At 39.5% G+C, this 144179-nt stretch overlaps 2 long non-coding RNA genes and 2 pseudogenes across 2 annotated transcripts; 1 reads left to right on the forward strand and 3 right to left on the reverse strand.

Annotated features, from left to right (window-relative positions):
• Positions 1 to 35526: 35526 nt before the first annotated feature.
• Positions 35527 to 42497, reverse strand: LOC147577555 (uncharacterized). The gene is made up of 2 exons (XR_015240394.1): positions 42460 to 42497; positions 35527 to 36613 (listed from the first exon to the last, which is right to left on the reverse strand). It is a non-coding gene; the product is annotated as an uncharacterized LOC147577555 (long non-coding RNA).
• Positions 42498 to 50466: 7969 nt separating this feature from the next.
• LOC112849792 (peptidyl-prolyl cis-trans isomerase A pseudogene) lies at positions 50467 to 51120 on the forward strand (annotated as a pseudogene).
• A 6156-nt stretch (positions 51121 to 57276) lies between these two features.
• Positions 57277 to 110598, reverse strand: LOC147577556 (uncharacterized). Its single transcript, XR_015255860.1, has 4 exons — positions 110171 to 110598; positions 90439 to 90795; positions 87169 to 87268; positions 57277 to 57508 (listed from the first exon to the last, which is right to left on the reverse strand). It is a non-coding gene; the product is annotated as an uncharacterized LOC147577556 (long non-coding RNA).
• On the reverse strand, positions 80460 to 81677 carry LOC112849791 (large ribosomal subunit protein uL30 pseudogene; annotated as a pseudogene).
• Positions 110599 to 144179: the final 33581 nt, after the last annotated feature.

The raw sequence follows: 144179 nt of genomic DNA on the forward strand, positions 1-144179 counted from the left end.
CACGAGGCACGTCGGTTAAACACAAGTAGAACCAAGTAGCATTTGGAGGAAGGGAAGACATCGAGCTAGAAAATATTTCTGCAGTTCGTCTTCATAAACACAGTCAGCGCAAAGATCAGATCATCCGTTTCCTAAAATAGTTCTACCATATTGAGATCCTTCTCTAATAGGAGGCTGGACACCTGGGAGAAGAAGTGGCCCTAGTGTGACGTCACGGCCATCGTCATCATCATCACCATCATCTGTTCCAGGACATGTGCTAATTCTTCGCTGTGGATTATTTCATGGCACCGAAGGAGGAACAGATTGAGAAGTTGCTCCGTCTCTTTTCACTGCAAGCGCTGATTACATTCAAGCCTCTCTATGAAGAGGAAAGTAAATATTTAAGGGACAAAACTGTAACTTCGGCTCGTTTTTGTTCATCGGGTAGAGAAAGCGCAATAATGCAATCTAGTTTACATTGTGGCTTGACTTGTAATGAAACGAAACGGATTGTATACATTCGCCTCACCAACTCTCATCACCACCGACTGCCTCATGATGCTAAAAAGAAAAACCTACCTCAGAACTGTTTGAAGGTATGAAATATGTGATCCCCTCAAGGAGATTTTAGTCAACGCTAGTCACAAGGTAAGTAAAAGTATTCAGCTTTGTTCCCTTCGGTGGAAACACGTCTTTGAGAACCTCTTACTCCTGTGGAGAAAGTCTGTCTTGTCAACGATATCACTGAATTATTTTACTTAACAAAAGTTGTTGGGGCGGTTTGCCTAGTAACTTCATCCTCCTCTTAGGTAATGGGCTTAAAGCAATTAAACAGCAACACCACGATTCTGCCTGCTGGGCTAATCTTGCCACCAATAGAAGTTTCTTTGAAGTGGAGCTTTGTGTAACGAGCAGAAGAAAAGAAACTGTGGGAGTGAGAGTGTTCCAGACAATAATCATCCAGGAGATGGTTTTTCTTTTCTTTCCTGGAAGCAAGAAGAGCTATACAATCCAGCTACCACCAAAGACAGAAGTTACTTCGGGGAATTCGAAAAGAACGACGTGAGCTAATGCTATCGACTCTGTTCTGCACAGCTGTGTACAAGAGCAACAGGAAGGGAAACGCTAAGCCAAGAGAGGTCTGGACACACAGGTGACAGGCCCCATGTAATTAAAGAAGGAAGAATCCATTTTAATGATGGCTTCACACAGGAACAGACAAAACACTGAGAATCAAATCCAGTTGTGGTCTCTGCTGTGGATGCGGCTGAGAAGTGAATATTGTGGAACAGAAACAGAAAGACTCAGACCCAAACATTACCAAGGAGTTTAGGACAAAGACAGAGATAACACAATAACTCCCCTATTTCATAATTCTTGCGCCTCTCAAATCCTCAGTGGAACGACCAAACAAACAAAAGGAGAAAAATGGGAACAAATAGATATTATCATAGGACACTTAAACAAGAGGAAAGGTGGTGTACACAGGCCGGAAGCTTCAGGAAGCTCCACTGCACGGACTTTTGTCAAGACCATATGAAGAGACGCGCCAACCTGGGGGGTAACAAATACACAGATGCAGCCAGCCTGGGGAGTAAGGAGATGGGAACCCAACCAGCACCCTAATTTAGAGTGATGATCTGGGAATTGAGTCGCAAATCACCACATCAAAAGACGCTTTGGAAAATATAATAAATGTTGGCACTCCAAACAGTGCACTACAGTAGTCCTTCCAGGCTTGTATTCGGTGCAGAGAAATGGGGCATGGAAGTGCCACGGCGTGGTGGCGAGAAGAGCTTACTGTTGCTGGAGGTCATTTTGAACAACCACTGCCAACCACTGAAAACGCATAGGGGGATGCGCATAGGGGGATGGGCTAAATGGGCGATGGGCATTAAGGAGGGCACTTGTTGGGAGGAGCACTGGGTGTTATATGTAAGTGATGAATCACTAAATTCTACTCCTGAAACCAGTATTATATTATTATACTATACATTAACTAACTTGGATTTAAATAAAATTAAAGAAAGAAAGAGAGACAGAGAGTAAGAAAGAAAGAGAGAGAGAAGGAGAGAATGAAGGAAGGAAGGAAGGAAGGAAGGAAGGAAGGAAGGAGAAAGAGAGAAAGAAAGAAAGAAAGAAAGAAAGAAAGAAAGAAAGAAAGACAAGGGAGAAAGAAAGAAAGAAAGAAAGAAAGAAAGAAAGAAAGAAAGACAAGGGAGAAAGAAAGAAAGAAAGAAAGAAAGAAAGAAAGAAAGAAAAGGGAGAAAGAAAGAAAGACAAGGGAGAAAGAAAGAAAGAAAGAAAGAAAGAAAGAAAGAAGACAAGGGAGAAAGAAAGAAAGAAAGAAAGACAAGGGAGAAAGAAAGAAAGACAAGGGAGAAAGAAAGAAAGAAAGAAAGAAAGAAAGAAAGAAAGAAAGACAGACAAGGGAGAAAGAAAGAAAGAAAGAAAGAAAGAAAGAAAGAAAGAAAGACAAGGGAGAAAGAAAGAAAGACAAAGGGAGAAAGAAAGAAAGAAAGACAAGGGAGAAGAAAGAAAGAAAGAAGAAAGAAAGAAAGAAAGAAAGAAAGAAAGAAAGAAAGAAAGAAAGAAAGAAAGACAAAGTGAGAAAGAAAGGGAGGGAGGGAGAAAGAAAGAAAAGAAGGAAGGAAGGAAGAAAACCCTGTAGAAATGAAACTCTCCACCTTGCAAAATGCCTCTGGTTGGCAGCATTCTTTCTCCTCACAGACAACTTCAACCCTAATCCTAAAAGAAAATTTAACTAAACATAAAAATATGCTTTCTCTGTCTCTGAATTCCAAAGTTCGAAATCAGGTTCCACATAATCTCAGCAAGGACAATTTCACTTCTCATGAGTGGATAACCTATATCTTCTGTAACGATGAACAGACAGAAAAATAAGACATTTTAATAATAACACATGTTCTAATCCATGTTTAACACTAAACATGTTTAAATTTGTTTATAAGCATGCAGGCCTACCTGAAATATCAAAGCTGATTTCTACCTGTGAAATAGCCTTCTTGATAGAAACAGAAGAAAACTTTGAAACTCTCTTATTTGTATTGTACATAAAGATTTTTTTAAGTTTATTTATTTTAAGAGAGAGAATGGGCATTAGCAAGGGGAGTGGCATAGAAAGAGGAAAATTGAGAATCCCAAGCAGGCTCTGCACTGTCAGCACAGAGCCCGACACGGGGCTTGATCTCATTACCATGAGGTCATGAGCTAAGCCGATAAGGACGCTTAACCTACAGACTCCCCACGTCCATGAAATTTGAAAGGGCAGTGCATCTACAAAACAGAACAGCCTGAGATAAGGGGAAGTTGCTTGCAGAGCAAATTATGGTTCCAAATATTAGCCAGTGGAGGCACCAAGCAGCAGATTGGTTGCTACAGAAAGTAGAAATACGACTTACCCTGTCCCCCAAAATATTTATAGGACATAGAAGAAAATAGCAAAGGGATCAAGATGGTGAGTGAAAACACAATAGGAAGGTATAAGATTGATCCAGGAGTTCCCCTGAGTTCAGAGTAAGAATTCTAAAAGCAGTGATTTGACGAAGAAAAACCCTCTGCAGGAGAAGGAAGGAGAGGTAGCAAAGAAAATGAAAATGAAGGTAAGTTCGCTGAGCTAAAGAGAGCTGAGACTTTAAATCAAAAGAGGCTATCTGGATAGTAGGCAAAATAAGAAATAAAAGCTGAAACAGATCTTGATAATGACAAGAATAAAGAAAAAAGAAAAAAACTGAAGTCATCCAGGCAGAAACCCAGGCAACATACAAAAATAAGAAGAAAAGCCACCTCGATGTCATAGTTCTCGTCCACAATTCTGTATTTCAAAAGAAACTGTTCAGTGTCTGTAAAGTTAAGATGCCTATTGATTTGGACTTGAGAAACCAATTTCCAGCCAAGCTATCACTCATGTTTGGAGGCAACAAAGACATTTGCATATCCAAGAACTTAGAAAATGTCCTTAATGTGTATTACCTTTTTTAATGCGACGTTACAGCAACCTCTGAAATAAATCCAAATAAAAGAATTTTTGGTGAGCAAGAGAATCTGTAACTGTTAGAATTATTGCCTGAGTAATTATTAATGTAGTCATAGAACAGCAACAGCATATATAATTCTCTAAATATGTGTGATCAACATAAAAAAAAGTGTGTGAAGAGATAGGAAAAAGAAAAAAAAGACAAAGAGAAAAAAAGAGGGAAGGAAGAAAAGGAGAAAAAAAGGAAGGAATGCTTACTCTATCATGTGAAAAAGGAGACTTTTCAGTCTGTGATTAATTCGTTTAAAAAATAAGTTCTAGGGGCGCCTGGGTGGCGCAGTCGGTTAAGCGTCCGACTTCAGCCAGGTCACGATCTCGCGCTCCGTGAGTTCGAGCCCCGCGTCAGGCTCTGGGCTGATGGCTCGGAGCCTGGAGCCTGTTTCCGATTCTGTGTCTCCCTCTCTCTCTGCCCCTCCCCCGTTCATGCTCTGTCTCTCTCTGTCCCAAAAATAAATAAACGTTGAAAAAAAAAATTTTTTTAAATAAGTTCTAGTATATTTTTACTTAGTTTGATGGTAATATTGAAAAAGAGAATATCTAAATCATTGTAAAAGTAGTGAGAAAGATTAAACAATATCTTAGGGTGCGGGGAAAGTATGCTCATTGGAGATAAACGAAAAACGCTTTTCTCAAAATTCATAGGTAAAATCTTCAAAATAAGTATTTTGGGAAGCAAAGATTGGTAGATTTACCCCACACCCACATTACAGTCATTGCTGTAGTTATTTACAAATTTTTATTTTACATTATGATTAAGTATGCAGCCCAATACACTGAATATATTTCTTTTATTGTTTTAACTTTTTGAAGTTTATTTATCTATTTGAGAGAGAGAATGCATGTGCGAGCAGGGGAGGGGCAGAGAGAGAGGGAGAGACTGAATCCCAAGCAGGATCCGCACTGTTAAGGCAGAGCCCAACGCGTAGCTTGATCTCACAAACATGAGATCATGACCTGACCCAAAACCGAGCTGTTCACTTAACTGACTGACCCACCCAGCTGCCCCTGAATATATTTCATTCCACGCTATTGATTTAGTCATTCTCAATAAATCTGCCATGGCCAATGTTGGCTGTCCACTCAACATTCATCCCTTCATTCTCACACAGGACCCGTGGTTGGGGAGAAGCTGACTACCGCCACCCCCAGCTCAACACCAGGAATGGATCCTCTTTAAACGTATTTATTTAAATAATCTCTACATCCAACATGGGGCTGGAAATCACCAGCCCAAGGTCAAGAGCCACACACTCTTCCAGTTGAGCCAGCCAGGCACAAGAAATGGATCCTTTTTAGTTTCAGCAAAACACCTCACTCCATTCCCCCAGCCCCAGTTCATATTCCTAAATGGTCAAATTCTGAGTAAGCTGACAGACTCTTGCTTGAACAGTAGAACGCAGTGCTCAACACCTTCCTCTGAATACTGTCATGCCTTGTCCCCAAACTACAAAATGCTTTTTAGTAATGGCACTGGTCGATAAACAGAACCAAGAAAAAGGCAAGGAAAGGAGGCAGAACCACCGGATTGCTAGAGTTCTGGACTTCCAGTTATAGGAGCCAATAAACTTTCTCAACCTTACGCCACTTTGAAATGAGGTATATTTTTTAGTGTTCTTGAAAACACCCTAATTGATACAAACTTCCTTTGCTGCCTTTGTAAAGGTGCTAAGAAACTCTTGATTTTGTGGGATCCAATCAACATTGCTTCCATCAGTCTGGTAGCTCAATGGATAAGGCAATGTACATTTATCAATTGGGTGCCATAGGCAAAGATTTAAAATTTGCTTAGGCTTCAAGTTTTCCAGTATATTAAAATTTCCTAGCTATATAACCTAGGAATCTAGCTATATAACCGAGGAATGTCACTGAGACTTTACAACTTCCCAAGACCCTTAACAATATACATATCAGAACATTCTCTTCATGGATGACAAATCCTGGAAAATAAACCACTTTTTAAACAATAAGACTTAGTAGGAATAAATAGAATTAAAGTTGGCCTTAAAAAGCCAAGAATAAAAAGTAAAAGGCTTCATATAACAAATTTATATATTATAGGGAGGAGCTAAGTCAAATGCTTTTGTAGCTTTCCCTATTTTTCGGTTTACTCATCAAAATGAAGGTATGTGTCTACTTACATGTTAAATATGATGCTACTCTGGTTTTCACCGTATCAGGAACCACATTCATCAGCATCAAGAGAATAATTTTAGGAAAGGCTTCTTAGATCACTTCCTCTAAAGCAGGGTTATGAGGGGCACACCCGCACAGGGCCATTCAATGCAAAGAAAACGACTTGACCAGACTCTGCGTTTCTGGAATTGGAGACCTCCCACTCACTCACTAATTGTTCCCAAGACGGCTGGTTTTGCAAAATCTTTAACATTCCCACCTAGAGAAGTACCCCTGACAGAAATTGTCCCTGCTGTGCTCTACTTCCCTTAATTAGGGAGAACTGGAAAAGGAGAAGACCATATTGTGAGGAAGATACAGGTTATGTGCCACAAGTAATAAATGACATTGGAGCAGAATAAGGGAAATCTGAATGTTAGCCCCAGGTATCTTTATTTTTTTTTTCCTCTTAAAGTAAGCTACAAAATATCTCTAAGCGTCAAATGAGTCGAGTATGCAGGCTTCGTTTTGAGAATCAAATGGAACAAAACGTTAAGAAATGTTTAGTATCATATTTATTCCTACTCCAGGTGAGTGACTTCTATCCCTGACTTCCTAGTGCTGGAAATATTTGATTTTAGAGCTGATTATTTTTTCTTCTCTCACAGTCTCACTATTTTTCTGTCGATCTGTTACCTACGTACGTCCTCAAGTAATTTGTGTAAGGATGATTTTGAGTTTGGAAACGAGCCATCAAGGGATTTTGAAAAATGCACTTTGTTCCACAGACTGTGACGAATGTAAGCGCAGGAATTAGCATCGGGTAGTCTCCTAAGGAATTTCCCAGCCTAATAATTCTATTATTCATGTAGGGAAAGTCTCTGAACCTTGGAAGTGGGGTATGAATCATATCCCCAAGAGCTGAGGAACTTGGCAGTGGAGTAGGTGACCCGGAATAAATACTCTTGTATACTTTCCAAACTGTTATGGTCACTCTCAAGTCTCCATAATAACCAGAGATTCGCGAAGCAGAGTATAAAGTAGTTATGAATGTGGTCAAGTGTGTATGGCTATTTCCTAAAATGGCTAATATTCGGCATATAATTTCTTCAGGCAGAAGCCTCAAATGTATTACGTGTGGTACACAGGAAGACAACTTTTCATAAACGCAATCTGCATTCTGCCATTTTTGAGTTTTTAACAAGAGCCTTTACAATGCAGGGGTGTGGAGAATTGACAGATTTTGCACATTTTACTGCTTTTCCACAATGTTTGCTCTGTTCAGCAGAATATAAGCTTTCAGATTTAAAATATGTTTTCTAGCTTATCCCACTGTGCAAATCAGTACATTAAGCAAGCCTAGCAGAAAACCATAAGAGAAGCTGCAAGAGCCTTTCCTATCAAATGTGATGGGAAATAAGATTTAAATATCAGTTTGCCCACCAGTGTATGAACCAGAAATCACAACCCAGCAACAGAAAAAAATAAAATAAAACTCCAAGCAAGGTCAACAGAGACACACAACAGATTGTGAAATTTGAAGAAAAAGAAGATTCACTTAAAATAATGCAAACTAAAACAAACTGCACTGAGCATATTCCTAAAACACGTTGTCAATATAGTATACACTGTTGCAGTAAATAAACCCTCAGAAGGTCCCTATGATAGTCCAGGCAGGTGTTTCCGGCTGCGGCAGGCAGCTTTCCTCCACACAGGGACCCAGGGTTCCAGTCTCGTTCCATCCAGGACCCTGCCATCATTGTCCGTATCCTATGGGCTGTTCTGTCATGTCCCAGGGGCAGAAAGACGAGGGCATGGAGGAGACACATCCTGTTGGAAAAAGACCTGAGCCTGAACACAGTCTTGGCTCTCATTCCATTCAGAACCCAAGCAAAGGACCACGCTGACTGCATAGAAGGCTGGGAAACATAGTCGTGCCAAGTGCTGAGAAGAAGAGGAGAAGGGATTTATGTGATGACCAACAAATAACAGAAATATGAGAGTATGTATGGTGTTCATCACACATCTAAGAACTCATGTTATACTACCATTCCAACAAATGGAGCTGTTGAGAAAACCTTTTAACACATCAAAAGGAAGCTAGGTGAGCTGTAATCCAGAGTAACAAAAGTGTAAAGATAGTTACAGTCAAACGTTTTGCTGTCTTATCAAAATAAGCAATTAGTTTGAGATCACAAGCTGGTAACAAATTTCAGGATGCTGATTTTGAGTCACCATCACCCAAATATGGCATCAGTGAGACTTGGAATAAATCAGAGACTTAATGGAAAGTAGGGAAGAGAAAATGAATGTCTTAAGACCTGAATGTGAGTCCTTTTATTAAAAATGTGAAATTAAGTGGTGACCACCTCATCTTCCAGTTTCTCTTGAAAGAGATACTGACCAGGTTTCCTCCCAACTACTCCTAGGAGTTCTGGGATACATACACTTAAAATGAGACAAAAGAGAGAAAGTTTGGGGGGCTTGTTTTATAGATGTATAAAATGTAAAGTGTATATACTTTTATTGTTAAATTAGTGTATTGTGTAATTATGAAACTTAAAACCTAGAAATTTAGATAATGTGACAGTGAAATATTTATTTTCAATAAATTATATTTTATTTAAGAGCATAGGAAACAGTTTTTTCTAAAAATTGCTTAAAATGTTCAATAATTTATTACATAAGAAAATAATTTACATTGATTTCATATTATTTTAATGAAAGCAAAGTGATTGCTTGCTTTAACCCTTTGAGATTCAGCCACTCAAAGGTATTGTAAGTTTATTTTTACAGTGGTTTTAATGTACATCACCACTGAAAAAGATTTTTCCTAAAGTTACAATATGCAGATATGTACTTAGGGATGGTCCATTGCTAATGGTAATGGATATAATTCCGTATTTCAATACCATAATGATTCCTAATTTTATTGATTTATTGTAAGATCTAATTAGAACATTGGGGGTGGGGGGTTGGTTTTATATTGCTTTCTTAATGTCATCATTGAGCTTACAAAGAGTTTCTACTTGGAGTAAGTGAAGCTAACCACCCTGAAAACATTATTGTCCACTTTACCGCCATTTGAGCATGACCTTTGGTCTACAGTTTGGGAGAAACTTTTAAGTCTTGTACATTGGGGAGGATTCATTAAGTTAAAATTAGATATGCCCACTTAAAAAGGCACAGAGTAATTATACTTTATTGCAATACACTGAAAGCACATGAGCAAGTGGAACCAATTCTGGGGAACCCCGGGAGCAGTTGACTTCTCAGATCCTGGAGTATCCTGGCTATCACCTATAGGACCATGTGGGGGCGCCAGAGTCACTCCTTGCTTAGTCATTCATAAACTTAATCCCTTTCTTACATTTTTTTTTTAAGTTTATTTGTTTATTTTGAAAGAGAGAGATAGAGGGTACAAGCCCGGGAGGGACAGAGAGAGAGGGAGAGAGAATCCCAAGCAGGCCCCACGCTGTCAGCTTGGAGCCCTCCTGGGGCTCAAACCCACAAACCCTGAGATCATAACCTGAGCCGAGATCCAGTCCGATGCTTAACTAACCGAGCCACCCAGGCTCCCCCTTTTCTTACATATTTTAAATAAAAATAAATAAAATTTAAAGTGTACCACAACAGGTTATTTTGCACCATGCCATGTGTTCACCCTCACGAGATATTGGCTGAGACCAGTGTATTCCACTGACGCAGGGATTTTTTTAAATGCAATTTCTGATTGCAGGGGTGGTGATGAAGATCCGGCATTTCTAAATTTTTTTTTTAATGTTTATTTATTTCTGAGACACAGAGAGACAGAGCATGAGTGGGGGAGGGGCAGAGAGAGGGAGACACAGAATACGAAGCAGGCTCCAGGCTCCGAGCTGTTGGCACAGAGCCTACGCGGGGCTCGAACTCACGGACCGTTAGATCATGACCTGAGCCGAAGTCAGTCGCTCAACCGACTGAGCCACCCAGGCGCTCCGGAGATTGGCATTTCTAACACTACTCCACGCTTTCGGTCCATAGACCCCCAGTTAAGTTGCAGGAATTTAGAATATAATTGCTTTACTGAGCTACTTAGAGATGACAAATATACTGGGCACACCTATAGTGAACAAGGCCATAGAAAGGAAAAGAAGTAATCAATTTTACCCTAACGGATATTTTCTTGAAATGTAGCCCCATTCCCCCCTCCCTTGACCTTTGGACACATTTTAGACAATGTTCTGGCCAGAGACAAGATTTCACATGCTGTCTGGAGTTGCCTAAGATTGTAGGTAAGATCAATAGCTTTGCAGTATCCGAAGCTAGGACTACAGAAGAGTTTATAGCTTCTCTGGTCATATACTTGCTTTCCTGTTTATCAATGCAGTGATGATAACAATCCTAATCCTCACAGCAGGATTGAAAGGATTATACAAGAGAATAAGGTCAGTAGGGCACCTGGGTGGCTCAGTTGGTTAAGCTTCAAACTTTGGCTCAGGTCATGATCTCATGGTTCATGAGTTCGAGCCCCATGTGGGGCTCTGCTTCGGATTCTGTATCTCCCTCTCTCTACCCCTCCCTCGCTCATGTTTTCTCTCTCATTCTCAATCTCTCTCTCAAAAATAAATGAACAAAGAAAAAATCTTCAAAAAATAAAAAGATAATATGGTCAGTAATACTTAATGTTAACTGTCCCTAGCAATCCTCCCTGCGCTGGTATATTTGGAGCTTTTCTTCCTGCTTTTTCTTAAATTCAAGCTAGCCAATAATCTCCAAACTGCCTCAGAAGAACTTTAAAACTTTTTAGTTTAAACTGAGATTAGACAATATGATGGAGAAAAGAAACAGATCAATTTCCAAGTACCACATAGACTAGTTAAAGACAAAACAGAAATTCAAAGTAAGTCTGTTTTTATGTACATTCCCAAAGTACCTGCTACTCACTCTGAATTTAGTGTCCTCATTAAAAAATAGTCCACCTTGTCAAAGGAACTCTGAATGTTTACTCAAGAATATATTTTTGAGAGCAACAACAACAACAACAAAAACTTGCCAACCACGAACAGGGCAATTTTATTTTAAAGGAGTGTGTGAGCCTAGAGAAAAGAATGGAATAAAAATGTGTGCTTAAAGGAGTCTTAAAACACAATGAAAACTTCTAATCTTTTTCTTACCCTCAAAAACACCCCAATGCAAGATTTATGTTAGAGATAGTTAAAATCTAAGCATTAGATCAACTGGGTGTTTTGAAAACTTTGCAATCCCAAATTTCTTAATGATGAAACTTTTCATATGATGTCTTAATAGAATTCCAAATATGTTACTTTAGCTTTTTTTTAATGGGAGAGAAAAATAGCCAAATAAATAAATAAATAACTTATTTCTAAAGTAACTAAATATGCATGCCATTTTCAAAAGAACTTTTAGTAACATATTCATCTCTGAGGTCTGTTTAAATGTTATGGAGCTTATACAGACACACTTGCACAGATGCATGCCCTTTTTTCTTGCAAAAAAAAAATAATAAATAATAATAATATATTTTTAAAAAATAAAACTATTCCCCAAATGCTTCCTTTTTGATGTTACTAAAGAAATACTTGGCTTTTTTCCCTGAAAAAAGCACTGAAGAACCACCATTGTTAAATCATAATGAAGAGTATGAAAGAAAAAAAAAATCCTGCTGAAATAAATCATATCAGGTTTCAAGAACAAAGTGAATAGAATGATCAGATTAATACTAAGCAATTTCTCTCCCTATTATAATATTGATAAAAACTTATAAGTATTTCCTCTTCCCAGTATATTGTAAAAGTGAGGGGCGCTTGGGTGGCGCAGTCGGTTAAGCGTCCGACTTCAGCCAGGTCACGATCTCCAGGTCCGTGAGTTCGAGCCCCGCGTCGGGCTCGGGCTCTGGGCTGATGGCTCAGAGCCTGGAGCCTGTTTCCGATTCTGTGTCTCCCTCTCTCTCTGCCCCTCCCCCGTTCATGCTCTGTCTCTCTCTGTCCCAAAAATAAATAAAAACGTTGAAAAAAAAAATTAAAAAAAAAAAAGTGAAAAATCATCTGTTGTAGCTTTTCCAATGTGTTATTCCAACATAGGGAAAAGACAGATCATCACTTGAGCCTTTAAAATGTGTTGGGTGCTGTGCAAATGTCTAAGGTACGTATCTCACGTGATCTTTCCAAGAAATGCACAATAATGGTAGAATTGTTTCCATTAGAAGAAAAATAAGGTCCCAAAACGTTAAGTCATCATGTCAGTATCAGAAAGCTAGTGAGTTGCAGGCTAATTACCTCACTGCAGTTTCCATGTTGACACTGGTAAAGTAAGGCTAGGTGTGTTGGGTCTGTGGGCAAAAAGCATTAGCACGCACTTCCTAAAGCAATCATACCACTGCAGTTCTGTTCAACCAGGCAGTACAGAAGTATGGCTGTGGGGGGCACGCCAACTGCGCAGTGGGAACCTCTCCTCCCCACCATTCCCGCATATATGTATACACAAATTCAAAAGACTGACGTTAAAAATAAATAAATAAATAAACAAGATGAATCCTAAAACAATAATGCATGAACTTGCCTACTTTATATTATAAAATGATGGTCACCCTTGAATTTGTGCTGTGACAATATAAATACTAAATTGTTTTTTCATCCTAATAGGAAATAAAAATGAAATCAACGGCCAATACCACCTCAAGGAGAGATCTATGACTCTTACATTAAATCTGGCCTATCAATTTCATTATACTGCAGGAAGGGTTAGAAAGGGGGCTATGCGCGTCCCAGTGCTACGCAGCTAAAGCTAGAACTAACTAAATGTCACTAAATAATTTATCCAAAGTAAGTCTAAGCCAGATAATTTTGTGTCTTACCTTAAAGAATAAATAGTAGTGGCTCTTATGAAAATTCGATTTCTCAAAATAAGTAACCATAAATATGACTGACTGGTAAATCCTTCTTGGTGACCCTCTACCTCTCCAGGGGAGTTCAGGGTTGTGCACACCCATTTAAGTCTCTCCCATTGCTTCTCCTTATACAGTACAAAGTATCAAATCTCTATCAAAGGAGAAAGGCACTTGTCAAGGGCTTTCAGTGAGCCAGTTCTAGAAGGCTGTGAAGACCACGTAAGAGTCAAAAATTTGCTTCCCCCACTTCTTTCTCTTTCTTCCTCATGATGTAGCTGGCAGGCTAGCAGGACCCAACTGGTTCACTAACAGCACTGCTCTCAGCCTCCAGCGGGGCGGGGGGCGCGAAATGACCTTCGGGGGACTCACATAAGGAACTGGCCACTCAACGAGAGCTTCGGGGCTGAAGGACCCACTCCAGAAGGGCCCCTTTGTGTGCAGGTAGTGGTCAAGCATTCCTCACCTGACTCCTGTTCTCAAATGACAAGACAAATCTTTCCAGGAAATAGTTCCATCCTTTGGCTATAGTAGAAGCTTTGCTATGAAATGAAGCAAGAAGAGAAGAGATAATGTCCCTTTCTGCATCAAATTTATTGGGTTCAGATTCTATATATTTGTGTCTTTCCTCCCATCTTTCCCTCCCTGTGTTATTGATTCCACGCACACCATATCTTCTAACCTGCAAACTCTGAAACTGAGAAGAAAAATAAAACTTGCCCTTTTGCAGTTCCTACCATTTAGCTATGCCCACTGCCCCTCTTCCTATTGTTTCTGCCACCAAATTCCCATTCACAGCCATCCCATTCTTACCACGTTAGGTCCTGGGGCACCAACACTCATATCAAGGGGTTTCTTTCAGCCAACTTTTTTAACATCTTTGTCTTTGAAGATTTCCTTCTTCTAAAGACTTTCTCTTTCTTCCACTTAACCCACCTACAACTGTGATTATGCCATCAATCCATAGTTGCTCTGCCCACAAATTCCATAAATCAAGGCTCTCCTTTTTTACCCCAATGATGCATCATCCTAGACTCATTGTTATACTGTATTTATGGGATCATTTTAAGATGAGACAGATGTGTGTATGTTTCAAAGCCAATGAGAAGGATCCATTTGTTTAAGGCAGGCTGAACATACAAGGGAAGTTGTATAGAATAAGAAGGCACAGCAACACCTCTAACATCACAGACCTCCCCATTCCTCACGTCCGTCTTCACCTTAGATTCCATGAGCCATAATATTAGTAACATTCTTTCCTATTCCATATTCCTACTCTAGCTCATTTAACAAAACCCAGTTCTGGTGGGTCCATCTGTTTTCTCTATCTGTGCCTATGTAAAATATAAGAGGGTATCAGAGACCAATCCATCCACCTTTGAATCCTGTCTTGTCTCATCTGGTCATCAACTTATACTATTAGCCGTATCTTTCCCCTCATATATACTCAGCTTCTTCCATTGACTTTTCCTTTTTTTAGAAGGAGAGAGAGAGAAAGAGAGAGAGAGAGAGCACACACAAGTGAGGGAGAGGAGCAGAGAGAAAGAGAGAATCCCAGTGCAGGCCCATGCTCAGCATAGAGCCTGATGTGGGGCTCAATCCCCTGACCCTGGGATCATGACCTGAGCCAAAATCAAGAGTGGGACACTCAGTCGGCCCAGCCACCCTCCCATTAACTTTTAAATATGTCCACGTCTCTTTCACCTTACAAAGAAAGTCTCACCCAAGCTCGTTTTCCCCAACTACTCCTCTGTCTCTCCCCTGCCTTTCATAGCCAAACTTCTTGTCTTCACACATTGATTTCTTTTTCTCACCTACCTGCCACTCTCCACCCACTCCAAAATAACTTCTGTCCCCTCTAATCAACAAAATAGCACCCTCTAAAGTCAGCAATGTTTCCGTTTTAATAAATTCCATGGGTATTTTTGGTAGTATTAAGCACAATTTATGTATCTCCTTTTTAAATATAATTTTTCCCTCCCTGGGTTTCTGTGCCTCCCCGTGACCTTTCTTTTTTGACTTTCTTGAATCATCCTCTTCTTTCCTGACCATTAATATATTTCCTTCAGACTGTATTAGGCCATCTTTTCTTGTCCCTCAACACTTTCTCCCTAGGCATTTCATCCATGAGTACAAATAAAATCACACACCATAGGCTTATGTCACCCAAATTTATTTCTGTGATGCTATATTTCATCAATTATGAGACACTTAATTTTCCACATTTTAACATCTTTGAAATAAAGCTGGGCCTTGCAGTTGATGGCATGCCACAGTGGTGGCTGTATTTTTCTTAGTGGCATATAAAATAATGGTATATTTTTTAAATGGTGGCATCTTAGATTCAGTGAAATATTTTCAGCCCTGATCCTTCCTTGAAAAGCCAGACCCATATTTATCTACTCACCATTTCCACTTGAATGCTTAAAATAGCAACCCTACAAAGGTCATTCCAGGGGGTAATGTTCATATTGAATTGTAGGTGAATGGCACCTTCTGGGATTATGCAACATGGTGGTCTTGGCAAAGTACTTCAAATTCAACACATTCAAAACTGAACTCAAACTCCCCACCCCAGTCTCCCAGCTCCTCTGAAATCTCCTCTTCCCATGCTCCTTATCTCAGTATTCTTTACCATTGTCCATCCAACTTTGTACACGCCAGCACCCTAAATACCAAATATATATCTCCTTTTTCCACATCCCATAAAATAAGATAGCAAGTTCTACTGATTTTCCAGATCCGTTCACTTCTTTGTATTTCCTCCACTATCTCCCCGGTTTAAGAGGCCATCACCTTCCCAGTCCCACAAGAGTCTTCTAACCTTTCTGACCACATCCATTCTTGTTCCATTTCCCATCCATTCTCCATCCGATAGCATAAGTTTTTTTTTCAAAACAAGTCTGACAATATGACACCATGTTTGAGACCCTTCAGTGTGCATCCATTGCTGCATCACTGACTATATGCCTAGACAGTGTCTTCCAAGAGCTTTCACACTTTCTGGTCCCCTCTTTTTGCTCAAGTTCTTGTCCTCATCATGCTTTCTCATTCTCCGGGTTCCAGTGCAGTGGATTTCTTTCAGGTCTCTCAGAACGTTAAGCTCTTTTTTGCCACAGATCTAGTTCTCTTTCCTCCAACCTTATCTAGTTGAACTTCCTCAGTGTTCAGATTTCTGTCTAAATATTGTTGCTTCGGGAAGCCTTCTCTGACCTAAACCAGATCAGCTCCCTTTATCATATGCCTTCGTCTTCATGTTTTAAAATTTTATGTTTATATTTTATTACCTATTTTATATTTATTTTTTAAACAATTTATATTTTTAACTTCATTCATTTTGAGAGAGAGTGCATGTGCATGAGTGGGGAGAGGGGCAGAGAGAGACAGACAGACAGAGAATCCCAAGCAGGCTCTGCATTGTCATCACAGAGCCTATTGTGGGGCTCGATCTCATGAACTGTGAGATCATGACCTAAGCCGAAATTAAGAGTTGGATGCTTATCTGAGCCACCCAGGTGCCCCATAGTTATTATTATATGATGACTTTACTAATGTTTGCTAAAATCTAAGCTCCATGAGTGCAGGCCAGTGCCTGTTTTCTTATCATCGTATTCCCACTTTTCAGCAGAGTTCCTGGCACAGAGTAGGTCCTCAAGAGAGACGTGAAATAAATATTTGTCAAGACAGGGCAGAACCAGTTGACATCCAAAGTCCCCTCTTCCCACCAAACTGCTGATTCTAAGATACAGGTTTTTATTGTAACATTATTTATCATATTTAATGAATGTTTTAGGCTTTTAGGTTTGCACTATTCTCTTTAAAATTAATTTTCTCATCCACCCCTTTTTAACTTTTTAATATTTTGGGGTTAGTCATGTGTGGTTTTTTTCAAGTTTTTCACTTCTGCATTATGATAAAATCATGTTGTTATCAATTCTGTTTGTTTGCTATTGGTATTTCGTCTATTGCTATTTTTTTCCTTTTTGAGTGAATAGCTTGCTTTTAATTCTATAATAGTTAAGGTGATCTTCTGCGTTGGGAATTTAATATTTCGGTGATGACTAGCAAGTGTTACTCTGCTACTTTTACACCCCTAGGTCTTTATTTCAATTAGTATAATTTGCTCATTAAATTAACACATCTATTATGGTGCCAGCATTCACGTAACAGACAGAAAAATGTCTCATGTGGGTCAATTGGAATCATTTGGTTATATTAACTTCATAGCCTTTTATAAGAGGGTCTCAGTAGATGCTGTTATTAACAGAGATAGGGCACAAATTGAAATGAGGTTTTTATGCATTACATGCTCTGAGTAGATTTTCAATCGACAAATCTGTGCAGAAGGCAGCTGGGCTTTCAAAATGTACCTTATTCATGCGTACACAGAGCCATTTGCCAATTTTCACAGAATTAAGGACCATGCATGTTTGCCTGGGTCAGTGTATAATAAGGCAGAGCAGCAAGCTTGTGGCAACTTCAGAAATATTATCTGATATTATTTTACCTGAATGTAAGAAATGTTCTCACACTTTGTGAGTCAAAGACATCTCCGGCTAAAAAGCCTCTATCCTGCTTTTCAGGAGCCTTCTAATTCTGTGTGATTCGGCCCCTCCTAAGACAACCAGTCCCACATCAGCACTGACCAACACAGGATGCCCTTCACGTGTTAGCGCACTGGCCAAGCTTTAATAAGACAAATAAAACTAATCGATGGTGATTAACTCCCATCTGGACTCTAGCCCTAAGCTTACATTCTCGTGTGTGGCCTTGAGCAAGTCACATGCCCTCTTCTCCCTTGTTTTTTCAACTTTGAAGCCTACCCTGACTCACTCAGACATTAAGAATATCTAATGTATTGGGGTGCCTGGGTGGCTCCGTCAATCAAGCATCGGAATCTTGATTTCGGTTCAGGTCATAAACTCAAGGTTGTAAGATGAAGCCCCACATCAGGCTCTGTGCTGAGTCAAGACTGCTCAGCATTCTCTCTCTCCCTCTCTTTCTTTCTCTCTCTCAAAATAAATCAATAGACTTTTGTAAAAAAGAATATTTAATTTAATAATACAGTAATAACTTTATAAAGTAAAGGTATTCTACAAATAGAAGATTTCATTTGTGTTGTGAACAACTTGCATTTTTATCAACTAGCTATTTCAAGCACTTACCATGGTTTGTCAGCCCACCTATAGTTTTCCCTCCCAGATGTTACCCCACTTGATTAGCTTTCCCTGGGACACTACTCTGGTCATGTCCTTCGCCAATGCAAAGCTTCCAATGATGTACCATTGACCTAACAGTGAGTTAAAAATTCCTCAGTCTAATAATCCACATTCTACAATACACCCCCATTCACATATATTTTGAGGCTGACATACTTATTGATGCAACAGGTAGGGATAATCATTAGTGCTACCTGGGGAGGGACTTGAGGAGATTCGTGTCACAACTGTTTGTTTTCTTAATAAATATTTCTCTATTTCGAAGGTTTTTTCTCATTTTGTTCTGGCTGCATTCACAATGAGTAGGACCTGGAAGATCTGATTGAAGATGATCACAGAGCAAAATTCCAAGCAACACCTATGTGAAAGGTCCTTATTCCTGCCCCACATAGTATAGTATATTCACAATAGTGTATTCACAATATAAATACTCCTGTAAAGTGTATTAGGCTAAGGCCATTGGGGTTGTACTTTGTATTTGGCAACCAACGTGAACTAACCTAATGACCAATGAGAAGAGAAAAGGTGAGCACCAGGACCTCCTGAGGTCAAGGGCAAGGGAGACCCCCCATGACTCAGAGAAGTGGATAATGCGTCAGGATGATGTACTCAGGAGGATGTCCTGAATTCTAAGTTGGAAACAAAACCTAGGGGAAGCAGCCCATGCTCTGTCAGGTCAGAATCCCTCAGTTACAAATGGGAGAGACGACCTGGGCTGAGAGACACCTGTATACACCTGCGGAACAGAGAGGAAGCCATCACAAAGTAAGCAGGTGATAATCCTCAGTAGGGTTATCATCTGATTCTCCTCTTGATGGGCATTTAGCACAAATTGCCCATTCATACAGATACAGGACTTCATAAGCTTTTAACCTTCCTAGAAATAAAAAAAGGTCCTTATTCATGCATCCTTCCCACAAAACTTATTAAAGACCTGCTATGTGTCAAAGACTATACTAGACACTCAATATATGGTCATAAGCAAGGCATGTTCTTGAAAAGAAGACATATTCCACCCTTCCGTATAGATGAAATCCAGCAGTAACTATACATTTATAATAGATACTTTGTCCAAAAAAAAACCCACCAGATGTTCATAGCAGCTAACAAAGTGATTAAGTCACTTTACGTTTTTGCACTCGATTCTTGACTAATATTATAAAATGTCAGAGCTAAAAATAACTCTACATGCGTGAAATGTAGAAGACAACCAGGGGGAAATTAAAAACAAAGGAGCAGGAACTGGGGACTTTCCATAAAACCATCAGATAAAAGTGTCACATAGTTTATAATTCCATTTATATAACATTCTTGAAATGACAAAATTATACAGATGGAAAACAATTTAGTGATTCTCAGGGGTCAGAGCTGGTGTCGAGGGGTAACGACTATTATAAGGAGATAGCATAAAGGAGATATTTGTAGTGATGGAACAGTCTGTGCCTTCATCACGATGGTTTTTACACAAATTTACGTATGCGATAAAATGGCATCGCGCCATATACACATACTGTAACAGTGTCAAATTCCTAGGTTTGATATCCTACTGTAGTTACATAAGATGAAGCCATCGGCGAAATGAGATAAAGAGTACCTGGGACCTCTATATACGATCTTTGCAACTTCCTGTTAATTTATAATTATTTCAAAATTAAAAGCTAAAAAAAAAAAAAAAAAGGAGAAAGCACTAGGGACTTTCCATGAAACATCAGTTAAAAATACTTGTGTAGAAGCCGAATCTGCTTTCAAGTGCGACCAGAGGTAACTTTTAAGAGTTTGGGGCACATGAACAATGTGTCTCTAGCTGTTCAAGACTGACCGGGGAAGTATAATTGCATCCATAGATGATCTCCTTGTCAACTAGTTAGTGTTATATTCTTGTGGTTTGATAACATGAGTGCAAGACTAATGTTTAGAAGAACAAACAAAAAGCTTAAAGGCCGCCACCTGACATCTATCTAAAGCATATATTGCTTCTAATTCCTATCATGCAGTCTCTGGTTATTACCTTAGGTAAAAGGAGAAATAACTCAGAAATTTTTCGAAGTGGTATTATTAGAGGCACACAAATTAGAATCAACACAAGAAGTTTAAGATACGCAGCAATGTTTCATGCTAATGAACTGAAGTACCTCTTGAGCCTTTCCCATCATCGGTGTCTGTGGTTGTATTATTTCTGTTGAGGTAAAATTATCTACGTAATGTCATTCCCTAGGTCTCTTGTGTATAAGGATAATAGAAAGTGCCTCCATACTTTGCAAACGCATTATATTCTGAAAGAATATTAACGTGGTATTTCATGTAAGTTCCCAATGGGAACAGTTCTAAAACTAAAATAATTATTCAGAATGGCTCTCTGCTCATAATTGCAACAAATTTTATAAAATTATAGATTCGAGAAAGATATTTCTATCTATTATATTTTGCTTTGTTAAGGTACGAGGCATTCTAATTCACTTTAAATATTCATAGAGTTTATGTATGCATGTTATGTATAGCTATGGTATAGAGATCAGAAGATCATGATGATAAAATATATCATTGACTATACTGTCTAGTTCATTCTAAATACTTAACACCGGCAGTATTTCAACTTAAAATAATCCTATAACTGGCTCTATCCTGTAGTTGGTTAAACACAATACTGGTATTCTGTGGAGCCATTTTCATGAGCTATGGCTCCTCAAATCCAAACTCCAGACATGAAAATTCAAAACTAGAGTAAGAAAAGAAATTACACTGTTGCCAGTATTCTAATTATTGGGGGGGGGGGGATATAGGTGTAAAGACCCCATGGGAGAGGAGTATAAAGGTTCATTTTGGTTGTGACCCAACACAATTCTCGAGTACAGCAACATGTGTACATAAAACCTGACATTAACTTTAAGAATCATCTGAAACATGGGCGCCTGGGTGGCTCAGTGGGTTAAGCGTTCAACTCTTGATCTCAGCCTCAGGTCATGATCTCAAGGTTTCTGAGTTCGAGCCCTGAGTAGGGCTCTGCACTGGCAATGCGTAGCCTGCTTAGGATTCCTTCTCTCCCTCTCTCTCTCTGTCCCACCTCTGCTAATGCACGCTGTTTCTCTCTCTCTCTCTCTCAAAAATAAATACATAAACTTAAAAAAAAAAAGAATTGGAGAATTGGGGGCACCTGGGGGGTGGGGAGGAGCTCAGTTTGTTAAACACCCAACTTCAGCTCAGGTTTTGATCTCACAGTTCGTAAGTTAGAGCCCAGACATCATCAGGCTCTCTGCTGTCAACATGGAACCCATTTCAGATCCTCTGTCCCCCTCTCTCTCTGGCCTTCCCCCTCTCATTTCATTCTCTCGTGCGTGCCTGCGCACAAGAAAAAAAATAAGTATAAAAATTTTTAATTAAAAAATAAAATTTTTTCAAAAAGAATCGTTTGAAACAATAAAGTAGAAATATATTCAGGAAACATTTCAAGTTATGTTTTTTATTGTATTTAAACCCTCTAGAAATTGGTAACTCCTATATATAGCATAGGCAGGTCTTCATTAACCAAAACATTTTATTGGAACACCCTGTACATAGTACTAGTTCAGAAAATCCTCTTTAAATAAAAGCAAGATTGATGAATGTCATTAAGTGACATACTTTTTAAAAAATGTCCCATTAGGGAGGAAATGGATAAATAAAATGTGGCATGCCATACAATAGATTTCTTCAGGGCAATTTAAAATAATAAAAGAGCTACATCAACACAGATGTAGCCCAAAAATACATGTGGAAAAAGCATATTGCAGAATATATTAAGATATGTCATAATTTGTGAAAAAATTTAGATAATGCCAAAATAATATTTTATACTTCTCATGAATACTTAATTTGTGTAAAACAATAAAAAAACAGACTGCAAGAACATACATTAGATTTATAATAAAGATGTCCTTTAGGGAAGGGAAAAAAGAATAAATTAGCAATGGGGGTTTAAGGACACTTCAGATGTTGCATTTATTTTAGTAATTCAAAACATGTACCATATTTATTTTAAAAAACTGAAAATTCAGATGCAATTCATGTCTCTCAAATAAATGAAAATCATCTTTTAACAAGCTTCTTTGTCTCAAGTACGCTTGCATTGCATCTCATATTATTTTTAGGAATCATTTTGGGAGTATTATAAACCAAAGGAAAGAAAGTATTTTGTGAACTGTGCAGACAGATAAAGGATAAATCTATTCTAAGTCCTGTTAGTAGGTATTTTTCATGATCACAAAATGACTAATCTGACAAAATGTGAAATATAAACAGAACTTTCTTATTATGGTTATTTCTTAAAAGAAATATGGTTATTTCTTAAAAGAGCTAATTGAGATTGTCTGGGACACTTGGAAACCCTGCCACTAAATGTCTGTAGGTCAGAGTGAATACGTAATCCAGTAAAACAGAAACCAGTGAGCCTGCCCCTTCCCATCCCCAGGGAAGTTCCGAGTTGAACCTAGGGATGTGGTACAATGCATTGCCCCAGTTAGCAGGTATTATGATTGGAGGTCGCTCCACTCCCAAAATAAAAGCTCCAAACCCATCTCGGCAATCCCGGTGTTTCATTACCAGACCTTCTACCCCGTGAGCAGACTTATGAAGTCTGGTCAGAGAACCGCTCACTTGGCAAACAACTCGCTTGGTTTTTATATGCTGTACACTCCTCATAAGGGATCCGACATGTTCCATGGACCGTTCCATTCCATAGCTAACCCTAGACCCCAAGTGCAGACTCAGCTGTCAGTGCCCAACCTCTGTTGTCTGGTCTGCAATGTCTTCTTAACAAGCCCTGTCCGCCCCAGCTACAGAGTTGTGGAGTACTACAAAATTCTAAATCAATTTTCAGATCTTGAATAAAAACTTACTCCCTTAGTCCATTAAACTCACATGTCATACACATTTTATTGTGTTCTTATCCTCTGAAAATGAGTTGAGCTTTAAAACATGTAGCAGAGTCCTCTCTCAAATTAATTTAGCAAAACATGGCACACATTTTACAAAACACTGCACACATTTATAACTTCTGAACAGTAACTGACTAGTAAAGAGGAGCTAGGGTAGACCCCACGCAGCCAGACAAATTCTAACACTCCCCAAATGCCCTGCTTGTCGATCTGTCTACATTGAACCCAGCCCTGGGGATAACCCCAATTCTGTGTTCTGACTCTAGTCTATCGACTTCCTACTGTGTATCTTGTAGCTTTATGGAAAGACGCTCTAGATATATATCTTCTGATAAAAGAACACACTTTTACTCTCTGGTTGAATGTTAAAATAAGATTGAGAGTGACATCTATTCATATTCATAATTTTTATGAAATGCACTACGCCTCTTAAAATATACTACTCTCCTTTGTTATGCTCATGGCGTTTTGTTGCTCTCAGTGCAAGGGACAAAGGTCTCTCTAACCACAAGCTTGCTTGGCTACATGACCTTCTTCCCTGCATAGGAAAGATTTTTTTTTTTATTTTTTTAATGTTTATTTGTTTTTGAGGTGGGGCGGGGTGGGGGGGCATGGGAGAGGCAGAGGGAGAGGGAGACAGAGGTTCTAAAGCAGGCTCCAGGCTCGGAGCTGTCAGCACAGAGCCCAATGTGGGGCTCAAACCCACATGCTGCGAGATCAGGACCTGAGCTGAAGTCGAACACTTAACCCACTGAGTCACCCAGGTGCTCCGATAGGAGAGATTTGGACCACATGACTCAATTAGACTCCCACAATCTGTTGTCCCAAGAGGCATGAGAGAGGAAGGTACAGGAAGGGAGGAATAGCACACACACGCACACACACACACACACACGCACATTTTTAGAATCTTGGCAACAGGTAGGTGAGGTGAGCTTTTGAAAGATACACAAAGGCTCCCAGTTGAAACATTGCCTGTGTCTCAATGCCACAAAGACCACTCTTGTGGTACATAAGTTTTCTTACTCTTTAATAGAATTCTATAAATATGCAACATCCCTAAAAAAAAAAAAAAAAAGAAATTACTCTACACTCTCTAAATCCTTGTCACTGCGGCAAACACAGAGATGCACCGCCCAGATGCCCCATCAAGAACAGACTCACTGCCCAACTGTGAGGACTGTGGCTAACTACCATCTCCAGCTGCAAGCTGCTTCTCAATCTGCCTCAGCATTTGAGCCCAGGTCACAGTCTTCTCAGGGTGTGGTGGCAGTACCCATTCATGAAGGTGACGGTAGCCACAGTCATGCATTACTCATCGCACTCCCAACGTATGAACCAAGCAAGGCAGGGCCACAAAGGACCTCCTCGGTCCCACCCAATGCAGGTGGGACACATTTTATAGATCAAATTTCCCGCAAATATTTATCCACATATCCTTGATGTACTGTGTTACAAAGTTACCTGCCTTCAAAGATAAAAGAAACGTGCAGATATGTCCACACGCAATTGAAGTAAATATGATGAGTAATATGAAGCACAGAGAAAAGGGTCACCTGTCTGGCCTGAGAATTGAGAGGTTTCCAAGAGGAATTAGTATCTAAGCCGACTCATGATGCGTAAGGACTCATTTCACCTGGGATTAGCCAGGTTTTAAAAGTGTGGCAAGGATAGTTCAGGCCAAGACACTCCATGTACAAATAAGAGGAGAGCCCAAAGTTTGACTCTCAGATTCCTGGTAAAAGGAAGAGTCAGGATTCAGACTCAGTTTGGACTATAAAGATCATCGTTAGTACGTTTCCACCAAAGTTCAGAACTGAAGATGGTAATAGACATCCAATTGCCTCCCCATTCCCCACAGGTGTGTCTAGAGCCAGCCCTCGCCACTTTGATTCTACGGGGCATGCCTCCCTTTTCCTGTCATTCCCATCAGTAACAAAATAAAGTCCAAGCAAACAACTGACGAGTAACACAGAGAATTGTGAAGGCCTTTTCTGACTGCCAATGGTTAGTTGAGTTGGCAGCAAAAATACTTTCTGAGCTAGAAAATCATTGATAGTGAAGACTTCCGGAAGGTTACACTTAACCTCCGCTATGCCGTTGCTCACACTAAATGTTGACCTACTCATGTATGGGAGGCAGAAAAGAAATGTTTTGGTTAATGCCTGAGGGCTCCTTAAATATTGATGTTAAATGAGTGCTTAAATCTCATAGACTAAAAGATGTTTTGCCTCACCAGAATAATGGAAATCGTTTTATGATTCAGTGTTTAGCTAAAGCAAATTACCTCCTCGAGACTCACCCCAAATGTTTCAGAGTGGAATCTAAACAATTTTTAGTCGGGAATGTCAATATGCAAGTAGAATATAAAATTAAGGAACTTACAATAAGGCAGCCCTTGGTACATTTATTTCAACCGTTGATAGACTCTGTTAGCTGAGTCATTTTGGCACTTGCTTCCAGGTGGAGCATGATTAATCGTGACTCCTGCAAGATGCTAATTTATCATTAACTGAGTAAATAAACATTTTTGCATCTTTAATTTCAATACCTAAATCAGCCAGACAAAAATTATTTTATTTACCGGGTGGTGAGAGATTTCTTTGGTAGAATTAAAGGTCTATGTTGACCAGGAAAGAATCCAGGGGTCACATCAGGTTCGTAGCCCAGGATACTGAAGGCAGTAGAGAAGCAAAGACCACAGCCCAGACTGAGGCTGTGATAGGAAATGTGCCAGAACTCCTGGTGTCTATGGAGGCCAATTCCGAACTCGGAGTCAGACTTGGGTGAACTAGGAGTCATCCTGGAATGTGGGCTTTGATGTGATACAATTTCGTGTGATGCGGTATACGTGGAAGGGCTCCACGGTGGGCCCAGAAGTAGTAGCCTGGAAGTTACAAGCTGAATCAGACTCTGAGAAGTTCAGCAGGGTTGCCACCAACCACTGTGGGCGGGCTCTGGGTAGAGGATCATGTAGAAGACTGGTTCTCAAATTTGAGCATGTGTCAGAATGAACCAGTCTGCTTGTTAAAAATGCAGCTTCCCTGGCCTAATCCCAGAAAGTCTGATTCAACAAGGCAGGGATAAAACACACAAATTTGCATATATAACACTTGCCAGGTGGTTCCCATGTAGGTTTCTGACAAGGAATCATGGCCTAGGTGGTAACTGAAATAAATAAGATAAAGACATTATCTTCTACCTGGCAGAATGAACCATGATATATTAAGGCAGTAAAAATATAGCTCAGTGGCACAAATAGGAAGACAGACATTTACCACCCTCTCCCACTCGGGCTGCACTACAGGTAAGTGTAAGTGCCCCCGATTGTGTTGCCTCCAATTTTCAGAGGCCACTAAGAAATTGCTAAAAACACTGTACATTTTTTTTTTTAATTTTTAATGCTTATTTATCCTTGAGAGAGAGAACACGGGCTGGGGAGAGGCAGAGAGAGAGGGAGGGACACAGTATCTGAAGCAGGCTCCTGGCTCTGAGCTGTCAGCACAGAGCCCAATGTGGGGCTCGAACCCACAAGCTGTGAGATCATGACCTGAGCCGAAGTCGGATGCCTAACCAACTGAGCCACCCTGGCGCCCTAAAAAGCACTTCACATTTTTGAAATTGAAAAACTTTCAACTCACTTAAGCATACCCGTCGAGCACTTAACAAGTATTATAGCAAAAAGTATATTGGATACTAAAAGGAAAAAAACCTGGATTTTAATCCCAGTTCCATTTCTAGTTAAACTGATCACGTTGACATGTTACTAAGAGCTCAGCATCTCGATTTCCTTGACTAAAAACTTGGAATGGTAATAATGCCTGTTGAGAATGGTTGTCTTAAGAATTAAATGAGGAGTATATTTAAGCTCTGAGTCTGCTATCTGGTACATAGAAGAAACTGTAATTTTTTTTCTTTTTTAGATGAATGGGTGAATGAACAAACAAACATTAGGGTAGATGAGAAGCTCTTTTGCAATTCAGTGAATGTTGGAAATGTTGACAGACATGGTGTGTTAGCTTTCAAGTTATCGACAAACATAAGGGATTCTTTATTTTTAATTACCAGTTTATTTCTCTTTTCCAGTGTGTTTTTACCCACCAGAAACACAAATGTAATCATCCTTTATTTTTATCCGGCTTTGGCTTTGACTTCCTACATAGCCTTGGTGTAAATCATTCAAAATACCACTTAAGCCATAGACCAGCAGAACCTAGCAATCTTTGGAATCAATGCTGCTGAACCAGACGGGAAAACTAATTCATTCATCTGGCTTTCATTTTGTATACCCTTCCCATCTTCTTTAGTACTTTTATTAATTTCTAGAGCATGGTCTGTGAGTAGTTCCACAGAAGTTCACAATTACGTCGGGCTGTCTTCCATGTTAACTCTTCAAATGGCCTCCTTTATGGGCACAGCTGTCTTCTCTTGATTTCACTGGGAGGGAGGCAGAACTGGCATTTCCCTTCGTGCAGCTCATTGATTTTCAGACACGTATTGCAGCATACATTAAGTTCAATTTCTGCAGAGCTGTTATTGAGGTGTACAACCACGCACAGTTGGATGGCATCGTGCCCTCCAAATGGGACAAAGAATAAGGCAGACAAAAGGACAGGCATAAGAAAAGGTAAATTTTCCAATCTGTAACATCCCTTTCATGTTGTGGAGGTTCCCAAGATTTTCCCAGGAAGAGAAGAAAGTCTGGGACTTGGAGGTAGACAGCGCTTTACTACTTATAAATAACTTCATACACATAACATAGGTATTGTTAGAACCCTTATTTTTTTAATGTTTATTTTTAACTTGAGAGGGACAGAGAGAGTGCGAGCAGGAGAGTGGCAGAGAGAGGAGAGAGAACCCTAAGTAGGTTCCACACTGTCAGCACAGACCCCAACATAGGGCTCAATCCCATGAACCAGGAGATCATGACCTGAACCGAAATCAAGAGTCAAATGATCAACTGACCCAACTGACTCAGACGCCCCGAAAATCCCTATTTTATTTTTTCTAATTTTTTAATGTTTATTTTTGAGAGAGAGAAAGAGACAGAGCACAAGCAGGGGAGGGGCACAGAGAGAGGGACACACAGAATCCGAAGCAGGCTCCAGGTTCCCAGCCGTCAGCACAGAGCCCAACGCGGGGCTCGAACCCACCAGCCGTGAGATCATGATCTGAGCCCAGGTCAGACGCTTAAGCGACTGAGCCACCCAGGCGCCCCTCAAATCCTTATTTTAAAGATGAGGAAGTGCCAGCACAACAGGGTTGTATCACTTACCCAAAGCCACACAGTTGGCCAGCTGCATAGCGGGAACTACATATCACTTTTTTTGTCTTAGTCTGTTTGAGCTGTTATAACACAATACCACAGCCTGAGTGGCTTATTAACAACAGAAGTTTGTTTCTCTCGATTCTTCAGGCTGGGCACCAAGATCAAAGCACCAGCATGGTTGGTTTCCGGTGAGGGTTCTCTTCCTGGTTCATAGTTGGCGCCTTCTCACTGTGTCCTCACATGGGGGAAGAGACAAACTAGCTCTCCGAGACACTTTTATAAGGACATTAATCTCATCCCTGAGGACTCCATTCTCATGACTTACGCACCTCCCAGAGGCCCACCTCCTAATTCCATCACATGGGGCTTTAAGGATTTCAGCATAAGAATTTTGGAGGTGACGGAAACATTCAGACCATAGCATTTTTCTAGCTCCAAATCCCAGATTCCTTCCAAAATAACAATATTTCTCCATAATCAGAAGTGACTCTAGGGTTAGCAGAGTCCTTAAAAAGGGAAAAAGAGACATGTTCAAGGCAAATTCTGTTTTCCAGAGTCAACCTGCATAATCTGATTCAAATAAACTTCCTGCATCATAATCTGTTCAAAGGTACTCTGCAGATGTAAGTTTATTAATTAATTGCCAGTCACTAACTACAGGAGATTCCCTTTTTCAGATGGTCACCATTACCTCCTGGCTTTAGTTTAGCCACAGACACCTAACAGCTGCCAAGGCAAACAGTTCAGTAGGATCATGGGCTGATCTGGACATGCTGTAGTCCCATTTGGTTGAGTTGCCTTGGACGTATGTTCTGAACTTGACCGGGCTGAACAGTCATTTTCACAGAGGAGTTGTTGCACACAACTGAGATTTTACTTAGTACATAACGGTATTTGTTCTGAGTAATTATAATCTCCTGTTCAAAGGATTCCACAGATAAAATGCCCACAGATATAGCCCTCCTCCTCCCCTTCTCTGAAGGAGAAGAAGAAGAAGAAGAAGAAGAAGAAGAAGAAGAAGAAGAAAGAGAAGTAGGAGAAGGAGAAGAAGGAGAAGGAGAAGAAGAAGGAGGAGGAGGAGGGGAGAAGGAGAAGCAGCTAAAGCAGATTCATTTTTATCTTCTATAGTTCATGTAAACTGCACTTCTGTGACTAACACAGGAACAGGTTCAGGTGAAGAATTACGTGTTCTGCATTCTCAGGTAAATCTCAGAGGATCTTGTTTACCTTGGTTTTTTTATGGCCCGGCAAAGTCCCTTTATAAATGAACTACAGATTTCTCTGCTCTCAGCTGAGACTCTCTTATTGAACATTTGATTAACTGCCTTGCCTACATCTTCCAGGCTCAGGTAATTGCTTAATGCATCAGGTACTAAGAGCTTGAGCAGGAGATCAAGCATTGGGGGATTGAGGTGAAATCCCCCAAGCACAAGGGGGAACACAGTTAATGCTAACATTTGGAGCAAAGGAAACACCTCCTCCTCCCCTCCTCAAGCACCGCCTGTGCCTGGGGTGCAAGGTGTGATTGTGGCCCTTTCACTTCCAGTCTCCCCCCACACCCACTTCTGCTCCCCCACCCACCCTTATGAAGTCTTCACAAGAGAGGAGTAGCTAATCCTCAGAAATGGAGATGTTCATAGGCACCTTGTACTAGCTACCTTAAATATTAACCTGTCCTTCAAGAGTATTGCTGAAAGCTCTCTGCTTTTTCTTCCTGACTTCCATATTTGCAAAGTAAGCAGATCCAGGCAAAGCCTGACTCCTCTCCAGAATCTCTCTCTCTCTCTCTCTCTCTCTCTCTCTCTCTCTCAGCATGTAATTGAACAGTGTTAGATTTAGGGGAAAAGGAGTCTGGCTTTGGTTGAGCTGATGAGCCTGGATTGAGAGAGCTTTAATAAATTGACATTTCACTATTGATGAAATGGTACTCTACTTCTCTTCTGGCTATTAATCTTGAGTTTATCATTCTCCCTATCAGGCATCCAGCAGGGAGAAGTTCTAGAAGGCAAAAGTGTACTCTTTCGTTCTTGGGACGCCAATTAATAACTGCAAAATATACACCACACTTCTTTGGCATAATTTTTATACTTAATTCTACTCAATCAATCACTGGGCTAATGAGAAAATCTCCAAATGAAGGAAACTAAGCATGTGATGGGAATTTCTTAGGGAATACTGAAAGGTAATTCACGTATGTCCTCAGAAGAGCCTTTTAATTTTCCTATTTCACTTAATTGATCAAGCCTACCATGATGGGTATTATCACTACTATTCTGTCCCCAACAGGATTTTCCCCCATCTATTAGCCAAGGTTACTCAGTTGCCTGTTCACAGCTGTCACTGACTAGGGAAGCACCAAAGGCAACTCAGTGAATTCCCATGTTCCAGACCTACTCCTCTCTGATCCTATCATGTAGCAGCAGACCTACCTCCTCATGATAATCAGACTCAAGTTCCCCACCAATATAGTAATTGCTGTCTTTGCCTGCTGGTCCACCAACATGAGGATCCAGGAGTGACCAGGGGTGGTACAGCTTCATCCAGTGGAAGTCTTACTGGGTTGTATTCTGGAACAGCCTAAGATTATGAGGACAGATCCACTCCCCAAGTGAATTGCCAGAAGTGATAGTTAAATGAGCCAATCTTACTTCTGCCTCCTTGGTTCCCAGACTCCAATTTGATAATCATAACAAAAGAATGTCACATATTGAATGTTTTCCTCTGAAAGTAGTGCCTTAGCCAAAAGTTCATATACACGTCCAAACCTTTTACATCATCCATAATTGATACTCCATATCCATTAAACAACAATAACTCTTCATTATTCCTCCCCAGAGCCCTGGTATACACTCCTCTACTTTCTGTCTCTGTGAATTTGACTATTCTAGGTCTTCAATAAGTGAAATCATATCATATTTGTTCTTTTATTTCTGGCCTCTATTCAATATAGTATTAGAAGTTCTAGCCAGAGCAAGTAGGCAAGAAAAAGAAATAAAGGGCATCCAAACTGGAGAGGAAGACATAAATTTATCTCTAATCACAGATATGATTTTATATGTAAGAAACCCTAAAACTTCCACACATGCACCAAAACTGTAGAGTAGAATGGTAATGGTTGTACAACCATGTGGGTATACTTAATGTTATTGAATCGTACACCTAAAATGGCTAAGATGGTAACTTTTACATTTTGTCTATTTTACCACCATAAAGATAGACAGGGAGAGTGCACAGAGAGGAGAAAATGTTTTTGATTTTTGTTGATATTGGGAGTTGCGAACAATGCCAAACCCACAACATACGCCAATGTCAGAGGTTATAAAAAGCAGCTGTGTCTCTGGATACCACTTGATAAACTCACGGCTATGTGGACACAGAAAAGGGAAAAAGCACAGGAAAAATAAGATGGAAGTTTCCCATGATAGACACCTTGAGAACAGGGAGAATTTCCATAGTAGAGGTTGAGAAGATTATTCCAGGCTTTCCAACTGCGGAAGCAAGACATTGGCTCTTATTCAATTACATCTAGAACGTGCTCTGAACAATCTGCTAAGGTAATTTCCATTTGCATGATTGCTAACTAGCTGAGAAGTAGAAGCCAGCCACTACAGGCAATATTTGATATTTAGGAATAAAGAGGTGCTCCGTGAAATCTAGGGTCTCCCCCACTCCCATTCAAGGTCTCCCAAAAGTGTTCCCCTCTGGTCCTTATGTTCACCAAACGGACTTAAGAAACCTAATGTTCAAGTCCATCAGGGTACTGTACCAAAATTAACCATACATTTAAAATCCTCTTAAGGTTTTCAATCCTTAGATTTAAAGGTAGTTATTACAAAATTTACTTACAATTAAATCATACGTATCAAACTATCACTACTTGTATCTCACATAGCCAGCTCTTTGATCAGCGACCCAGACTGCCCATGTTTTTCCCAGTGCCTCCTATTTTTTTCAGAACTCTTCCTTCATCTGTGTTTCAATGACTTCCTCCTTTGCAGCCAAATGAAGGATGCATCTGAAGCCATTTCATTGTTTACATACTGGGCGGCCAAGCATTCTCGTGGCATCCTTACCTGTCGCCTTGTCTGGAACACAGGCCTTTACGTCTCCTTCTTATGAGCAACCCCATTCTTTCATAGTATAGAAATGAAGAATCCGTATAAAAGCTCATCCAGTTTCTCACGTGGACGCACGTTGGAAAGCATGGGCTCAGTGTCAGTTTTTTCACTGTCTGCAGAATAATCTGGTGAGAGGCCACCTGTGCTGTGACTTTGTCAGCTCTTTAGTAAATTACATGCAAGGATAAAGAGGATAAAGGATAAAGAGGACAATCCTTGCCTGCTGATAAAGCACATTCTTCATTCTCCTTTTTCTACAATGTGTTGAATAACACCATAGTACATAAGTCATTATACCCTTTATATAACAAATGTGTAATTACAAAACACAGAGCCAAAAAAATCCATCTCGAAGAATCTTGTGTTTCCTAACAGGAAGTAGAGAGATATTTCAGAACAGTGAACACAGGTTTTCAACTCTGAAATCTTTTAACAGCATGATGTTTTTGAACGTCTAGCTTAGGATCCGGCATTCTGCCTTGCCTTAAAACACAAGTAGCAACTGCCACTTGGAAAAATTTGAAAAGAGGAAGGAATGTTTTTAATTTACTTTCCTTTCCTAATTTTGTATGCATCAAGTACTTGCCTGTGACATCATTGACTCTTTATGGCAACCTTATAGACTAGGCATTATTGCCTCATTTTATAGCAGAAGCGGAGAAGTGCTAAGAAATTTGCTCAAGGTCAGTCTCCAAAGAGGTGGAGTCTGGATCCAAACAGAATATGTTTGAATCCAGTAGCCTTTGACTCTTCAGAGCCCAGGACATTTCTCATTGGAATTCAGTGTATAAAATTACCATTAGGGTTTTTTGGCTTCATAAAACCAAAAATTAACGTTTTTCTTAAGAATAAATTTAGCATATATAATGCATATTAATAATATGTCCAAAATATATGACACAGCAAAAAAAAAAGCTATTTATGGTTATTTGACCTTCTAATATCTAGTTTTATTCAGTTAACACGTTTTGCTTCAACATAAAACAAAAAGTTACATTTAATGGCCTTAATTCTGAATAGTTCACTAACTTGATACTCTAGGTATTTTTCTTCTCTATACATTTTTTAATATTGAGATCTACCTAGACTATTAGCATCAATCCTTTTAAGGAACTTAATTTCTATACATTTCCAGCCAACAAACCAGAAAAAAAAAAAAAAAAAAGTGGGGCACGGGGCGGGTGGGAACCGGAGGAACGAGAAATGTGAGCTAAGGGACCGAGCAAGAGGCTTACAGAATGGTGTTCTTCTGCCACCTCGTGGCTCTTCTGTGTTATAGCCAGAACCACTTTATTCATTTTTTTTTTTTTTTTTAAGAACCATTTTGATACATTTTCATTTCCAAAAGATAAATTACTCCCTCAGTGGTCTCCAAATATGAATGCCCCACATGGTCATTAAAAAAAATATTCAGAGGACCCATCCCTTGATATGTTGATCTCGTATTTGGAGGACGGGCCTGGGATAGTTTCCCAATTATGCCAGTTGATAATGATGCCTGTTGATTCCACACTGGAGGTCAAAGCTGGCAAGCTTTTTATAAACCATCAGCATTCTCTTCATTCTGGGCTCACAGCTACACTCCGTTTAGTGCCTCTCTTTAGCTGGGTTGTGACCACGTGACTGAGCTGTGGCCGCCTTCATCTTCATTGAATGTGGTTAATATTGTTTCCATTTTCTTCACCTTGGATATTTTGGCTAATTTTGGCTTTGTTAACCTCTTTCTTGAAACTTTTTCTTCTGTTGGGTTTCGTTTTTTCTCTGGTTATCCTCCTCCTACCGGACAAACATCATCCTAGTAAAAGTCAAAGTTTCCCTTCCCTCTGGTGAACTGGCCTGATTCTCCAGCACATCAGACATGCCTCCCCTTGGGGCTTTGGACGATTTAGTGTTTCTGGCTCAACACTCTCTCCTCAAATACCTACATGGGACCTGCCCCACCTCATTCAAGTCTTTGTTCCAACACTTACTTTGCGCTGATACCCCTACTCATAAATGCGACTTCTTCCCAACAAATTTCTTATGTTTATCCGGCTTTATTTTTTCCATAACAGTTACAATATTCAAATACTACACAATTTTAATACTTGTTATGTTTATTATCTTCTTTACCCCAGAAAACAAAATTCATAAGGACTGGGATTTTTGTTTTCTCCACTGCTGTGTGCTCCGAAACAGAGATAGTGCCTCTCACATACATTGTGGGTGCTCAAAAAAGTATTTGTGCAGTGTCTGAATGAAAGAAGGATCGAATGAATGAATAACGATCCATGCTGTTGGTAAATAAACACATGAAACAATATTCAGCCTCACAAGTATTCAAACATAAAAATTAACACAAAATACCATATTTTCCTATTGATTTTTCAATTTGTATGGTCAAATTGTATTTTCAAATTGTAGGTCCTGTAATTCCTAAACCCAGTGAGCATGTAGTGAATTGCATTCACATTTTAAATTGATGCAGTCATTTTTTTAAATCAATTTACATGTAGTCATAATGTATGTATAACCTCTGGTCCAGTAACCCCAGTTTTGGAATTTTGCTTCAACAACCACAAACAAAATTTTTAACACATATGTTCTACTTAGCCATCTACTGCAATAATATTAATAATGATGAAAACGGAAAGAAACTAAATGAATTAAATTATGTCAATGCCATGGACTATTTGCAGCCATTATGATCATAAGGACTATGCTTCAATATGGAAGATTGTTTATGGAAAATGGAGTCTGTAATTACACAGCTTTTATATGTATATGGGAAAAACTATAAACAATACACAAAAATTAGAACTGTCGCATATATGAGGGATGAGATTAAAACTTATATTTGTCTCCATTTCCCAAATGCTCCAGTTTGTTGCCATAGCTTTTACAGTTCCTCAGCATTGGAAAAGAAAATAAATTGTCTTATTTCTAAATGTTATACCTTCACCTGATGTGAATTTATTCGAAGTTCCAAAAAGGTGATCATTACTTGCTTTTATTGAATTCATCCAGAACGATTAACATCATTGTGGAAATACTTTTAGAGTCCTTAAAACAGATTTATTTGCATGAAAATGAGACATTTACCCAAAAGGATCAGGCTAGAATGTAACATTAATTCAAGAATTAGATTGTCCTTCTCCTTTCTCATGTGTCTGCTTTACCTAACTGTCTGCAAGGGTTTATGTTCTAACTGCTTGGTTCATATAGATCTGGTTAAGCCCATTATCTCTCTACATTTTAATATATAGGACTATCTGTAACTATTCTTCTTTGCATACATTGCCACGAATTCCTTGCATACTCCCCGGGGATTCATGGAGGGGAGGGGTTTTCAGACAAAGGAACTCAGGGCATGCCCTTCCCCCTCAAAAATAAGTTTCCTCCCTTGAAAACTGAACTAAGCCTTCAGCCTTCACCAGATGCTGAGATTGTGACATCCTTGCTTGATCTACCCTTCCCTACCAGCTCTCAAACCAGTAAACCCTTCCCTTCAGTGGTGTATGACCGGACATATTATTGACATTCAGTCTTCCTCCGGGTGCCTTGGTCAGCAAGGATTTGGGCTGTGCCCTTGATGCCCTTCCTGGTCATAGAGAGAAGTAGCTACTCTCAATTTCATAGTCCCCCATTTGCATGACTCTCTACTACTCTGTCACTCCCCAGTCAATACTGACTGCCAAGAATTATTTTCAGGGTCATAACATTAACTCATCGGTGTGAAATGACATCAAATCAACTATTCCTTGGTTTGCATGCTTGCAAAGCTGAAGATTCTTATAACAACAACAACAAGAAGACAAAAATCCCTCCCTGTGGGACCTCTTACTCCAAAGGCCCTCCCTAGAGAAGAACTGCACTTCTCACCATTGACAGCCTTGCCATGTGACTTACTTAAGCCACAGAAATGTGAGAAAAAGTGCTATGTTCCTCACCCAGTAGAAGCCATAGGAGCCATCACGTGGTTCTTCCATGGCGTTATATTTCCTCTGCCTAAAGATGAACAGCGTCCTAGAGAGGGGCTGCTTCTTCAGGAAAAGTCCAGAAATGAAGCAGACCAAATGTCCTGTAATGAAGTTAAAAAAAAAAAAAAAAAAACACTTATTATTAGATACAATTAAGATTTTTAAAATCTGTTACCATATGCTGTTACCATAGCATAACCCAGCCAAGCCTGCCTGACACAAACTGGTGTCTTTCTGACATTTTAGGAGGCAGGAATGAGCTGGATGTGTGACTTTGGGCAAATTACCCAATCTCATTGTGCCTCATCTATAACATTGAGGTAATAACTGCTGCATGAGGTTATTGTGATAAATACGTAAATGAAAACCTATAAACATGTAAACACTACCTGGTAAATAGCATATGCTTAATCAGTGTTAGCTACTGCTATTTATTCTTCTTATTATTACTATTATGGTTATTAATCTACAACAGATAAGGGTCTTATCCTAATTCTGCACACACAGTCTCCAGCACAGCGTCTGACTCATACACCCCATTTGACCTATTTTCCAAGTGTCTTTAATTGATCAGCCTCTTCCCTTTTGTTTCGTTTCCTCATATGATCACGTCCTTTGATTTTCTTTTGCCACCACTTTTTCCTCTTCCCTTTAAACTAGCAAAGGTTTTATAATATAAATTTAAACAGGAACCGAATACCTTCAAACGTTCAGCTCATTTTACTTGATACCCTGAATCTGGTACTTTTATAGACTTCGATCTATTCTTTGCCCTAATGGAGCTCCCAATAAATCATTTCATGTATCAAAATGTCTGCTTAATGGATGTCCTAGGACACAGTAGGTTCAATTTGTAAACACAAGTATCTGAAATAGTCAGAAGTTACGGAGCCAGAGTCTCCAGAAAAAAAGTCTTTTTAAAAGCCATTCTTTCCTACTGTCATGTTCTCAAGGATAGGGAATAATGTTCTTTTCTCTTTTTCCTACATGGGACAATTGTACAAAAAGACAACCTTTGTTTCTGAGAAATCCTGTATTTTTTGTGTCCTGAGTTTCTTGACATCTTTCTATTTTTCTCGCACAAAGCATCCTTAATCATCTGTGACACTGATCTTCATTGCGACCCATTTTCCTGGATTCTATAAACAGAAGACATATGCTTTAAATTACCAAAATTTCTCTCACCTCATTTTTCACTGCAAGAAAATAAAATGGAAAGTTCTTTCTCAAAGGGAAAACGATTATTTTCTCTTCAGCTTTATAGATGCTTAAGGTCTTCAGGGTTGTTCTTATTACCTAATTTTCTAACTGGCCACCTGGACTTCAGTTTCTCCCTTAACCCAATACTTTTTTTGTGTGGCCAAAATCATCTTCTTGAAGTTAAAATTTGACTATTGAACTTTCTTGGGTAAAAACATCCATATACTCTCCAACAACAATGGAATTATTGCAGCTGGAGAATTAGTGCCAAACTAGCACACTCCTATCCAATAGACCACCCCTCCTAGAGCTTCCTCTTCCTCTCATTCTTATGACAGTTTTCTGTTCATTCTCTAGCTCCTTGCCAGCCTCCTTCTTTTTTTAGACCTATGAATGTAGACATTCTCCACAGTTACGTTCTCAAGCCTTCACACTTCCCTTACACCCTATCCTTAGCTTCACACTATCCTTAGCTTTAGAACTCAAAAGAGTTTGAACACCATGACCTAGTGACTCTTCTCTCTTCTAGAATGGCCACACCCAGTTTACTACCAAATTCTGTCCCTTCAATCTTCCAGATGTCTCTAATGGAAACCTTTTTCTCCCTTCCCGCTACCACTGACTTATACCCATATCTCCTCGATTGTTTTGGCTATGAGAGCATGAGACTCTGCCAGGGAGCAATGGGGCCAATCTGTCACTGACGGAAGTGGCTCGATCACGCATGAACACCCATGCAGAATCGGGTAGGTCAAGATGATTAAAAAACGGAATCAGAACCAAGTCAGTCGGAAGAAGAGCTGTGACTAGTGTTTTGGCCAGACTATACCAGATGGCATCAGACCCCAGTGGTCTGAGACACCACTGAGTTTCCTGCTGGGAGGTCTCAGTGCTCTGAGAAGAGGCTGGCTGGGTCCTTTTGCAGGGACCCTCAACACTTCTCTACCCAGATACCTATGGTATCCCCTTGACTGTGCTTTGTCTCATGTCAACAGATTTGTTCTCATTTGCACAGGATGGTATTTGGTATCCTTGAGTTGGATGGAGGATACAAGTTAAGGGCATGTCCTTCAGTCTGAGTAGAGGTTGTTGGCTTCCAGAGTCTGAGGATTTATCTCAGGCCCACCCTTTTCTAGGACTGGAAATAGTTTTCTGGAAGTTGGACTTTGGGCTAATGCCTTGACAACTGACTGCCCCTTCCTTAGGTATCTCTCTCCATTACATTCTGCAGACCTCTGACTGATGAAACGTCCTCTCTCACAGATACAGTGTCACTCCCCTTCTTAGGTATTCTTCTGGGTGCCTCTCAGCCAAGAAATAAAATCAAAACTCTCTGTAGGCACCTGGGTGGCTCAGCGGGTTAAGTGTCTGACTCTTGATCTCAGCTCAGGTCTTGATCTTAGGGTCATGAGTTCAAGCCCCACAGTGAGCTCCACACTGAGTGTGAATCCTACTTTAAAAAAAAAATCAAAACTCCCTAACTTTGAATAAATACTTTTCTGGGATGTTTCCTGAAAATTGCCTTTGTATCCTATCTTCTGTATTTCTCTACCCATAACTAACACTCAAAAAGAGGGATATCAGGGGCACCTGGGTGGCTCAGTCAGTAAAGCATGCAACTCTTGATCTTGGGGTCATGAGTTGGAGCCCCATGTTGGAGCTAGAGTTTATTTTAAAAAAAGAGAGAAATAGAGAAAGAAGGCAGAAGGGGAATATCAGAGCTTTTGATCCTCTTGCTAGTCATTTGTTTCATATTTTCAAGAGGACAATTTCAATCAATGGTATTAGATAAGAGCCGCTGCACCCTGAAACTGCTGTCTCCTGTGCAGGCATATTAACGCTGGTGATAGAATGGCCATAAATAATGTAACGTACTTAAGTTGTCAGACCTCTCAGGTCATAGGAGTCCTAACTCATATTCATGAGCTCACTCATGACCCTCTTCATCAGAGTTCCAGTCCACTCCATGCAAACTGAAGTAGGCAGGTTGACAAGTCGCCATGGCTTATGTCAGACATTGAAACTGAAGAATGGCCCCAAACTGCTACAAAAGAGACTGAATTGTCCTCTAGACACTATTTTGGCCCTGATGCAAATTCCTATTTTGGCCTCCTGCCATCCTCTCATTTCTACAAAAATTTAAGCTGCCTGAGAAATATTGGTCTTTCACATGGGCAAAGGGATGGTAGGACCCTCTACTATGTGTCCCTCAAGCAGAAGCTGTTGATTCCGAGATCAAACCTTCCAGCTGCTCCCTGTAATACTCCCTCTGTTCTATCCCAGTGCTGTAGCTGAAACCATTTGATCTATTTCTCCCTCACACTTCACTAGTCAGAGTCCAAATTGCTTCGCTTCGTTAATGCCTTTATCTCTACCCACTGGTGTAACCAGAATCAAATCTGAGAGAATATCAAGGTTGCTCATGTTATTCATCACAATGCCAACCTGGGAAAGAAGCAGCTCAGTGTTGGGAGAAATAATACTCAGTCTTCATGTCTTCTCAGAGAAAATCTCCAAAGTTGCCAGAACTTAGGCCTCGTCAATACACCACTTCCCCACATCTCCATTTCTTTAAAAAAAAATTTTTTTTTTCAACGTTTATTTATTTTTGGGACAGAGAGAGACAGAGCATGAACGGGGGAGGGGCAGAGAGAGAGGGAGACACAGAATCAGAAACAGGCTCCAGGCTCTGAGCCATCAGCCCAGAGCCTGACGCGGGGCTCGAACTCAAGGACCGCAAGATAGTGACCTGGCTGAAGTCGGACGCTTAACCGACTGCACCACCCAGGCACCCCAACCCACATCTCCATTTCAATGATAATGATCCACGGAGCTCACAGGCATGAATGGAAGGTTGCTGATTTTTACACAAACTCTTTTGTGAATTAGTTTTAAAATACTATTCAATAGTCACGTATTTGTTTTAAAACAAATTTATTGGGGCGCCTGGGTGGCGCAGTCGGTTAAGCGTCCGACTTCAGCCAGGTCACGATCTCGCAGTCCGTGAGTTCGAGCTCCGCATCAGGCTCTGGGCTGATGGCTCGGAGCCTGGAGCCTGTTTCCGATTCTGTGTCTCCCTCTCTCTCTGCCCCTCCCCCGTTCATGCTCTGTCTCTCTCTGTCCCCAAAATAAATAAAAAACGTTGAAAAAAAATTTTAAAAACAAATTTATTGTAATCAATGAAATACTCATTTAAATATGGGAAATGGTGGATCCCATGGTAATTTGATATGTAATATCTCAGTAATATAAAGAAAACTCTTTTGTAGCACACATTTATATTATACCTTGAAAGCTCCCTTTAAAATTCCATAAAACACATAAGGGAAGGGAAACAAAAATAATATAAAAACAGGGATGGGGACAAAACAGAAGAGACTCACAAATATGGAGAACAAACTGAGGGTTATGGGAGGGGTTGTGGGAGAGGGGATGGGCTAATTGGATAAGGGGCACTAAGGAATCTACTCCTGAAATCCTTGTTGCACTCTATGCTAATCTGGATGTCAATTTAAAAAAATAAAAAATAAAATAAAATTCCATAAAAGAAAATGGAGAATGGAGGAAGAAAGAGAAGGAAGGAGGGAAAAGGGGAAAGAGGGCAGAAGGGAAGTAGGAAACGAGAGGGTAGGCAATGAGGGAAGGAGAGAGGGGGATAAAAAGTTCACATCTCTAGAGGGCAGGTGGGTCGGGATGGGTGCAATAGAAGTGTGCAATAGGGATCAAAAAGTGCACCTGTTGTGATGAGTACTGGGTGATTAAAATAGAAAGAAGAGGGAGAAGAAGAAGGAGGTGGTGGGGAAGGAGGAGAAGGAGGAGGAGGAGGAGGAGAAGAAAGGGCACAAGAAGCCTGTGTGGTACAACCAAGTTTCTAGTTCTTGGTCAGGCCATTGGTAGTATGAGTGTATTCCCTTTGTGAAAATTCATCTAACTGTATACTTGCGATTTGTGCACCTTTTTGCATGTGTGGTACTTCAACAAAAAGTTTTCTCAAAACAATGCTCAACAGAGAAAAGTAAAATATAATAGAAAATCACCCCCTTGGGGATTTTTCTATAGAAAAAAAAGTCACATCTCTAACCACACATGAATAGTAAGCAGAATGCTTTATTAATCACATAGAAAATTAGATCAATTAACATTACTTGTGATTTTTCCTGTGCAATTTTGTAAATGATTCTGTCTGTGTTGACCATGGCCAGTGAAAAGCTCCTAGAATCTTTCTTTCTGTAATTTTTTGTTAATAAACCTAGGGAAAATTCAAGGTTATTTGGAACATTAAATAAAAGCTTTCTAACTCAAACAACCTAACTTTGAAAATCATCACATTCATGATTCTGCCAAACACTGTCAGAAGTTGGGATCTTTGTTTTCCTAATCTCATTCCAGGTGTGGTCTGATACAATTAGGAGGTTCTCTGGAGTCTGAATTTAAAACTTGTACTTCAGAGAAGGGCCTCGAGTTTGTAATCTGTTTACCTCTATAAAATAAATAGAATTTATTCATTCAGTCTTATTTCTTAGCAACAACAGGAAGTGCATTTAATATGCACCTTGCCCTCAGTAAGGTACTCCATACTCTTTATTATGTGAAAAATAATCATCATCTGTGTTTTGAAATATCCCATGTGAACTACAAATAAATAAAAGATAAAGATACAGATAAAATAAAAGATAAATATCTGTAAAGATACAGATAAAACAAAGCAGTAAGAAGTATATAAAAGGACTAAAAGAATACAAGTTACCATTTCTTTCTGTAACTCTTCATACATTTTCAGGGAATTCATATTTGCAGGACTCTGGAGGAAAAATCAAAATGAGACAAAAGTTTTCTGGTTTCTTTTGAATGTCATAGATATGGATGTTGGGCAACAGACCTGGAGATGTGGTTTGGGTACAAGATGTTTATTAAAGAACAAAGTCTACAAAAGGAAGGGAGAAAAGGCAGGATTGTGTACAAGAAGTTACTCTGAGATCCAGGCTTTTCAATGATGGTCCATATGCTTTGTTTCTTCACCAAATAACAGACTGGAAATATTCTGAAGACATTGTTTTTAAAAAGTTCTAGTAGATCCCTAAAATGTTCTCTTCTATTCAGCTTTCATAAGTAATGTTTATAGAAAGTTTTGGCAATAAAAGAAACCTTCTTTCATGCTCACTAACAGTGAACCGTGACTGGTGGAGAAAGGTGCTAGAACGTGAACATTGGTGGTGGGTATGTCTTCTTGTACATACATTTTTTTCATTTGCCGAATTATCTAAAGTGGATATGTGCAACTCTTCAAACAGTTATAAATATATGATAAAAGTCCACACTGAAAGGAGTCTCACAGTGGTATGCAGGGCCAAAGGTAGGAGCTGAGGAGTTAGGACAGTGTTTATAAACAATGGTTTATTTTGGTCGAGTGGAACCATAAATAATTGTGTTTTCTTTTTATTTTACCAACATTCCTAAAATAAGAAGTTATTACCTTTAAGGCAGGGTGATAGGGGAAACAAGTCCTCCAAGCTCATTCAGTGTTTAAAATAATACTAAAATATAAAGCAAAGACCCAAGTAGAGAGTTTAACCTTGGGAAGCTAAGACGCAGCTGAAAGAAGTAATGAACAACTGACCCCAGTGTGGGCCTCATGTGATTCAAGTTGCAGTAGGAGGAAGGCAAGTCTCAAAGAGGGAGAAGAAACAATATTTTGGGTGAGGGGATGGGCTGAGATGCGTAACTAGTTAGACAGCCTTTCAGGGATTGTCAGGGCTTTTGAAAATGAAAATGCTTTTCTCTACTGGAGCACCTTTGAAAGAGACAAATAACAGTGACCTCTCTTCCATGAGGGGGGCTTTCCAAGTGTATCGTATGAAAATTATAGCAAATGGCATCTGATGGAGAGTCCTGTTAACACTCCCCTCCCCCATGAGTCATTCAGACATTCATCACACCCACAGACCCTTCACCAGCCCCACAATTTCCCCCCATCACACTGGTTTGTGAATGTGTGACTGAAGGCCTCCTGGAGCCTCTCCTCATCCCCTGAGCTGAAGCCTCTCAGAAACCACATTCAGCTCCAAGCACAGCCTTTGGCCTCAAGGACTCAGAGACTGTTCTTGGCAATCATAGAATTAGTCAACAGGAACTTGACCTTGTTGGGGGAGTTTTCCAGGCCTCACCTCATCTCTCAATTCCAGAGAGCTAATATGAGCGATACACAAAACCTACACAAGTACTGCTATAAAACCAAAAAGAAAGTCATAAATGTTGTAGAAAGCCTGAAGCCATTTCAACTGTCAAAAATATTCAAACTTTTCCATCAATATTCAGTTATATTCTGTCTCATTCAAGTCAAGCAGTTCACCTAAAGAAAGAATCTGGACATGAATACATTCTACATCATAATACACAAGAGATAGAGATTAAATGGATTCTTTTTAGAACTTTAGAAATCTGCAACTAATTATTTCTATAATATATGCCAGTTTCAGAAAATTATGATGTCTAAAAATCTCCTCTGAAATCTCCACTAAAAATCTATGTTATTACTTACATTTGAAATTTCAGATTGTTTATTCAATGTAATCTTTTAATAGTCTTACTTAGAATAAGTGTTCCATTAAAAAAAATTATCCTTTCAATTTCTGAATTTAAGTTTAATCATCTTATAATTATATTAAAATGTTCTAAAAGCATTTTAATCTAATATCTGATTTCATGGAGTCAATTTTTTTATTCGATACAAATTGAGTCTTCACTAATTTCAGGAAGAAAGATCTGTCTGTAATTTAGCCCTCAAAATAAAATTCAACTAGCTATAAGCCATTGGATGCCTGCATTGTGGGCAGATGGAATTTATTTATGAAGGAAGTTCAGTGGTCAAGAGTTAGAGACCTAAAACAAGGGTATGAGATTTCTGATCACTGAAATGAAAAACTCATCAATTAAGGTGTTAACTGAACTAAGGCATAGGGGAAGGAAGGGTTCTTTAGTGAGATTTAGGAAGACTTGTTCCAGAATATATAGTTTTCCAGAATAAGATTTGTGTCCTCTGGTGGGATTTTGAGTGGTGGATACTTTAGCAGGGAAAAGAAGTCAGTGGAGAAATGATAATGAAAACACTCCCACCTGGAGAATGCAGGGTGTGGGGGGTGTGAGTTCCACCACATGAGAACTGAGAGTTTCTCCCAGGGTACCAACGCTTTTTGGTAGAGGAGGGGTGGAGAACGGCTCTTGGCATGTGATAAGTACCACCTAAGTGTCTATTGTTATTGTCAACAGGTCAGAAAACAGGAGAAACGTGGTGAACAGCATAGGGCACATCGCTCCAAGTGACGCCACATCTATTCTAGCTAGCTCTTCTAGCTATAGGGTGGGCCAACCTTGGAGCAAAGTATTAAAAAAAAAAAGTTATTTACATGGTCATGGTTCGTTGCGTATCTTAACACAAAGCGAATTTAATTTTTAACAATCTTTTTTCACCAGATTTAAATTGTCACCGTTAACTAGATGAAGAGCATAAATGAAAGGGCATATGGGTTAACACGCATTCTCACTGAAGGGCATGATTCAGCTGAAGTCACACTTATTTCCTCTCATCTTGAGGTATCGCTGTAGACTCGGGTTAAGTGACTCCAAACCCCGGAGCCACAGCAAGAGCCCATGGGAAGATCTTGAATTTAGCAGGGAGAACAGAAGACCCTGAGGGTGCCAGAGGGTGAGAGCCAGAGAGTTGGAGAAAATAAGTAGGTTGGGCCAAGGATTTGCTCTTAAAGGTAACCTCTGATTGAATCTGATTATCTGTGATGTGGCCATAACAGAGCAAGAATGATTTGCAATTAGAATCAAGATGCATGAAGTTCACTTTATGTTCACACTTCTTGGAATGATATTAAATATATTTATTGCTCTTTTCTCTCTACAAAAGGGCAAGGGACCTGTTTTTTATGAACCTGCTTAAAATATGTAAAAACCCAAGGCAGCTTTCTCGGTGTGGGAGTTGTTTTATGGCAATTGAATAAAGACAATCATTCCAGTGGAAATTCTGCACACAGGAAAGTTTGAAATATCTGAGGACATATGTAATATAAGACAAATGTGCTCTTAAATATTATGGTCCTCAAAATGGTGATGAGTTTTAAAAAGTTGAAGTAACATTTGTTCCTTCCTAGGGCTGGATTTATATTTGAATATTTTAATTACAGGTAAATAGACAAACTTTAGGAGGATTCTAAAACAGGACACTGGTCAATAACTTTTAGGAGTACTTGGAATTTTGAAGAAAACAAAATAAGTCCTAGAGCTGAGAGGAAATGACAGACTCTCTAAAGGAGAACTATCAAGCTCTGGAAAATAAGCATTCTAAAGACGAATTTTGATTTATAATATGGTGTTTTATTGAGTTCAACATTTTATTATTTCAACAGTGAAAACAGTGTGGTGACTAGTGTTATGTCTCAACTTGACTGGGCCACGGGGTGCCTAGATATTTGGTCAAACATTATGCTGCATGTGTCCATAAGAGTGTTTTAAAGTGAGATTCATATTGGATTAGACTAAGTGAAGCAGGTCCATTATGTGGGTGGACCTCATCCAGTTAGTTCAAGACTTGAACAAAAAGCCTGGCTCTCAAACAAGCAAAAGAGAACTCCTCCCGCCCGATTGCTTTGAACCAAGATGATGGTTCTTTTCTTGCCTTCAGACTCCAACTAAAATGTCAGTTCTTCTTGGGTCTTGAGCCTAGAAACTTCAGATTTTTTTATTTCTCAGCCTCCATAATTGCATGAGCCAACTTCTTGTAAGGAAGAAACAAACACATTGGTTCTGTTTCCTGGAGAGCCCTAATACAAACCAGGACTCCCACAATCCTGATGAGCACATTGAACATTCGTCCAGGTGAATTAGTCAGAGTAGGTGATCTAGCCCAATGCCTTACCTGTGCCAGCATTTAACTTATTTCTTGAATGCTTGAATGTATGAATGTTTGAATAAATAAAAACTTGAATGCATGAAGAAATAAATGATCGAATGTTAAAATGATCAAGTGAGTTCTAAGAATAAAAATGTGTGGTTCTTCAATTACTCAGGACTGAGAATTTTTCAAAAACAAGCATTCAGATGACTAGCTTCTTTCCTGCCCAACATAAAGCAATGCCAAATGACCCAGAGAGGGTTCTGGAAACTGAAGGCTGGCTATGTCCATGTGACCCAAATATCCGGTTGAAAACTGATTAGTGCAGGGTGCCGGGGTGGCTCAGTCGGTTAAGCATCCAACTTCAGCTCAGGTCCTGATCTCACAGTTCCTGAGTTCAAGCCCCATATCAGACTCTCTACTGTCAGTGTAAAGCCCGCTTCGGATCCTCTCTGTCTGCCCCTCCCCCACTCATTCTCTCTCCCTCTCTCTTTCTCTCTCCCTCCCTCTCACTCTCTCTCTCTCTCTCTCTCTCTCTCTCTCTCTCTCTCTGTCTCTCTCTCTCTCTCTCATCAAATAAATAAACATTAAAAAAAGAAAACTGATCAGTGCTATCTTTTACATTGTGCCAAGTAAGAGTGGCCAACGTGTTGTCAAAATGAATGAGTTTCAGAGGCAACATTATTCAAAGCCTGTACCTTGTTAGGCAATTCACATTCTCTGCACTTTGCTGAAGCAGAGCTGATCGCTACTGCTTTCTTGCAACCTCTCAGCTCCTGCAACAGACACCCATCTCTTAAAATCTAAGAGGCTGAAACAAATGGAAAATTCAAACACACACAAATCCAAAACCCTTATCCATTCTATCATACCCAAAATCTGGGGGGAAATGATATTCAGTGTTCAAAAAATAAAATCAAAAATCAAATAGAAAGTCACACCCCTTGTACTCTAAACTCTATTAGGAGTCATAATTCATTTAAAACCGCATTAGAAATGGGGATTTTTTAAGTTAATTGAAATTTACCTAAAAAGATTCAACTAAAAGTTATTGAACCCTAAATCCAGGTCTGTGATCTCATACTTGTTTTCTCAACTATCTTTAAAACAATGCTTTAAGCAAGTTATTATTGATTTCATAATGAAACTGATATGGGTTTAGTGGGTTTAGTAATTTGCCCCTCTTCAGACGTAATAGGCATCAGGGCCCAAATCATCCTGGTCCCTTTAACTCATGAAAATCTCAAGTCCATCATTCTGATCTTAAATATAATTGTACAGTAAGACCTGTAGTTACCCACTCTGTGACGTTCTGGCCAAGTGCAGCAATGATTTTGATTAACACTACCACAGACATGAAACTGACACCTGTTGAGAGACATTACAAGTAAGGTGGTTTCGCAAGATTATGCCTGGAATTTTCTAATGCTCCTGATGAAAGCCCTGACACCTAGGATTCTTATTGTGTTATCCTACGTGAATGTGTCTGAACCGCAGGACTAATATCAGATACACTCAGGCAGAATTCAAGAGGTGTCCCTCATTTGTATATATCATGTATCTTAATCAGGAAGAAAACAGAAAAATGGAATCCTAACCTTTTAAGATTTGTGCCTCCTTGAATTACTTCACTCAGTTTGAACAGAAGTGTGCTAGCAGTCATATCACTCTCTATCTTCTCCAGAAACAAAACCAGACCTTCACATACCCCTGGCGTGACTTTGTGTATTGCACACACATACACACATACAAACTCATTGCACAACCCTTTCATTATTCCACTGCCTAAGTGTGTTCTCTCCAACTGGAAGACACTTGCAGAAATGTCATGCAATGACTGACTTCTGAGTCTTTGTTAGCAAAACAATGAAATAAACCACAATTTCCTGCCTCTGGCACCTCACCACATGGTGCTGGTGCAGTGCCTACCCATGAAATGCCAGATGGCCCAGAGACATCAATTGTTCAAGAATAACATCACACTCACTTTGAATAGTAGTATATTTTAACAACATACCTGCTGCTGTCATGGGGGCAAGAAGTCCTACAGCTGTCCTCGTCCTTGGGCTTTCGCAACTAGTACAGATCACAAACTTCTTTAGGAACTTTCCCAAAGGGTTGTATTACCCTTAACTGTGAATCCTTCTACATAGCACTGGAGGTTTATGTCCAAAACCTAGAATATTAACTTGGACATTTAGAAAAGCAATCTTGAATACTTATGCCATGAGTCATCACCTTGCCAATCCCCAATTTCATTGTGCCGTGTTATTAAAAATGTTGATGCTAGAACATCAAATCCAACAGGTATCTCTGAGGGATGCCAGCTTTTATCCTGAGGTTGGTGTGGAGAGGATATCTCGTAGAGAAACTGCCTGGGTAACAAAAGCAATTACAAACCCATGTAACACTCCTTAGATTCAAAAATTAAATGAAATTCATCCTAATATTTTGCCAATGATACAAAGCACAGATCAGAAATTTATTTCCATGAAGGCATTGACTGAAACTGGGAATCTTCCAACCTGCTAATTGATTTTTATATTGAATAAAGTTTTAAGTAAGTAAAAATAGTATATGCTATACTACTTAGCACAAAACTGCCAAGAGTAATTTTATGCCCTTGGGAAGTGACCAAGAAACCTTGGGCAAAAATCGATACTGACTTTCCAAGACTCTTCCAACAGAACAGAGTCTGGATTAGGGTAATCTCCTTTGTAAAATGAACTGTAATGAGCATCTAAAAATGTTGCCACTATAATCTCAGAATTGTGATTGTCAGACATTAACAACTAGTCTCAATTTTCATCAGGTGAGCTAAAGGCATCTGTACAGAATTTGTTTCCAAACAATGTGGATAAAGAACTCAGATGAATAAAAATGTGCTAAAAGTGCATTGCTGGAGGAGACTGATCATATTTCAATAACCAATATAGGGCTGCTATCAATTTACTTTTTACAAGTTATGCAGCAAATTGTAAGGTAATGCAATGTATTGTCATTATCACAGGATGCTGAAATATGAGTGGATTTTTCCTAAAGTTCCCACTTTCCCTTTTCCACTTGCTCACCTAATTCAGGCAAATAATCTGTCTATTCTAGTTATTTCCTCACGATACAGGCATGACAGGGTAAGGCAGAAAACAGAAGCTTCCTATGAGTGCCTGGTTTATATTTGCCAAAATCATAATGCCACAAAATGATTATTTGAGGGGCAAAAATGAATCTGGGGGGGGGGGAGCTATCAAAAATTATAAAGGGAGGGATCTTCCCTGAATACTAGAAAAGTAATCTACTAGGCTGCGGGACAGCAGAAGAAAGAAAAAGTATGGTGGTTTAAAGATAGTATTGACTCTGCTCTCCATATTAGAACTTCATTGAGGAGGCAAGACCCTGAGGTGGTTTAGGAGACAGAGAACAAAGATGGCTATTTGCCCCTTCTCTTAGATCATAAACCCAAGGAAGTGATAAAGGCACAACTTAGGCATCAAGGCAAATGAAGCCATAGATACGTCCCAGGAGAAGTCCCTTACTAGGGAATAGCATAAAAGCTTGATGTTTCAGTTTTCAAGCCTGACATGAAAATACCAGAGAGAGCCATTGGACCTGAGGCCCTCGATGGACAAGAATGAGAGTTGTCTCAAGAGTTTACTATATGGATCAGAGAGCAAAGACTAAATGGAACCATGGATTGGTCAGCAAATATTTCTGTGGATGGATGACTCAAAAACAAAATAGGTCATATAACATCTTGAAATTGCATACATCTCCCTGGAACTTAGACCCAAGCCAGGGAAAAGACAGACAGTGTAGGTGTCTGATGGCCTCAGGAACTGAAGATTCAAAGAGGTCTTGCAGATGCTGCCCCCTGAGGCCACCTGCGACCTCACTGTGTTCTTCAACACGGTGCTGGAGGGCGAGCCCTTGGGCCATGTCTCCTTCGAGCTGTTTGCAAACAGAGTTCCAACGACTTTTGAGAACTTTTGAGCTCTGAGCACTGGAGACGGAGAATTTGGTTTAAAATCTCCTGCTTTCACAGGATTATTCTGGGACTTAGGTGCCAGGGTGGTGACTTTGCACACCACAATGGCACTCGCAGCAAGTCCATCTATAGGGAGAAATGTGACGATGAGAATTTCATCCTGAAGCATACAGGTCCTGGCATCTTGTCCATGTCAAATGCTAGACCCACACTAATGTGGGTCCCAGTTTTCCATCTGCATTGCCAAGATTGAGTGGTTGGATGGCAAGCATATGATCTTTGGCAAGGTGAAAGAGGGCAGGAATATTGTGGAAGCTGTGGAGACTTTTGGGCCCAGGAACGGCAAGACCAGGAAGAAGATCACCATTGCTGACTATGGACAAACCTAATAAATTTGACTTGTGTTTTATCTTAACTATCAGACCATTCCTTCTGTAGCACAGGAAAGCACCCCTTCACCCCCATCTGCTTGAAATATTCCATAATCTTTGTGCTTTCACTGTAGTACTGTGGGTTCCATAGTTTCCTTACTCTCCTCCAGGTCTAGCTGTATTGCAGAGTTAAGTTACGATTATAAAATAAAAACTAAACAACAGCAACAACAACAAAAAATTCAAAGAAAAATCTAGTTGCTATATAGAAGAATCAAGTTATGTTTCTTACATTTCTGGATCATTCTGAACTAAGATTTATACCTGTTATAACAGATAATGTCATTAACACATATATCATGATTTACCATTTCTGAGTTAGCTTCCAAGTACCCTGATCTCCCAGATTTTCCTAATATCGTAAACACAATGAACTTTAGATCCATCTAATTTGTCATCATTTGCCCTCACATATATTTTTTAAGTTTCACATATTTGCTTACATTGTGCATTTCACTTTTTTTCTTTTTTCTCTCCAGTGGTTTGTGAACACCTACTATGTGCAAACCATGATAGAGAAATAGCGTCTCTGCCATTCAAGTCCCATGTTCTATTATTTTACGTGAACTATCATTTATTGTACGTTAATCAAAGCAGGAGCTTTACAAGAACTATCTCCTCTTCACAAACACAAAACGTGTGAGTTCAGCATCATGATCCCCTTTTTACAAACAGAAAGCAGAAGCTTCGAAAGGCTACATAACTTGCCTAAAGTCAAACTGCTTGAACGTCAAGGAGATGAACTTCAAGCTCTCTTCTGTGTTTAAACCTCCAGCCCACATTGATCTCTAGCTTGCTACCACCTTTTGAAAGCATTGTCACCTCAATGTATAGTACCTAATTTTCTTTTCTCTTTTCTTCCCTTTCTCATCACACAACTAGTTCACAACAAAAGTTCTTTTTATAGGATGTCTTATTCTTATGCCATTACTTATGTTTTATATCTACCTTCTAAACCAAATTGGAAATAACCAAAGGTCATAGGTAAGGCCTCTTTTGGGGGAAACTTTTTCCCATATTTCTCACTTTTAAATAAATAGTCGTGTACTTCCAGCAATGTTTAATCTTGTGATCATCTTTCCTTTAAAAAAAAAAACAAAACCCTGACATTTCTTCATTCTTCTTGTCCTCTGGATATTTATCCCATCTCTTTTCTTCTTTCTACACCCAAGATCCTTTAGAGTGTCTGCATTCTCTGTATTTTCTAGCTCACCTCTTATTCACTCTCTACCCTACTGCCATCTGACTTCCTCTCCCACCAAGCCACGAAGAGCTCTTTGGAATGTCACCAATGAATTCCTTTATGCTAAATCTATTAAACACCTTTTGGTCTTTATCTAATTGGCCATGTGGCACATAAATATAGCCAAGTAGGAAGAGTGACTTTCTGCCTTGAGCACTTTTTCCAAACGTAAAACCTTTAAAGCATTTATTTCTGAGATAATATGTTCACATAACCAGGACAGTTGTTAAAACTGTGATGTAAATAAGTAGAGGCGTCAGTGCGAAAGCCAGGGAACACACACAGAAAGAAGAGTCAAGGGCTTGCTCTTTTCTGAACAATGGAGTTCCCAATACCTAGTGGTGACAGCCACTCAAGACTCTGCACTGATATGAGACCATGGAATCCTCCTCCTAAACAGTGTCTTCCCTTGGACTTTGGGAACCTGAAGCCTTCCTCATGTACCATTCCCACTGCCTGAACCTCTAGCATCCTGGCTAATTTCTACTCATGCTTCAAGACTTCACTTAAACATCTCCTCATCATAGAAGCCTTCCATGATTCTCCAGGATTCATTAAACTCCCTTTGCTTTAGACAACTTTACAACTTCTTCCATAACCCTCATCACAGCTGTAATTACTCATTGCATATCTGTCTCTGCTAACTGTGATCTTCAGGAGGACAGATGGTCGTGTTCACTCTCATAGCCCCCAAGGCCCAACAGAGTGTCTGGCACATCAAAAGTGCTTGACAACTATTCCCTGAATTGAACTGAAATGAATTTTTTTTAAATTGACTTTCTAATCATATTTTAGTAGATACATTTATGACATAGGGAGCACTGAAGGTAAAAGGTTATTACAGTACTAAAATGTCTAGAATAACTATCAAAATGGAATAGCTGAAGAACCTGAGAATATTGAACCTACAAAAGAAAACATCAATTGAAGCCCATCATATGGAAGAGAGCCTAGAATTACTCCCTATGGCCAAACTAGAACATACAGGAACACTTCAGCTTAGTATGAGGAAAGACTCTCCAACAATTGAAGCTAGAGGGGGAAAAAAAAGTCATGCCTCAATGTGGGAGCAGTTCTCTGCTCCTACTATAGTTTAGACAGACATGATCCTTAGAAGGGATTTCCTCACTGGACAGATAGTTGGAGGATATGAGTCCTGAAGACATTTCCACACTCTCATGTTTCCTTTGTAACTGAAAGAAAAATAAAATGATATAACAACCCTCTTCCCCTTAAACCATTCTAAGTTTAAAGGGGGGAAAGTTGCATAAAGCAGAGAAAAGGTGGACATAAACTCTTCAAAAAAATTGTGTTTAATACACACTGTTGTTATGATTTATTTTTCCCCCAGGTATTTTAAACTTGTTCTAATGCTATTTTCATGTTCAATTCATTTTTAGTTGAGGTTTGTTTGGTTGATTGGTTGGTTTATTTGTTTCTTAGTATCTATGAATACATTACCCATGCAAAGAACTTCTTGTACTTTGCCCTTTATTCTGAATTCTGTATCCCAAGTTTGTGGTTCAACAAGGAGCAATTGCTCAACAACATGAAAATGATGATTGCTTATTGTTGGTATTTAATACAATTATTCAAAAATTTAATAAACACTTTTATAGAAGCTCAAAATTTCCAGTCAGTACACATCCCTTGAGACATGGCTGGTAGCAAGAAGTAGCTTGTCTAAGACATTTCAGAGGGGGGAATTATTTTAGAAAGAAAATCATGAAGCCATAATATTAGTTTAATTGATATTAGGGTTTGATATTAGGGTTCTAAGGTTAAACACACTTTCTTCATTAGGAACCATTTTATTTCACGTACTTTCTGCCTCATCTTTCTTGACTCTCAATGCCAGGAAAAAACAGATGGCAAATATGGAGGCATTTGGAATTAAAAATAATTATGCAAGTAATTCTCTAACAAGACAGCGACAGTATTTAAGTGGAGATTTTTTTCATTTACACGATTATTTCCAATATTATTTAGTCTTTCTCTACTATTCAGCAATATAACACACATACAACAGTTTCCTTACAAAGAGAATGAAACTTTTTTCTCTCGGGAAAACAGTTGTTTTGGGCAATTCAAATACGCCCATTTAAAAACAAAATCACTAAATGATAAATTTATATTTGACTTGAACAAATATTAGAACATGTCAAATTATAGCATAATTGAGATTATTTTTATCCCTCTTAGTATTCGTTCTCCATCCTACAGAGAATTTTTATTCAGTTTCTCAACAGAGTACAGACGTAGACTAGACACTGGGAAGGACCTAGTAGAAGCACATGAGAAGATACGTACATAAGGATATCAGGATGGAGCCGGGTATTGGGTTTGGAACATGGTAGTGTCTGGGCAGGAGGAGGCACACCTCTTACACAGCCAGATACTGCTCGGAGTGGTTCAGCATTAAGACCAAAACAGATAACCACAAATGAGAGTCTCAGGAGAGCCCACTGAGCCTCTAAAACCTCAAAGTTACTCTATCTTGACATCGGAGATATTTCTACTTCTGGAAAAATGGAGCTGGAGTAGTTTCCCCAGCATAAGTTTCCTTATGCTAACTAGAGCATAAACAAACAAACAAACAAACAAACAGAGACATTATACATAAAACCAATGTAAGAAGATCCTTAAAGCTACAGAGAACAAAAAGGTCTGGCTAGAGATTTTGAGAACCATGGAAAGACACAGTGGTAAGTTCTCTAGGTTTTTGGGTTTGGGGTTTTGTGTTTTCTTTGCTTCAGGTATTCCAGACTGCTTTCTGGATAAGCCAGGAATTCAGAAACACCAATAGCTACCAAAAAAAAAAAAAAAAAAAACTACAGTAAACCTGCTCCCATTATCCAAAGGAACATCACAGCTAGACAGAAAATTTATGTAAAATAAGCATCCTAATCCAGCTAAATACCACAGAGAAAACTGTGCCCCCCCCAACCGTACTCTTACCAGCAAAGTCCAAGTAGGGTACACAGCCTTCCACCTTTGCCAGGCTATAATGAAGTGCCCCAACCCTTCCACTAGACTGGTATCAAAGGAGACCCAAATGACGACGGGGCTCTTCACTATGCCAGGTCCCATCCGCCACCCAACTCCATCCCGTTAGTGTCACTGGGGGAGGCTAGATTTCCATCCCTGCCCCTCCCTCACCCCACTGGGCGGTGTCAGAGGTGGCCTAGAAAAAAATCAAAACTTTGATCACTGCCTAGTGTAAGAAGGACCTCTTCAGCCCCACGGTGTTGGTGGAGGCCATGTGAGGAGCAGTAACAAGGCACTCCCGCCCGCCTCCAAGCCAGAGTAGTATCAGCAGAGACCTAGCAAGAAGCCTGACCTTCCACCCACACCTACACCCAGCAATAATGAGGATCACCTCTTCTCCAGCTGTCAGTGAGAAACGTGGATTTCCACCCCTCCTGGCAGTCACGAGGCAGTGCCCTTCTTCACCTACCAGATCTGAGTCAGGGAAGGCCAACTATCACAGAGGTTTTACATAAGATCCAGACATCTATATTTTCATCAAAAACCACTCAGCCTATCAGGAACCAGGAAAATCTCAGCACGAATCAGAAAACGTAACCAACAAACACCAACACCCAGATGACACAGAGGTTAGGAATACTTGACAATGGAGGTGTCTGGGTGGCTCAGTGAGTTGAGCAACCAACTCTTGATTTTGGCTCGGGTCATGATCCCAGGGTCATGAGATCTGGCCCCATGTTGAGCTCTGTGCTGAGCATGGCCTACTTGGGATTCTCTCTCTCTCTCCCTCTGCCCCTCTGCCTCGCTCACACTCTCTCTCTAAAATAAATAAATAAATAAATAAATAAATAAATAAATAAATAAATGTCTGACAATGATTTTAAAGCAGCAATCCAACAAACATGCTCCAGCAAACAATTATACACATGACTGAAATAAATAAAAAAAATAGAAAGTCTCAGCAAAGAAAATATAAAGAAGAATCGAATGGAAATTTTAGCATTGAAAAATATAATACAAAAACAAACAAAAAACTTAATGGATGGTCTCAATAGCAGAATGGAAAGGATAGAGTGAAGAATCAATGAAGTTGAAGACAGAACAATGGAAATTTTCCAGTCTGAAAACAGAAAACAGAAGGACTGGGGCAGGGGAAGAAGAGGGGAGACGCCTCAGGGACCTGTGGAACTATAACAAAATATCCAACTTACGTGTCATTGGAGTCCCAGAAAGGAGCGAGAAAGAGAATGGGACTGGAAATGTACTCAGAAAAAGAACATGAAGAAATGAATAACACCATTAAGTTAGCACCAACAGCTCTCTGCTCTCCCTACCTCACCCATCCTTAGAAACTAGAGTCTGGCTTACTGAATTTTGGGAAAACAATTTTGGCTTCATGATGCAGCACTAGAAGGCAGTCAATGTAGCATCCCAAGCCCAATTCAAAGATATATATTTTGGCAGAAGTTGTAAAATCTTCTTTTCTATCTCTCTTACTTCTGGTCCTTCCCCATGATGTGAACCTGAGACATCCTCTAGAGCTACAGTATAGGTCTCTCAATGGGACCACAGCCCATATTAGGCATTTGGAGCTGGATTTGGCCATGAGGAGGGGCAGATAGCATAAATTCTGACCCTTGGATTTTCTATTCACAAAGGGAAGGGTAACGAAGTCTACTCCTGTCCTGCTTCCTTTAACAAAAGCCCCTGGTCACAGAGCTATGAGTAATGCTTTGACCTTGAAACCACCTAAGAATTTGATCTTTAAGCAGTTAAAGGAAAGCTGTGATTTTCAAAATTTCTAACAATTCTTGGATTGCTAAATATGTATTGCATTGCAAACTGGCATTTTGTTTGAGAGGATATATTGGGACTTCAAAAGGCAAAGTCTGGGGCAGACTGGAATAAGGAGGTTGAAAAACAGAAGCTAAATTCTTCCATTGAACGAATTATCAGTACATTTTCCATGTAGTTATAATGTCTATTTTGAAAAGGTTTTCTTTGAAATGGGTGGGAGGTGAATTTGGAACTAGGAGAAAGATGAGGGGGGGAAAGACCCTAGAGTGAGAGAATGGACCCACAAAAATGGCAGCAGGCCAGTGGCCCAAAAGAAAATATGAGCAGAAATGGCCGATGAACCTGAGATAAGGTTATTCACTTACTCGAACTTAGGTTGTTTACTGATTTGTGCTGTAATTCCTTGCCACTTTCACCAAGCCTTCATGTAAAGTTCTCTGTAACAGGTCTGGGCTGGTGCTACAAAAGAGGAATAGAGGACAGGTGACTGTGGCTTAGAATGCATTGGTGTGGGCAGGAGACAGGTACAGCAGGATGGCAGATACGGAGCGAATTAAAGGGAGACAGGAACAGCCAATGGGAGGATATATGAGCTGAGAGCATCTTGTACGCATTCTCCTCCACTCCCTACCCAGGGAAATAAGAGACAAGGTATTAGACTGACTGCATCATTTAGTGCCTTTGTGCAGGAAGGGTTCAGTTATTGAATTTGTATTTGAAAGGACAGAGTAACCCCAGAAGGCTGAAGGTTTTGGGAATGCTCAGCTCATACATTCTTCTTCCTGAGGATTCTTTAAATCTTGCAACTCATAGCATCTACCGTTGGTCATTATAAAGGTTTCCAAGTAGAGCTGGGCAAGCTTATCCCTTGAGCTATTACCTGGGTTTGTACATGTTTCCTATCCAGGGTTCCCTGACACCCAATAAGACAAATATTAAAATGCTATAAATCTTACACAGCAATTAGAAGATAGATGTTCTAAAACAAAAAGTATCGGTGAAGTTGTCTATGGCTGGACTTAATTACAAATAAGGGAAGTGTGTGTCTGCTTGTAGAGAAATTGTGTTGGGTATTATGTGGAAATCTGGAGCAGAAAAGCGCCAGCCACTTAGTGCTTAGTGACCTCTGCTACTTATGCTGGTGTCTTGATTTGAGTCTTGGTGAAGGGTTGCTCCCAGGGACAGGTATCCCTGCTACCCCGTCTGTATTTCTCTGTATTTCCCGTTCCCAGGAAAACAAGACACACCTGCCAGCAGATGAGTCTGGACTCCCAGGGCATGTCACTCAAAGCTGGGCTGAAATCAGAGGTGGGCTAAGAGGAAAAAATGCAGGCTACCAAGAGCCGCTGCCACACTCCATGCCCAAAGCAGGCCACCCTAGGACATGCCGTGTCCTTTCCAGCTCCCGCCACAACCTTGCTACTGACAGCCCAAGAGTGAACTTCAGTTCCCTGTCCCCCCAAAAGTAAAGCTTTTCCACTGACTGAACCAACTAGGTGCTCCAAAGAGATCATTTCTAATCACATGGTAAAGACAACTGAAGAACTACAAACAAGGTCACAGAAGGTACGGAGAAGGCAGCAATGGTTTCCTTAGCCCCGCCGGGAGTGGGACAGTGGACAGTGAAGGGGGCATTGTAGGTGCATGCAATAGCTGGGACACACACACACACACACACACACACACACACACACACACACCCCAGCATGCTGTGTACTTCTGTGTTTCTTATTTGGTCCTTCCAACCTTTACATCTGATAATAGTGCATTAAGCTTTTCCTTCATAACAATATCTTTATGTATACGAACTTTTTCATGTTCATCCTATGAAGACAAGTTACTTCTGGCTTTATTTATTTTTTATTTTGGCTGCTTTGTTTTCCAGTTTGGTGTTTTTTTTTTTTTTACTTCTCTACCCCCAGTACAAACCTATTGAAACTCCCAATAGTTGGTGAATTATTTAAAGAATGAGTGAATGAGTGATATTTATAACTCCTTAAATCCTATAATCTATAAGGAGACTCAGAGAGGTCTGTAGTAGACGAGGCACAGGCTCATCAATTAAGGGCAAACAAGAAAATCAGGAGGCATACTTAGCACTGTATCTTTAAGACATTTGATTATTTACCTTCCCTGAAAGAGTAGATAATGTTGCAGGAAAAGTTGTTCATTTTCAAAATCTAGAAAGTATAAGATTCAAATGCTCTATAAAACAAACTGAGGGTTGCTGGAGGGGTGTTGGGTAGGCAAATGGGCTAAATGGGCGATGGGCATTAAGGAGGGCACTTGTTGGGATGAGCACCGGGTGTTGTATGTAAGTGATGAATCACTAAATTCTACTCCTGAAACCATTATTACACTATATGTTAACCAACTTGGATTTAAATAAAATTTAAATAAATAAATGGTCTGTTGGAGTTATTTGGATATTTATGGATATTAAGGCTCTCTGCATCACAAACATCATCTCTGTATAGATATAGAGGGAAATTCGGGGGTTCAGTGCTCCTGTATAAGTTAGTAAGAGTCTCTTCACTAATATGTGTCTGGAGTTCTTACTGCCTACAAGTGTTTTATGGGGTGGGTGGTGGGCACGTCCTTCTAACCAGCACTTTTGTGCACTGCTCCGTGGTGTTGGCTGTTAATTGAACCTGACCTTGGCAAATACATGGACAGCACAGTAGCTTGTCTCAATTCTCAATTCAGCAACAGTCATGTGTAGTAAGGTTAGATATTTGGTTTTCACTTTTAATTTGGCATACTTTGTTAAGTTTAATTTTTATGTGTAGATTACTATTTAATTTGAATACCAACTAATATGTGATGTACTTATCCAAAGGAATAATCCTTGGACAAATTTTTCAATCATTTTTGTAGAATTAGTGATAGATCAGTTCAGGTACATCTATACTTAAGAGGCCTGGGTTTGGTTATGACTTACAGTAGAAAGTTACAAAATAGTATATAAGTTTAGGAAAGCAGTCTACTTTTAGGGAGCAAATTAAAGCTAGCTGATCCATCTAGAATAGTCAGTTTGAAATTTTTATTCTTTCCACAAACACTTACTGAGTATCTCCTATGGACCAAACATTGTGCTACATAATAATCCCAAACATCAAGGAACTCACAGGTAAACAGGCTATTTATATTAAATTACAGTGAAAAAACCTCAAAATTCATACTTGGCATAGGAGCATGCTGGCATCGATCAGCAATCAGTATGAAACAAATTTTTAATTCAAGAGTTAAACTAGAGAAGAAGAAAAGCAATGTCTGAGTTTATTAACATGTCACATACCTACCGGCATCAGAAATGAGGTCAGTTTCATGACCTAATAGCTAACACTTTAAAAATTAGAAAAGCAGGAGCACCTGGGTGGCTCAGTCAGTAGTGTCTGACTTTGGTTCAGGTCATGCACTCATGATTTGTGAGTTCAAGCCCCACATTGGGCTCTGCACTGGTGGTACAAAGCCTGTTTGGGATTCTCTCGCGCCCTCTCTCTGCCCCTTCCCCACTTGTGTTCTCTCTCTCTCTCCCTCAAAATAAATTTAAAATTTAATAAATTTAATAAAATTTAATAATAATAAATTTTAATAAATTTTAAAATTCTCTAAAAGTTAGAAAAAGAATTACTCTGGGAAATTGATTTTCTTGTATGAAAATAAGAGTATTAATAGATATTTCAATATGAAGAGAATGGTTTCAAATTTTAAATGTGTCTATCTTGGTACTGTCCCTTTAACTAGTCTGCTTTTCATTATTTTATGGCAAAATTTTTGAATAGATTTAATTTAGACCACTTTAAAACCTTTCAGAGGATGATTCTGGTCGAATTCATTGATCTGATATTATTACAAATAATTACCTTAATTTTACTGAATCCTTTTTAGCAACAGAGTGATCATCTTGCCAGCTAGATGAAGGAAAACACAAAAATCAAATCTAAAGAATAAACTGAGTTAAAAGTTTGTGACTAGAGTTTATTCATGTGTTAAACATAGCTGTAGAATTTTTTAAATTATTATAAGAAATATCCTAATCCCACCAAACACCTCTTTTTTCTCTTCTATCTTTCCCTTTCTCTCTCTCTCTCTCTCTCTCTCTCTCTCTCTCTCTCTCTCGTCTTTCTTTCTCCCTCTCTGTCTCATTCACTCTTACACACCCACACACTACACATAATCATATTGAGTCCTATAATCAATGGCCCATGAAACATTTATTCTTTGTTACTTCTCTTTTTCACTTTTTAGAAAAGGAATATGATGGTATCTGTTTCTACATAACATAGCCAGTGGAAATTTGAAGCAAATTCCTAGATATCTGTCCATAGTATGCACATTTTTAAGTGTTAAGAAAATTGGAGAGTGTGTTGCCTTTATATTCTCAACTACTCAAATTTTATCTTCACTGTACTTATACAAACATTCACACATGACTAAAAAGAAACATTTCTAGTCTTTGTCCTCAGTTATATTGAGCATACATTTTATTGTGAAGCCACTGGAGAAAAAAGGGAATATTCTCCAGTTGTTGACCCCCAAATCAAGTTCACTTTGCAAGAAAACCATTCCATATTTGTTCCTAAGGTAATAAAGTTCCTCATGTCCAAATGACATACAGGGTGGGGGTGGGGGTGGGAGGAACATGTAATTGCCAGGAAGAACTAAAACTTTTTTCAAAACTTTTCTGGGTTCTCTCATTTCTACTTAGAAAGTCACTGAAGTGAGAAGACCTCAAATAAGGAAATTCCCCTCTGATTGTAACTTACACTGGGTCAGAGAAGCCTAGAGAGGGAGGGACACGACCTAGGAGGTTATCAGTTACATAGCAGTCAGTGTCCTCCCTATGTAGAAAATATCCTTCACCCTGACAAATCCCTATGGAATTCATGTGTCATATGAAAATGCCATAGAAATTCTCTTTTCCTTTGCCCTTCCTATCCTAGCTTCATGGAATCAATCTATTTCCAACCAAGTCATTTTCTTCTACATTCTCATAAACCTAACTATAAAAGGAGAAACCAACCTATTGTTCATTTCTGTGCTGATTTACAAACCTCTAAAGCTTTTACATTTTTTTTTTTAAATAAAAGGAATAGATCTTTGAAGGTACACAGAGTGTAACAATAAAAGAGAGAGAGAGAAAGAGAGAAAGCAGACAGGATACAAGGAAAGTACAACTGGAATAAAAAAATCTCTTCTTAAAAAGAATGGACCTACCTACAAACCCATTCTTTCTGCAGTTGTTTGAAGATTACCCCATGAACTGTAAGGGGCGAACACAGGGGATTCATGAAAGCGAGGGAAAATATTAAAAGAAGGTTGCGTCCATTTTCTTTTGGGCCTCCCATCTTCTAAGTCTCAGCTGCCACCTAAACATAAATCACAAAACCGTTAAGCATAATCTTGGCCGCAGACTGCCCTCACCATGCACAAGTGGAGCTCCCACTGGCCATCTCCTTCTCCAGGAGCCAAAGTTATTTAAAATAAGTTTCAGACTCTCCAAGTTTTGCCTCTTAGTCTTGAATTCCTTGCTCTTTCCAGTAGCATAAAGGCAACAAGAGAAATAGGACGATGGGGGCACGCCTGGGTGCCTCAGTCGGTTGGGCGTCCGACTTCCGCTCAGGTCACGATCTCACGGCTGGTGGGTCCGAGCCCCGCATCGGGCTCTGTGCCGACAGCTCGGAGCCTGGAGGCTGCTTCGGATTCTGTGTCTCCCTCTCTGCCACTACCCCATTCTCACTCTGGCTCTCTCTCCCTCAAAAATAGATAAACGTTTTAAAAAGTTAAAAAAAAAAAGAGAGAGAAAAGAAAAAAAAGAAAGAAAGAAAGAAATAGGATGATGGGTTCAAAAACCAGAAGCACGTTTTCCCAGAACTGCAAACTCCATGGATCCCACAATCCCTAAAATATTAACCCACATCTTGTGATTCCTGCAAATGCCTCGCATCTTGAAATAAGGCCTGGGTGAGGATGAAAGAGAAGAATTTAGCAAGGTCACATTCGGTCACATCAGCACGCACGTTACTGGTGGCACCAATCACTAGCACTCTATCCCATAGGTCCTATTTAATACAATCTGTTTGATAGAATAAAGGGAGTGAATAAATGAAGGCACAGCAGCAACACATCAAATAAACGGGCACCTGGTGCCAGAAACAGGCCATCCCGGAGGCACGTTTCTTTTGGACAGACTCCCATAAAATACTGATGTTGTCTACTTGTCAATGTTGTTAATTTACCCACCTTTGGCCTTCATCTCTTAGCTTGCAAAATTCCCACAAGACTTTATTAGTATTTTTATTTTTCCCTTTCTCCGACTTCAACTTTTTCTCATTACTAAGCAACTTAGGATATTTTCTGATCGAAATTCTCCCTTTGAATTGTGATCAAGAAAAACTGAGGCGCAAAAATAAAAGTCACTTGCTAAGCCCTGCAGTGACTCAGCTGCTAAAAAGAATTCAAATTGAGCTTTCAGTATTCTACCATATAGCCCCAAATAGTATCATATTTATTATTTGACCACCACCAAGAGGCTTTCCAAATGGCCTTGTGCAGAATAGAATCTTAGTCATTTTTCAACCAGACAATACATAAGCAAGTCTATGTACTTTCTGAGATTGGCATAGGTATACTAGTTAGAAATACGAGAAATAGTCCTTTTGTTCAAATCAATAAAAAATCGCTTCCTTTTTGCATGGATTTGTATCGAGGAGGTTGTCTTGTTTATTTTTATTTTACTAAATCTATGCTTATTTGAGATTTAGTTTGGATCTTTTCAAATAAAAAACATGAAAGTTGAGGAAAACTTTGCTCAATACCACACAAAACAAATTATTTTTTCAACATAAGACTTGCCACCCTTGGATTTTTTTTAATTAACTACACAAACCAGATTGTAGTGGATTTTAATTAAAGTAATTATATTGAGAATTAATTGCAGTCTCCAAATTGTGAGTCAGAAAATGTTTGCTAAATATCCCATTTTAATGTTCCAGAAAAAAAAAAAAAATCCCTACTCATTTCCTAACCAGGGTTATGTAGAAACATATGACATTAAATTCTAGTGCCAAATAATTTTTAAAAAGAGGAAACATATTTGTTTGGTGTGTTTGTTTTATATGATCCTCAATATTTAATACACTTAAATCTCATATTCTAATTATGCCTTTTAATATTATTAAATAAACTTAGCCTGACAACAAACACAAATTCCTAAATAAGTATTAGACCACTCTAGATGTAAAACAATTTCTTTTCTGAGGTTTACCTGTGTTTCATGTTTGATCTGCCACACTGACATTTGTAAAAAGTAGAAGCAGTAATTAACAAGTACTTAAGTTTGACACAAGAAATATCAATCTGAGTACTGCCCTCTGAGTACATGTAAGCTATGTATAATAGCGGTTTTCACAGAGTTAAGACAGATCCTAATCTGAATGGGACAGCCTAAAAGAAACATAGAAAAGGGAGAGATCTTTATTGGCTGGAAAGTAGCAGAGCCCCAAAGAGGCGTGACAGTTGAGCTTACCTGCTGAAGGATGCGAAGATAGCAGTGGTTCTAAATGTTAGGAAATATGAAGGTGGAACACAAGTTAAAAACTCAGAGCACAAGTGTAGACTTGATGTTTTTCATCATCAAGGTTATAATATAAACTCTGAGCAGATCAAAGTCTGGAGAAATTAGTGTATCAAAAAGAAGAGAAGGCTAACGTGTAATTCTTGAGAAATTCCGATGACCAGGATGTGGGAGGGAAAAGAAGAAAAGAGTGAGGATGTTGTGGTGACACAGAAAAGAAAGGGAAGAGATTTTTCAAAGAAAGGATTCTCAACAGAATCATATGCAGCTGAATAACTCCAGAGGGTGATAATTTAAAAGGTCATTGATTTTCACTGGAAACAGGTCACTGCTTATGACCTTCCCATAAGCAGAGTCAGGAGGCTAAAATTCCCTTTCAAAGTTTACAAACAAAACAGATCATGGAAAAGATAAGGTGAGTGTAGACTGTGTTGAAGAGTTGGTAATGAAAAGGAAGAAAATAAATTTAAAATGTATTCAATAGGCATCAGGATCCAAAGAAAAAAGTTGGTTTAAAGTAGTTGGCCTCTAAGTATAACCAATGTCAAGAAAAAAAGTGTGTAAAGAAAGAAGGAAGGATAGAAGGAAGGAAGGAAGGAAGGAAGGAAGGAAGGAAGGAAGGAAGGAAGGAAAAGAAAGTAGGTTGAGGACCCTACGGAGGTTGGGGAGCAATGTCTGAAAAGCCTCAATCCGGGATGGGTCCCAGGCAGAGAAGAAAAGTTAACTAGAATAGAAATAATAGTGGTTTAACACTTATTGAGGAGTGTCATGTGCAAAGCACTCTCTTAAATGCTCAATGTTTATTATCTTTTAAATACTTAAAAAATCTTAAGAGGTAGATATTATCATTCTCACTTCACCTACGAGGAAATGGGAACTAAAATAAATTAAGTAACCTGCACAAGATCACCCAGAATATATGAGGCAGTGTCCAAACACACACTTATCTGACTTAAAGCTCAACCATTAAAAGCTATTATTTCTGATTCATTGCCCAGTGTCAGAAGCTATAAAAGCACAGTCTCACTCAGCATGATTGGTAGAAGTTATAGTCTGTTTCTTTTCTTTTTTGTTTTTTGTTTTTTTGGTAGGCTTTATATTCTTAAAACTAATCTACACATTCATATAATTTGGGCCTGCACAACTTCTGAGGCTGAAAATACAGTTTCTCCATAGAGCATTTGCTATATAGATTATACACAGGGAGGCTCTGAAGGTGGAAAAGGAGAAACCCTTATTCCTGTGACAGTCTCCTTCCAAGGAGCAATTCCTTGATGTCCGTGAGTGGGGTGCACAAATAGAATACATAAAGTTGATTTCAGTAATTTTACTTCAGGAAGCCAAAAGAAATTCCTTTCTACCATGCTCCCTCTTTGCAGATAGTGGAATGGTGTGCAACCCTAAGCTAGCCCCTCTTTCTCTAGCCATCTCTAACCACACTAAACCCTATCCCAGGGAAGAGAGTGATGAACGAGAGTTTTCATTAAAGTGAACAGAAATGTTACTTCAATCATCCCTCTGTTGCTAAATTCAAATGATGCTTTTCAATCTTTTCTCACTTCTCTGTAGAATTTGAAATTGTTCCCCAAATACCCCTTTTGGAATTTCTAATGTGCTTTTGTTTTATGGATTATAGTCAGCCCTGGATTACTTTTGACCTCCTGGGTTTTCCTTCTTTTTACTTTTCACAGGCTCCTCTTCCTCTACCCATCCTTTGAATATTGGAGTTTCTACTACCCATCCTCTTTTTTCTCTTTCTTCATCCTATCCCTTAAAAATCTCATCCTCTCTAATGACTTGAATTACTACCTTGATGCCAATAAGTTCCAAAGCACATGTTCAACTTGGGCCTCTCTGCAGAGTTCCAGATCCATTTGTACAACTCTAAGCCTCCCCACCTGGATGCTCGGGAGAGGTGGCCCAACATTTGAAACTAGAAAGTTCCAAAATGGCTCTAGAGCCAAAGCATAAGAGACTCTTAAAAACTGAGAACAAACTGAGGGTTGATGGGGGGTGGGAGGGAGGGGAGGGTGGGTGGTGGGCATTGAGGAGGGCATCTTTTGGGATGAGCACTGGGTGTTGTATGGAAACTAATTTGACAATAAATTTCATACAATAAAAAAAAAAAATGGCTCTATACCCCCCACTGACATCTGGTACCAGGGATAACACATTAAAAAGATGAAGATAGGGGCGCCTGGGTGGCGCAGTCGGTTAAGCGTCCGACTTCAGCCAGGTCACGATCTCGCGCTCCGTGAGTTCGAGCCCCGCGTCAGGCTCTGGGCTGATGGCTCAGAGCCTGGAGCCTGTTTCCGATTCTGTGTCTCCTTCTCTCTCTGCCCCTCCCCCGTTCATGCTCTGTCTCTCTCTGTCGCAAAAATAAATAAACGTTGAAAAAAAAAAAATTAAAAAAAAAAAAAAAAAAAAGATGAAGATATCTGCTCTAAATAACTGAAAAATCATGTAGGTCAACCTGATCTCCTTATCCATAGATAAGGAAGGTCAAGATATTAGAGAGATATGACGAATGGAAAGAAAGAAAGAAAGAAAGAAAGAAAGAAAGAAAGAAAGAAAGAAAGAAAGAAAGAAAGAAAGAAAGAAGCAGAGAGAGAGAGAAGGAAGTAAGGGAGGGAGGAAGGGAGGAAGGAAGGAAGAAGGAAGGAAGACAACTCTTTTGATTTCAGATCTTTATCCTTTAAGTTCATCTCAGCCTTTGTTTGAATAACCCCCTCTGAAGGTCAATAAAAAGTTTGTGAAATAAATAAAATAAATGTATTTTGTAAATGCAGTATGTTGTCTATGACTTAACAACAAAATTTTTCTAAAAACACTTGTTCACACAGCCACGGGGATGAAATATTTTCATAAGGAATGAGACTTAAGGTCTAGGCCAATTGATTTCATAGCTGTACAACTAAATTTTTTTAAATTTTTTTAATGTTTTCATTTATTTTTGAGACAGAGAGAGACAGAGCATGAGCAGGGGAGGGGCAGAGAGAGAGGGAGACACAGAATCCAAGGCAGGCTCCAGGCTCTGAGCTGTCAGCACAGAGCCTGACGTGGGGCTCAAACTCACAGACGGTGAGATCATGACCTGAGCTGAAGGCGGACGCTTAACCAACTGAGCCACCCAGGCGACCCACAACTAAATTTTTTTTAAGTTTATTTATTTATTTTGAGAAAGAGAGAGAGATAGTGAACAGTGAACTGGGGGAGGGGCAGAGAGAGAATCCCAAGCACAAGCACTCCACATAGCCAGCATGGAGCCTGATGCGGGGCTTGAACCTACAAACGGATAGATCATGACCTGAGCTGAAACCAAGAGTTGGACACTTTCCTGACTGAGCCACCCAGGCACCCATGTACAACTAAATTTTATAGTGTGGCCAGAGGTGATCTCTTTGCTTGTCCATAAACAGTAGGAGCTCAATTAATCCTTTCTGAAGGAAAGAGGAGAAATTCAGCTGAATGACTTTTAAAAGTCTCTGGATTGCAAATGAATGATGTTTACTTGTGCATTTGTGCTTATTGTCCTAAGATAAAACCCATTTAATAACATGCATTTCATACCTCATTGATGCAACATCTTCTTCTGCTTGGTTTTTCACAATCTAATTGGCCAACATGAAATAAATTTCCATTCTGAAAGCCAAGTTTCACAAGGGAAAGAAAGAATAGCTGCTCTTCATATTTGTCTTTATAATTTACAAAAGAAAAGAACTCACATACATCATCCCATTTAATTTTGTCTTGGTCAGGGATTGTTTGGTGGTGAGGAAAAGTTTTCCTTCACAAGGGCAAATAAGAGTTTTATTAGAAAGTTACAAAAAGGAAACTTTCATGGGTATTCATAGGTGAGAAATAAAGCACAGCAGGGTCTCTTAGAGACAGACTAGGAACTAAAAATTCTGAAAATGTAGTCATCTCTCTTGGTTAACATGATTTCTGGTCTCCTTTCTAACATACTACCTCCTGATCTCTGGTCCAATCCATTGTATTCATTGTTTCCACTCAACATGAGTAATTGCCATGAGTCACATCAAAGTTTGTAGGAAGATACTGCTTCAGGCCATTTTCTCTCTTAGAGAGTTATAATTACAGTAGATTCTTGGATCTCCATGAGCTCCTCTATTCTTTTTATTACATGGGGGTCTCATTTCCCTTGATCAAATGGAAGATTCCTTCTAACTGGCCCATGGCTTCCAGATGGAAAATGGATGCAGACATGTAATGGAGAAGAAGGGAGAATCAATGTCCTACTTCAGCAAAGTCAATCAAAGTTGGCCTCTTTTCAATGGGTTCATGAGAAATGAAATGTGTCCTGGGACACAAAGGAGAGATAGAAAAATATCTCTTTATGAGGGAAATGAACCATAAGAAAATGCTGTTTTGTGGTAAAAAAAAATGGTCACATATCAGCAATTTTATGTGGTCCAAGTGAATAATGAGTATAACCAGACAAATCATCCTGATTATGACGCATACGGATGGTAAAATTTTGTTGATGTGTTATTTATATATTTGAATTACACCGTCTAACTTTTCCCAATCCTACTTTTTTGGTATATCTGGAACAATCCTTTAATTCATCAAGGAAGATAATTCTCAATTTTCTGAGTCTATATTTTTCTTCCACTTAATCAAAAATATCCAGAGTTCCTGGTTCGGGGGCCATCTGGGGTTATTTTTTCTTAATCACATTTCATTAAAAGCTAATCAAGTTATTTTTCCAAAACACAAATGCATGTTCAGAAATAAGTACAATCACTAAGAGTCCAGATGCCCAGTATAATCCAGCAACAAAAAGGTGGGGGGGGGGGGGGGGAGATGGACGTAGTCATGTGGTTCCTGTTATTCTCCAAGCTTAAGAAACAAGGAGCTCTAAAATATAGTAAGGAAGAGTAAAAACAGTATAACTTGGTTTCACTTCCAAATTCTTCCACCTATCAGTTTTGCAGTCTTGGGCATGTTGATCAATGAACTGAACTTCTCTGGCTGTGCATATAAATTGAGGAATGAAAGTACCATGAAGGCAAAGTTGATATGAGCACTAATTGAGACCATGCATTTATTTATCAAGCTTCTGCTGAGTGCCAGCACTTTGCTAGGGTAGAGATACAATAGGAAGAAAAGAAAGACACGGTCCCTTTCAGACTTCTTGAGGCTTATGATCTAGTGGGAAACAAAGACAATAGTCAAAAGATTACATGAATAAATCTCAATAATGTTAAATTTTCTGAAGGAGAATAATGTTCTGAGAATACGATTGGAGAGTGCAGGCAGAGGGAACAGGTCCTATGGCCAGAAGTCACATGACTGGAACAAGGAAATGACAAGATCTAAATGGTTAAATGAAGGGAAGACTGATGTGAAATGGGGCTGGAATGGTAGTGCACAGAGATTTTAACTTTGGCCAATGAGCGTGAGAAACCATTGATTATTTTTAGAAGAGAAATTATATGATGAGGTATAAAATTCAAAAATACCAGCCTGGCTACAGTGTGGACAAAAAAATGGAAGGGGTGGGCGGTCAAAAAAGATGCAAGGATGTAATCCAGTGATCTAGATGAGAAATGATGGCTGCCTTGGATTAAGTGGAACAGAACTGGTAAGTCTTGCTGTTGGGTTAAATTTGGAGAATAAAGCAGTGGGATAAGGGATAACTCATAAGTCTCTGGCTTTGTAAGATACAAGTTGGAAACACTGAAAAGGAACAACAGGTATGTGATGAGGGGCAGGTGAATGCATTTTAGGACACGTTGAACATGAGATGACTCTGAGACAAGTAGGCATTTGAGTATTCAGATCTGGAGCTCAGTGGAAAAGTCTGGGTTATAGATGCAAACTTGTGAGTCATGTGTCACATCTGTGGTAACTAAGGCCATGCATGAGTGTGAATGGGATGTTCTGGGGGGGAAGCATAGAATGAAGAGAGAGAGAGAGAGAGAAGGATTGAGCTTGTCCCAGAAGAGGACTGACTGTGCCAAGGAGTCAAATGTGAAGCACCCAAGGAGGTGGGAGAAAACCAGGAGACAATCATACTAAAAATCCAATGTTCTGAAAAGAAGGCCATGGTCAGGACAACTGAGCACTGCTGAGATAGGGTACAATGAGGACCCAAAGGCACCTTGCCGAGCATATGTACCAGTATATGCCGAGCATATATAACAGTAAATGAAGCCCAAAGAAAAGGGTTTGATGTTCCCCTCACTGGAAATTCATCCCTTTTCAATAAGCCCTTCAGGCTCTGTCCAACCCCTCATCTGTCCTGATTCTGCTCAAGCATGACCTTCTTTGACTAATATTCGTGGAGATTCACTGTCTCACGTACTGTTTTAATACGTAAATGTATAAAATCAGTTACCCCTCATAAAAACCCTGTCCACAAGACTTAATTACTACCCTTATTTTACAGATGAAGGAAACAAAGCACAGAAAGGGTAAATATCTTGCTCTGGGCTACCTATCCAGTGACGTGGCAGAACAGAGATTCAAATCCAGGCAACCCAGCTCGAGTTTGTGCTTTTTTTTTTTTTTTTGTTTTCAACGTTTTTTATTTATTTTTGGGACAGAGAGAGACAGAGCATGAACGGGGGAGGGGCAGAGAGAGAGAGAGAGAGACACAGAATCGGAAACAGGCTCCAGGCTCTGAGCCATCAGCCCAGAGCCTGATGCGGGGCTCGAACTCACGGACCGCGAGATCGTGACCTGGCTGAAGTCGGACGCTTAACCGACTGCGCCACCCACGCGCCCCTCGAGTTTGTGCTTTAATCATCTACCCAGCTCTACAAAGCCTTCTTTACCAGCCCCAAGCAGATGTCAATGTACTTCTTCCATGCTCCATGGTACCCTGTGCGTGTATCCTTTAGGAAACTTGTTATCTATTTTCATAAATGTCAGGAGCAATACTGTTCATTAGAAATCTAATGTTAGTGACAAACGTGAACCACACATACAATTTAAAATTTTCTAGGAGGGGTGCCTGGAAGGCTCAGTTGTATAAGCGTCTGACTTTGGCTCAGGCCATGATCTCACAGCTCGTGAGGTCAAGCTCCACATCAGGCTCTGTGCTGACAGCTCAGAGCCTGGAGCCTGCTTCAGATTCTGTGTCTCCCTCTCTCTCTGCCCCTCCCCTGCTTGTGCTCTGTCTCTCTCTCTTAAAAACAAATAAACATTTTTAAATAAATACATAAATTAATAAAATTTTCTAGTAGTCACATTTTAAAAAGCAAAAAAGTGAGAGGTGGAAATGATTTTACTAATATATTTTGTTGAGCCCAAGTGTGACGGTTAATTTTATGTGTCACTGTGGCTAGGCTATGGTGCCCAATCGTTTGGTCAAACACCAATCCAGATATTGCTGTGACAATATTTTTTAGACCCGATTAACATTTAAATCAGATTTTAAGTAAAGCAGATTACTCTCCATTCCGTGGGTGGGCCTTATCCAATCAGTTTAAGGCCTTCAGAGAAAAGACCAAGGTTTCCCAAAAAAGGAATTCGACCTCAAGATGGCAATATATAAATCCTGCTTATTTAGTTTCCTAGGGCTGTCATAACAAAATATGACAGACTTGGGGGGGGGGGGGGCTTAAACAATAGAAATTTATTTCTCACATTTCTGGAAGCTGGAAGTCTAAGATCAAGGTCAGCAGTTTGGTTTCTCCTGAGGTCTCCTTGGCTTGCCGAGGGCCACCTGCCTACTATGCCTTCACAGGGCTGGTTCTCTGTAGTCATGTATCATTGGTGCCTCTTACTTTTCTTATGAGGACACCAGTCATATTAGATTAGGAACCCACACTTATGACCTCATTTAACTTTAATTACCTCTTACAGGACATCTATTCAAATATGGTCACATTAAAAATTAGGGCTTCAACGTATGAATTGGTAGAGGTGGGGCAACAATTTGGTCCCTTACTCTGCCTGTTCCCAACCTGCCTGGTCTACCCTGCTGACTTCAGACTCAAGACTGCAACATCAACTCTTACCTCCACTTCAGCCCACTAGCCTGCTCTGCACATTTCAGACTTGCCAGCTCCTAAAAGTGTACAAGCCAATGGCATAAATTCCCACCTCTTCCTCTCTCGTCTCTCTGCCTTTGTTGATAGATACATAGGCAGAGAAATACTATGGGTTCTGTTCCTCTGGAAAACAGTGACTGATACATCATTATATCCAAAATACTATTTCTACACATAATAAATACAAGAACTATTAATGAGTTATTTTGCATTCTTTTTCATACTAAGTCTTTGAAATCTGGTTTGTATTTTACGCTTACAGCACTTCTCAGTTTGGGTTGGCCACATTTCAAGTGTCCAATAGCCTCACGTAGCTAGTGGCTATCACATCACACAGTGTGGATTGAGAGCAAAGCAACAAGGTGAAGCAGAGAAAGGTGGGCTTGAACTCTACCCTGTCACTGAGGCTCAGGGAAGGCTAGCTATAATTTTAAACTCACAGGAGGACCTCTCTGGGCCTAGATGTTCTCATACATAAATGAAGGGTAATAGTACCTACCTTGAACAGCCCCTGTGAAGATCCATTGGAAAGCCCTTAATGGAGTGCCTGCCTGGTAAAGCATAGATGTTCAGTTAACCTCACGTGCTGTCTTTCCCTCTTAGCCTCCATATATGTTTTCTGATCTTTCCTCTTTAAGGAAAAGGTTGGTGTTTGTTTCATCTTTGTTTCTCCAGTCTGATACCTTGGCAGGTGCTCAAAAAATGCTTGTGGAATTAATGAATGGTCTCACGTTGCTGTGGTGAGGATATCTACTTGTTGATGTATATTTTCCTTTAATACATCACTCTTAAAAACACTTGGGCAGGACTTGCAAGCTGTGGAGCTGTTGACGCAGTGGTGGGTGGTTCAGTGGGGAGATGAGTCAGGTTTGAGTTTGGGGATTTGAGGGAAGAGCGGGTTGAGCTAAAGGAAATGGAGCGGCCTCACAAATAAAACCAACTGGGCGAGATATACCACAGGCATCTCTGACATAAGAGTACACCAAATTTTTAAGTTCATTACAGCATATAATTTTCCATTACTGAGGATAAATTTGACAAGTGTTAATGAGATGGGATGTATCCTCATTAAAGGAAAAAAAAAAATAGGAAACACATTCACACCAAGTCACAGAAAATCTAGTTTAGGTGAAATATCTTTCCCCTGCCAGTAAATACATGAGAAGACCTAATTCATTTGCAAAAGTAAAATTTTCTGATACTACGCCAGTTGATAAGACGCCCAATTATTTAGTCAGTGTTCTCCAAAGAAACAGAACCAATCAGATGTACACAGACAGAGAAAGAGATTTAGTACAAGGAAACAGCTCATGTGATTATGAAGGCTGACGAGTTCCGAGATCTTCAGCCAGCAGGCTAGAGACACAGGAGAGCTGATGTTTCAGTTAGAGTCGGAAACGATAAAATACTGTTGTTCGTCTCAAGGGCTGTCAGCCAGAAGGAGTTCTTTCTCCTGCAGGAGAAGTTCAGTCTTCTGTTCTACCAAGGCCTTCAACTGATTATATGAGGCCCACCCACCCTGGGGAGGGCAATCTGCTTCATTCAGCCTACCAATTCAAATGTTAATCTCATCCAGACACACTCCCACAGATACACTCAGAATAGCGTTTGGCCAAATGTCTGGACACCCTATGGTCCAGTTAAGTTGACACATAAAATTAGCCAGAATACTTGACAAGGCACAACATGCCATCACAGGAGGGATTTCTATCAGAGCTTAATATGTCAATCAAGTATTCCTTCAGCAAACTGCTCTCCTGTTCCTCCCTGCTCTGCGTCTTCCCTATATAAGCCGTCAGAGAAAACACTTTGGGATGAAAACTAACGTTTCTTGTGCACCACTCTGTGCCACACATTTTCCCAGGTATTCTTCCGCACTGTGCCCACAAGCAGTGAGGTCAGGAGGACTCACCCAAATGGCAGAAGCCTTGTGGAAGCCACTGCAGCCCAAACTCGACGGCTCATTCTCGCCTATTTGAAAACTCAATCTTTCCAGTGTCCCAGACTTGGTCAAACTGGGGAACTGTAACCAGATTTGGGAGACTTCTATACAATTCACGGGGGAGAAAACATCAATTCTGATGAGAGATACAACTACCAAGGCATCCTCTACCCAAAGCATTCCTACCTTGTAAAGCGATCGCAGAGATCAAATTATAATCAAAATATTGCTTCCTGAAAATGAATTCAGAATAAGTGGAGGTTGATTTAAACAAGATGTTCAATGGCACCAAGCAAAGAATAACTAATGCTATAACTTCAACAGTTTATATCAGAAAGGAAGAAACTTGGGAACAAATAGCACTAGAATTCTCTGCCAAAGTGTACTTCATGAATTCTTTGTTTTATTCTTTCATATGCCAGGCTGACCAAACCCCTTTCTGTTTAACACATTATTTCTTTTAAAAATACTTAACGAGTTACAAGTCAAGTTTTAATGGTTTATAAACTCTTCTGTCTCTGTAAGATGACTTCCATGCTTCTGCTCTTAATTTCCTTAAGTTTTCGAAAAGAATTTCACCATTTGACTTTCTTTTCGTTAATATCCATTTAATCTTTCAAACAATTCCATTCTGGCCGTCTACTGCTGGTTATCACAAAACATAGTGTCTTAAAACAAGAACCAATTTATCAATATTACGCTATTCTCAGCACATTCTCAGTTTTCAACTCAGGTTATTGGTATAACTGACAATGAGATGTTCTAATATTTTTAAATGGTGTTTTAGGGTTCTACAGACAATATTTGGAAGGAGTAACTTTTATATTTCCTAGTGAACAATCCTCATAAATGTGCTGTACTGTGGACTTTTTTTTAGCTTGCTTACACTTATACAATGATATCCCTCCTATATTCTGACTTCTCAGAAATCCAAAGAGTGACCAGCTAACTGGTCTGTTAGAGTATTCCATCTTAAGGTGTTAATGATAGTTAAACACAGGTGACAGTGGGGTGCCTGGCTGGCTGAGCCAGTAGAGCATGAGACTCTTGATCTTGGGGTTGTAAGTTCAAGCCCCACCATATAGAGATTATTTTAAAATAAAATATTTATAAATAAATAAACAAACAAACAAACAAATACAGGTGATATTAAGATCATTCTTCAATGCCTTAAGCTAAAGGAGTTGGTAACTTTGAAATACAAGCTTCAAGGCAGTATAGGTAGAAAAAAAATATTTGGTCTGGGCATAATATTTGAAGGTGAGAAATTAAATTAATTTATAGGGAAACACATGTTGACCCATAAGACATAATTCTTTGGTAGGAACTGCTAAATGGCAACCCGCAGCCCAAGAAGGTAATCACATTTAATAGAAAGGTTTTTTTAATCACATTCATCATTACAAAGGGACTATAATCTCTAGCAAAATTCTCACTCTACAAATAATGTTAAAGAATTACATGGCATTGAGGCATCTAGCCTTCAATCTCCTACCTCATGATAGGAGCACTAGTATTTTTTTTTTTTTAATGTTTATTTATTTATTTGCAGGGGAGGGGCAGAGAGAGAGAGAGAGGGAGAGAACCCTAAATAGGCTCCATGCTGTGAGCACAGAGCCCGACAGGGGGCTCAATCTCACAACCATGATATTATGACCTGTGCCACAATCAAGAGTCAGATGTTCAACTGACTAAGCCACCCAGGTGCCCCAGGAGCATTAATATTTTAAAGACCTTGTAAGAGAAGGATCTCATTAGATTCCTGATACTTCATGGTTACTAGAATGCTGAGACCTCAGAAGACATTTTTTTTCTTGTGGTTTTCCACAGAAAACCATGAAGTACAAGAATTTACTTTTATTCTGTTGTGTTCATTTATTCAACAAATATTTGTCGAATGTTGCTATGTGCCAGAAGCTGACACAGCAGTGAGCAGGTGTGACCCTGCCCTAAGGAAACTTTAATTATCACTAACGCCTTTAAAACATGGATTCATGTTGGAACTTTCCATATGATCCTTCCTTCCTTCCTTCCCTCCTTCCTTCCTTCCTTCCTTCCTTCCTTCCGTGCTCTTTCTTTCCCTTTCTTTCTTTCTTTCTTTCTTTCTTTCTTTCTTATTTAGCATCTACCTAAGTAGCTAGGTAGCTATCATCATCTTTCTATTATAATGTACTGGTTAAAAGAACAAATTCTACAGGTAGAAGGCTAGGATTCATAACCCAGTTCCATGGAAAAAAAAGTTTTAAAAGAATTATAGATGGATGGATAGATGATTGACTGATAGACAGATAGATAGATAGATAGATAGATGCCAAAAGAAATCATAAGTAAATTTTTTATGTAAAGCAGAGCTCTGGCAATGTCCATCGTTAAGTCCCAGAATAACTTTCTAAGAGAATTGTTGTCATAACTACATTGCTTTTTCCTTAAGAAGTTATTTTCACAATATTCTCAGACTATAATCCCTAAATATCTGTAAATCATTACATTCAACCTTATTTTTCTTCTCCTTTGTACACTGTTGGCCAAGGAAACAGTTTCATTTTCACTTTTGCAAAATGATAGTATAAAAAAACAGAAGTGAAAGTATGAATCATAATATAATCAGGCATTCATAGTGAGATATCCATTTATAACTCAGAAAACCACAGGGTATTTCCAAACTGATGTCATTCATAGAAAGAATGCCATGTGTTGTGGAAGAATAAGAAAAATTACCTACACTACTTGGGGGATTTAGAATGCATGTGGGATAGTCCCAGCTAATTATTTTAACTTACTTTTAATTTTATTACAAAGATCGATCTCTATTTCAAATACTGAAATTGACATTCATCTTAGAAAGTACACTGGATTCTGGGATATACTTTTTAATTTTGATATTATCCTTTTACTTCAGAAATCATCAGTAGAAGTGCTGTATATAGGTTAAGGTTTTCTTTTATTTTCTTTTAAAACAACTGTATAAATATTAAAATTACCATGAAATTCTGTGTAATTGTTTTACTTTTTGGGAAAACACGAAATGAATCTCTGCTCAAATTATTAAACTTGATGTTATTTTATTCTCTTCCAGGACGCAGAGAAATAATATAAATTTTATTTTTCCCAACTAAATCCTTAAAATAGGATTTTTTCCGTTCTGCCACGTTCAGTTTTTTAAGAACATGAAGAAGATCATAGTATGTGTTAAATAAATTTGTGATGCTACAGGGAGGAAACATTATCCAGAAACAAATCTCCTCTAGGTTATCCATATTTTCTTCAAAAAAAATACTTTGGCAGTGTTAGGTCTCCCATATTTGCTTGTTGTTTGCTTGTTTTGATCCCAAGACTAATATCGAGTTGTGAGGCCAGGCCAATTATATCCTTTTTCAATCAGTGAATGTTCCTGGTTTCCTACTGGCCAATGTCCACAGCATAGAAGACTCCACAGAAGTCACATCACTCACTCACCCAAGTAACACCACTAGTTTGCTCTTTGGTTTCTGAGGCTTATCTACGAGCCCAGTGACTTACCCACAAGTCTGGTCCTGATGCCCGCCATGAACAGCTTTGCTATCCTGGATTTTTCAGTAGAGCTGCAGGTGAATCTGCTAATAGGATGGGCTGACCCCATGTGATTAAGAAACAAGTCTTAAAATATACCCGAAAATTAAATTCTCCTCATTCCATAAACAAATAGAAAGTCCACGTGGATCAAAGACTTAAAAGCTAAAAGCAACCCTTAAAAGTTTTAGAAGAAAATGTAGGAGACTATCTTATACGAGGAAAGTCAGGCAAGATTCCTTAAAATACAGAAAGATTCATTAGTTGTAACACATGTACAATTCTGATAGGGGTGCTGATAATGGAAGAGGTCATACAGGAGTTGGAACAGAAGGTGTATGGGAGATCGTGTATCTTCTGCTCAATTTTGTATGAACTTAAAACTTTAAAAAATAAAGTCTATGAAGAAAAAAAAAGACTAAGCCCTCAAGTACAAACTATATATTTGATGACATAAAGATGTTAAATCTTTATACATTAGGGACCAGAAACAAAGTTAAAAGGCTAGCTACAGAGAAAATATTTACAGTACTTTTGAGAAATAAATTTAATATAGAATACATAAAAATATCCTAAAAGTAAGACCACAAAAAGCCCTGATGAGAAATCAATATAAACCTTCAGTTCACCGAAGAGAATCTCTATATGACCAAGGAAGATATTAAAAAAAAAAAAAAAAGTAACTTGCTAGTCATAGGAACATGCAAATTAAAACAAGGTACCTTTTCATGTCCCCAAGACTGGAAAAAATTCAAAAGTAAGTAGTGGTGAGGAAGGAGGGGAAACAGGAACTTTCAAATTCTTAGTGTACATTCCTGATGATGAATGAACAGTGAAGTTTTACTAAATGGAGCATAGTTTAAACTTGAGAAAAGAAAGGTTAGAGATTGAGGGGGCAAATTGGTTTAATGTTTAAGGCATTTTCACAATATCTAGCAAAGTTTGAAGGTTAGTACCTAGCAAGTCAACTTCTAAAGCATAAATTACAGAAAAACTCTTGCACAGAGACATTAGAATATTCAGTACAACATTTTCTATAATTCTAAAATGTTTGTTGTTGGAAGAACGGATCCCCTTAATCTCATTTGTCTCAGTTCCAAGCATCTATTTCCTCCATGAAGTCTTATTATTCCCTTCTTTATATGGTTGAAAATCAGGCAAGGACCTTATGTCCTTGCTCCCACAGACTCCTCCCATCTCCTCCTGACACTCCCCTATTCCCACTGGAATCTCCTTCTAGCCTGGAAAATTCACCTCCCATCGTGTGTCTGGCCCAAGCACTTGGTCAATGCCCACAAATCCTCCATTTGGCCTTTTCTGGCAATCTTTCATGACTTCTTCAGACTTGCGTTATTGGAACTTAATAGCCAGAAACATGATCCTGCCTCACACTTCCCCAGCACCAACTATTTGCACAAATGAGGAGGAAAAGACACATAAATATAAAGATAAATATAAAATAGACATATATAATATGTATACCTAATAGAGAGATAATATACATAATAGAGAAAGCATATTATTGTGTCATAAAAAGCACAGATTAATAACTTAACATAGTATTGTGCCATATTTTTTCCTAGAAGAACTTTAGACAGTGATATCCACACACAAATCAGTATTTGCTCTGTGGGTGGGGTGAGGAGAAGAGTATAGATGTCTGGCAAATTTCTTGACTCATCTAGAAGTTTCCGCTCATGCCTGGAGTTGATGTGCCTTCATCCATCAATAGCCTTCCACTGACCTTATCCCTACACTCTAGGAGCTTGAGCTTGGCGCAAGTAAGGGCAGAACTTCTCCTGAGGCAGGATATTACCGCACGACTGCACATAACCGGGAGGAGACTGGCCCTGGGCAACCTGAACACAACTCTACAGAGAAGAGGGGCTATCCGGAATTGCAGGCAACTTGGGTAGTGCAGCCATACTCCTTCTCCTTAGGCAACATCCTTCTCCAAATCTCTGCACTCAAAAAGTCAGAAGCAGCTCTCTGTTCCCATTAGAGAGGAGAGAATGAGGCTGGCTGCCATATTGGTATCCAGCCCTTCTCTCACCTAGCACCCATCACCAGGATGGTGTTCTACTTTTCTTTTCTCCTGCCTGTGTCTTCCCTTTTCTGATTTAATTAATTAATTAATTAATTAATTAATGGAAAGTAAATGATCCCCCCCACCATACCTCCCTTAGGTAACAAATGTAAAGAATTGGGTGTGTACTTGTCCCAGTTTGTCTTTGGTCAACCACATAACCTGTTTGTTGTTGTTGTTGTTGTTGTTCTTTTTCTTGTTCTTGTTGTTTTGGGGAGGGGGGTTGTTTGTTTTACATTTCAGTTTGGAAGCAGTAACTGTTTATTAACTGACCAGATTACAAAAATAATCATGATAGATACCTTACTTTATTATTCTGTTAAGAAAACCACAGACCCAAAAGTGGTATCACTTAGGTTAAGGCCCCAGGTCAGTAAACCAAGACTTAACACCTAATCTAACTGCAGTTTCAAGCCCCTACAAGGGTAACCTTTAGCCAGTCAACATGGGAATTTCCTGGTCAGCGCTAGGAAATTTACTGATAGACCCTTTCGGTCCCCTTAGGAAAGCAACTTTACCTGAAACAATGGATTCTCTGCTTATAATCTCCTTTCTTCCACCCCCTCTCTACCTTTAAACCTTTTCTCTATCCTTTTGGAGATCCCTTCTACTTGCTAGATGGAATGCTGGCCCATTGACAAATCAATTAATAAACCCATTAGATCTTTAAAATGTACTCAGTTGAATTTTTGTTATTTAACACTTCTAATAAGCTTATTAGTTTGGTCTTCCCTTTTGCCAGCATCTCTAACTTCTACAAAATGAATGGTCTTTTTCTTTTAATTTTTTAAATATTTATTTATTTTTGAGAGAGAGTACATGTGTGAGCAGGGGAGGGGCAGAAAGAGAGGGAGAAGCAGGCTCCAGGCTCTGGGCTGTCAGCACAGAGCCAGACGCTGGGCTTGAACTCACGACCATGAGATCATGACCTGTGCCCACGTCAAACGCTTAACTGACTGAGCCACCTAAGGGGCCCCTGAATGGTCTTGTGCTTCCAGCCACCTCGTTCAGAAGATAATGGGAAGAACCAGTAGACATTGTTTGCTACTTTGAAGGGTTTGCCAACAGTGTAGATCTCATGAATTACATCCTCCGCTCCAGCAATGCCATATTTACTAAGAGATGCGGCAATCAACTCTTGTTGATTCTGCCATAACCATGCATGAAAAACATTCACTTACGGACTTCCAGTTAATGGAAGCGTTGTTGAGCTTAACAAAGGTACCACTGAAAGTCTGGCGAATACAAAGAAGACGCAGCACCTTTCAGAATTTGGGGGTCACACCGATCCTGATGGCAAGTGCCAATTTGGGTTCTGCAGGGCAGAGAATTTGCCAGCTTTTCTTGCCATCCTAGCTATTCTCGTATCGGTTCTGTACATCCATCTATATTCTTTGTGATAGCTTATCTTTTTCATAGATAAGCTTTCTCCTTGCCTTTCAAAACATCCTTTGGGCTAATTTCTTTCTTAAGCATTTGATTTTCAAGTTTTTTTTGTTGGTCTGTTTTGTTTTGGTTTGTCTTTTCCTTTTTCTTAGGGGTTCCTGACATAGCAGGAGCCATCTTTTTATTCTCTTCTGCATCTTCCCTGGCTCCAGCCAGAAAAGAGCACCACATAACCTGTTTATCATTTTTTATTTTTTTTTTTAATTTTTTAAGGGTTTATTTATTTTTAAGAGCAAGAGAGACAGAGCATGAGTGGGCGAGGGACAGAGAGAGACGGAGACACAGAATCCGAAGCAGGCTCCCGGTTCTGAGCTGTCAGCACAGAGTCCGACGCGGGGCTCAAACTCACGAACCGCGAGATCATGACCTGAGCCGTAGTCGGAAGCTCAACCGACTGAGCCACCCAGGAGCCCCAGTTTGTAATTTTTTTTAACAGGTTGGTGTTATTCCCTTTACTTTGAATTTGCTTTTTTCCCCTCACTATTTATTGTAAGCATCCCTCTTGTTTGGGACATTTATATATCCCAATACGTCATTTCCCACTGTGTGTTCGTGCGTGCAGACATGTGCCCATGCCATAATTTATTCATTTCCCTATTCAGGGGCATTCAGATTGCTTTCGGTTTGTTGAGCCTATAAACAATGCTACAAAAAGCATTACTCTATATATGTCCTTTATCAAATGTGACCTTTCTTTAAGTTTATTTATTTATTTTGAGAGAGACAGCATGAGAGGGGGAGGGGCACAGAGAGAGGGAGAGAGAGAATCCCAAGCAGGCCCTGTACTGTCAGCACAGAGCAGGATGTGGGGCTCAAACTCACAAAACCATGAGATCATAACCTGAGCCCAAGCCAAGAATCCAAAGCTTAATCGACTGAGCCACCCACTTTTTAATGTAAGTTAGGATTCACGAACTAGAATTTCCATATAACGTATAGTCATTTTGATTCAAATGAGCACTGTCAGGTTTATTTACCAAGACAGTAGAATTCACACTGCTGCCACCAAAGTACTGGAATGCTCATATTCTTGAGTATATGCCAGCAATAATTGTTATTACTTGTTTAAATGTTTATTTCTGTTTGAGAGAGAGCATGAGCAGGGGAGGGGCAGAGAGAGAAGGGGACAGAGGATCTGAAGCTGGCTCTGGGCTGACAGCAACGAACCCAACGCAGGGCTCAAACTCACGTACCTTGAGATCATGACCTGAGCCGACGAAGGGCACTCGGAAGACTGAGCCACCCAGGTGCCCCTGTTTTTGCTTGTTTAAAACGTTTCCCAGTCTCACAGGTGAAAAATATTACTGTTGCAATTCAGTATCCTAGGCCAGGGGCAAAGAAGTAAATCCAAAGCAAAGAGAACTATGCCTGAGAACCTGAAATTCTTAGTTGCGCCCATTGGTATCTCTTTCTCCACCTGACCCTTGTTTCAGACCTACTTCCCTCTTTGCCGAGGTCTGAGAAAGTTGGAAATAGCCAGTGTTTTTCCTTGGTAGTGTTTTCTTAAAGATCAACAGGATTATGTCAACTGTTATTACAAGGAAAAGGCCACTGACACACCAGTTTAAAAAGGAAAAGGTGTGTCCACTGGCTAAAGTAAATAAAAGGGCAAAACACATAGTAACAGTTTTAAAACTTAACAGTTACAATAGTACTGAGGAAGCAGGTAAGACAAAGCTGGGGCTGGTTGCTTGCAAATTTTAGGGTGTCTCCTGAACTTTCACAGCCTAATTTGGGAAATTAAATGTCGAACATCCTTGAAAAGTTCCGATACTGGCATTGATATTAAAGAGGTTTCAAAAGGGTATTAACTACAGTCCTAATATTGGCCCCACATGACACCCATGATTTCAGAATGATTCATGACTAATGAAAGGATGACCGAGCGTAAACTACATAACATACTGGTGTATGGACTCACCTAATTTTATTTTACATCAAAACAAATTGATGCAATTGTAAAACTTTAACACTCGTTTAATTTTAATTCATAGTCGGCAAGAAATTATTCTTCGTAAGTGGCAAGTGCTTCAACTACAGTTAGAAGTAGTCTTTACTAGGGGCACCTGGGTGGCTCAGTGGGTTAAGAGCCCAATTCTTGATTTCGGCTCGGGTCACGATCTCATAGTTCATGGCTTCGAGCCTCACATCTGCCTCACACTGGGAGTGTGGAGCCTACTTGGGATTCTCTCTTACCCCCTCTCTCATCCTCTCCCCACCCCTAGTGTCTCTCAAAATAAATAAATAAACTTACAAAAAAATTTTTAAAGCAGTCCTACTAGTTGATAGGGGCAATGTATTGACTTGGAGAGGATGTGAAAATCATCTAACATTCCAACTCATATTGATTGAACATCGAGAGAGAAAAAATGCTAAGAAATGATGCCACAAGGACAAGTTTGTCACAGTCCCTGAAGCAAGTAGGATCTGGCACAAGATCCCAGAGTAGCTCAGGAATAAAATACTCTATCTAAAACATAACATAGTCTGGGCATAACTCACTGCACAGTGCCCGATATGTCAGAGAGCTGAGCAGAAAATAATGGACACTACTATGTAAAAAAACACAATCACGGATTCATTTATATTGATGGGAGGGACACCTGGTTGGCTCAGTCAGTTAAGCATCTGACTCTTGATCTCAACTCAGGTCTTGATCTCAGGGTCGTGAGTTCCAGCCCCGCACTGGGCTTCACGCTGGACACGAACCCTACTCAAAAAAAGAAAAAAGATATATTGATGGGAAATACAGTGAAAAGAGACATTCTTTCTGGAAGAGCATGTGCACATTTCTTTTTGCGTCTCACATGGTATTATGATGTTAGTGGGTGTGCACATCAGTCTCGCTCATTCGTCTACAAGCTGACAGGCAGAAGGCTCTTCATTCATCTTTTCAATGCTCCAAATCTAGCACAGTGTCAGGTTCAGAGTACATGCTCCATAAATGCTGAGTGTAGAAATTGAAACACTGATGTTAAACCACTGGAAATACTGTAGTTAGATCTGTTGTTATGCCAGGGCTATGGGTTGAATTTTGCTCCCTGCCCCATGAAAATTCGTATATTGAAGTCCTAACCTGCAATGTGATTATATTTGGATATTGGGCTTTTAGGAGGTAATTAAGGTTAAATAAGATCATAAAAGCAGAGTCCTGATCCAATAGGATTGGTGGTCTTGTAAGAGGAAAACAGACATCTCTGGGCAAACACACCAGTGAAAGAAAGCTATGTGAGCACAGATGGAGAACTGGTCATCTACAAGCCAGGAAAAGAGCTCTCTTACCAGGTTAGAATCTTGATCTTGGACTTCCAGTCTCCAAACTATGAGGAAATAAGTTTCTGGTATTTAAGCCACCCAGTCTCTTGCATTTTGTTATGGCGGCACAAGGAGACCAAATCAACAACCAGTACAAATGCTAATGCCTTTCACTGGCTTTATGACAATGAACAAGACCAAAGAAAAATGGCTTTCTTAAAGTCATTATAATGATCGCCCAAGAATGAATTTTAGCACAATATTTGACATGTGTGAATTTAAGGGTAACCTGAAAGCTTGAGAATAGTACATAACAAAGTAGATGAGGGGGGGAATTTAAAATATGAGCTGTAAATTACTTTCAACACAAAAAGGGTTTGTTCTTTGCAGAACCATTTATTCAGCCTGCATGTCATTTGACAGAGGGCTCTTTGATTATATTTGATTAACTCTAATAAAGCTTGAAAACCATTTTAGCCTAATGCAAATGGCCCCGTCTCTTCTTAGATTTCATCAAAGATTGGTAACACATTGCATAAGTGTTACTTTCAAACTATAGCCCACTACATTTTCTAATTCGGAGAGAGGAAATGCTTCTAGTGTTTCTTATGAAGCATAGGAGCCCACACAAAAAGAAATGTCATTTATGTCTCGTATTTGTCTCATGATTTGACAGATTTTTATGTAAAGTTGGTCATCAGAAATTTGCAGACCAAAATTAGCAAGATAGCAGTTTGTAAATCCACCCTCCCTATAGAGTTCCTTGGATGAAAGCTGCCTTTATGGAGTAAGGCAATGGACTCTGAAACGTGACACACACTTAACACATTTACTGTTATCATGCCCAAATGACCACATTAGTGTAGGTTTAGAAATACAGATCTACGTTACTTTCTCACATTTACCAGCTTTTAAATAGAAGGATGTTCTAAGCCATTAGTACAAAGATGCTTGACATTTTCATGAAAGTGCAGGCAACTTAAGAAGGACAATAGTTTGGTTCTTCTGAAGGTCACTGCTTTTGCTGTTTCTTTTCTTTTCATTTTTTTTCCCTTCAAAAATCGTACCTACCGCATTCGGCTGTTGGCCGAAAGACAGTGCTAATTTCTCAGTCATTCTGACATATTTGTTATCAGATCTCTCCAACTTTAGAATTGCCACAGTGATACGTGAACATTTGAAAGGTAAAACTCAAAACCATATTCTCTTACACTTGCTCTGCCTTTTTTATTGATAGTTATGAGCCTCATGTATCAAATTTGCTACTTTTTCTTGAGGCAAAAATTTTGAAAGTGAAATTCTGAGTTTTATTCTTTGTTATATCATTGGACTCTAAAATGTATGTCCAAGTAGATTCTTCCGTACTGTATAGTTTTGCATCATGTGGAGAACATTTGTAAGTAGGTCAACATACACGGTTTCTAGGCACCAACAAGGAGATAATTTGTTGTACCCATATTACAATATTACCAGAGTAACAGGACTAAAATGACTCACTGGGTCCTTGGTTGCAGGGCTCGGTGCTGCACATGGTACTAAATTAAGGCTCAGAAGCCTGGGCAGTTGTGAAAGTCTCTTTGAGAGACTTTGAGAGGTCATAAGTGACTCTCCTCCAAAACACGAAAGCATCAAACAGGAGGACGTGATAGGCCGGGAGAAAAGAAAATATGGAAAGCGTAGAAGAAAAGAAGAAAAGACCTAAGGCCCCTCTTGCTCCCTGAGAATGCAACCCCAGGCTGATTATCATCTGTGAGTCTTAGAGGAGCCAAAAAAAAAAAAAAAAAAAAAAAAAAAACAGCTAGTCCAGATGACAGCACCTTGCCCTGCATGATCGATCTAGAAGAATAAAAGAATAACCCAATGGCTGCCCTACTGGGTCAGAGCCACCAGGTCAAAAGGACCAGAGGACATTTGGAAGACACATCTGGATCTGAAAAGGAAGAATCTGTACATCTTCAATCGCTGTACCTGAGAGAAGGACTTTCAGAAAGTACTCCTAAATCTTATAAGTTATATACCAATTGTACCTCAAAAAAAAAATCACGAATCTGGTAGCCCAGAAAAGAAGAACTCTGCTTCATATACGAGCTATCGATACCTTGTCCTATGCATTCGGTCAGCACTTACTATTGCTTCCTGTGAATGCAATACTAAAAAGAGGTAACAACCGAACAAACACACGGGATTCCCGTCCTCACACAGTTGACAATCTAATGAGGAGATGGAATCCGCACTCACCTGCCTTTTCTCCTTTTCTGCCTCCTTTGCTTGATCTTCCTTATCTGCTGACCACTGGATGTTCAACACACTGAGCCACCCAGGGGCCCCAGGATTTTTTCTAAATAAAAGAAGAAGATAAGAAAAAAATACCAGTGAGGGAGGAAAGTGTGTAAGAAATGAAAAGAGGAACCATTATAAAAATCCCATGGGGTTTTAAATAAAGTTAGAAGAAAATAAGAATGCCAAATTAATTATTTGTGGATTATTCTTTAGACCAGGGTTTTTCAAATTCAGCACCATTAACATTATGGGCCAGATCATTTTTTCCTATAGGGAACTGTCTAGTGCATTGTAGGGTATCTGATAGTATCCCAGGCACCCTTGTCTCCAGTTATGGCAATCAAACGTGTCTGCAGATGTTGCCAAATATTCCCTGGGAGGCAAAATTGCTCCCACTTGAGAACGATTGTTTTAAAAAGAAAGAGTTGGCGTGCCTGGGTGGCTCAGTCTGTTAAGCATCTGACTCTTGATTTCAGCTCAAGCCATGATCTCACAGTTTCATGAGTCTGACTTCACACAGGGCTCTGTACGGACAGTGCAGAGCCCGCTTGGGATTCTCCCGCTCTTTCTGTCCTACCCCCCACCCCCCGCTTGTACCATCTGTGTCTCTCTCAAGATAAATAAATAAACTTAGAAAAAAGAGAGACTCATTGAAGATTTGAAGCAGCAGATAACATAAAAACTAAAATCGATTGAACTGGCAAGACTTCCCATGCTAACTGGGTGGAGCAGGCAAGAGAAAAAAGTGAAGATATTTTTTGCAATATTCCTGCTCAAAGATTATAATAGAGTTCTGAAATACAAAAGAGGTCGTGGAATTGGAAATGACAGATTAAGTGTTATTTATTTACAGAGGTAGACACTCATTATGGGTATAGAATCAAACAGGCTTATCAACGTTTGTTGTTTTGACAATGGGAAGCAAAGACAGGAATCAAAGATGGCCGTGATAGGTTGAGCCTAATGGCAAGGTAGTGGTTGTGACAAAAGTGGACAATAGTGAGGGAAACAGATTTAAAAGGGAAGATGAGTTCAATTCTTTGAATTGCAAAATAGAAATGTACTAGAAGAACATCCAGATAGAAATGTCAAGCCAGAAATTGGAAAATTGAGAGTGAACTTTGGGGGGAAACTCAGGGTGTAAACGTGGACTTAGAAGCCATTTATGAGGAAAGTAGAGTTGAAGTCATGTACTGAGATTGCCCAGGAGGAGAGTGCAAAATAGAAAAGGAAGCAACCAGAGACAGATGCTCCATTTAAACACCTGTATCTAAATGGGTATCATATTGAAGGAAGAGAAGAGAGTAGTTGGAGGAGTAGCACAAGAGTAGGAAAACAAAGTGTCTAAAAAGACACGAAGGAGAGATATTAGCAAAGGATGGTGGGTTAGTTGGTTAATGGTCGACCATTGGTACAAGAGGTTAAAGACTATGACAACAGAGAAAGTGGCTATTGGATTCAGTGAATAGTAAGTAGCTAGGGGGTGTTCAGAACGCAGTGTAGACACAGTGAACAGAAAATAAATTAGAATGAATTTAGAACCACATGGGTGCTGAAAAAGTAGGTATTTAATACCTCCATTGGTAAAGGGAAAAAGAAATAGAGCAACTGTGTTTCTCAGGACAGAAGTTGTGTCTACTTGTAAGTGACTGAGAAATTAAATATGAGTGATTGAAAATGCAAGAAAGACAGAGAGAGACGAAAGAAGTGATATTTAATGGAGTGTGACTCCAGAGGAGATGAGAAAGTTTGGAACAAAGGCACAAATGTTCGATTTTCTCAAAGAGGAATGTGTTAGTCTCTAAAACTGGGAGAAGCAAAGAGTAAGAGATAATGCAGTGTGGTAATAAATTACAAAGTTGAGGATGATTCTCCAAACTATGTATTTTACATGTGATTTAATTTTTAAATGTTTACACCGAGCAGAGCCCTTTTAAATAGAAGAGTTGAACGTGATTTCCCTATTCAAGGGAGTACTTGCAAAGAGTATTCTGTACTAGTCTCTGAGCCAGGTGTTCATAGACCGAAGCCAGATTTTTATGGTATACTTTTATTATCCTGTTCAAACTAAATTCCCAGAACATCAGCACATGCTCGGTTAAATATGATATGAAAACACATTGCAAGTACAGAAATGTTATTTTTGGATTAGCCACAGATTTTGGTCTATATATAACTCCGTACTCCCCAATGACGGCCAGTAATCGTGTTATAATAGTAAAATATCTTCTTAAGTAAGCTTTATTTATAACTTACCCTGCAAACACCCAAGACTTGGCATCGAGAGAAAAGAAGAAAATAAGCAGAAATGTCATGCAACTTGGGTTTCATTTCTTAAATTCTCTGAGACAAGCTGTCTACTTCAAACACACGCTTTCATTCAACTTTCCTTTATGTACCAGCACATGAATGAAATAAGAGAATCCTATAATGTGAGACAAACCCAAATGTCAATGAATCAGAATGGCAATTATGTAAGTTGGGCAAGATTTTACTACTGCGCACATGATTTCCCATCCAGTAAATGAGAGGAAAACACTAGTGTTCTTTTGCCTTTGTTAAACTGTTACTGTTTTGTTCTTTAATTTGTATTGTATGAAACTATTAAAATTCCCAATAAAATATGAAGTTTCATTTGTCTTTGCCACTAATGATTCTTTTGCACCAAAAGACATATCAAAACCACAAAACAGCAGGGTGTGAACAAATAGCTGTGTCAAATTGGCCAAATATTGATAATTGTTGAAGCTGTGCAATGGGTACGTGGACTTCTTTGTGCTGTTCATGCTACTTTTGAGCATTTTCGAGTATGTCCTTTTTTAAATAAATAAGTAGTAAATATGGGGCGCCTGGATGGCTGAGTCAGTTAAGTGTCTGACTTCGGTTCAGGTCATGATCTTCCGGTTCCTGAGTCTGAGTCCCGAGTCGGGCTGCCTGCTGTCAGCACAGAGCCTGCTTTGGACCCTCCACCACCTCCCCTTTCTCTGCCCCTCCTCTTCTCACTCTCTCTCAAAAAAAAAAAATAAACATTTAAAAAAATAGTGGCAAATAATTCTATTACAAATGTTTGCGAACATTTTCCCTCAGTTCCCAAAGACAAAAGCCTCATATTCCTGCTTTAGAATGTGGTAGGCAAATCAAATAGTGAAGTCCTTTTATGATGTGGTAGACAGAATGGCTCCATAGAAATACCCACACCCTAACCCCTGAGATGGAAAAACATATTACCTTACGTGACGATTAATTTTGTGTCACCTTGACTGGCATGGGATGCCCAAATGAAACATTATTTCTTGGCGTGTCTGTATTTCTCGCTGAGATTAGCGTCTGAACGGACAGACTCAGTAAAGTAAATTACCCTCCCCAGGGTGGGTGGGCCTCATCTAACCCACTGGGGGCCTGAATAGAACAAAAGGCAGAGAGAAGAGGAAACGACTTCTTTTTTCTGCCTCACTGATTGAGCCTGAACATCGCATGGCATCTTCTGCCCTCATCGAACTGGGATTCATACCATCAGATCCCCCAGTCCTTAGGCGTTTGGGCCTTGGACTGTCAGTACATCATTAGCTTTCCTGGATCTCCAACCTGCAGACACAGATCATGGAACTCCTCAGTACCCATATAATCACATAACCCAATTCCTCATAATAAATCAATATATATTTTTAAATAAATATTATGTTTAAATATATATGTATAATGCATAATATACATTATGTCATGTTATTATACAATATTAATAACGCATTATAATATATAATAATGTATATAAATCATTATATATTTGAACATATTCAAATAGGATATATACACGTATCCCATCAGCTGTTTCTCTGGAGAATCCTAATACAACAACCTTATGTGGCAAAGGGGACTTTACGGATATAATTAAGTTTCTAGACCTAAACCAGGAAGAACAGCCTGGATTATCCTATGCAAGAGGGGGTAACCTCATCACATGAGCCTTTAAAAGCAGAGAACTTTCCGGGCATCAATGTGGTTCAGTCGGTTAAGCGTCCAGCTTCGGCCTAGGTCATGATCTTGCCGTTCCAGAGTTCGAGCCTGGCCTCGGGCTCTGGGCTGAAGGCTCAGAGCCTGGAGCCTGTTTCAGATTCTGTGTCTGCCTCCCTCTCTCTCTCTCTCTGCCCCTCCCTCCCCAACTCACACTCTGTCTCTCTCTCTCTCTCAAGAATAAATAAACATTAAAAAAAAAAAAAAAAAGGCAGAGAACTTTCTCCAGCTGGAGGCAGAGCAGATGCAACAGCAGAAGAATCCGAGGAAGTCAAAGCATGAGGAGGACTCCACAGGAAGTTGCTGGTTTGAAGGTGGGGGGCAACATGGTGAGGAATTCAGGTGACCTCACGGAGCTGGGAGAGGCTCCTGGCTGACAGCCAGCAAGGAAACAGGGACCTCACCTCTGCAGTCTGAATAACCGAATTCTGTCAACAGCTTGAATGAGCTTGGAAACAAATTCCCCCTCAGAGCCTCTAGATAAGCGTCCAGCTTGCCAACAACTTAATCTCAGCCTGTGCAACTCTGGCCAGAGGAGCCAGCTGAGCTCACCAAGCTCCTGACGTACAGAACTGGGGATAATAAATTGTGATTGTTTTGAATGGCTACATTTGTGATACCTCTAAGATGGCCATAGGTAACAAATACATCCTACTTAACATAACAAAGACCCAATAGCTGGACATTTTAGGTTTTTTTTTTTTAACATTTATTCATCTTTTGAGACAGAGCTCAAGCAGGGGAGGGGCAGAGAGAGAGGGAGACACAGAATCCGAAGCAGGCTCCAGGCTCTGAGCTGTCAGCACAGAGCCCGACGCGGGGCTCAAACTCAGAGACCGCGAGATCATGACCTGAGCCAGTCGGCCACCCAACCAACTGAGCCACCCAGGTGCCCCTGAACATGTTAAAAGACATTCCTAACATGAAAAGTAAGACAATGAGAAGTTATTATAATGTCTTACTTATTATACTGGGAAAATATATAAAAAGAAATTGTGGTAGGGAAATGCATTACATCACATGTGATAGCACGTGCCTGATGGGTATATAAATTGGTCCAAAGTTTGGGGAGAGTAATTGGTAATGTGTATAAGAAATCCGGATAACATGTTTGACGTAAAATTCCACATCTATTTTTTAAGTAAAGAATTCCAGTAGTATTTCTTACCTTTGACCAGTAATCCCACATCTATATACCAAGAAAATAATGTAGATGCATATTATATGAAAAAAATAGTACAGTGTGAACAAAAATTAAGCTGTAAAGATGATCACCATAGCACAGCATAGAATAGCAAAGTTGGTAACGATCTAAACATCCAACAAAAGGGACTGGTTAAGTTAGGGGACACCCACATAATGAAATTCTGTAAAGCCAGTTCAAGTCATGTGGTAGATAGTGTTTGTTAGCATGGAAAAGTCTTTCAAGGAAAAAAGGCAACAAAATAGCATTACAATCCAATGTCAGAAAGTATATGCATGAAAATGTCACCAATTTGATCCTTTCTGCTGGTCTGCATCTTTTGATTTTTTCCTTTATGATCATAGATTTCATAATAGACTCACAAAAAAAATGTTCTTTTTAATACAGTTTACAAATCTGTGCATTTATACAAATTTCCAGAAGGTTATTTACTCAATTAGGACAAAAATGATTGCAGATATTTCAGGACAAATGACAAAATATTTCTTCTGTATTTGGAGCAAAACATTAAGACAAAGAACGTTCTCCTATTTCTCAGATGTTCGTGGATGTTGTATAAGAAAATTCATCACTAGTTTTAGCTCATCAAAAATATACCCACTATCTCTCTACCATCAATACATCCTTTCTTTCTGTTCAGATTCTTACCCACTTTCATTGGTCAGACTCATTCCTCGGAACCTACCTAATATGCAGTGCAAGAGTTTTTACTGAACATAAACTAAAACAAGAAATACTCTCCTGTCCTCAGTCCCCATCTCTTCCTGCACGACCACAGACACTGTATCTGAAAGTTTTGTGTCCACACATGGGCTGGAGAATGAAACACGATTCTATTGATTCTGAACATATCAAAGATTGTGGTAAAATTTGGCTTCAAGGAAGAAAGGAAGTGAAAAATTAGTTCTTGGAGAGAAGTACGTATCTGAGACAAATCTGAAATAGACATTTAAAGAGATTTTTCTCAATTTCAACCTTCAGTTCTTGTATTGACTAGCATAGGATGACGTTTTAACCAAAATCAAAACATATTTGAAATATGTTGTGTATTTACTTGTTGCTAAGTCCCTGGTTGTTATTAAAGCATTTGAGGCAAGCATTGGGGTTGGTTCTTTAAAAAAAAAAAAAAAAAAAAAAATCCATTTCCATTTTGCGCACTAGTACGCTGGAGAATTAATTGTACACATTTTCATGCTGGTGAGTTGAAATCAGAAAATGCTACAATCAAGCTTTTTTTTCTTGGAGATCCAGTTAATGCATAACATTATTTCATCCCCTCCCAACCCATCAGGAAGACCTGAACTAGCTCTACAAGCATCACAGTTAATGCAGTCTCTTGGCTTTTAGTCTCCCTATTAGTCTTGGTCAGCTGAGAATCATGGATGTCAGCAACATCCACCGCATCCCATAGAATCTGTAGGGCCAAGTGGCTGCGAAGTTAAGTACTCATTGGCTAGTCCTTCTTTGACCCTATGTGGACCCTGCTTAGGATGCAAAGATATATCAGGTGAATGAAGCAGCATATAATCATAGAAACCAGGGGTGCAGACCATGTATGCAAGAGCAGACTTTCTTACTAGTGCAAACAAATACAAACATGGCAAACTAGACAAAAATGTTACTTGGATATACCAGGGTCTAGCTTTATTGCTAACGAGACCAAATTCCTAATAGTATTGTGTTAAATAACAATGGGCACAGCATATGGATGGACTGGAAATAGGCAGATAGGAGGCAACAGAAAGTAATAGCATTGTCAAAAATTTATTTCATCTTAAGCCAATTCAGCATGTGTCCCGTGTTCAGTTATTCCAAAAATTAATTATATATTTTTAGATTTCCCAATTTCCTTCTTTAGCCCTCCTATTCCCTTAATGCTTGGGCATTTTAAACCGTTATGTATTATCCTTCAATTTAATATCATATTTAGGGGGTGCCTGGGTGGCACAGTCAGTTGAGTGTCTGACTGTGGATTTGGACTCAGGTCCTGATATCAGAGTCATGGGATCGACCCCGCGTCGGCCTCTGCAATGAGAGTGGAGCCTGTTTGGGACCCTCTCTCGTTCTTTCCCTCTGCGCCTCTCCCCCACAAGTGCGCTTTCTCTCTCCCCCCACCTCTCTCTCAAATAAAATAATAATAATAACATCATATTTAGGAAGTATCTGTGGATTTTGTTATAAAGTAATGTAATGGGGTGTTCCTCTCTGTTGGGAGCTAGCAATAGTTCAAAATAAATATATACCAGAGTGAAAAGGGATAAAACCTTTAGCTTGTACATATAGATATAGATATAGATATAGATATAGATATAGATATAGATATAGATATAGATATAGATAGATATCATATTGGCATATATATTGATATTGATTTTATATATTTTTTGCATATATATATATATATTAAATATATATTTATTCTGGTATAAAACTTTAAGAAGAAGGAGCCAAACAGAGTTTTTCTGTAAATAGAATCCCATTCATAATCCAGCAAATATTTATTCAGCAAATGGTATATAGGAAATAAACACTTCCTGTTGATGTGCTGAATCAAAGTGATGAAAGATAGCCCCAACCCTGAAGGAGATGAATAGATGATATTTTTACATCAACCACAGGAGTGATACAAGTGAATGGAAATGATCAAGGCAAAACAAAATAAAGCAAAACAAAACCTTTATGGAGCAGGTGAAATTTAAAATGGGCCTTGGAAGTTGGGGAGGTTTTTCATACGGTGGTTTTAAGCCACAAGTTCCTGTTTTAATGTTATAATACATCTGATGAATATTGTTCACATCAACATATACCCAATATTAACATGGAAACAACCAACTCCACTAATAAGTAACCAATTATCTATAATTTTCTTTCTCATACTTATTTAGAGTAGTGATTCTCCCCTGGAGCATGCATCAGAATTTCCTGGGAAGTTGGTTGCAATGGATCATTGGGCCCCACCAATGCTTCTGATTTAGTAGGTCTGGGTCCCAGGCAATGCTGACTCCACTGGTCCAATAACCGCAATTTGAGAGCCACTGATTTAAAGCACCTGGGATGGATCCCTGCCTTCGCAACATGCTGGCTGATATTCAGAAAGGTCTCAGCCTCTCAAGACTCAATTTTACCATTTATAAAGGTAATGACATTGGTAATGATGATTCCTATCTTCTAAGCCTATTTGGGGAATTAAATTAAGCAGTGCACATAATCCAGAGCCTGATATAGTAAGTGCCCTCCACTCAAGAGCAATGATGGCTTCCCCACCAGGGGAAGCTAGTGGGTAAGTGTATGCCAAGTGCTATGGCCTGAACATTTGTATCCTTCCCAAATTCACATGTAAGGCCCTAAAACCCAATGTGATGGTATTTTGAGGTGGGGCTTTTGAGGGGTAATTAGGTTTATTTACTTATTTATTTTTGAATCTTTGGACATTAGCTCCTTTATTCCTTTTTTTTTTTTTTTTTTTTTTTTGTCCTTTCTTTCCTACTCAAGGACTTTTTCTAATTTTTTTTTCAATATATGAAATTTATTGTCAAATTGGCTTCCATACAACACCCAGTGCTCATCCCAAAAGATGCCCTCTTCAATGCCCATCACCCACCCTCCGCTCCCTCCCACCCCCCATCGACCCTCAGTTTGTTCTCAGTTTTTGAGAGTCTCTTATGCTTTGGCTCTCTCCCACTCTAACCTCTTTTTTTTTTTTTTCCTTCCCCTTCCCCATGGTTTCTGTCAAGTTTCTCAGGATCCACATAAGAGTGAAAACATATGGTATCTGTCTTTCTCTGTATGGCTTATTTCACTTAGCATCACACTCTCCAGTTCCATCCACGTTGCTACAAAGGCCATATTTCATTCTTTCTCATTGCCACGTAGTATTCCATTGTGTATATAAACCACAATTTCTTTATCCATTCATCAGTTGATGGACATTTAGGTTCTTTCCACAATTTGGCTATTGTTGAGAGTGCTGCTATAAACACTGGAGTACAAGTGCCCCTATGCATCAGTACTCCTGTATCTGAGGGGTAATTAGGTTTAGATGAGATCATGAGACAGTGTCCCCATGATGGGATTAATACCTTAAAATAATTAGAAGAGACACCAGAGCCTGCTCTTTTCTTATCTCTCTCTCCCTCTCCTCTGCTCATCCTCCCCACCCCTGCCAGCAGGCACCAAGGAAAAGCCATGTGAGCACACAGGTAGAAGGCAGCTGTCTATAAGCCAGGAAGCAGATCCTCACCAGACACTGCATCTGCCAGCAACTTGATCTTAAACTTCCCAGCCTCCATAACTGTAAGAAATAAATATTTGTCATTTAAGCCTCCCAGTCCATGAGAGTAGACTAAGACATCAAGGACTCAGTGTGAGCTATGGGATGGAGGTGGCAATGGATCATTCATGTTCAGAGAATGGCATTTAGGACAAGCCAGGATATAACCTTCATGCTGGGGACAGGAGGAGAATCTCAGAGGACCTCACCGAGAATGGGGAAGAACCCTGGAATTCCTTGGGCACCTCTTTCTCCCCAATTGTCTGATGTTTCTGGAAGCGATTAGCCTCTACTTTCTGTCAAAATGTCTATTATTTCTGGAAGAACAACAGAAGTACTCATATAGTTAGCCACCAATCATAAAAGTAGAAATGACTTTAGCTGCTCATTCAAAGCATGTGCTAAATATAATTGAGCAAAGAAGAGTTTGATATTCCTAAGGCAGAAGAGCAGTGAAAACTCCACATACAAGAACTCTATTAACGTCCCAAGAGGACCCTCACAATGAGGCTGTGCAGAGTCCTATATACCAGAGAGGCACTTAAGCATCCTTTTCATTAACCTCAGACTGAAAGCTACTTATCCTTTTGCTTTGAAACGGACCCCTAGTGATTTGCAGTTGAGGTTGAAATGTTTATATAATTCAATTTCACAACTTACTGTAAAGCTACAGTAATTGACATTAGGTATTGAGTATTAGTGTGAGAATAAATAGACCAATGAAATGCACAGTAGGTTGAGTGGTAGCCCCAAAAACATGTATCTGTGTCCCAAACTCCGGAACCTGTGAATGGGATCTTATTTGGAAAAACAGATGTGATCAGATTGTACATGTAGTTAAGGTGGGTCCTAAATCCAATCACAGGCATCCTTGTAAGAGAAAAGCAGAGGGACATTTCAGACTTCAGACCCACTGGGAAGAAAGCAGAGATTGGAATCATGCCAAGAAATGTCTGGAGCCACCAGAAGCTGGAAGAAGAAATGATTCTCCCCGGCAGCCTACAGAGGGAGCTTAGTCCTACAACATCTGGATTACAGACTTCCAGTATCCACAGCTGAGACCATTTCTTTTGTCTTAAGCCCCCATTTTGGTAGTAGGTTCCTCGGGCCACCCTAGGAAAGTAATACAAGAAGAAACAAAAGAGATTCCAAACACAGATCTACCTTTACAGAATAACTTGAACAACACAGGATTGCAATTCAGTTGAGAAAAGAAGATCTTTTCAATAAATGTGTTTGGGTCCAGTGAATATTTATGAGTGGAAAAAAAATGACCTTTATCTCCAAAATTAATTTTATACAGATTATAGACCTAAACCTGAAAGCTAAAATAAATCAAGCTTCTGGTTGAGAACACAGAACATCTTCATAACCTTGAGACAGTCAGATTTCTAAAAAGGACACACACAAATAAAAAGTCTCACCACAAAATAAAATACTGATAAATATGATGTCGTAGACAGAATAATAGCTCCCCAAAGATGTCCAGGTCTCAATTCCCAGAATCTGTGTGTGTATTAGACTACATTGCAAAAGAGAATTAAGGTTGAAATGGCAATAGGGTTACTGGTTTTGAAGATGGAGGAAGGGAATACAAGCCAAGAAATGCAGAAGCTGCATTCCTAGAAGCTAGAAAAATCAAAGAAATGAATTCTCTCCTGGAGCCCACAGAAAGGAGTACTGTCTTGCTAACATCTTGATCTTAGCCTAGTGAGAGTTGCGTCTGACTTCTGATATGCAGAACTGTATAATAAGAAATGTGTTGTTTTAAGCCACTAAGTTTGTTACAGCAGCCGTAGGAAACAAATTCATAAGACTTCATTGAAAATTAAGAGCACCTTTTTATGGGAAGACCATCAGGTACTGGAAAGGCAAGACACAAACTGAAAAACGATATTAATTATAAATCTATCCCACAGTGAACTTGTGTCCAGAATTTAGAGGTAACTTCCACAAATCTATAATCAGATGACACACAGCCCAATTTTTTAAATGGGCAAAAAACTCGAAAAGGTACGTCACAAAAGAAATCAAAATGAGCAACAAAAGTTGAAAAGATATTCACAGTCATTACTCATCAGGAGAAGAAAAACTGAAGCCCTATAAGACAAACCTACGCCCACAGACTGTCTAAATTAAAAAGACTGTCATATAAAGTGTTGGCAAGGATATGAAGCAAATTGAACTCTCAAACCTTGCTGGTGGAGTGTGAATTGGCACAACCACTTTGGAAAGTTGCTTGGTACAACCTCCTGAGGTTAGACTTCTTTCTATCCACAATCCGACTCCTATAGGAATCCTAATTAGAATGTCCAAAGCAGCTTTATTCAGAATAACCAGAAACTGGAAATAATTCAAATGCCCCAAATAAGGAAAACGGAAAAATAAATTGAAGTATACTAACATAATGCAATACTGCACTGGAATTAAGAAGAGCGTGTATTCAAATACACACTCAAGGCATGAATGAATCTCATGGCCACTGTGTTGAGTGAAGGCAGCCACACATAAAATTGTTCGTATGATATGATTCCACGTGTACGAAGTTCAATAACAGAACTACTAGATAATAATAGAAATCAAAATAGTGGATGTTTCTGAAGAGAGGGTAGTTACTGTCTGAGAAAATAGAGGGAAACTTATGGGATGTTTGAAATATTCAGTATCTTGACATGGATACTTTTAAAACTCAGCAAGTCTTACAGTTAGGATACTGTTTCACCCACTTTACTCCATGTATGTTACACTTTAAAATAAAAACATAAAAAGTAAAATAAAATTTAAAATTATGCTCAGATTTCTAGGATGTAGGAGATAGGGATTTCCAAGTAAGTAAAGGCTCAGGCATATAATACCTAGAACACAATCAGGCTAGGACTGGCTAGGACTCTGACCTCCCAATGTTGCTTAGCACCACCTAAACAGCCACCTAATTTGGACCACCTGTGACCCAAGGCATCCTGATCCTCCCTTTACCCTAGACTCCCAAATCTTTCTTTTAAAAAAAAAATTATTTTACATTTATTTATTTTTGAGAGACAGAGAAACAGAGCACACGTGGGGAGGGGCAGAGAGAGAAAGAGACAGAATCCAAAGCAGGATCCAGGCTCTGAGCTGTCAGCACAGAGCCCGAGGTGGGGCTCAAACTCACAAACTGTGAGATCATGACCTGAGCCAAAGTCGGACATTTAACCAACTGAGTCACCCAAGCACCCCTGGACTCCCAAATCTTTCTGAGGCCCAGGATTCCTCTGAAAGTTGGTTCACAGCCAGACATCTTACCTGAAAATGAAAAATCTCCAAAAGAGACAATGTAAAACAAAAAGATGATTCTCCTAGAGAATGGATGGGGGATGACAGAAGGATTTCCTTCTAGAGGGGGTTGAGTTCCCTCTAGAGGTTAAAATATATGGCCAACAGAAGCTATTTAAAAAAAATGTACAGCAGGAAAGCAAGCTAGCGTATTATAGAGTCAACCCCTCAATTCTCAACCTCTGTTTTTACAATCTTTATTTTAGGGGTGCCTGGCTGGTTCAGTCAATTAAGCATCTGACTCTTGATCTCAGCTCAGGTCTTGACCTCAGGGTTAGGAGGTTAAGCCCTGCATTGGGTTCCAAGCCCCCCTACCAAGAAAAGGAACTTCCCTTGTTGGGACTCTGTACAATCTTTCCTTTAAATAAGATACCAAGTACTGACCAAAGTTACATAAAATTGCCTAAACACGAAAGCCAGTTACATGTCACCAAGCCTCAACCTCCTTTTTCCAATCTTATCTCCTTTTATCCCCCTTATACACTTCCTAAGCTCCAATCACACAACGCCCTTGGTGAATGAAAATCATTACCTGATACAAAGTAAAGGCTCAGTGAAGATTTTCTGAATAAACAGATGACTGTCCATACCCTCTCAGCTAGCATCATCCCAGATTACTGTCCTCCCCATCCCCGCCTTTAGAAATGTTGCTTCTTCCTCCAGGCTCATCCACTGACATCTTTTCCACGAAGTATCTTCTGCCCCTCCCCCCCCCCAGCCCGAGTTAAAACTCTCTCTTCTTTGTGCTCCCATAGATATTGTTTGTAAAACTGTTATAAAGCTTGCTCTATCCTTCTTCATAATCCACACTTACACTCTCTCCTCTGATGAGGAAAATCAGGGCCCCCCATCACAATCAACAGAAACTGATTTCATGTGTTCAAAATTTAGTTCAGGGGCGCCTGGGTGGCTCAGTCGTTAAGCATCCGACTTTGGCTCAGTTCATGATCTCACAGTTCGTGAGTGTGAATCCCACATCAGATGAGCATGAGCCCCGCTTTGGGTGAGCTCGAGCCCAGCTTTGGGTGAACACCAGCCTGGTTTAGGGTGAGCAGGAGCCCCAACGTCAGGTAAAACATGAGCCCTGGGTGAGTCCTGCTTCTCTCTCTACCTCTTTCTCTCTCTCCCTGCCCCTCATAGGATTCTCTCTCTTCTCTCTCTCTCTCTCTCTCTCTCTCTCTCTGCCCCTCACTCTCTTTTGCCCTCTCGCAAAAAAAAAAAAAAAAAAAAAAAATTCAACATACAGACAATACTTTATATGCTGTATTCCCTCATTGTCATTATTCCCTTTGTTCTCTGGAACAAATATGGTGGCTCCATTGTTTTGTTTTGTTTTTTAAATAAACCCGAACACCTTTTCACAGGTATATTTTGCATTGTTTACTACAATTCTCCTTGTTTTCAAAATGTAAATTCAGGGGCACCTGGGTGGCTCAGTCAGTTCCGCATCCGACTTCCAACTTCCCCTCAGGTCATGTGCTGACAGCTGGGAGCCCAGAGCCCAGCTTCAGATTCTGTATCTTCTCTCTCTGCCCCTTCCCCACTCCTGCTCTCTCTCTCTCTCTCTCTCTCAAAAATAAATAAAACATTTAAAAAAATTTTAATACATTTTTTAAAAACATAAATTTGAATCTGTAAATATACATATGACCTCCATGGTATCTTTTCCACCCGGTTTTCAAAATATATACTTGAATCTCTCAAAAGTATAAGTTTATAAGTGTATTTCTTTTTGAGTACAAGGGACTCTCTCCTCTTCACATCCAAAAACAACACCCAGAAAGATCACGGGTGTCTTGGGTTTTATTCATATATAAAAAGAGAACTAAAATAATCCTGGGCTCCTGGCTGGCAGGCCATCCACCTCATTTCTCTCTGTGTACAGATTTTTAAATAAATGTGAAGTCTGTGGGCTTATTCTTACAAGATGGGGTAGGGGCACCTGGGTGGCTCAGTCACTTAAGCATCCAGCTTCGGCTCAGGTCATGATCTCGGGATTCACCAGTTCAAGCGCTGAATCAGACTCCATGCTGACAGCTCAGAACCTGGAGCCTGCTTCAGAGCCTATGTCTCCCTCTCTCTCCCCCTCCCCTGCTCACACTCTGCCTCTCTCTCAAGAATACATAAAAACATTTTAAAAAATTAAGAACGACAAGCTGTTATAGCTAAGAGGAGCTGGAGCAACAAAGATCCTTTTTTTTTTTTAATTTAAATCCAACTTAGTTAACATACAGCATAATAATGGTTTCAGTAAAGTTTAGTGATTCATCACTTATATATGACACCCAATGGTCATACCAAGTGCCCTCCTTAACGCCCACCACCCATTTAGCCCATCCCTCCACCCACCTCCCCTCCAGCAACCCTCAGTTTGTTCTCTGTAGTTTAGAGTCTCTTATGGTTTGCCGCCATCATTGTTTTTACCTTATTTTTCCTTCCTTTCCTTTATGTTCATCTGTTGTGTTTCTTAAATTCCACATGTGAGTGAAATCATGTGATCTTTATTTTTGATTGACTTCTTTCGTTTCGCATGGTACCTTCTAGTTCCATCCACATTGTTGCAAATGGCAAGATTACATTCTTTTTGACTGCCAAGTAATATTCCAGTGTGTGTGTGCGTGTATACACCACATCTTCTTTATCCATTCATCCATCGATGAACATTTGGGCTCTTCCCATAATTTGACTATTGTTGATAATGCTGCTATAAACTTTGGGCTGCATGTGCCCCTTTGAATCAGCATTTTGTATCCTTTGGATAAATATGTAGTAGTGCAATTGGTCACAGGGTAGCTCTATTTTTAATTTTTTGAGGAACTTCCATACTGTCTTCCAGACTGGCTGCACCAGTTTGCATTCCCACCAACAGTGCAAAAGTGTTCCCCTTTCTCCACATCCCCACCAACACCTGTTGTTTCCTGGGATGTTCATTTTAGCCATTCTGACAGGTATGAGGTGATACCTCATTGTGGTTTTGATTTGTATTCCCCTGATGAGGAGCAATGTTGAGCACCTTTTCATGTGTCTATATGCCATCTAGATGTCTTCTTTGGAAAAGTGTCTGTTCATGTCCTCTGCCCATTTCTTCACTGGATTATTTGTTTGTTGAGTGTTGAGTTTAATAAGTTCTTTACAGATTTTGGATACTAATCCCTTACCCAATATGCCATTTGCAAATATTCTCCCATTTTGTCAGTTGCCTTTTAGTTTTGTTGATTGTTTCCTTTTGCTGTGCAGAAGCTTTTTATCTTGATGGGGTCCCAATCGTTCATTTTTGCTTTTATTTCCCTTGCTTCAGGAGACATGTCTAGTAAGAAGTTGCTGCGGCTGAGGTCAAAGAGGTTGTTATCTATTTTCACCTTGAGGATTTTTATGGCTTCCTGTCTTACATTTAGGTCTTTCATCCATTTTGAGTTTATTTTTGTGCCTGGTGTAAGAAAGTGGTCCAGGTTCAGTCTTCTAAATGTCACTGTCCAATTTCCTCAACACCATTACTGCAGAGACTGTCTTTTTTCCATTGGATATTCTTTCTTGCTTTGTCAAAAATTAGTTGGCTGTACATTTTTGGGTCCACCTCTGGGTTCTCTATTCTGTTCCACTGATCTATGTGTCTGTTCTTGTGCCAGTACCAAACTGTCTTGATGAGTCTGGAATTCTTCCAGCTTGAAGTCTGGAACTGTGATGTCTCCAGCTTTCATTTTCCTTTTCAACATCCCTTTGGCTATTCAGGATCTTTTCTGGTTGATAGTGGAGTGGGCTACAGGATGGGAGCTAAGTGAGCATATGATAAGACCTCTGTCCTGCTTTGACAGAGTAGCCCCCGCCCCTTATCTTCTCTCCACCACCAAGAGATTCTAGCCATAGCTCCACCTCTTAGCTGCTTTCAGTTCAGAATGGCCTTTGTCCTTTCAGATAGGGATTATAGACCCAAGCCATCTGTTTGTCTAGGTTCTGTGTCACATTTCTTTAAAAAACAGAAAAACTGAAAGGAAACAAAGAAAAGAAAATAGAAAAGGGACTCAAAAATTTACCATAGATTTTTTTTCATATTTGAAAGTCTTGAGCATATAGCCATTTTAACAGAGAAGCTGTTAAGAGTGCAAAAGCAAGAGAACATTTAAAGAAACAGCCAAGAGAAGAAATCAGCCATTTGCACTGGGAGAGTCTACCAAGGCACAGAATTCAGGGACATCCCCCTCCTGACACCACTTGTATATCTGTATATGACAAACTCCAGAAGGGCAGGGAGCCTCTCTTGCTAAACATATTGTGGCCAGTACTTACCACAGTGAGAGCACATGGCAAGTATACAAAGGAGAGGTAGGAAGAAAAAGAGGAAGAGAGGAAAAGGGGGTGCGGAAGGACAGACATGGAAGATAGACATGGGGCATGACGTTGTCCTGTTTTGTATTGCAAGCCATCTTTTCCTTTTGAGTGACAACCACCATCTACCCTACACCAAGAGATTGGTCTTAGATAGCCATTACAGAAGGGTATAAATATCTTGTTTCATATCATAAGTCTTACATTTATATTGACTCCAGCCCAGTTCTCCTCTCTTTTTATTTCATATCTTCCCTCAGATGGTCTTTACTTCTTTGAACATTTCAGCATGCTTGGTCATATTTATTGACAGTATTTCTAGGATTGCTTCAATATATCACAGGGCCTCTCAGTATCCTCCTGGAAACTCTTCCCTTTTCACTGTAAGGTTGGCAGGAAAAAGTTAAAGAATGTTCACAAATTCTTCCAATACATATAGATTCTTCTTTCATAGTTTCTGGACTTAGCAGAAAAAACTTGGATTTGAGCACATCTTGAATGCATGTTCTGATGGTCTGGGAATGTATATGCTTAGAAAATATAACTTAAAAGGCTACTGATTGGAAAAATTCTTTTTTGAGACAAAATTTACACCAATCATCTGGAATATAATTAGTATTGCTAAATGATTACCTATATCGTGAGGGCAAAAAAAAAACACTTCCTCCTTGTTTGTCATTTTAAATTTAGTAAGTGCGAATGATAAATATCTCTATGTGTATGGACTTCATGCAATGTAAAATTAAACCACTTGAACAGAAAGAGGTGTGAAACTCGGCAAGGCAATTTATTTGAAATAATCTAAAACCTTAACATCAGTTTTTTACAGCTCAACCATGTCAACTCATAAATTTGTTTTCAATGCAGTCTTGAATCACCACAGGAAGATTTTGAATAACAACATGGACCAAGACTTATCCTGAAGCACACAAATCATTTCTGGCATATATGCTCATAACAACAGGCTTCAGAAGAAAAGGGAACAGTGAAAGTTCTAAGAAACTGGGCAGGAATACTTCCTAACGTTCAGTGGTTTAGATGAGTTGCTAAATTCTAAGCTGCAAAAGTATATGTAGTTTGCATGAAAAAAATAATTTTATTCACAATGTGGACAAAAAGTCCCTTTGAACATGCTCTATTTGGGGGTAATTTTGTGACTCAAAGGGTTCTTCACATTTCCCCAGGGATGCTTTAATCATTTCTGTCTTTTGCCTTTTAAAGACATCAGAAAAATCCAGTTATGTGTCATACGTGTGCATAGGTACCACAGACATTCAGAACGTATATTTCCTGCTAAGTAATTAGGAGTGGAAAAGCAGGTCCCTGTGAGCTGAATGATGGTTTTCCCTATTGTTGAGGACAAGCTCATTAAATCTCAATATTTCACAACAACTCTTTAATATTCATTAGGGGATCAATGCCCAAATCAAAATATTGTGGTTCTGAAAGATTTTCTACATTTCACAGTTCAGCCAAAGGGCACCTTTGGGAGAAATATCTGAGATTTAGAGAAATGTAATGGAAAATATACATAAATACTTAAAAATAATCTAAACCCAATTCCTTACAACAAAGCTAAGCCAGGAAATGTCTGAATTTAGATACAGTTACTATAATCCAAATGGGTATTTTGGGGAGGGAGTAAAAGCAATCTCTGTGTGTTCTTAAACCAGAATTAACTAAAATATCCTATATAAGTCATTCCTGGATGGGACAATAATCTTTTTTCTTCTGTGCTTGCCACTATTTGTTCTGATACTTCCTTCTCTCATTCTCCTTATTTCAGAGAAATTAGCAAATCTCTCCACTACCAAAACTTTCAATTATTTCATAAATTTGAATGTGGTTTTAGTCTGGAAGCACAAACACATATAAAATGGCACTCATCTATCTTGATCTTTATTTCCTGCTGCTTGTAACATTTCCAGTCTGAAAAATGTGCCTTCTTTCTGTCAACTTCCATAAGTAGAGCAACTGCCTCTTCATTATTAATTTGTATCTTCCCCCACCCCTCTCTCTCTCTCTCCCTTTTTTTTTTTTTCCCATAGGGCCTGAAAGTGCTTTTGGGCTGTTACAAGTTTTCTAAACTGCAGTTACTTCTGACTTCACGGAGTCCTTAATTCTTCAGGTTTATCTCACTCATTCCAGGTGTCCCAAGAGCATGGCACTCCTTTGTCAATATTCTGTTCATTCTTCTTTCAAAACCTAAATACACCCGAGAACCTCTTAGATGCCCCTTCTTTCTTGTTAGGGATTCATTGTTTAGAAAGATTCTTCTAATCCCTTTTGAACCACACTATCTACACACTAGGATCCCTGCTAGGAATGACACCACTTTTTTGTTTTAGTTGTATTTGGAATTTGTTCCACAAAAGTCCAGAATGACATTTTCAAGTGCCTCGAATTGAGCTCCCTTCTTTGTTCTGATTTTCACGAATGACTATTCACACACTGTTCCCTCTGCCCAGAATGGCTTTTCTCCCCTCCTTTTTCTGGCCAACTCAGTCATCCCTTAAGGAAATCTACTTAGTAATCACTTTTCTCTAAAGCCTTCCAGTCCCCCATTTCTGTTCCTCCATGACATTTGCATGTGCCTCTACTAACTCTCAGCACATTGCACTGAATTGAATTACCTAGACTGTGAGTTCTGGAAGGACTACAGACCCAGAAGTTCCTGGTGCCTCTCCGTTATATTCATTCGTCCGTTCATTTACTCATTTAGTCATTCATTTAAAAGCATTTTTCAAGAGTCTACTATATGCCAACCTTCCAGGCTCCAAAACTCAGCAGTGAACGACACAAACAATATCCTTGTTCTCTGGAAGCTTGTGTCTTAGTGGGATGAAGCCTGACGATGAGCAAGTAGACAGATAAATGAACAAGATAATTTCCATCGTTAACTGCTACCAGTAAAATACATAAAACAGTCCAGTAATAGTGTGATGGGGAGGGTAGTATAGACAGGGTGGTAAGGCAAATCCTTTTTGTGTAATGATACTTGAGTTGCAATCCACATGGCATGCAAAAACAGGATTAAGAACATCTGATTAGGAAAATGCAAATCAAAACCACAGTGAGATAGCACAATACACCTGTTAGGATGGCTATTATCAGAAAGACAAGAGACGAGTGTTGGTGAGTACGTGGACAAAAGGGAACCCTTGTGCACTGTTTGTGGGAATGTAAATTGGTGCAGCATAATGAAAAAGTTTGGAGGTTCCTTGAAAAATTAAAAATAGAACCACCATATGATCCAAAAATTCCACTTTTGGGTATGTATCTGAAGGAAAAAAAATCACTATCTCAAAGAGATATCTGTATGTGTACACACACACACACACACACACACACACACACATAAACACACACAATGGAATATTATTCAGCTACTAAAAGAGAAGGAAATTCTACTCTTTGCAGCAGCATAGAATGGAACTTGAGGGCATTATGTTAACTAAAATAAGTCAGAGAAAGCCAAATACTATATGATCTCATTTATAGGAGGAATCTAAAAAAAGTGAACTCAAAGAAACAGAGTAAAATGGTAGTTTCCAGGGCCCAAGGGATGAGGGATGGATGAAGGTGGTCAAAAGGTACAGACTACCAGCTGTAAGGTAAATAGTTCTGGGAACATAATGTATAGCATGGTGCCTATAACAATACTGTATCATATATTTGAAAAGTGTGAAAGAGGTAGATTTTAAAATTATCACCACACACATACACAAAAATGGTAATTATGGAGAGGATGAATATGTTAACTAACCTTATCACTGTGGTCCTATCATTTTGCAACATTTATATGTATCAAATCATCCTATTATTCCCCCAAAACTTACATATATCTTATGTCAGTAATATCTCAATAAAGCTCAGTGTGAAAAGATTCTGAAACATTTTCTTTAAAAAAAAGAAAGAAAGAAAGAAAGAAAAAGATCTGGATGTAGTGTCTATGGCCTTACAGCAGGAGCAAGCTTGCCCAAGGAACAGAAAGAGGCCTAAGTGAGTAGATCATAGCAAGTAAGAAAGAAAGAGAGGTAGGCAGAGGACAGATCAGGTTTGGCCTTGAAAGCCATGGTAAGGGTTTGGATTTTATTCTAGTGCAAATATAAGCCACTGGAGGGCTTTAAAAATAGTGATACAAAATGGCTTGCATTTAAAAACGCAATTGTTGAATGTTTGTTGAGTGAATTCAACAAATTGTGTTCCCTTCATTTCCATATCATCAACAAGTTCTTTGGGGCGATTTTTAAATCTCAGATTGCTCTTTCCATATTAGAAAAAGTTGGAGAAAAAAGCTGATTTGCTCCTGATTTGCTAGCATCCCTCCTTCCAAAGTCTTCATTCACTTCACTGTTTTGATCTCCTAGAGTGACTTATTCATGCACTGTTCCTACTGCCCAAAAGGTCTTTTCTTCCCTTCTTTTTCTGATCAACTTTTGGTCATCAACTTTTGGTCATCTCCCAAAGAGACCTTCTGAATAATCAACCTCTGAAGGTAGACTACATCATCAGTTCATCGGTCCATATTTCTTGACTGAATAGAACTAATATTGCAAAACTTCTACACAAGAGGGATCTGAGATCTTTCTGCCTTTCTCCCCCTCTGTCATACTTTCACCCCTATCCCAACAAGACAGCAGTCTTAGTTGCTGATAAATTTTCCTTTAGGTGTGCTCTACCAAAGTTTAAATTAGGGCAGGTGGGGGCAGGGGCAAGTAAATTGGGCAGGAACCCAATTGTTGTCCTGTATCTACGTCATAACCTCCAATCCACTTTTAGGAGTAAGAGAACTGATTAGTTTGGTCTCATCTGCCTGACCCTCATGTCTACCCCAAAACTGGTTCTGAATTCAGAGCAAAGAATAAAAGCGTTTCTGAAATGCCAGCAATGTATACAGTCTGATGTGGCTTGACGACACTAAATTGGAAGTTTGAGAGACTGCTAGACTTGGGGTCTAGTTACAACTCGATTGCTAACCAGCTGTGAAAATGTAGGTCAGGCACTTAAAACCAGTAGCTAACTCTTGCTGTATGTCAGACATTAAGCACTACATAGATTATGTCATTTCATCTTCAAAACAATTCAGAGATAGATATAATTATTAGCCCGTTTTGCAGGTAAAAAAAAAAAAAAAATGGGCACAGAGAGTAAGGCTGATAGCTGCGACTTGAACCCAGACAGCCTGACTGACTTGAGAGCCTGACTCAGCCTATTCAAATTTCCATTTTACTCATCTATAAAATGTGCGGGTTGGACGAATCTCTAAGATGTCTGTTAACCTTAAATTTCTCTGACACCCCCTCTGCCTGGTTTACCTTCTCAAAGATAACATGTCCATGTTCAATGCTCTGATTTGGGCAAAACTATCCCCGTTACTTTTTTGGGGGGGGAGGGCAGGGGGGGGAGTTGTGTGTGTAGTTAGTTGAAGACACGCTATTTATCTTAACAATTGTAGCTGAATGTTTCCCCTGCCCCTTAAAATAAAGGTAAAGCTAGTTTTATCAGCTCAACAAATCTGACCTACATACTTTTCCCAGTACTTATCATTTCAACTGTGTCTCTTGTGAGTAGCTAACGTCTCTAAAACTCAACTCTTATATTTTGGCAATATCTATCTCCAACCATTTTCTATCCATATCCTCTTCCCCTTCCAAGTTGTAACCTTCAATTAGAAGAACCTATTAATACCCCATACTTAGTTTCCCACCCCAGACTTTAAAATCACATTTAGAAGCACATCACACCCTCTTTCCTATTATGTTGTGTGTTCCCATGGGACATACACGCTGATTATATCCAACTGTGATTATTTGGGACCACAGTTACACACTCCTTACCAATTGCTTGTTTAACATGACTCATCCTGTTTTCCACCAAACTGTTTGGTCTGTTGAGAGTGGATTGATGAGTCTTGACAGATTCTTCCTCCCAACTCAGAGGTGACCCTGAAAAATAAACACATCTCCTGAATGACCACGTGGAATCTGCTGTGGGCAATCATGGCCCGCACCTCTGCATTACCTTCACCCCTCTCAAACTTCTAGAAACTCTAACAGAATCCCCCCGTGGTCTAACATCCTTGGTCCCCTTTTTATCTGTGAGTTATGGAGTGCTTCTTATTTTTTGAAGGCACGCATTCACATGACATGGTTTGAACCAGAGAACCGATGGCCAGCTCTACCGAGTTCTGATTATTTTTTCTTTTATTTATGTTTTGCTATATTTTCTCACTCTTGACATTAGTTTTGAATACATGCTAATCACTCGGGATCTTCTTCTTGACCTCCTTCTGACTAAATCATTATGCTGCACTATCTCTAGCATACATAATCGTTAATAAAAATAGCTAATATATGCTCAGCAAAAGACATGTAGTAGAGGGGCGCCTGGGTGGCTCAGTCAGTTAAGCGTCCAACTCTTGGTTTCAGCTCAGGTGTTGATCTCACAGTTTGTGAGTTAGAACCCCGCATCGGGCTCCATGCTGACAGTCCAGAGCCTGCTTGGGATTCTGTCTTTCCTTCTCTCTCTGCTCCCACCCTGCTCTCTCTCTCTCTCAATCTCTCTCAAAATAAATAAACTTTGAGAAAATTTTTTTAAAAAGACATGTACTAGAACCTTTAAGACAGCACTATCTGCAAGTGCCCCAAACTGTAAGCTAACCAAATGCCTGTCAACAGTAGAATGAGTAGATTGCAGTGTATTTCCACAGTGTAATACAGTAAGATAAACAAGCTTAACTACATGTAATAATATGGATGAATCTCACAAACATAATTTGAGTGAAAAAGACCCAAGACCAAAGTATAAAACTATATGCTTCCATTTAGATGAGAACAAAAGCAGAGGAAAGCAATCAATGCAGTTGAAAGTCAAGAGAGTGGTTACCTTGGGGGCTTGAGGGACAGCACCAGGAAGGAGACAAAAAGGAGCTCTGGGTATTAGCCATATTGTGTTCTTGATCTGAGTGCTAATTACATGGGAGTGGTCAGTTCGTCAAAACTAAATGAGTTCTACACTTTAGGGTAGGTGCACTTTATATACCTAAGGCTTTCATTTTTAAAAGTTTAATCAACTAAAAAAAACATAAAACTTTTGAAACTGAAAAAAACTAATTGCTATTCTATACTAAGGGCTTGCTTTTGTATCAACTGGCGTTTATCTCTTTTTTTAATTTAATTTATTTTTTTTTATTTACATTCAAGTTAGTTATCATATAGCACAACAGTGATTTCAGGATCAGAATCCTTAATGCCCCTTACCCATTTAGCCCATCCCCCCCCCCACAATCCCTCCAGCAACCCTCTGTTTTTTCTCCATATTTAAGAGTCTCTTATGTTTTGTCCCCTTCCCCGTTTTTATATTATTTTTGCTTCCCTTCCCTTATGGTCATCTGTTTTGTATCTTAAAGTCCTCATATGAGTGAAGTCATATATTTGTCTTTCTCTGACTAATTTCGCTTAGCATAATACCCTTACAGCAGCACTATCAACAATAGCCAAAGTATGGAAAGAGCGCAAATGTCCATCGATGGATGAATGGTTAAAGAAGGTGCAGTGTGTGTGTATATATATATATATATATATATATATATATATAGGAGTATTACTTGGCAATCAAAAAGAATGAAACCTTGCCATTTGCAACTACGTGGATCTATCTCATTTTTATGTGCTAATATTTTTCATCTACAGTAATAAAGCTGAATCCAGCATTCTAATGTAGACAGCTCGAGCCCTTGTTTAAATCTAGGCTCTGATAATTTCTAGACGTTTTGTTTTGTTTTTGCTGCTTTTGCTTCTCCCATCTTTATTTCTTTAATCCTGTTTTCTCATCCATAAAATGAAGGCAATAACAGTAGCTACTTCATAGGTTAGAGGTATTAAATGAGCAAATCCTTGTAATCTACGTAACAACACCCGATACGTAGTAAGTGTTCAATAACCTTTACTGACCTACAGTTTCTGGTTTGTCTTTCCTACAAATACTCATTTCTTGTAAACTGAAGCATTGTGACACAGTCCACAAGCCCTTCCGCCTTCAGATATTAGAAGCCAAACAAAGGGAGCACCGTGCTGTGTTCCACACAGGAATAAACGTGTATACGAGGGAAGGAGTGAATGAATGAAGTAGGGAAGAATGTCATCCCAGCATGTGAAGATGTGGCCTAGATAATGGAAAGACTGCAAGCAAACTTAAAACCAGCAAGATACATCATCATCCTCAGATTTTCTAAAAGAAACATTAAGGTAGAGGGGTAAGTACATCTGTGCTTCTCAATGGACCCTGCCATTCATTACGACTGTGTGTTGTGTGTACGTGGCCGGCAGCTTGTGTAGCAAAAAGACTGCTGACTCGGAGCACCTAATTTAAGGCCATGGCTACTTAAATGCCTGCGCAGCTAACTTCTCCCTTCCTCAGTGTCCTCACCTGTGTGTGATAAGGGTAGTATTAACAGCAACCACCTCATAATTTGAGGTTTGTAGCCACTAATATCAGTAAGTAACTTGTAATAGTTGGCATTTAGACAGCACTAACAAATATTTGTGAAAGACACTAAATAAATGTTCAAGGTTTACTCTAGAAAAAAGTATAGTGTCAAAACTTATATTCTTTTCTCTGTTTTCTCTGAAGTAGAGTAAAACCTTGGATTGTAACTTGTTCTGTGAGTGTTCTGCAAGATGAGCCAACATTTCTAGCAAATTCTAACTTGATAAATGAGCGATGTCTTGCAATACGAGTACTAGTGACACTGAACATCACATGATCACAACTGGGCCAGTGGTTTTCTCTCTCTCTCTCTCTCTCTCTCTCTGCAGGATTGTGGGTGATCATCTCCCATGCTCAAATGCTCAGTCTCAGGCCACAGTGTTTGGCAGAAATCAGTGATTTTTCAGAACATTGGAAAGTGCCCACAATTGGCATAGTGTACTTTTTGTCACTTCTAAGCACCTATGGACCATCCTTTACTTTTATATACAAGAGTAAGCTTAGGAATGCTTTGCTTCATTCTAGGTCAGGCTGCCTGCAGATAGAGACCCTTTCCTCTGCTGACCTATTGCCAGTTATGTTAAATACAGTCTATGACAAGAGTTTATCAATACTGTACTGTAGCCAACATCTGTGTGAGTGTATACAATGGCCCCCATGCAGAAAAAGGTTGAATAGAAAAGTGGTAAGAAGAAGGAGATGATTACAGGGGAAGTTAAGGAGATCATCGAGACGTACAAGAGAGGTAGGAGAGTTGCCGAAATTGCAAGATTTTATAAGAAGTCTACATCTGCATCTGGTCTACAGAGAAGGAGGAGAAAGACGTGGAGGAATCCCTCACTTCAAATGAGATTATGGAGATGTGTAATATGTGGGAAACAGTACAATATTTTATAGAAAAGCACCACCTAAATAAGGCTGTAGCAGTGCACGTGATTAATCTGTTTAACCACAATGCAATGTCACATTTCTGCGAAATCCTCAAAAGGAGGCAAAACCAAGTGTCATTGGATACGTTCCTTGTTAAAGTTGCATGAAAATGGGGCGCCTGGGTGGCGCAGTCGGTTAAGCGTCCGACTTCAGCCAGGTCACGATCTCGCGGTCCGTGAGTTCGAGCCCCATGTCAGGCTCTGGGCTGATGGCTCCGGAGCCTGGAGCCTGTTTCCGATTCTGTGTCTCCCTCTCTCTCTGCCCCTCCCCCGTTCATGCTCTGTCTCTCTCTGTCCCAAAAATAAATAAACGTTGAAAAAAAAAATTTTTTTTTAAATAAAAATAAAAAAAAAATAAAGTTGCATGAAAAGAATAAGATTCCATTGAGCCAATCGATAGCAGTGATTCCATTAGTGATAGTGAAAGTCATCCTACACAATAACCCTCCTCTCTCGTCTCCCTCACCCCAGCCACGAAGGTTTCCAAAGGTAAGTGCAGGTTAATTTGTTTATTTTTCTTTATATTTTTTATTTTCTTTATTATTTTGTGTTATATCACGGTATGTAATCATTTTTACATGAATATTTTTGGGTTGAGGCATGATTCATCTGAGTTTTCAGTATTTCTTATGGGAAGACTCGCTTTGATATACAAGTGCTTTGGATTACAAGCATGTTTCCTGAATGAATTATGCTCGTAAACCAAAGTTTTACTGTACTTCCAACTGTTCCTCTCAGGCCCCCAATGCACACAAGCCAGCCTCTGGTAATTCAGAGCCCTCCCTGAAAAGTACTCCACACAGACCTGCCTCTTCCCCATCCCAGATCTCTCCTTGGGATCTTTATAAAGCGTACTTGTGGGGGCACCTGGATAGCTCAGTCAGTTGAGCACCCAACTCTTGATTTTAGCTCAGGTCATGAGCCCAGGATCTTGGGATTCAGCCCAGCGTTGAGCTCCACCCTCAGTGCAGAGCACACTTAAGATTCTCTCTCTTTCTCCCTTTGCCCCTCTCCCCTGTTCACACTCTCTCTCTCAAAAATATAAAAACAAGAACAAAAACGTGTGCTTTATCTATTCATTGATGGACATTTTGGTTCTTTCCATAGTTTGGCTATTATTGATAATGTTACTGTAAACACTGAGATGCATGTACCCGTTTGAATTAGTATTTTTTAGCCTTTGGACAAATATATGGTACTTATAGATATTATGGATAAATGTGTGTGTACACACACACACACACACACACACACAATGGAATATTACTCAGCAATCCAAAAGAATGAAATCTTGCCATTTGCAATGATATGGATGGATCTAAAATGTATCATGCTAAGTGAAATAAGTCAGAGAAAGACAAATACCATATGATTTCACTCATATATGGAATTTAATGAACATAGGGGAAGGTAAGGAAAAATAAAATAAGATAAAAACAGAGAGACAAACCATAAGACTCTTAACTATAGAGAACAAATTGAGGGTTTCTGGGGGGAGGTGGGTAGGGGGATGAGCTAAGTGGGTGATGGGCATTGAGGAGGGCACTTGTGATGAGCACTGGGTGTTATACATAAGTGATGAATTACTAAATTCTACTCATGAAACCAATACTACATTATATGTTAACTAGCTTCAATTTAAATAAAATCTTGGAAGAAGATAAATTAGATAGATAGATGATAGATAGATAGATAGATAGATAGATAGATAGATAATAGATGGTAGAACGTACTTGTACTGCCTGGTTTATTCCACTCAATCTAGAATAAAATGCAATCCTTTCTGAGAGATAATAATAGGTGAATTTTTTTCAGATAACATTTCTGATTTCAACAGAGCTTTCTGAAATCTGCCTCCTAATCTAGTGAAGTAAAACACACGGTACAAACTTCCAACACCATTTCGTGCTGACGGGATATATTTTCAATCAGAAAGCTTGTGTTGTTTTAGATTCAACAAATACATGACTACCTGTTATACCCTGACTTTTTTGGAGCTGTAAATTGCAAAATCAAAATAATTTTCTCTTTTATATCCTTTCAGATTCAAATGAAGGAGGAAAAGTGGAAAACTAAGAGAAGGAATACGTTCTGATTCTTCTACTGAGTTTTAATTTCCTGGGCAGTGGCCACAAAGCTATATTTAACCCATTCTCTCCCATTTTGAAAAACTCTGTATTTCCCAATACTCTGCAAGCCTGGGAGATAGTTCTCCCCTCAAGCCCACCCTTAGATTTTCTGCTTGATTCCAGGGGTAGCCACCCGGCACACGGGCATATACACACGTGTGCACATTCACATGAACACACACAAAGATATCTACAACTGCATTGTCAACCCTTTTCTAGCCCCACCGCCCATTTTCCCAAACGGGAAATGCACGACCTAGACCTCAGTAGTAGCCCTGAATGCAGTCACAAAAGAATTCGGTTAAAAACTGAAGCTAGCCTAAGTTGCAAAAGCTCGGGTTTTATTGACTACATGATGCTTAGGGATCACAGAAGTTAAAAAAAAAAAGGAATAACCCGGGTCCAGATCAGAAGACCAGCTGCCCATGTAGTACACTGTGGCAGCCTTCGGGAAGGCTCACTTAATCTGCACCCGTACTTTAGTCCGAGGTGACATTGACAGTGTTATCAGTAGGCAGAAGGGAGTCTCAAACTTCAGGAAATGATTGAGTGGTGGTTAATTCCGGAGGTCCAAACACCTAACCCTTCTCACACCTTCACACACACACACACACACACACACGCACACACACAAATCCTATCACAAAAAGTGACTAAAAAAATTCTAGAGATCGACTTAAAAGGTGTATCTAATGGTGCAAACCTGCACTAACCCATGACTCAGAAAGTACCAGAAACAAATAATTACCCATGCACAGAAAGCACTTCCAAGGAAGCTGAATCAGGTCAAGAATAAAAGGTGGTTCGGGACATCCAGTACAAAACTTTCTCCTTCCTTTAATCCCTGGGCAGAAAGGACTGCCTGAAATGCCTTTAAAAACTCTTGAATATTTTGGACTTCTTACATACAGCTTACACGTAGGTATTCTATGAACACCAGCCCGTTCGGAAAAATCTAAACCCTTACAGTCCCAGTGTGGCCATGTACGTAAGGTGGCTTCATTGGACAAGAATCATATGCTACCAAGGTCACATGGCCCCATTCTGTGCTTCCACACTGGCTCGGCACCCAATTGCCTTTTAGCAGAAGCCCACAACCAGCCTGGGCCCCCTTCGTTCTCTAACTCACCTCAGCGTTTTCTGTCCACTCACACCCCAACCAAACCCCCAACTGTTTCATTCCTTCACGGACTTTTACCACGGGGAGAAAAGTACAGGATGGAACTCTGGCCGCTGTACCTGCGGTGGAAAAAATAGGTTGACTGTTTGTACACCCATGGCTAAAAGCAGTGTTTCCCTTGACCTGGATGAGGCCCCTGCACTGTGTCCTATGCTTTAGAGGTCTCATTCTGGGCCCCTGCCACCACGCCTCTCCCAAGTCAAGAAGCTCATGGAACCAGATGCGCTCACCTGGAAACTATGCCTCCCCTTATAGACCAGACTCTGGCTACCTGGACCTCTGAAATTCCTTACCCAGCCATCACTGAGCCTGCTTCTAAGGCCAGAATGAAATTCTTCACTCCTGAAAGCAGATGGCAGTGGCCATTTGCCCCTCTCAGGGCAGAGGGGTAGCTAAAGGGCTGCTGTATTTAGGAACTGTGGACACAGCTTTGAGGTGCCCACACACATGTGGTGAGGTCCCTCCTAGTCCAGGAGGGTGCTGCTCGTAGGGGAGAGATGGGGAGCAGGCCAACTCTCAGAATGTCAAGATGCCACGTTTTAGCACAGAACTCTGAGAAGTCTGAGAATTATGAATTTCTGCCTGGCCTCCCAGGTCAATATGAAGGTATCTTTGTTAAGGAAGGAGGACAGAACAAGTTTTATTTAACAGATTATTCACTTGAATTATAATTTTTTGATGGACATGGTTTGTGGGCCTCAATTTGCACTCTCGGTCTGCAGACAATATTAAGGACAGACCTGTGAAAGGCCTATATGCTTAAAGTTCATCCTCTAAAGTTCAAGAAACTAACCTCTGCAAAGAATCTACTCCTAAGTGTCAAGTCACAATTAAACTCTTTAGGACTTCCCTGGGACCAGCACTGCTTTTCAAGATAACATAGTGCCCAGTAAGTACCACTGCCATCCATCCCACCAGGATGTGCCTGGGGTGATTTCCAGGACTCAGTCCTGAATCAAGTCTATCTTCTCTGCTAGCCCACCCCTGTGTCACATGCTAACAATCCACCAACGTCATTTTCAGTTAAAGCAGAATCAATTCCATTGTGCTGTGTGTCACCTAAACATGGATATAACAGGAATAAAATTTAAAATTATATCCACTCTCCACTCCTGCTTGCTCCCATTAAGAAGCATTATGCCCACGGGGCACCTGGGTGAGCTCAGTCTGTTAAGCATCTGACCTCTGCTCAGGTCACGGTCTCAAGGTTCATGAATTCAAGCCCCGCATCAGGCTCTCTCTGCTCTCAGCAGATCCCACTTCGGATCCCCTGTTCCCCTCTCTCTGCCCCTTTCCCACTTGTGCTCTCTCTTTTTCACTCCCAAAACAAATAAATAAACTTTTCAAAAGTGGGGGGGTGGGGGAGGAGGGGGATCGCCTGGATGGCTCAGTCGGTTAAGTGTCTGACTTCAGCTCAGGTAATGACCTCGCAGTTTGTGAGTTTGAGCCTGGCGTCGGGCTCTGTGCTGACAGCTCGGAGCCTGGAGCCTGCTTCGGATTCTGTGTCTCCCTCTCTCTCTGCTCCTCCTCTGCTCGCCCTCTGTCTCTCTCTCTCAAAAATAAATAAACATTAAAAAAAAATTTAAGACACTCTTTAAGAATCCCCTTAATAATCCTGAAAAAACTAACAATTTATTACGAAAACCAAGGTAAATGAGTAAGGAAGAAATAGCAGACATGCTGAAAGGCTAGCTAGTTGGGTTAGCCCTGGAAAGGGCGGAGGTATACCAGCAGGATGCATTGTATGGGTTGGAAAGGAAGCAGGAGGGAAGTGAGAGAAACACTGTGAGAAACAGAACTGGAGCAAAGCAGGTCTAGATAGAGTTGAGAATGAGAGAAGAGAAAGATCCGGAAGCAGCCACTATGTGGGTGAGATTCTGAGAAAGCCAGGCATAGGAGAAGAGAGGTGGCCACAAATTGCCACTACACCTACCCAGGGGGAGAGTCTTCTTCAATTCCTTTGAATCTGGGACTTGCTTTGGCCAATGGAATGTGACAGAAGTGAAACTGTGTAGCTTCCAAGGCAGAGCCTAAGAAGATCTGCGGTGGTCTCTTACGCAAACCTGGAAGGGTCCCTCCTAGGACCTGGCTGCCATGCTGTGAGAATTCCAAAGTCAGGGCGTGAAAAGAAATCAAGACATCCTGACTGACCGTCTCAGCTGAGCTCTCAGCTGACAACCAGCGCTTACCGCCAGCCCCGGGAACGAGCCAAGTTGGGTGTTCCCACCAAATGAGTTGTCAAAGGACTGCAGTACCTGCCAAAAGCATAAGAGAACTACCATCCAGCCGATATCGTCAACCTAGTTATTGACATAAGCCATTACATTGGGGGGTGGTTTGCTATACAGCAAAAGATAACATGGGCACATGGGAAAACATGGGAAAAGAAGATTTTTAAGACACTCAACTGGACGTTATGAATTCAGTCTCTCAAGAGATTGCACTGAAAAGAATTAATTTGCTTTTCAGTTATTTCGAGATGTCAGCTCAGTGCTGAGATGGAGAGGTGAGAGATAAATGCCTTATATTGGGGCACCTGGCTGGCTCAGTCAGCAGGGCATGCCACCCTTAATCTTGGGGTTGTGAGTTCAAGTCCCACGTTGGAGGTAGAGTCCACTAAAAAACAAAACAAACCAGGGGCGCCTGGGTGGCTCACTCAGTTAAGCATCCGACTCTAGCTCAGGACATGATCTCACGGTTCGTGAATTAGAGCCCCGCATTGGACTCTTTTGTCAGCACAGAGCCCACTCTGGATCCTCTGTCTCCCTCCCTCTCTCTCTCTGCCTCTCTCTTTCTCTCTCTCTCAAAAATAAACATTCAGAAAAAAAAAACAAACCAAAATAAATACATACATACATACATACATACATACATACCTTATATGGACAACACACGTAATACCAACCAGAAGTTCTGAATAATTAGCGCAAAAATCAAGCTTTTCATACCCATACAGAAAGTACTGGATTTTCATGATAATAGCTCAAAATATTAAAAATTCAGCAAGAGGAAAAAGAAGTACGATTTGAAAAAAATCTCCAGTGATCCAAGCAATTTATAGTGACTACAAATAGTCAGAATTCCATGGTTATGTCAAGAGTCTCCTCCAAGAGTACTACCCACCCACCATTTCTCCGTAAAAGATCTAGACTCTGAGAATCTTCCAAGCGGTATACTGTCCTTAACAGAATACCCAGTTCTCAGCATCTAGACCATGCCAAGATTATGGTCTGTTAACAAAACCCGGACTCTCCAGTATATGGGGGTCCCTAAGTGCCACCGAGCCTTGATGGCTCAAAGGAACACAGGTTCGGATACTTGAGACAGGTTAAAGCACTCCAGGGACCGTAGCAATGCAATTTAGGTGATCATCGCACACTGTGGGATTCCTGTTCCTTCGTCCAATCCTTTTGGCCACTTGGAAATGACCACAACTGCTATGAGTCAGTGCTCTTTAATAACAGTGTAGAGTGTTGCCAAGTTTGGATCAGCGGAGTTATTTTCTCTGAGCAGTTCAGATCGTTGGCTTGTTTGCATCCTGGACTGCCACACCCATACGTTTAAAGATATTTAGCTTTAAAATCAGAGCAGAGTCAGATAAGCACTTGGCCATGTCCGCTTTCAAGTAGGAATTATGAGTTAATGGCCGATTTGACGTAAATATTTGCCCACCCTCCAGATAAACCACTTGGTAGTATTACTGAAAACCGTCTGTCTTCTCCATGAGCAGAAAGGCCAGCATTCCCAACCCCAGAAGGTCTGCATCATGTAATCTAGAGCTACAACCTTCTACTTCCTCAGCCAAACTCCAAGGCCCATGGGAATAGGCTGGAATCCTGGAAGACACAGATATTGTCCCATGTGCTGATTCCCACAACTGAAATGAATCTCTACCTTAGTCAACTCCAAGAAAGCCCCAGCAATAGCCAGATCGTATTTACCCAACCACACGCCCAAAGTGTCTCTTCCGACGTTAGAGACGCCTCGGTCCATAAAGTAGGAATTAGCTAGAACCTGAGATCCAACATGAGAACAAGGGAGACTAAGTACTTCAGGTCCCCTGTAAATAAATATTATTTAAATATTTATCCAACATTCGTTTAGCAAGAATCTGGAGCTAATTTTATGATTCTCAAAAATCGTATGCAGCTATTTAATTTATATTTGTTATTTGTATTTATTCCAGTGAGGAAAATTTAAGAAACATACACACACACTTTAACATGTAAATAATAAAGTAAACCACTATAGTCCAAGTTGTTCCAGGAAAACTGGACTAAAACATGCCTTGGTGGGCCAAGACATATAAATCACCATCCATACGGTCCGATCTGAATAGTATTTCAAGGGCACAAAGGCCGGCAACCAAAAAACTCATCTGTCACATTCTGTGTCAGCGAGGATTACACTTGACTGAGTGGCTGAATCACCCTACACTGGCTTTTTTAAAGGAACTTAATGAAGTTAGTTCTGTAAATAATGAAGTCATTATTTACAGAACGGCTTAAATTATTAAAGTGTTCTGGTTAATCCTAATTTCCCTCACATTCTCCAATCTCTGAGCTGCTCCGATCTGCATGGGCAGCATCATCCAAGCTGTAGTGCCCTTTGGCTTAGGTGGAAAGAGAAAGGATCACATAATTATTTCCCATAATCTCCACTCCCACCCCCTTACTTACACAGCTATGGTTCTGGCAGAGTTACTTTCCTTTGTAGTCACAGGTCATATGAGGTAGCATCTCTTCTCTGACTCAGGCTCTGGCTCCACTGAATACTGTTCCTCCCCTTAACCTGTCAGAATCCCCACTGCTTCTAGTCCCTGGGTGTTGCATCCTCTCTTCTTAGTTCCTGTGATGGGTCAGTTTGGTGTGCCAATTTGCATGGGCCATGGGGTGCCCAGATATTTTGTCAGACATTATTCTGAGTGTGTCTGTGGAGGTGTTTTGGGATGAGATTTAACAGTTGGATTGGTAGACCAAGTAAAGTGGATTGTCCTCCCCGATGTGGGTGGGCCTGATCCAATCAGTTGACGACCTGGATAGAACAGAAAAGCTGACTCTTCCCCAGATAAGGCAGAATCCTCCTGCCTGACGGCCTTCGGGCTAAGCCACCAGCTCTTCTTAGCTCTGTAGCAACCTGCTGGGCTGCGGACTGAGACTGAGACATCAGTCCTGCAGACTTCAGACTTGCCAGCCTCCATAATGACATGAACCGCTTCCAAGAAAGAAAGAAGGAAGGGAAGAAAGGGAAAAAAAGAAAGGAGGAGGGAGGAAGGGGAGGAAGAAAGGAGAAAAGAAAGGAAAGAACCTACTGGTTTTATTTCTCTGTAGAACTGCAACACATTTCCTGTATCCTCCCTCACATCTCTGTAAAGAGTCTCTTCATGAAATTATTTTTAAAGCCGATTGGGTCTACATCTTGTGCCTTCCAGGCCCGTATCTGATACATAAGGTTTTCCTTTTTCTTCTTTCCTCACGTCCCCATGTCCAGAGGTAGGCAATTCCATTTCAGGGTGGGAGATCTGCCTTTCACTCCTTCCTTCTCGTAAGCTGCCACCCTTGGCAAGGGACTTTCATTGTCATGTTTCCAAGATGTTCTAGAGGGACAACAGGAAATGTATCAAGAGCTTTCTCCCAGTAAGGCTTTATTCCGAAATGTAATTTTTGCCTCTCCGTACATTTTATCCCACGCCTTCCCAGCCAGAATCACCTTTATGGCCCTCCAACCTGCAAGGGCGCTCGAGACACTGAGCACATTGCTTTCTAGGCTCTACGTTAGAGAGAGACAAGGGATACAGGGGCTAGACAGCATGAAATTTCTAAACCCTCAGCACCTGCCAGATGTGGGTGTCTTGAACCTCATCACCAGTTTCCTCACATGCCACAGCTGCTCTTGTATCTTTTTTATACACAGCCCCTAAAAGAGTAAAGAAACTTTTCCTCCTGACCTGCCTGCAAGACTATTGCCCTTTCTGTCATCACCCTTGTGTTTTGATTCTGCATCGTAAGAGACAAAAAGAATCCTTCTGTCAACGCAGCTACCCGCAAAGGGTGCAAAGAGGAACATCATTGACCCACAGAAACTAGAATCCTCTTGGCAGGCAGAGAAAAATGAAAGTCTGGAAACATTCATACATGAAATAATGTGTATGCCATATTTCACTTCAGAATTTGAGTTGCTGATAACTATCAGCTTCAGCTGACTATCGACTGGCTGGTCTTAGAGACCGTGATACTACCCGTAATTATAGTGTATAATCTACACTTGCAAGCACTAAATTCACATATGTCATTTTTTTTCTCTCAAGATTTCTAATGTCATTATGTTCACAAAATAGCTGCCTCAACCCCAAGCATCACATCTATGTTCCAGATAGGTTTTACTGAACAGGAAAAGCCCTCCCTCAGTCCCCAGAGAGAGATGCAAGTTTATATATTTACTTATTATTATATATTAACAATTATTTAGAGTGTGGTTTGTAGAAAGCTGAGTTAACTGGCGGCAAACTTCTAATTTACTCCCCTGGCCCTTTAGTGGCCTTTATAATCAGCTCTCTGGGCCGTTGCTCCCTATCTCTCAAAAAATAAAGGAGTACCCAAGCACAAAAAACCAGTATTCAGGACAGAGTAATATAAGACAAGCAAGAAAAGAAGCTGGACCTTTGTCACTGAATCAGCTCCTGGCTCCTGGCTGTTTCTAAACATCTCAGCCATACTTAAGTATTCCTCACTGGGGGGACCCCAACACTTAGATGCCAATGATGGATAGTCCAGCAATACTGGTCTGAAATATTCTAAAGTCAATACTCTGGAAAGACTTCCTGCATTTCAAAGATTACTACATCACTTCTAATATAACGGCCAAGGAGATATTTGGAAATTAGAGGATCAGAAGCCTGTTAGAAAAGGGGAAGCCCTAATTTCAGTAAAGGTATGTTGATTCTTCCCAATATAACACCTTCAGATAGAAGTGCCTTGGCATTTTCCAGAATTATTATTCTATTGTAATAGAACATATTAAATAAATATTCAACCAAAATAAATACCTTTAATAGCTTCTGTCACTATTTCACATTTGCAGTCATGTTTCACAAAGTTGATCACCATCTTTAATTCCAAACAATAATTATTACTAATCTCCTCGGCATAATTCTTGGCACTTATTAAAATTTAATAAACAATTGTTAATATTGTTATGTTAGATAACTTGGCATTATACATGAAACAGAGAAAGCATCAAAGCATGCAATGAGAATCCAGATTCCTTCAACGCTGTACCTCTGTTTACTGTTTTTTCATGTACACATGTGGGTTGTTGCTAAAAGCCAGCTGCTTTCCTTAGACTCTCATGCCATGGCTCCTTCAAGCAATTGCAACTTCTCTTGATTAACCAAGAGTAGAGTGACTCACTATGTCAGTAAGTGTTCTGAATCACTGACACAATGAAGTCGGTATGGCAGATGTCAGTGCAGTCATTTGGTATTTAAAAGGCATATATCCTAACGTGTGTGTCAGTCTCCGGATGGCAAAATTACAAAGGTGTAATTTCTCTCACTTGATATTTACATTTTAACGGAAGCACTTCGGTGTAACAGTAGGTAAATCTTTACAGGCCACTGCCAAGTGTCACTGCTTGGCAATCTTTTAGTGTCTCAAAGACGACCCTAGCCAACTAGCTAAAAAGAGTTGATAGTGTGCATAAATAATATGCCTTAGGTGTATTTTAAATAACCAGGGAGGGGTGCCTGGGTGGCTCAGTCGGTTAAGCGTCCAACTTCGGCTCAGGTCACGATCTCATGGTTCGTGAGTTCGAGCCCCGCATCGGGCTCTGTGCTGACAACTCAGAGCCTAGAGCCTGCTTCAAATTCTATGTCTCCCTCTCTTTCTGCTTCTCCCCCGCTCATGCTCTGTCTCTCTCCTTCAAAAATAAATTAAAACATTAAAAAAATTTTTTTAAATAATAATAAATAATCAGGGAGCATTTTCTCCTTAACAAAACTATTCTCAACATTTATGAATCGTTTGCAATTTACACAGGGAAAAAAAAAAGTGAGCAACAAGAATGACCAGAGAGATTGTTTTCAGCTTATACACAGAGAACATTCTAGCCTCAAATTTCAGATGGCTATCTCTCTGAATCCTGATAAGAATCATTGTACTCTTCCTTCCAACATAGGATCGATGAGTACATTAAAAACAGAGAAAAATAACAAGTCCCGATTTCTTGGAAAAATTGGCTGTGAAGTTTTCAGCACACAAGCTACATGCCAAACACTCCCCAACTGTAGCCAACTTGTCAGCCGTGACCGTGAGTGCACCCAATACAAAGAACACCACAGCATCATCTAAAACCAGTAAAAGTAAACATGATTAATACAGCTGGCACCTACATAGCACTTCATTTGTGCCAGGTTTTATTTTAAGTGCTTAATGTAAATAACTCAATCTCCACAATAACCTATATATTATATATATATATATAAGAACTATATTATATATATATATATAATAGTTCTTATATATATATATAAGAACTATTATTGACCCTATTTAAAAATTTTAATGTTTATTTTTAAGAGAGAGAGACAGAGCGTGAGCAGGGGAGGAGCAGAGAGAGGGAGACACAGAATCTGAAGCAGGCTCCAGGATCCGAGCTGTCAGCACAGAGCCTGATGCGGGGCTCGAACTCACAAGCCGTGAGATCATGACCTGAGCCAAAGTTGGACGCTTAACTGACTGAGCCACCCAGGAACCCCTATTGTCCCTATTTTAAAGATGAAGGAACCAGGAACAGGGAAGTTAAGTGATCTTGCTCATGGTCAATGGCTAGAAATCAGCAGTCTGTCCCCAGAGTCTGTGATCTTACCTATTATGCTGACCTAATGGTATGCATTCCACATCAAGAAATTTACAATCCTACTGGAAAAAAAAAAAAAAAAAACATATATCCGATGAAAAAGATGTGAGAATACTCACTGGGTAAGGGATTAGATTGAAAAGTAAAGGACCGTTAAGTGGTACACCAGATTTATAAGAAAAGCATTTTAAAAAGCAGAGAACACCCCAATTCTGCTTTCGTTAGAGACAAAATAAACAAATCTATCTTTGATTAATATTCTCTTTAACTTTATAGAGTCGTGGAGTGAGAGAAGGTTTCCAAATTGTATCTAAGAGTTCTACAGTTATGCTAAAAATTAGGATGGACTTATAAAACGCAGGCTTAATTCTTCCTATGTCTCAAGAGCGGGCCAGCACAGTTTTCCAGCTATTCCAGGAGGCAGCTCTCTGAGGTTTATCTTCCTGGTTAGAGAAATAGCCTCACCAGTGCAGGTAATTTAATAGGGATAGGAAGCTTCTCATAGAACAGCACGGCCTTGCTAACCATGCAGTAGCCGTAAGAACAAACTACTCATAAAGAGACCAATGCCCCTGGGTTTGCCCAAGACCTTCTCAAGCTTAGCCCTAGAAGTCCCATATTCTTGGAAGCCCTCTTTCCTGAGAAGCCTCGGACAGTTGGCCATCCTAGAGCCAGTGCTATCTTTGACCTTGGGCAAGGCAGCTGAAGGGTGAGGCAAAGAACAGGGTAGGGTGTTCAGGAAAACAGGCTTCTATTCCAATTCTGCCTCTGCCATTTACAGTACAATCTGGGACAAGTCATTTAACCTCTGAGACATCATTTTCTTTACCTGTAATATGAAGATAATTGCCCCATAACTTTTTGAGAATTTAATGAGAAACCATGAAAAGTTCCTGGAAAAGTATCTGGCATAAAGTAGTTGCCCAGCAAATGGTAGGTGTTATTACTATATTCCAGGAATCCTAAAACCAAACTGTAACTATATAAAAACTGTCTAGACAGGTTTTTTTTTTTTTTAAGTGTGGAGGAGGTATGTATCTATGACCATGATTATTTCAGCTTTTGAAAAGTCGATTTATTTGACGGGATTTATTTGTCAAAACTCCATGTTGACTCATGCCCAACCGTTGTAAAATCAAGCACTTTCAAAATTCATTTATGAATAAAATTCAAATCATCTTGTCCCAAGTAAATATTTAAGGTAGGAGCATAACTGCCTACTGCTTCCAGAAGCATTTTTCTTTCAGTAGAATTTTAGGAAGAAAGAGGTACGCAGAAACAAAATCACCCAAAATGTCCAATTATCTCAAACTATCATGTTTTCCACCAACCTTGGTTTTTATCTAACAAAACTCTCGTTTATACTAAGTCCATTTTATTTTTTTTTATAAAGTTTATGTATTTTGAGAGAGAGTGCCACACGCAGGGCGGGGGCGCGGGGGGGGGGGGGGTGGAGAGAAAGGGAAAGAGAGAATCCTGAGCAGGCTCCACAGTGTCAGCACAGAGCCCGACACGGAGCTTGAACTCACAAACCATGAGATCATGACGTGAGCCAAAACCAAGAGTCAGACACTTAACCAACTGAGCCACCCAGGCACCTGGGACACTAAGTACATTTTAAAGTGTTAATCAGAAGAGAACCAATATATAATCCTGTGCTTTAAGTTCTTTATATTGACAGATAATAGTAGGTCTCCCAGAATAAGATCCATTAAATCTTATGATTTTTCTTTTTTGTTACTTATTTTTGTCTATGATTTTTATTTTGTATTGATGCTAATTCATTTTTCACTAATTACTTTTGTGTCCTATACTCTTCTCCAAATACCTAACACAATTTCCCACACTTGAATTTTTAATTATATAAATGGGAGGCATTTTTTATTAATTAATTTTAAAATTCAATCTCTGACTGTCCACCTTCTCCTGCATAAGGACTTTAAGTATGGATGGAAGGGTGAGTCCCTAGCATTTATTTTTTCTATCTGGGAAGTCTCTCTCTTCCACTGGGAAGTACTCTTCCACTGAGTACGACATTGAATAAGAATTTTCAAATCTCAAACCAAAAAGGTTTGTTACTAAAATTGTTTTTCTACTTTATTTTTGAGAATCATTTTAGATTCGAGCTCATAAAATCTTCAGTTTATGATATGATACAATTCAAGCTAAGCAGTCAAAAGATTCTGAGAAGGAAACTTGAATTGCTCAGAGAAAGTGTGAAATCCCATGTGCTACTAAAATCAAAGGACTGTCTTGATCAAAATTTTCTGAATACGTTGCAAGTGGATAATTCATTTTAAAAACTCCCCACCCACATTGTTCTCTGAAGCATGTCTCAAAGTCCTAACCTTCTTATTCCTTAGTATAGAATACGTGTTGGTTTCTTTTTCTCAACATGTGCTTTTTTAAAAGTCAAATATGTAACATTCAATCTCGGGACATTACAGGAAATATGATTTAGATTCTTCTCATTTCTGCAACATAACACACACACACATTAAAAAGAAAAAAAAAAGCCCCCCTCCATACTGCTCATGTTCCGTCTCAAATACCGGCTCTTTAAGTTGACTTTGTCAATATCTTAAAAAATAAAGGACTATATTTTCCATTCTTTTTTTATGTATCTCTCACATTGTGTCTTATTTGTTCTCTGCCCCCAGATTTCTGAAAACTACAGGATCTGGCAATGACCTCTTGAAGCATTTCCAACACAGGGCTCAGAAAATCTGAGCATGATTCATACTGGCTACAGAAGATTCTGAATAGAAGTCTCTCCTCCTAATATAGTACACTTGTAAAGAAGCACATTAGATCTGTCAGATAAGTTAACATTTACTAATCGAATTTGTTGCCAATGTTACAAGCAAATTACTTTTCTTTTTTTTTATTTTTTTTTTTAATTTTTTTTTTCCAACGTTTATTTATTTTTGGGACAGAGAGAGACAGAGCATGAACGGGGGAGGGGCAGAGAGAGAGGGAGACACAGAATCGGAAACAGGCTCCAGGCTCTGAGCCATCAGCCCAGACCCCGACGCGGGGCTCGAACTCACGGACTGCGAGATCGTGACCTGGCTGAAGTCGGACGCTTAACCGACTGCGCCACCCAGGCGCCCCACAAGCAAATTACTTTTCAAATGGCTGATCTAGAACTTCAGGGGCGCTAAAATTTGCTGAAGTACCTTATTTGCTCAAAGCTTTTAAATGCACTGTGTTGCCACGTCGTAAGTCGTCTGCTCCACTGAACGAGCCAAGCAAACAGAAATTCACCTGAATGCCTAAGATAGCTGCGCATAAACCTGCTGTTCAGTTTTGATCCTTAGGAGAAAAACCCAAACTAAGAACACAGACTGGCCCAACGTTTCTCTAGCTCTCTCAGGATGTCAAATGTCTATAGTGTCAAACACCCACCACCTGCTACCAATTTGTTTGCTGAAGGGACAAGGGCAGGTGGGTAGGTTTCTGAGAGGTCATGTTCAGACATTTTCATGGTTTAACTTCATTCTTTTCTGATGGCTGTTTGCAGGTAAAATGGCCTGAAAGTCTGTTAAAGACTCTATTCTTCCACTTTATCTGGCTATGAACCCCGGCTTTAATCTCCGAGGGAGATAATTCAGCCTGAAAGTCATCAAAGAAACAAAACCAGTTCTTTTTTCATCGACTACTTGCTACAGTATGTACAACATTCCTGCTGATATCCTGACATGTTTTTTTAAAAAGGAAAGTTTTCAAAAACCACGAAAGGACATATTATTTTATCACTTTTCACTGAAATATTATTGTATATTTCAAGAACCTTGAAACTGGTTTCTTCTAGAAAGAAAATGTAAATATTTCCAGGTGGGTTTAGTTTTTGTCCACAAGAAATTTAAGATGTAAGAACTTAATTTATAAGAATGAATATTGCTTTTCCTTTCAATCAAAAATTAAAGGAAAATGAGTATTACCTGTAATTAAAATAGAATATAACCAAATTGTGCGAGTTGCTATGTCAGAAAGTTAGTATCATCATTGTGCCTTTGAGTCATTTTTCCCATTGATAGTAAATTTAGATTTCTAATAGAATTAAATAAAATACCTAAATTGCATAACAAAATATTGTCATACCACTGAAAGCCTCTTCAGCCAAGAACTTAATAGGTTTTTGTGATTTGTTGGGAAATTTTCACCTAATTTGTTATGTTTGTAAGTGCAAGTTAAAAGCTTCTTCAGTGTTTTTACATGAGTAATAGTTTGTTTGGCTGGCATGTTCTCTTTAAAAATGTTTTCTCTGAAGCACGTGGGTGGCACAGTCAGTTAAGCGTCCAACTCTTGATTTCAGCTCAGGTCATGATTTCAAGATGCGTGAGTTCGAACCCCACATCAGGCTCAGCTCTGACTGTACAGAGCATGCTTGGGATTCTCTCTCTCTCTCTCTCTCTCTCTCTCTCTCTCTGCCCCCCTCCTGCTCTCTGAATAAATAAACTAACTAAAAAAAAATGTTTAAAAATGTTTTCTCTACTAACCTGTCCTCTAAATACAAATAAAGATAATCTCCCTGATTCTAAGAACTTTCCACACCATGTAAAAATTTAAAGCGACAATTGGACTGTTTCACATACTCTCTAGTTCTGTAAGTCCTTCTTCATAATCCATCTCTAACAGTGTTCTTACTATGGTAAAGCTAATCGAAAAATAAAGTGACGAATGAGCTGGCACTGAAATTTTAAGAACAGCAGCTATGACTGCATAACACAACACAGAAGGGCGATATCTGTCTTTTCCCATAGCAAAAACCATAGGAGGGATCATTAGAATCACTCAGCATGATTAACTCTCTACATTTTAACCATGCAACTCTCAGCATTGGGAAGAAGTTAATAGGGTAGCTCCCCAAACACAAAGGATAAGATGTGCCTAAATGCAAAACTGTGGTTGATACTAGATGATGGGAAAAATAAGCCAGAAAATGTCAGGACTGGGAGTCAACCCGGCTGATGGGTATGGGAATGTATGAGGCGCAGAAGTGATAAAGCATGGAGTGAGGGGACAACAGGCAAGAGATCAACTACTCTAGAGAAATGTCTAGAGGAAAAAAGCCAAGAAATCAGTTATGTGTCATCCAATAAGAAAAGGCAAGAAGTAGATTACCAAGGATCATGTGGTTGACAGAATATGGCCTCCCAAAGATGTCCATGTTCTAATCCCTACAACCTGTGAATATGTTACATAACAAAAATAATTAAGGCTGAAGATGGAATTACGGTTACTGTTCAGATGACCTTAAACTAGAGAGATTTTCTGATTTATCTGGGTAGTCTCAATGTCTTCATATGGGTCTTTAGAAGTGGAAAAAAAGAAACAAAAAGAAGGGAATCAGAGAAAGAGATGCGACAGAGGAGGGGAGTCAGAGAGACACTATGTTGTCGGCTTTGAAGATGGAAAGGAGGCCCCCAAGCCAAGGAATATGAGCCCCTAGAAGCTGGACAAAGCAAAGAAACAGATTCTCCCCTAGAACCTCAAGGAAGGATTATAGCCTTACCAACACCTTGATTTTAGCCCAGTGAGGTCAGTATTCAACTTCTGACCTATGGAACTATGAAATCATAATTTTCTGTTGTTTTAAGCCATTAAGTTTGTGGCATTTTGCTAGACAGTGATTGAAAACCAATACAGATCTGTACCCAAGAATTAAGAACAAATAAAAGAACAGAGTATTCAATGAATTTTTGTTGAAAGAATGAAAAAATTAGTGAATAAAGAAAGATAGGGCAGTTAGCAATCCCATTCTGGGGTCCCTGAAACATAAGAGAATCATCACCAGACACATAATATGTTGACAAACAAGTGACCCAGAGGCTCATCATCTTCCTTGAACCTTTCCATTCTATTGAGTGTGGATAAAACCTGTCTGGTAGAGATTATGTGTGGAAAGAAAGAAGAAAGAAAGAAAGAAAGAAAGAAAGAAAGAAAGAAAGAAAGAAAGAAAGAAAGAAAGAAAGAAAGAAAGAAAGAAAGAAAGAAAGGAAGGAAGGAAGGAAGGAAGAGAAAGAAAGGAAGGAAGGAAGAAAGAAAGAGGGAGAGAGGGAGAAAGAAAGAAAGAAAGAAAGAAAGAAAGAAAGAAAGAGGGAGGGAGGAAGAAGAAAAGAAAGAAAGAAAGAAAGAGAAAGAAAGAAAGAAAGAAAGAAAGAAAGAAAGCAAGAAAGAAAGAAAGAAAGGAAGAAAGGAAGAAAACCAGACTTAAATATATGAAGAGGTGCTCAACATCACTCATCATCAGGGCAATGCAAATCAATACCACAATGAGATATCCCCTCACACCTGTTAGAATGACTATTACCAAAAAGATAAGAAAGAGGCAATAGTGCTGGTGAGATGTAGAGAGAAGGGAAGCCTTGTGCACTGTTGGTGAGAATGTAAATCAGTGCGGCCACTATGAAAAACATTGTGGAGTTTCCTCCAAAACTAAAAAATAGACCAACCATGTGATCTGTCAATTCCATTTCTGGGTATGTGTCTGAAGAAAATTAAGTTACTATCTTAAAGAGATATCTGCATCTCCATGTTCATTGCAACATTATCTATAGTAGCCAAGATATGGAAACAAACTAAGTATCTATCAAAATGGATAAAGAAAATGTGAGACAGATAGATGATAGATAGATAGATAGATAGATAGATAGATAGATAGAAAATAGATGATAGAGGGGCGCCTGGGTGGCTCAGTCGGTTAAGCGTCCGACTTCACCCGGGTCACGGTCTCGCGGTCTGTGAGTTCGAGCCCCGCGTCGGGCTCTGGGCTGATGGCTCGGAGCCTGGAGCCTGTTTCCGATTCTGTGTCTCCCTCTCTCTCTGCCCCTCCCCCATTCATGCTCTGTCTCTCTCTGTCTCAAAAATAAATAAACGTTAAAAAAAAAATTTTTTTAAAAAGAAAATAGATGATAGAAAGATAGATAGATAGAAAATAGAGATACATATACCACATTTATTATATATATATATATTTATATATAACATATATACCACACTTATTATATATACATATATATAACATATATATAGAATGTTATTCAACCATAAAAAAAGAAATCCTGTCATTTGTAACAACATGGATGAAACGTGAGGGCATTATACTGAGTGAAATAAGTCAAACAGAGAAGACCAATACTGTATGACCTCACTTATATGTGGAACTTAAAAAAACCAAACACCTAGAAACAAGTGGTTGCCAGAGGTGGAGGGTGTGGGGTAGAGAAAATGGGTAAAAGTGGTCAAAGGGTACAAATTTCCAGTTATAAGATAAATACGTTTTGGAGATGTACAGCACGATGACAAAATGAAAAATGCTATACTGTATATTTGAGACTTGCTAACAGAGCATGTTTTAAAAGTTCTCATCACATACATGCACAAAAAATGTAACTAATGAGGTGACGGATGTGTCTAGGCATCTTATTGTGGTAATCATTTTGCAATATATGTATGGAATCACTATACTGTACACGTTAAACTTATACAATGTGATATGCCAATTATACGTCAAAGAAGCTATAAAAATAAAAATCAGGCTTATTCCCCAATTCCTCAAGTGATTGTGGCAACTGGTCAAGACTGAAAACAACAGGTCTTTGAGCTCGCTGCTGCCTCAGCCTGGCAGGTTCACCAGGCCTCCCTTGTCTACTCACTAACTTCTTGTTTGAGAAAGAAAGTAAGTGAGAGAGAAAGACAGCATGCATAAGCAGGAAAGAGAGAGAGAGAGAGAGAGAGAGAGAGAGAACCCCAAGCAGGCTCCACGCTCAGCACAGAGCCCCACACGGGGCTCAGTCCCACGACCCTGGGATCATGACCTGAGCCAAAATCAAGAGTCAGAAGCTCAACTGACTGAACCACCTCTACTCATTAACTTCTAAACACCATCTCTTACAGGTTTCCTTAAAGAAATTTATTCGTTTGGCTACTGACTGGGTGTGGTCCCCAACTGCATACTCCCATAGACTCGTATACTCCATGACATTTGTTTAGCAACTGGTATTTCCCAGTACACCCTAAAGCAGGAACACTGGCACAGTCCAAGGATCCAGAAGGGCACCTGTGTCTACCATACTCATATCCGTAAAAATCCACCTTTGCTGATTTCATGGGCCAAACCAGCTCTCTTGGGCTGCCACAAATGCTCTAAAAAGACAGACATAATATCCAGCTTGCCCACCATTGACTCCTCAACATTTATTATTGTACCTGACATAAGATGGGTGCCCAGCAGATTTTTGAGGGATGCGAAAACTAAAAGACCAAACAATAAAATCTAGGTCTCTTCATTTTTTCTTGTAGTCCAATTTTCACTCCTGTCACCAAGATGAATGTTTTCATTTCTGTCACCAATAGATCAATATACTATTGATATTCTCTTCAAAGATAAGGTAATACTGGCTTTTATACTTTTCCTTTCCAGCAGGAAGATTAAAAATATTTTAGAACTGGTATTTTCAGCTTCAATATATGAATAATCTGAAACTACATCACATCATAAGTCTGTGTACATATAAATATATACATATAGTGTAACAGTCAAGGTTCTCCAGAGAAATAGAACCAATTGGAGATGATAGATGGTGGATGGATGGATGGATGGATGGATGGATGGATGGATGGACGGACAGATAGACAGATAGAGACACACCCATAAATAATGTTTAAGCAAATATCTGAGCATCCTATGGCCCAGGAAAGATGACACATAAAATTTGGTGCACCTGGGTGGCTCAGTCAGTTAAGCATCTAACTTCAGCTCAGGTCATGATCTCACAGTTTGTGAATTTGAGCCCTGCATTGGGCTCTGTGGTGACAGCTCAGAGCCTGGAGCCTGCTTTGGATTGTGTCTCCCTCTCTTTCTCTCTCTCTCTCTCTCTCTCTCTGCCCCTTCCCCATTCATATTCTGTCTCTCTCTCTCTCAACAATAAATACATTTTTTAAAGTAACTATCACACACACATACATATATATAATTCATTTTATTTTCAAATAGCCTTTATTTTTACTAACATATTTTGATTCTAGAGTTATGAAATGCTCCTTCACTCTCATTTCTGACAATTTGATGAGCAAGACATTTCTGGATTCAGATGACTGAATGAAGCTATATTGATCCTCTTTCTTACAATGCCGTATGAATTAAAGCACAAATACTTCAAAATCAACAAAATAAGTTCACCAATAGTACTTGGAAAAGTTGGGGTGGGGAGGGGGGTGGCATGGCAGAGTCTAAATATATCAATTCCCAAAGAAAAAGTACCCAGGAAGAAGAACTTAAAGCAGAATCAGGTAGCACAGCATGGTGAGTCCCACCCATACCTCCTCATATCCTGATCACAGGCTAGTCAGTAATCAAAACCATGGCATTTCTTACTAATATCTCCACATGTTCATTGTCTATAGCTGCCATAATAAATTACCACAAATTTAGCAGCTCAAAACAACACAAATTTTTACCTCCCAGTTCTGTAGGTCAGGAGTCTGGTGAGCTCAGCTCGTTCCTCTGGCCTGAGTTGCACAGGCTGAGATCAACTAGTTGGCAAGCTGGACACTTATCTGGAGGCTCTGAGGGGAAATCTGTTTCCAAGCTCATTCAGACTGTTGACAGAACTCAGTTATTCAGGCTGCAGAGGTGAGGTCCCTGTTTCCCTGTTGGCTGTCAGCCAGGAGCCTCTCTCAGCTTTCTAAGGCCACCTGAATTCCTCATCATGTTGCCCCCTACCTTCAAACCAGCAACTTCTTGTGGAGTCCTCCTCATGCTTGACTCTCTTTGACTTCTCTTTTAAAATGCCACATCTCCTCTGCCTCCAGTTAGAGAAAGTGCTCTGCCTTTAAATGCTCACGTAATTAGACTGGGCTATCTTGGATAATCCAGGATAGCCTCCCTATTTTATGGTCATCTGCAAAGTCTTCTTTGCAAGGTAACATAACATATTCACAGGTTCCAGAGATTCGGGCATAGACATCTCTGGGGTAAAGAGAGACATTCCGTTGGCCATACCCACAGCTAAAAGGAGCTAAATGCGAAGGGCTAGAGATATCATCTTTCCCCTCTTCTAAATCAAAAATACTACAAATGATTTATAGAGAGAAATTGGCGAAAAGTTGTCAGAAAACAAGATCCAGAGCTACATATAACCAAATTGAGGATCCCACCTGAAATGCAAAGATATTCTTCCCTGGGAATGGAATACTAGCCCCAACAAGGTCGAGGGGATCCTACAGTGGCTCCACTAATTTGTATAATCTTGGAAGTGACAGCAGAGCTCAGGTGTTCCAATAACGGTGAGAGCTTAGCTGAGCACATCCTCCTGGCCACAAAAAATGGTGCTACAAAAAATAGAAGGATCACCAAGAATCCAGCACGCAAACTGTGGAGCAGTGTAGGAAGTATATATGTCAAAGGTATGTATGGTGAAGAGAGAAGTAAGAATCTTCTCACACTCTCCCAGATTTAATACAATCTCGTGGCAGAGCCACCTAACCGTGCATAAGCTAGAAAAAAAAATGGCATAGCAAGCATGGAAGCTACACAGAGGAAGGAAAAAGAAAGCAAGGAAGGAAGGGAGGGAAGAAAGGAAGGAAGAAAGGGGAAGAGAGGGGACGAAACTAGCATAAAAGAGATATATGTATAATCTAAGGGTGAAGAATTCCGCACAAGGGCTTCAAATTACTTAGAACATTAACAAATTTGCTCAAAGATAGATTTTTTTTAAAAGAAGGATAACATGAGGGGCGCCTGGGTGGCTCAGTCGGTTAACCATCTGACTTCGGCTCAGGTCATGATCTCACGATTTGTGAGTTCGAGCCCCACATCAGGCTCTGTGTTGACAGCTCAGAGCCTGGAGCCTGATTCAGATTCTGTGTCTCCCTCTTTCTCTCTCCCTTCCTCGCTCTCTCTCTGTCTCTCTCAAAAATAAATAAACATTTAAAAAAAATTTTTAAAGGAAGGATAACATGAGAAAATTACAGGTTTAATGAAACTATTTAAGGACCTAAACGCTATTATCAAAGACCTGATGGATGGATTTTAAAACAGGAAACTATTACACATGGATACAGACAAAATAATTGACATGGAGGAAAGATGGAGACAGTCATGCTGAAGGCAGATGAAAAAGAGATTAAATCAGAGAGAAACTGAGAATGATGAAAGCCAGGTAAACATAGTATGGCATAATTAATGTCTGAAGCAGAAAACCCCCCAAAAATGTTGGAGTAACCCTGTTAATGAAAAAAAATATCCATTGGCCCTTGTGAAAGATGGTAAGGCAGACTTTATTCAGGACCATTCATCGTGACAGGTATAGGGACCCCTGCACTGGGATTTTACAGTGCCAGATATAGATTCGAATACAGCATGACAAGTAGGAATTTACAGGAGCAGGGTGGGGGTCAATGGATAGAAAATTACTAAGAAGAAATATCTGGAGTGAGGAGAGATTCTGGCTAAACGGACATGACAGGATTCTTTGCTGAAGACAGGCCAGGGTGATCAGACATCCTTAGGGGGTGTGGAGGGGAGGGATCCAGTTCAGATACTGAAGGTGATCAGATACTGAGAGTGTGGAATCTAATTAAACTAATTCAGCACAGTTCTTCTAAAACCGGATTTTACAAGGAGGGACATACATGGGTCTAGGAGAAGGTTCAGGAGCCTGTCTGAAGTCTGGTCAAGGACAGAGCCTTTGTCAAACTCCTCCTTGCCTCATCCTTCTATAGAGAGGAGGGAAGCTCTACTCAGTTCTCCAAGAAGAAAACCTGTGGAACAAAATTTTCATCTTTACTCTGTGCTTTATTCCCTTTTCCCCAGGGACAGAGTGATTTGTCTGATGGGTGAAATTAGAATAAAAGACTGAAACTGGGTGGATGGGTACACTTAGGCTCTTGCTTCTGGTCTGCCTATTTGTGGAGAGGTACAGGCTTCGGAGGGACACAGGTGAGTACAACTGTCTCCTAATTCAGGAGGAATATCATAAATCTTGATATCATAAACTTGACCTCAGCTCTCAAGTCATATTTTCCAGCTTTCGTTAAACTCCATTAACCTGTCTCCTGGGTTTGCTTGCTTGCTTGCTTTCAAATTTGGCAGAGAAAGAAATGGGTCCTCCAAAGTCCAGCAAAATACCTTCTATTAAAAATATTCAAAGATCGGGGCGCCTGGGTGGCGCAGTCGGTTAAGCGTCCGACTTCAGCCAGGTCACGATCTCGCGCTCCGTGAGTTCGAGCCCCGCGTCGGGCTCTGGGCTGATGGCTCAGAGCCTGGAGCCTGTTTCCAATTCTGTGTCTCCCTCTCTCTCTGCCCCTCCCCCGTTCATGCTCTGTCTCTCTCTGTCCCAAAAATAAATAAATGTTGAAAAAAAAATTAAAAAAAAAAATATTCAAAGATGTAATACAGAAAAATCTTTCTAAAATGAAGAAATGACTTCAATATGCCAAGCACAAGAGTGTGTGTTTCAGGTATGTCTGTTGCAAACTGTAGCTTCCTCATAACTATCCTTTTTAATTGATGGAATGTCAGGAAAAATCAATTATTATTCATATATCTACCCAGAAAAAGCAAATTTCTTAGAAGAGGACACAGAAATCAGGCTGGCCAAGACTTCCTGAAGGCAACTATCCACAAAATCCTAAGGGAGGGAGGGAAGGCACACTCTGAGATACTGTTTAACGGAAGAAGTAAGACTCAAAAGCCTTTTTGTTTATCTCTTTGATGTTACACCCAGAAAGATTTTCACATTCTTTTTGATTATATAAATATTTGTTCATATTGTTTTCCAAAATCTCTATGTTTCTCTTTTCTATTTAAGGTTAATCCAACTGGAATTTATTTTAGTTATTAGGGAAGCAAGGGATGGAATTTAATCTTTTTCTTTGTAACGATCATCTCAAAATAATGTTTAAATGTTTATTCTTGCTTACATTTGACTTAAAATACCAACATAATGAAGATAATAAAAATATCTATGGAGAAGTAGATGAGCCAGGATCACTATGCTAAATTCTCTTCAATACATCATATATCATAATTAATACACACACACACACACATCTATTTCTGGACTTCAAATGTGTTTCATCAGATTGTGTAATTCCTGGACCAGAAACACACTAATTTTATTATGGTAGCTTTACAGTATATTTTAATAAAAATATGTTATATATTTGATATTATATATATAGTATATATTATATAAAAATATAATAATATAAAATGCAGTATATTTTAATACCAAGAAGTTTAAGTCCTAGTTCTTAATGCCCCCTGCCCATCATACACACAATTATTCTATTTAAAGTTTTCTTTAGCTATTCTCTTATTAAGTTTTCACAGTGAGTTTTGGGTGCATGAAATTGGATTAATCATAATTCTTGGTCAATCTTAGTTCTTGAAACAGACCTATTTTACTGTTTTATTTATTTAACATTTATTCAGTGATTGTTTAATAATGAGATGGATACCCATTAATCCATCACCCATAGGGCGCCTGGCTGGCTCAGTCTGTAGAGCATGTGACTCTTGATCTAAGGGTTGTGAGTTTGAGCCGCAAGTCGAGTGTAGAGCCTACTTAAAAAAAAATGCATCACCCAGGCCAAGATAACATTAACAGTAACTTCCATTTCCCATATTCTTCCCATTCTATTCTCCTGTCTCTCTTCCCCCCACACACATACCTGGACATAACCACTATCCTCAACCTTGTGTTTATCATTTTCCCACTTTTTAAAATAATTTTTACATGTTTAACCAAACATTGTCCATTTTACTTGTTTCTTCACTTTAGAAAACATTAGTTTTACAGATGACTTTAGTATCATTTTATCAAATCTGCCATTGAAAAATTTTTACAACTTTAACTGAAATGCATGATATTTATGAATGATTTGGGAAAAATTATTATCCCTATAACAATGAAATTTCATATTAGTGGTGGTTACCATTTTCATTTATAATGTGTATCTCTCTTCTGTTGCTGTTATCGTTTTCTTTGTTTGGTTCCAATGTGTCTAGTAATTAAGCCTCTAAATGAACTGTTTTGAAAGAATATCTAGAATTGTTTTTATTTCCTAATTTTCTGCTTTAATTTTTTTTGTTCTATCCTCTGATGTTCTTAGACTCCTTATACTGCCCTTTCTTAGCTTCTTATATTAATGCTTAGCCTCTTTAATCTCTATTTTTCTTCTTTAATAAATAACATATTTAAAATTCTCAAGCACACTATTACTATTCTGACTGTCACACTAGTCTCAATATTTTGTAATTGCAATTTTATTTTCCTCCAGACCTGGAAGCTACTACGGGTAATTTTTTTTAATTTCCAAGTGATTGAGTCTTTAAGTCAAAATTATATTGTTTATATTTCTGTTTTCCTACTTATGTTCAAGGGTTGTGTCCTGTAGATTTCTGCTTTTTAAAGTAACATATGGAGCTTTATATGTTCTGATGTGTGGTCATGCTTTAATGTCTTAAGACTATATTCTCTGTTTATAGAATACAATAATTCCTAATATCTACATTGTTTTAAGGGTTATTAGTGAAAAACTAAGATAACCTAGAATATGCTTTAAAACACAACAGTAATAACTCATTAACTAAATAGACACAAACATAAAGGGATAGAGATAGATGAAAAAGTGATGACAAAATGTGAATTTTACCTTTTATCAATATGAATTTTGCTTTGGATGTCAGTTTTCTTTTTGTTTGCATTGACCTGTGCTTATTCTTTAACTTTTAACTTTTTAGGTGATTTTTCTTGAATGGTATCTTTTTTCACCATTAACTTGTTGACTTTTTAAAATCCTACATGAACTTGTTCTTTTAATAGAGGAGTTCAACTGATTTATAAATATTGTTATAATGTATATATGTCATATTAATTCTCTCTTTTAATGCTGTTTTTAATCATTTTTTACCACATGAGCCAGCTACCTATGCTAGTCTTAATATATAGGAAAATATGTCCTATTTGTAGAAATTCTATAGTTATGTTTATGTTAAATAATTTTTAATGTGTATTTATTTTTGAGAGAGAGAAAGAGTGTGAATGGGGAAGGGGCAGAGAGAGAGAGACAGACAGACAGACAGAATCCGAAGCAGGCTCCAGGCTCTGAGCTGTCAGCACAGAGCCCTACACAGGGCTCAAACTCATGAACCAGGAGTTCATGACCTGAGCCAAAGTTGGATCAGCTATCCAGGTCGCCCCTGTTTTTAAATAATTTTTAATCTACAAATCCAAACTTCAGAATCAAAAATGAAACTCATATATTCATTGAACAAATACATATTGAGTCCTTACTCTGTGCAACCACTGTGATAAAATTTGAAAATCAATCTCCTGATTGCCAAGTAATACTCCATTGTATATATAAAAGAATGAAATCTTGCCATTTGCAACTACGTGGATGGAACTGGAGGATATTATGCTAAGCGAAATTAGTCAGAGAAAGACAAAAATCATATGACTTCACTCATATGAGGACTTTAAGAGACAAAACAGATGAACATAAGGGAAGGGAAGCAAAAATAATATAAAAACAGGGAAGAAGACAAAACAGAAGAGACTCCTAAATATGGGGAACAAACTAAGGGTAGCTGGAGGGGTGGTGGGAGGGGGGGGATGGCCTAAATGGGTAAGGGGCACTAAGGAATCTACTCCTGAAATCATTGTTTCACTATATGCTAACTAATTTGGATGTAAATTTTTAAAAATAAAAAATAAAATTTAAATAAATAAATAAATAAATAAATAAATTTGAAAATCAAATGCCAAAAAAGATAAACCTAGTCCTTGTCTGTACGCAGCTTAAAATCTAGTTGAAATATAAGCGAATGAAAAGGTGTTTACAACTGAGCATTTTAAGACAATTAAGGGAAAGCAAAAGATACTACAGATGCACATAGAAGAGACCCATCTTGACTACATTTTATGGAGGAAGCAACATCTAAGTGGAGACTGTAAGACCGAGTGGGAGTTAGTCAAAATCTTTCCAGCTGTCTTATTTCATTTAGAACAGGTTTAATCCCCAGCCCTACTGCCATTATTTGTCAGTTGTTATTAATAATATCTTACATTTTATATTTAAACATTTGCCACTAGTTTAATAGTATTGCATCCTATATTTTCACTTTCAGGAGAAAATGGGTTTTTTTCTCAGATTCTAATAAAGTAAGTTAGATGAACCTTCATTTCAACTAGCTCTAGTGTTCACACCCAGGCCTTTTAAGTTGTTACCTCCCTATTCCTTAGTTATTATTTTCCCTGAAAAATTCTGTTTAAGTATTTTCCCCTGAGCTCTGTATTTAATTCTTCCTCCATGTCTTTAGGGACATCACTAAACTAATTATCCCTTCTTGACTATATCTCTATCTCTCTCTTTCCAGCTCTTTTCCTTCAGCATATAAATATTCTTCCTACTTTCCCTGTTTGAAAAGTCTTGCTCCTTGACCACAACTCTACATCCTTCTCTCTAATGCCAAACTACTTCCTATTTGAAAAAGTTGTCTCCAATCTTATGTCCCCAAGTTGTAAACACTTATCTGCTCTTCAAACCATGGCTGCAAGCCAGTTTCTAGCCTCACTCTTTCCCGATACTGCTACACTAACATCATGAAAGAACTTCTTGCTGCCAGAGTGAAAGAAAAATTTTAAATTTTATGTTACTGGACGTCCCTGCCACACCTAACTCTGGACGTCATCTCCCTGTGTCATTCCGGGCTCCTCAGTTGGCTTTAAAACTCTTTCCTGGTTTTTCTCCTTTCTTGTCCCTCTACTTTCTCCTCTTCAATCAACTCTTAAATACTGAGGTTCTCAGACTTTCAAACAAACTTCTCCTCCTAACTCCTCCACTTACACAAGTACTTTTCCTAATTGCCATTATATAATCTCCATGGCATCAACTAATGCCTATATGCCAATAACTCCAAAATATATACCTGTGAAACCAAAATGAATGTTTTGTGTTCCAAACCATCGTTTCTAATTGTGCGTGCACATCTCCCCTTGGATGTCCAATGAGCATCTTCGTTCGCTCTGATCATCTTCTTTCCAACACCTTCTTCATATACTTGTTTTTCTCTTCTCCCAAACTAGAAACCTAAGGATCATCTTGCTTGACTCATTCTTCTCCCTGACCTATATCGTCAGGCATCAATTACTACTATTTGTACCTTTCAAATTCATACCTTCTTCTCTGGCTCCCTGCTACTGACTGAATTCAGATGCTCATAATTTACCAGGGGGATCATTGCCAAGGTCTTCCATTGTCTCCATTTTTGCTCTACTCCAATCCATTCATTAGATTCCTCACCGAATTATTTCCCTAAAACACAAATATGATCATGCCACTTACACACTTACTTCTTTCAATAACTCTTCACTGCCTTGAATATAACATGCAGACCCCTTAACCTGGTATACAAGATCATTCCTGATCTAATCCCTTCCATTAATTGCAGTCTTATTTCTACCCAACTCATATACACAGGCTTATGCAACCATTTTCCCTACCAACACACCTTCTCTCTTTGCATACGTAGTTCTAACTGGAAAAAAATTTAAAACCTTACCTTTCCTTCTTGACCTGACTCAATTCCCACTCATCTTATCAGAAGTCTGTGTCTGACAAGTCCATCCCTCTCTGTAGGTTTCATATTATTTTCAAATATTTATATCACTGTTGTAATCAATTTTATTGGAGCAGTTATACTATTTAAAATCACTGTCTCCAATATGCAACAGGGATTCAGTGAGGACAGGAATCATGGTTCTAAATCTCCCTGCCCTGAGGGTCTATCAATTTACAGATCAATTTACAGATATACAAATTTACATGCATGAAGAGCAAGCAGTTCAGGACAGAAGTATTTTAAGGACATACAGGAAAATGGCTTGAACATGAAAAATCTTGTATGCCAGATAAGGTCTTTGAAAGTTATCAAAGTCATTTTAACAGGAAATTATATGATCAAACGTGCATGTTTGAAACCTCAGCCTCGTGGTCATGTGGTGAAGAGACCATAGAAGGATAGAACTGGAGGAAGCAAGAGACATTGACATGGTACCAGTGAACAATTATGAAAAACAAGTTGACGACAGCAAGGATGGCGGATGGAAAGCCGATACAAAAGATACTTGGAAAGTAAAGTAAATTGAAGTAAATGGCCAACTAAGTATAGGGGGTTAATGAGGCATTAAGAACCAAGAGCACCTCTAAGACTCCTGGCTTGTGTGGCTAGGAAGATGGATCATTTATT

Source organism: Puma concolor, chromosome C2 (assembly GCF_028749965.1).
Source record: "Puma concolor isolate L17-30 chromosome C2, mPumCon1.1.hap2, whole genome shotgun sequence".
NCBI classification, from domain to species: Eukaryota; Metazoa; Chordata; class Mammalia; order Carnivora; family Felidae; genus Puma; species Puma concolor.